Raw genomic sequence first — 144,179 nt, 5'->3', positions numbered from 1 at the left:
CTCAGCTCGGGCTGAAAATGCATTTAAAGCAATAAAAACTCAAATTGAGTGTCATGCCTAAACCAAAGGACTTATGCACACACTTCAACATGTATTTAGTTCAGGATGACCACCTTAAGCCTAAATGAGCATTAATTTGACCACACAACTCATTCCTATGAAGATACATTCAAACTCACAAAACGTGCTCAGCTCGGGCTGAAAATGCATTTAAAGCAATAAAAACTCAAATTGAGTGTCACGCCCAAACCAAAGGACTTATGCACACACCTCAACATGTATTTAGTTCAGGATGACCACCTGAAGCCTAAATGAGCATTAATTTGACCACACAACTCATTCCTATGAAGATACATTCAAACTCACAAAACGTGCTCAGCTCGGGCTGAAAATGCATTTAAAGCAATAAAAACTCAAATTGAGTGTCACGCCTAAACCAAAGGACTTATGCACACACTTCAACATGTATTTTGTTCAGGATGACCTCCTGAAGCCTAAATGAGCAATAATTTGACCACACAACTCATTCCTATGAAGATACATTCAAAGTCAGAAAGCGCGCTCAGCTTGGGCTGAAAATGCATTTAAAGCAATAAAAACTCGAATTGTGTGTCACGCCTAAATGCACACACTTCAACATGTATTTTGTTCAGGATGGCCTCCTGAAGCCTATATGAGCATTAATTTGACCAAACAACTCATTCCTATGGAGATACATTCAAACTCACAAAACGTGCTCAGCTCGGGCTGAAAATGCATTTAAAGCAATAAAAACTCAAATTGAGTGTCACGCCTAAACCAAAGGACTTATGCACACACTTCAACATGTATTTTGTTGAGGATGTCCTCCTGAAGCCTAAATGGGCATTCATTTGACTACATAACTCATTCCTATGAAGATACATTCAAACTCAGAAAAAGTGCTCAGCTCGGCCTGAAAATGCATTTAAAGCAATTAAACTCAAATTGAGTGTCACTCCTAAACCAAAGGACTTATGCACACACTTCAACATGTATTCAGTTCAGGATGTCCTCCTGAAGCCTAAATGACAATTAATTTGACTATACAACTCATTCCTATGAAGATACATTCAAAGTCAGAAAGCGCGCTCAGCTAGGGCTGAAAATGCATTTAAAGCAATAAAAACTCAAATTGAGTGTCACGCCTAAACCAAAGGACTGATGCACACACTTCAACATGTATTTTGTTCAGGATGTCCTCCTGAAGCCTAAATGAGCATTAATTTGACTACACAACTCATTCCTATGAAGATACATTCAAAGCCAGAAAGCGCGCTCAGCTCGGGCTGAAAATGCATTTAAAGCAATAAAAACTCAAATTGAGTGTCACACCTAAACCAAAGGACTTATGCACACACTTCAACATGTATTTTGTTCAGGATGACCTCCTGAAGCCTATATTCCTATGAAGATACATTCAAACTCACAAAACGTGCTCAGCTCGGGCTGAAAATGCATTTAAAGCAATAAAAACTCAAATTGAGTGTCACGCCTAAACCAAAGGACTGATGCACACACTTCAACATGTATTTTGTTCAGGATGACATCCTGAAGCCTAAATGAGCATTAATTTGACCACACAACTCATTCCTATGAAGATACAGTCAAACTCACAAAACGTGCTCAGCTTGGCCCGAAAATGCATTTAAAGCAATAAAAACTCAAATTGAGTGTCACGCCTAAACCAAGAGACTTATGCACACACTTCAACATGTACTTTGTTCAGGATGTCCTCCTGAAGCCTAAATGAGCATTAATTTGACCACACAACTCATTCCTATGAAGATACATTCAAACTCAGAAAACGTGCTCAGCTCGGGCTGAAAATGCATTTAAAGCAATAAAAACTCAAATTGAGTGTCACGCCTAAACCAAAGGACTTATGCACACCAACATGTATTTAGTTCAGGATGTCCTCCTGAAGCCTAAATGAGCAGTAATTTGACCACACAACTTATTCCTATGAAGATACATTCAAACTCAAAAAACGTGCTCAGCTCGGGCAGAAAATGCATTCAAAGCAAAAAAAAAAACTCAAATTGAGTGTCACGCCTAAACCAAAGGACTTATGCACACACTTCAACATGTATTTTGTTAAGGATGACCACCTGAAGCCTAAATGAGCATTAATTTGACCACACAACTCATTCCTATGAAGATACATTCAAACTCACAAAACGTGCTCAGCTCGGGCTGAAAATGCATTTAAAGCAATAAAAACTCAAATTGAGTGTCACGCCTAAACCAAAGGACTTATGCACACACTTCAACATGTATTTTGTTCAGGATGACCTCCTGAAGCCTAAATGAGCAATAATTTGACCACACAACTCATTCCTATGAAGATACATTCAAAGTCAGAAAGCGCGCTCAGCTTGGGCTGAAAATGCATTTGAAGCAATAAAAACTCAAATTGAGTGTCACGCCTAAACCAAAGGACTTATGCACACACTTCCACATGTATTTTGTTCAGGATGACCTCCTGAAGCCTAAATGATAATTAATTTGATCACACAACTCATTCCTATGAAGATACATTCAAACTCACAAAACGTGCTCAGCTTGGGCTGAAAATGCATTTAAAGCAATAAAAACTCAAATATAGTGTCACGCCTAAACCAAAGGACTTATGCACACACTTCAACATGTACTTAGTTCAGGATGTCCTCCTGAAGCCTAAATGAGCATTAATTTGACTACACAACTCATTCCTATGAAGATACATTCAAAGTCAGAAAACGTGTTCAGCTCGGGCTGAAAATGCATTTAAAGCAATAAAAACTCAAATTGAGTGTCACGCCTAAACCAAAGGACTGATGCACACACTTCAATATGTATTTTGTTCAGGATGGCCTCCTGAAGCCTAAATGAGCATTAATTTGATCACACAACTCATTCCTATGAAGATACATTCAAACTCACAAAACGCGCTCAGCTCGGGCTGAAAATGCATTTAAAGCAATAAAAACTCAAATTGAGTGTCATGCCTAAACCAAAGGACTTATGCACACACTTCAACATGTATTTAGTTCAGGATGACCACCTTAAGCCTAAATGAGCATTAATTTGACCACACAACTCATTCCTATGAAGATACATTCAAACTCACAAAACGTGCTCAGCTCGGGCTGAAAATGCATTTAAAGCAATAAAAACTCAAATTGAGTGTCACGCCCAAACCAAAGGACTTATGCACACACCTCAACATGTATTTAGTTCAGGATGACCACCTGAAGCCTAAATGAGCATTAATTTGACCACACAACTCATTCCTATGAAGATACATTCGAACTCACAAAACGTGCTCAGCTCTGGCTGAAAATGCATTTAAAGCAATAAAAACTCAAATTGAGTGTCACGCCTAAACCAAAGGACTTATGCACACACTTCAACATGTATTTTGTTCAGGATGACCTCCTGAAGCCTAAATGAGCAATAATTTGACCACACAACTCATTCCTATGAAGATACATTCAAAGTCAGAAAGCGCGCTCAGCTTGGGCTGAAAATGCATTTGAAGCAATAAAAACTCAAATTGAGTGTCACGCCTAAACCAAAGGACTTATGCACACACTTCAACATGTATTTAGTTCAGGATGACCACCTGAAGCCTAAATGAGCATTAATTTGACCACACAACTCATTCCTATGAAGATGTATTCAAACTCACAAAACGTGCTCAGGTCGGGCTGAAAATGCATTTAAAGCAATAAAAACTCAAATTGAGTGTCACGCCCAAACCAAAGGACTTATGCACACACTTCAACATGTACTTAGTTCAGGATGTCCTCCTGAAGCCTAAATGAGCATTAATTTGACCACACAACTCATTCCTATGAAGATGTATTCAAACTCACAAAACGTGCTCAGCTCGGGCTGAAAATGCATTTAAAGCAATAAAAACTCAAATTGAGTGTCACGCCCAAACCAAAGGACTTATGCACACACTTCAACATGTACTTAGTTCACGATGTCCTCCTGAAGCCTAAATGAGCATTAATTTGACCACACAACTCATTCCTATGAAGATACATTCAAAGTCAGAAAGCGCGCTCAGCTCGGGCTGAAAATGCATTTAAACTAATCAAAACTCAAATGGAGTGTCACGCCTAAACCATAGGACTTATGCACACACTTCAACATGTATTTAGTTCAGGATGACCACCTGAAGCCTAAATGAGCATTAATTTGACCACACAACTCATTCCTATGAAGATACATTCAATCTCACAAAACGTGCTCAACTCGGGCTGAAAATGCATTTAAAGCAATAAAAACTCAAATTGAGTGTCACACCTAAACCAAAGGACTTATGCACACACTTCAACATGTATTTTGTTCAGGATGACCTCCTGAAAAATGAGCAATAATTTGACGACACAACTCATTCCTATGAAGATACATTCAAAGTCAGAAAGCGCACTCAGCTCGGGCTGAAAATGCATTTAAAGCAATAAAAACTCAAATTGAGTGTCACACCTAAACCAAAGGACTGATGCACACACTTCAACATGTATTTTGTTCAGGATGACCTCCTGCAGCCCATATGAGCATTAATTTGACTACACAACTCATTCCTATGAAGATACATTCAAACTCACAAAACGTGCTCAGCTCGGGCTGAAAATGCATTTAAAGCAATAAAAACTCAAATTGAGTGTCACGCCTAAACCAAAGGCCTTATGCACACACTTCAACATGTATTTTGTTCAGGATGACCTCCTGAAGCCTAAATGAGCAATAATTTGACCACACAACGCATTCCTATGAAGATACATTCAAAGTCAGAAAGCGAGCTCAGCTCGGGCTGAAAATGCATTTAAAGCAATAAAAACTCAAATTGAGTGTCACGCCTAAACCAAAGGACTTATGCACACACTTCAACATGTTTTTAGTTCAGGATGACCACCTGAAGCCTAAATGAGCATTAATTTGACCACACAACTCATTCCTATGAAGATACATTCAAACTCACAAAACGTGCTCAGCTCGGGCTGAAAATGCATTTAAAGCAATAAAAACTCAAATGGAGTGTCACGCCTAAACCAAAGGACTTATGCACACACTTCAACATGTATTTAGTTCAGGATGACCACCTGAAGCCTAAATGAGCATTAATTTGACCACACAACTCATTCCTATGAAGATACATTCAAACTCACAAAACATGCTCAGCTCGGGCTGAAAATGCATTTAAAGCAATAAAAACTCAAATTGAGTGTCACGCCTAAACCAAAGGACTTATGCACACACTTCAACATGTATTTTGTTCAGGATGACCACCTGAAGCCTAAATGAGCATTAATTTGACCACACAACTCATTCCTATGAAGATACAATCAAACTCACAAAACGTGCTCAACTCCGGCTGAAAATGCATTTAAAGCAATAAAAACTCAAATTGAGTGTCACACCTAAACCAAAGGACTTATGCACACACTTCAACATGTATTTTGTTCAGGATGACCTCCTGAAAAATGAGCAATAATTTGACCACACAACTCATTCCTATGAAGATACATTCAAAGTCAGAAAGCGCGCTCAGCTCGGGCTGAAAATGCATTTAAAGCAATAAAAACTCAAATTGAGTGTCACGCCTAAACCAAAGGACTTATGCACACACTTCAACATGTATTTAGTTCAGGATGACCACCTAAAGCCTAAATGAACATTAATTTGACCACACAACTCATTCCTATGAAGATACATTCAAACTCACAAAACGTGCTCAGCTCGGGCTGAAAATGCATTTAAAGCAATAAAAACTCAAATTGAGTGTCACACCTAAACCAAAGGATTATGCACACACTTCAACATGTATTTTGTTCAGGATGACCTCCTGAAGCCCATATGAGCATTTATTTGACCACACAACTCATTCCTATGAAGATACATTCAAACTCACAAAACGTGCTCAGCTCGGGCTGAAAATGCATTTAAAGCAATAAAAACTCAAATTGAGTGTCACGCCTAAACCAAAGGACTTATGCACACACTTCAACATGTATTTAGTTCAGGATGACCACCTGAAGCCTAAATGAGCATTAAATTTACCACACAACTCATTCCTATGAAGATACATTCAAACTCACAAAATGTGCTCAGCTCGGGCTGAAAATGCATTTAAAGCAATAAAAACTCAAATTGAGTGTCACACCTAAACCAAAGGACTTATGCACACACTTCAACATGTATTTTGTTCAGGATGACCGCCTGAAGCCTAAATGAGCATTAATTTGACCACACAACTCATTCCTATGAAGATACATTCAAACTCACAAAACGTGCTCAACTCGGGCTGAAAATGCATTTAAAGCAATAAAAACTCAAATTGAGTGTCACGCCTAATCCAAAGGACTTATGCCCACACTTCAACATGTATTTAGTTCAGGATGTCCTCCTGAAGCCTAAATGAGCAGTAATTTGACCACACAACTCATTCCTATGAAGATACATTCAAACTCACAAAACGTGCTCAGCTCGGCCTGAAAATGCATTTAAAGCAATAAAAACTCAAATTGAGTGTCACGCCTAAACCAAAGGACTTATGCACACACTTCAACATGTATTTAGTTCAGGATGACCACCTGAAGCCTAAATGAGCATTAATTTGACCACACAACTCATTCCTATGAAGATACATTCAAACTCACAAAACGTGCTCAGCTCGGGCTGAAAATGCATTTAAAGCAATAAAAACTCAAATTGAGTGTCACGCCTAAACCAAAGGACTTATGCACACACTTCAACATGTATTTTGTTCAGGATGACCACCTGAAGCCTAAATGAGCTTAAATTTGACCACACAACTCATTCCTATTAAGATACATTCAAACTCACAAAACGTGCTCAGCTCGGGCTCAAAATGCATTTAAAGCAATACAAAATCAAATTGAGTGTCACGCCTAAACCAAAGGACTTATGCACACACTTCAACATGTATTTTGTTCTGGATGACCTTCTGAAGCCTAAATGAGCAATAATTTGACCACACAACTCATTCCTATGAAGATACATTCAAACTCACAAAACGTGCTCAGCTCGAGCTGAAAATGCATTTAAAGCAATAAAAACTCAAATTGAGTGTCACACCTAAACCAAAGGACTGATGCACACACTTCAACATGTATTTTGTTCAGGATGACCTCCTGCAGCCCATATGAGCATTAATTTGACTACACAACTCATTCCTATGAAGATACATTCAAACTCACAAAACGTGCTCAGCTCGGGCTGAAAATGCATTTAAAGCAATAAAAACTCAAATTGAGTGTCACGCCTAAACCAAAGGCCTTATGCACACACTTCAACATGTATTTTGTTCAGGATGACCTCCTGAAGCCTAAATGAGCAATAATTTGACCACACAACGCATTCCTATGAAGATACATTCAAAGTCAGAAAGCGAGCTCAGCTCGGGCTGAAAATGCATTTAAAGCAATAAAAACTCAAATTGAGTGTCACGCCTAAACCAAAGGACTTATGCACACACTTCAACATGTTTTTAGTTCAGGATGACCACCTGAAGCCTAAATGAGCATTAATTTGACCACACAACTCATTCCTATGAAGATACATTCAAACTCACAAAACGTGCTCAGCTCGGGCTGAAAATGCATTTAAAGCAATAAAAACTCAAATGGAGTGTCACGCCTAAACCAAAGGACTTATGCACACACTTCAACATGTATTTAGTTCAGGATGACCACCTGAAGCCTAAATGAGCATTAATTTGACCACACAACTCATTCCTATGAAGATACATTCAAACTCACAAAACATGCTCAGCTCGGGCTGAAAATGCATTTAAAGCAATAAAAACTCAAATTGAGTGTCACGCCTAAACCAAAGGACTTATGCACACACTTCAACATGTATTTTGTTCAGGATGACCACCTGAAGCCTAAATGAGCATTAATTTGACCACACAACTCATTCCTATGAAGATACAATCAAACTCACAAAACGTGCTCAACTCCGGCTGAAAATGCATTTAAAGCAATAAAAACTCAAATTGAGTGTCACACCTAAACCAAAGGACTTATGCACACACTTCAACATGTATTTTGTTCAGGATGACCTCCTGAAAAATGAGCAATAATTTGACCACACAACTCATTCCTATGAAGATACATTCAAAGTCAGAAAGCGCGCTCAGCTCGGGCTGAAAATGCATTTAAAGCAATAAAAACTCAAATTGAGTGTCACGCCTAAACCAAAGGACTTATGCACACACTTCAACATGTATTTAGTTCAGGATGACCACCTAAAGCCTAAATGAACATTAATTTGACCACACAACTCATTCCTATGAAGATACATTCAAACTCACAAAACGTGCTCAGCTCGGGCTGAAAATGCATTTAAAGCAATAAAAACTCAAATTGAGTGTCACACCTAAACCAAAGGATTATGCACACACTTCAACATGTATTTTGTTCAGGATGACCTCCTGAAGCCCATATGAGCATTTATTTGACCACACAACTCATTCCTATGAAGATACATTCAAACTCACAAAACGTGCTCAGCTCGGGCTGAAAATGCATTTAAAGCAATAAAAACTCAAATTGAGTGTCACGCCTAAACCAAAGGACTTATGCACACACTTCAACATGTATTTTGTTCAGGATGACCACCTGAAGCCTAAATGAGCATTAATTTGACCACACAACTCATTCCTATGAAGATACATTCAAACTCACAAAACGTGCTCAGCTCGGGCTGAAAATGCATTTAAAGCAATAGAAACTCAAATTGAGTGTCACGCCTAAACCAAAGGACTTATGCACACACTTCAACATGTATTTTGTTCAGGATGACCTCCTGAAGCCTAAATGAGCAATAATTTGACCACACAACGCATTCCTATGAAGATACATTCAAAGTCTGAAAGCGAGCTCGGCTCGGGCTGAAAATGCATTTAAAGCAATAAAAACACAAATTGAGTGTCACGCCTAAACCAAAGGACTTATGCACACACTTCAACATGTTTTTAGTTCAGGATGACCACCTGAAGCCTAAATGAGCATTAATTTGACCACACAACTCATTCCTATGAAGATACATTCAAAATCACAAAACGTGCTCAGCTCGGGCTGAAAATGCATTTAAAGCAATAAAAACTCAAATTGAGTGTCACGCCCAAACCAAAGGACTTATGCACACACTTCAACATGTACTTAGTTCAGGATGTCCTCCTGAAGCCTAAATGAGCATTAATTTGACCACACAACTGATTCCTATGAAGATACATTCAAACTCACAAAACGTGCTCAGCTTGGGCTGAAAATGCATTTAAAGCAATAAAAACTCAAATTGAGTGTCACGCCTAAACCAAAGGACTTATGCACACACTTCAACATGTATTTTGTTCAGGATGACCTCCTGAAGCCTAAAAGAGCATTAATTTGACTCCACAACTCATTCCTATGAAGATACATTCAAAGTCAGAAAGCGCCCTCAGCTCGGGCTGAAAATGCATTTATAAAGCAATAAAAACTCAAATTGAGTGTCACGCCTAAACCAAAGGACTTATGCACACACTTCAACATGTATTTAGTTCAGGATGACCACCTGAAGCCTAAATGAGCATTAATTTGACCACACAACTCATTCCTATGAAGATACATTCAATCTCACAAAACGTGCTCAACTCGGGCTGAAAATGCCTTTAAAGCAATCCATCCATCCATCCATTTTCCGAACCGCTTGATCCTCACTAGGGTCGCGGGGGGTGCTGGAGCCTATCCCAGCCATCTCCGGGCAGTAGGCGGGGGACACCCTGAATCAGTTGCCAGCCAATCGCAGGGCACACAGAGACGAACAACCATCCACGCCCACACTCACACCTAGGGACAATTTAGAGCGTCCAATCAGCCTGACATGCATGTCTTTGGAATGTGGGAGGAAACCGGAGCACCCGGAGAAAACCCACGCAGGCCCGGGGAGAACATGCAAACTCCACACAGGGAGGCCGGAGCTGGAATCGAACCCGGTACCTCTGCACTGTGAAGCCGACGTGCTAACCACTGGACTACCGGGCCGCCCCTTTAAAGCAATAAAAACTCAAATTGAGTGTCACACCTAAACCAAAGGACTTATGCACACACTTCAACATGTATTTTGTTCAGGATGACCTCCTGAAAAATGAGCAATAATTTGACGACACAACTCATTCCTATGAAGATACATTCAAAGTCAGAAAGCATGCTCAGCTCGGGCTGAAAATGCATTTAAAGCAATAAAAACTCAAATTGAGTGTCACGCCTAAACCAAAAGACTTATGCACACACTTCAACATGTACTTAGTTCAGGATGTCCTCCTGAAGCCTAAATGAGCAATAATTTGACCACACAACTCATTCCTATGAAGATACATTCAAAGTCAGAAAGCGCGCTCAGCTCGGGCTGAAAATGCATTTAAAGCAATAAAAACTCAAATTGAGTGTCACGCCTAAACCAAAGGACTTATGCACACACTTCAACATGTATTTAGTTCAGGATGACTACCTAAAGCCTAAATGAGCATTAATTTGACCACACAACTCATTCCTATGAAGATACATTCAAACTCACAAAACGTGCTCAGCTCGGGCTGAAAATGCATTTAAAGCAATAAAAATTCAAATTGAGTGTCACACCTAAACCAAAGGACTTATGCACACACTTCAACATGTATTTTGTTCAGGATGACCTCCTGAAGCCCATATGAGCATCAATTTGACCACACAACTCATTCCTATGAAGATACATTCAAACTCACAAAACGTGCTCAGCTCGGGCTGAAAATGCATTTAAAGCAATAAAAACTCAAATTGAGTGTCACGCCTAAACCAAAGGACTTATGCACACACTTCAACATGTATTTTGTTCAAGATGACCACCTGAAGCCTAAATGAGCATTAATTTGACCACACAACTCATTCCTATGAAGATACATTCAAACTCACAAAACGTGCTCAGCTCGGGCTGAAAATGCATTTAAAGCAATAGAAACTCAAATTGAGTGTCACGCCTAAACCAAAGGACTTATTCACACACTTCAACATGTATTTTGTTCAGGATGACCTCCTGAAGCCTAAATGAGCAATAATTTGACCACACAACGCTTTCCTATGAAGATACATTCAAAGTCAGAAAGCGAGCTCAGCTCGGGCTGAAAATGCATTTAAAGCAATAAAAACTCAAATTGAGTGTCACGCCTAAACCAAAGGACTTATGCACACACTTCAACGTGTATTTAGTTCAGGATGACCACCTGAAGCCTAAATGAACATTAATTTGACCACACAACTCATTCCTATGAAGATACATTCAAACTCCTAAAACGTGCTCAGCTCGGGCTGAAAATGCATTTAAAGCAATAAAAACTCAAATTGAGTGTCACGCCTAAACCAAAGGACTTATGCACACACTTCAACATGTATTTAGTTCAGGATGACCACCTGAAGCCTAAATGAGCATTAATTTGACCACACAACTCATTCCTATGAAGATACATTCAAACTCACAAAACATGCTCAGCTCGGGCTGAAAATGCATTTAAAGCAATAAAAACTCAAATTGAGTGTCACGCCTAAACCAAAGGACTTATGCACACACTTCAACATGTATTTTGTTCAGGATGACCACCTGAAGCCTAAATGAGCATTAATTTGACCACACAACTCATTCCTATGAAGATACATTCAAACTCACAAAACGTGCTCAACTCGGGCTGAAAATGCATTTAAAGCAATAGAAACTCAAATTGAGTGTCACGCCTAAAGCAAAGGACTTATGCACACACTTCAACATGTATTTAGTTCAGGATGACCACCTAAAGCCTAAATGAGCATTAATTTGACCACACAACTCATTCCTATGAAGATACATTCAAACTCACAAAACGTGCTCAGCTCGGGCTGAAAATGCATTTAAAGCAATAAAAACTCAAATTGAGTGTCACACCTAAACCAAAGGACTTATGCACACACTTCAACATGTATTTTGTTCAGGATGACCTCCTGAAGCCCATATGAGCATTAATTTGACCACACAACTCATTCCTATGAAGATACATTCAAACTCACAAAACGTGCTCAGCTCGGGCTGAAAATGCATTTAAAGCAATAAAAACTCAAATTGAGTGTCACGCCTAAACCAAAGGACTTATGCACACACTTCAACATGTATTTTGTTCAAGATGACCACCTGAAGCCTAAATGAGCATTAATTTGACCACACAACTCATTCCTATGAAGATACATTCAAACTCACAAAACGTGCTCAGCTCGGGCTGAAAATGCATTTAAAGCAATAGAAACTCAAATTGAGTGTCACGCCTAAACCAAAGGACTTATGCACACACTTCAACATGTATTTTGTTCAGGATGACCTCCTGAAGCCTAAATGAGCAATAATTTGACCACACAACGCATTCCTATGAAGATACATTCAAACTCACAAAACGTGCTCAGCTCGGGCTGAAAATGCATTTAAAGCAATAGAAACTCAAATTGAGTGTCACGCCTAAACCAAAGGACTTATGCACACACTTCAACATGTATTTTGTTCATGATGACCTCCTGAAGCCTAAATGAGCAATAATTTGACCACACAACGCATTCCTATGAAGATACATTCAAAGTCAGAAAGCGAGCTCAGCTCGGGCTGAAAATGCATTTAAAGCAATAAAAACTCAAATTGAGTGTCACGCCTAAACCAAAGGACTTATGCACACACTTCAACATGTATTTAGTTCAGGATGACCACCTGAAGCCTAAATGAACATTAATTTGACCACACAACTCATTCCTATGAAGATACATTCAAACTCACAAAACGTGCTCAGCTCGGGCTGAAAATGCATTTAAAGCAATAAAAACTCAAATTGAGTGTCACGCCTAAACCAAAGGACTTATGCACACACTTCAACATGTATTTAGTTCAGGATGACCACCTGAAGCCTAAATGAGCATTAATTTGACCACACAACTCATTCCTATGAAGATACATTCAAACTCACAAAACATGCTCAGCTCGGGCTGAAAATGCATTTAAAGCAATAAAAACTCAAATTGAGTGTCACGCCTAAACCAAAGGACTTATGCACACACTTCAACATGTATTTTGTTCAGGATGACCACCTGAAGCCTAAATGAGCATTAATTTGACCACACAACTCATTCCTATGAAGATACATTCAAACTCACAAAACGTGCTCAACTCGGGCTGAAAATGCATTTAAAGCAATAAAAACTCAAATTGAGTGTCACACCTAAACCAAAGGACTTATGCACACACTTCAACATGTATTTTGTTTAGGATGACCTCCTGAAGCCCATATGAGCATTAATTTGACCACACAACTCATTCCTATGAAGATACATTCAAACTCACAAAACGTGCTCAGCTCGGGCTGAAAATGCATTTAAAGCAATAAAAACTCAAATTGCGTGTCACGCCTAAACCAAAGGACTTATGCACACACTTCAACATGTATTTTGTTCAGGATGACCACCTGAAGCCTAAATGAGCATTAATTTGACCACACAACTCATTCCTATGAAGATACATTCAAAGTCAGAAAGCGCACTCAGCTCGGGCTGAAAATGCATTTAAAGCAATAAAAACTCAAACTGAGTGTCACGCCTAAACCAAAGGACTTATGCACACACTTCAACATGTATTTAGTTCAGGATGACCACCTGAAGCCTAAATGAGCATTAATTTGACCACACAACTCATTCCTATGAAGATACATTCAAACTCACAAAACGTGCTCAGCTCGGGCTGAAAATGCATTTAAAGCAATAAAAACTCAAATTGAGTGTCACGCCTAAACCAAAGGACTTATGCACACACTTCAACATGTATTTTGTTCAGGATGACCACCTGAAGCCTAAATGAGCATTAATTTGACCACACAACTCATTCCTATTAAGATACATTCAAACTCACAAAACGTGCTCAGCTCGGGCTGAAAATGCATTTAAAGCAATAAAAACTCAAATTGAGTGTCACACCTAAACCAAAGGACTTATGCACACACTTCAACATGTATTTTGTTCAGGATGACCTCCTCAAAAATGAGCAATAATTTGACGACACAACTCATTCCTATGAAGATACATTCAAAGTCAGAAAGCGTGCTCAGCTCGGGCTGAAAATGCATTTAAAGCAATAAAAACTCAAATTGAGTGTCACGCCTAAACCAAAAGACTAATGCACACACTTCAACATGTACTTAGTTCAGGATGTCCTCCTGAAGCCTAAATGAGCAATAATTTGACCACACAACTCATTCCTATGAAGATACATTCAAAGTCAGAAAGCGCGCTCAGCTCGGGCTGAAAATGCATTTAAACTAATAAAAACTCAAATTGAGTGTCACGCCTAAACCAAAGGACTTATGCACACACTTCAACATGTATTTAGTTCAGGATGACCACCTAAAGCCTAAATGAGCATTAATTTGACCACACAACTCATTCCTATGAAGATACATTCAAACTCACAAAACGTGCTCAGCTCGGGCTGAAAATGCATTTAAAGCAATAAAAACTCAAATTGAGTGTCACACCTAAACCAAAGGACTTATGCACACACTTCAACATGTATTTTGTTCAGGATGACCTCCTGAAGCCCATATGAGCATTAATTTGACCACACAACTCATTCCTATGAAGATACATTCAAACTCACAAAACGTGCTCAGCTCAGGCTGAAAATGCATTTAAAGCAATAAAAACTCAAATTGAGTGTCACGCCTAAACCAAAGGACTTATGCACACACTTCAACATGTATTTTTTTTTTCAAGATGACCACCTGAAGCCTAAATGAGCATTAATTTGACCACACAACTCATTCCTATGAAGATACATTCAAACTCACAAAACGTGCTCAGCTCGGGCTGAAAATGCATTTAAAGCAATAGAAACTCAAATTGAGTGTCACGCCTAAACCAAAGGACTTATGCACACACTTCAACATGTATTTTGTTCAGGATGACCTCCTGAAGCCTAAATGAGCAATAATTTGACCACACAACGCATTCCTATGAAGATACATTCAAACTCACAAAACGTGCTCAGCTCGGGCTGAAAATGCATTTAAAGCAATAGAAACTCAAATTGAGTGTCACGCCTAAACCAAAGGACTTATGCACACACTTCAACATGTATTTTGTTCAGGATGACCTCCTGAAGCCTAAATGAGCAATAATTTGACCACACAACGCATTCCTATGAAGATACATTCAAAGTCAGAAAGCGAGCTCAGCTCGGGCTGAAAATGCATTTAAAGCAATAAAAACTCAAATTGAGTGTCACGCCTAAACCAAAGGACTTATGCACACACTTCAACATGTATTTAGTTCAGGATGACCACCTGAAGCCTAAATGAACATTAATTTGACCACACAACTCATTCCTATGAAGATACATTCAAACTCACAAAACGTGCTCAGCTCGGGCTGAAAATGCATTTAAAGCAATAGAAACTCAAATTGAGTGTCACGCCTAAACCAAAGGACTTATGCACACACTTCAACATGTATTTTGTTCAGGATGACCTCCTGAAGCCTAAATGAGCAATAATTTGACCACACAACGCATTCCTATGAAGATACATTCAAAGTCAGAAAGCGAGCTCAGCTCGGGCTAAAAATGCATTTAAAGCAATAAAAACTCAAATTGAGTGTCACGCCTAAACCAAAGGACTTATGCACACACTTCAACATGTATTTAGTTCAGGATGACCACCTGAAGCCTAAATGAACATTAATTTGACCACACAACTCATTCCTATGAAGATACATTCAAACTCACAAAACGTATTCAGCTCGGGCTGAAAATGCATTTAAAGCAATAAAAACTCAAATTGAGTGTCACGCCTAAACCAAAGGACTTATGCACACACTTCAACATGTATTTAGTTCAGGATGACCACCTGAAGCCTAAATGAGCATTAATTTGACCACACAACTCATTCCTATGAAGATACATTCAAACTCACAAAACATGCTCAGCTCGGGCTGAAAATGCATTTAAAGCAATAAAAACTCAAATTGAGTGTCACGCCTAAACCAAAGGACTTATGCACACACTTCAACATGTATTTTGTTCAGGATGACCACCTGAAGCCTAAATGAGCATTAATTTGACCACACAACTCATTCCTATGAAGATACATTCAAACTCACAAAACGTGCTCAACTCGGGCTGAAAATGCATTTAAAGCAATAAAAACTCAAATTGAGTGTCACACCTAAACCAAAGGACTTATGCACACACTTCAACATGTATTTTGTTCAGGATGACCTCCTGAAGCCCATATGAGCATTAATTTGACCACACAACTCATTCCTATGAAGATACGTTCAAACTCACAAAACGTGCTCAGCTCGGGCTGAAAATGCATTTAAAGCAATAAAAACTCAAATTGAGTGTCACGCCTAAACCAAAGGACTTATGCACACACTTCAACATGTATTTTGTTCAGGATGACCACCTGAAGCCTAAATGAGCATTAATTTGACCACACAACTCATTCCTATGAAGATACATTCAAAGTCAGAAAGCGCACTCAGCTCGGGCTGAAAATGCATTTAAAGCAATAAAAACTCAAACTGAGTGTCACGCCTAAACCAAAGGACTTATGCACACACTTCAACATGTATTTAGTTCAGGATGACCACCTGAAGCCTAAATGAGCATTAATTTGACCACACAACTCATTCCTATGAAGATACATTCAAACTCACAAAACGTGCTCAGCTCGGGCTGAAAATGCATTTAAAGCAATAAAAACTCAAATTGAGTGTCACGCCTAAACCAAAGGACTTATGCACACACTTCAACATGTATTTTGTTCAGGATGACCACCTGAAGCCTAAATGAGCATTAATTTGACCACACAACTCATTCCTATTAAGATACATTCAAACTCACAAAACGTGCTCAGCTCAGGCTGAAAATGTATTTAAAGCAATAAAAACTCAAATTGAGTGTCACGCCTAAACCAAAGGACTTATGCACACACTTCTACATGTATTTTGTTCAGGATGACCACCTGAAGCCTAAATGAGCATTAATTTGACCACACAACCTAATTCCTATGAAGATACATTCAAACTCACAAAACGTGCTCAGCTCAGGCTGAAAATGCATTTAAAGCAATAAAAACTCAAATTGAGTGTCATGCCTAAAACCAAAAGACTTATGCACACACTTCAACATGTATTTAGTTCAGGATGTTCTCCTGAAGCCTAAATGAGCATTAATTTGACTACACAACTCATTCCTATGAAGATACATTCAAAGTCAGAAAACGTGCTCACCTCGGGCTGAAAATTCATTTAAAGCAATAAAAACTCAAATTGAGTGTCACGCCTAAACCAAAAGACTTATGCACACACTTCAACATGTATTTAGTTCAGGATGTCCTCCTGAAGCCTAAATGAGCATTAATTTGACCACACAACTCATTCCTATGAAGATACATTCAAACTCAGAAAACGTGCTCAGCTCGGGCTGAAAATGCATTTAAAGCAATAAAAACTCAAATTGAGTGTCACGCCTAAACCAAAGGACTTATGCACACACTTCAACATGTATTTAGTTCAGGATGTCCTCCTGAAGCCTAAATGAGCAGTAATTTGACCACACAACTTATTCCTATGAAGATACATTCAAACTCAAAAAACGTGCTCAACTCGGGCAGAAAATGCATTCAAAGCAAAAAAAAAAACTCAAATTGAGTGTCACGCCTAAACCAAAGGACTTATGCACACACTTCAACATGTATTTTGTTCAGGATGACCACCTGAAGCCTAAATGAGCATTAATTTGATCACACAATTCATTCCTATGAAGATACATTCAAACTCACAAAACGCTCTCAGCTCGGGCTGAAAATGCATTTAAAGCAATAAACACTCAAATTGAGTGTCACGCCTAAACCAAAGGAGTGATGCACACACTTCAACATGTATTTTGTTCAGGATGTCCTCCTGAAGCCTAAAGGAGCAGTAATTTGACCACACAACTCATTCCTATGAAGATACATTCAAACTCAAAAAACGTGCTCAGCTCGGGCAGAAAATGCATTTAAAGCAATAAAAACTCAAATTGAGTGTCACACCTAAACCAAAGGACTTATGCACACACTTCAACATGTATTTTGTTCAAGATGGCCTCCTGAAGCCTAAATGAGCATTAATTTGATCACACAACTCATTCCTATGAAGATACAATCAAACTCACAAAACGTGCTCAGCTCGAGCTGAAAATGCATTTAAAGCAATAAAAACTCAAATTGAGTGTCATGCCTAAACCAAAGGACTTATGCACACACTTCAACATGTACTTAGTTCAGGATGTCCTCCTGAAGCCTAAATGAGCATTAATTTGACCACGCAACTCATTCCTATGAAGATACATTCAAACTCAGAAAACGTGCTCAGCTCGGGCTGAAAATGCATTTAAAGCAATAAAAACTCAAATTGAGTGTCACACCTAAACCAACGGACTTATGCACACACTTCAACATGTTTTTTGTTCAGGATGACCTCCTGAAGCCTAAATTTGCATTAATTTGATCACACAACCCATTCCTATGAAGATACATTCAAACTCACAAAACATGCTCAGCTCGGGCTGAAAATGCATTTAAAGCAATAAAAATTCAAATTGAGTGTCACGCCTGAACCAAATGACTTATGCAAACACTTCAACATGTATTTTGTTCAGGATGACCACCTGAAGCCTAAATGAGCAATAATTTGACCACACAACTCATTCCTATGAAGATACATTCAAACTCAGAAAACGTGCTCAGCTCGGCCTGAAAATGCATTTAAAGCAATAAAAACTCAAATTGAGTGTCACACCTAAACCAAAGGACCTATGCACACACTTCAACATGTATTTTGTTCAGGATGACCTCCTGAAGCCTATATGAGCATTAATTTGACCACACAACTCATTCCTATGAAGATACATTCAAACTCACAAAACGTGCTCAGCTCGGGCTGAAAATGCATTTAAAGCAATAAAAACTCAAATTGAGTGTCACGCCTAAACCAAAGGACTTATGCACACACTTCAACATGTATTTTGTTCAGGATGACCTCCTGAAGCCTAAATGAGCATTAATTTGATCACACAACTCATTCCTATGAAGATACATTCAAACTCACAAAACGTGCTCAGCTCGGGCTGAAAATGCATTTAAAGCAATAAAAACTCAAATATAGTGTCACGCCTAAACCAAAGGACTTATGCACACACTTCAACATGTATTTTGTTAAGGATGACCACCTGAAGCCTAAATGAGCATTAATTTTACCACACAACTCATTCCTATGAAGATACATTCAAACTCACAAAACGTGCTCAGCTCGGGCTGAAAATGCATTTAAAGCAATAAAAACTCAAATTGAGTGCCACCCTGAACCAAAGGACTTATGCAAACACTTCAACATGTATTTTGTTCAGGATGACCACCTGAAGCCTAAATGAGCAATAATTTGACCACACAACTCATTCCTATGAAGATACATTCAAACTCAGAAAACGTGCTCAGCTCGGCCTGAAAATGCATTTAAAGCAATAAAAACTCAAATTGAGTGTCACGCCCAAACCAAAGGACTCATGCACACACTTCAACATGTACTTAGTTCAGGATGTCCTCCTGAAGCCTAAATGAGCATTATTTTGATCACACAACTCATTCCTATGAAGATACATTCAAACTCACACAACGTGCTTAGCTCGGGCTGAAAATGCATTTAAAGCAAAAAAAAACTCAAATTGAGTGTCACGCCTAAACCAAAGGACTTATGCACACACTTGAACATGTATTTTGTTCAGGATGACCTCCTGAAGCCTAAATGAGCATTAATTTGACCACACAACTCATTCCTATGAAGATATATTCAAACTCAGAAAACGTGCTCAGCTCGGCCTGAAAATGCATTTCGCAATAAAAACTCAAATTGAGTGTCACGCCTAAACCAAAGGGCTTATGCACAATTTTCAACAAGTATTTAGTTCAGGATGACCTCCTGAAGCCTAAATGAGCATTAATTTGACTACACAACTCATTCCTATGAAGATACATTCAAACTCAAAAAACCTGCTCAGCTCGGCCCGAAACTGCACTTAAAGCAATAAAAACTGAAATTGAGTATAGTCATGGTACCCGCGTTGAGTTATAATTAGTTCAAGAACAAAGGGAAATGGAATAATTGGCACAAGAGTACAGTTATACAGTCATATAAATGAAAATGGTTTCAGGCCTCGGAGACAATAACGGACTTTGGTCAGTAGAGGGCAACATAGACCATAACATGATTCAAGATATATTTTGAAAACCTGTTCTACTCAGCCTGAAAATGCATTTAAAGCAATAAAAACTCAAATTGAGTGTCACGCCTAAACCAAAGGACTTATGCACACACTTCAACATGTATTTAGTTCAGGATGTCCTCCTGAAGCCTAAATGAGCAGTAATTTGACCACACAACTCATTCCTATGAAGATACATTCAAAGTCAGAAAACGTGTTCAGCTCGGGCTGAAAATGCATTTAAAGCAATAAAAACTCAAATTGAGTGTCACACCTAAACCAAAGGACTTATGCACACACTTCAACATGTATTTTGTTCAGGATGACCTCCTGAAGCCTAAATGAGCAATAATTTGACCACACAACTCATTCCTATGAAGATACATTCAAAGTCACAAAACATGCTCAGCTCGGGCTGAAAATGCATTTAAAGCAATAAAAACTCAAATTGAGTGTCACGCCTAAACCAAAGGACTTATGCACACACTTCAACATGTATTTTGTTCAGGATGACCACCTGAAGCCTAAATGAGCATTAATTTGACCAAACAACTCATTCCTATGAAGATACATTCAAACTCACAAAACGTGATCAACTCGGGCTGAAAATGCATTTAAAGCAATAAAAACTCAAATTGAGTGTCACACCTAAACCAAAGGACTTATGCACACACTTCAACATGTATTTTGTTCAGGATGACCTCCTGAAGCCTATATGAGCATTAATTTGACCACAAAACTCATTCCTATGAAGATACATTCAAACTCACAAAACGTGCTCAGCTCGGGCTTAAAATGCATTTAAAGCAATAAAAACTCAAATTGAGTGTCACGCCTAAACCAAAGGACTTATGCACACACTTCAACATGTATTTAGTTCAGGATGTCCTCCTGAAGCCTAAATGAGCAGTAATTTGACCACACCTCATTCCTATGAAGATACATTCAAAGTCAGAAAACGTGTTCAGCTCGGGCTGAAAATGCATTTAAAGCAATAAAAACTCAAATTGAGTGTCACGCCTAAACCAAAGGACTTATGCACACACTTCAACATGTATTTTGTTCAGGATGACCTCTGAAGCCTAAATGAGCAATAATTTGACCACACAACTCATTCCTATGAAGATACATTCAAAGTTAGAAAGCGCGCTCAGCTCGGGCTGAAAATGCATTTAAGGCAATAAAAACTCAAATTGAGTGTCACGCCTAAACCAAAGGACTTATGCACACACTTCAACATGTATTAAGTTCAGGATGACCACCTGAAGCCTAAATGAGCATTAATTTGACCACACAACTCATTCCTATGAAGATACATTCAAACTCACAAAACGTGCTCAGCTCGGGCTGAAAATGCATTTAAAGCAATAAAAACTCAAATTGAGTGTCACACTCAAACCAAAGGACTTATGCACACACTTCAACATGTACTTAGTTCAGGATGTCCTCCTGAAGCCTAAATGAGCATTAATTTGACCACACAACTAATTCCTATGAAGATACATTCAAACTCACAAAACGTGCTCAGCTCAGACTGAAAATGCATTTAAAGCAATAAAAACTCAAATTGAGTGTCACGCCTAAACCAAAGGACTTATGCACACACTTCAACATGTATTTTGTTCAGGATGACCTCCTGAAGCCTAAAAGAGCATTAATTTGACTCCACAACTCATTCCTATGAAGATACATTCAAAGTCAGAAAGCGCCCTCAGCTCGGGCTGAAAACGCATTTATAAAGCAATAAAAACTCAAATTGAGTGTCACGCCTAAACCAAAGGACTTATGCACACACTTCAACATGTATTTTGTTCAGGATGACCTCCTGAAGCCTAAAGGAGCAGTAATTTGACTACACAACTCATTCCTATGAAGATACATTCAAACTCAAAAAACGTGCTCAGCTCGGGCTGAAAATAAATTTAAAGCAATAAAAACTCAAATTGAGTGTCACGCCTAAACCAAAGGACTTATGCACACACTTCAACATGTACTTAGTTCAGGATGTCCTCCTGAAGCCTATATGAGCATTAATTTGACCACACAACTCATTCCTATGAAGATACATTCAAACTCACAAAACGTGCTCAGCTCGGGCTGAAAATGCATTTAAAGCAATAAAAACTCAAATTGAGTGTCACGCCTAAACCAAAGGACTTATGCACACACTTCAACATGTATTTAGTTCAGGATGTCCTCCTGAAGCCTAAATGAGCAGTAATTTGACCACACAACTCATTCCTATGAAGATACATTCAAAGTCAGAAAACGTGTTCAGCTCGGGCTGAAAATGCATTTAAAGCAATAAAAACTCAAATTGAGTGTCACACCTAAACCAAAGGACTTATGCACACACTTCAACATGTATTTTGTTCAGGATGACCTCCTGAAGCCTAAATGAGCAATAATTTGACCACACAACTCATTCCTATGAAGATACATTCAAAGTCACAAAACATGCTCAGCTCGGGCTGAAAATGCATTTAAAGCAATAAAAACTCAAATTGAGTGTCACGCCTAAACCAAAGGACTTATGCACACACTTCAACATGTATTTTGTTCAGGATGACCACCTGAAGCCTAAATGAGCATTAATTTGACCAAACAACTCATTCCTATGAAGATACATTCAAACTCACAAAACGTGATCAACTCGGGCTGAAAATGCATTTAAAGCAATAAAAACTCAAATTGAGTGTCACACCTAAACCAAAGGACTTATGCACACACTTCAACATGTATTTTGTTCAGGATGACCTCCTGAAGCCTATATGAGCATTAATTTGACCACAAAACTCATTCCTATGAAGATACATTCAAACTCACAAAACGTGCTCAGCTCGGGCTTAAAATGCATTTAAAGCAATAAAAACTCAAATTGAGTGTCACGCCTAAACCAAAGGACTTATGCACACACTTCAACATGTATTTAGTTCAGGATGTCCTCCTGAAGCCTAAATGAGCAGTAATTTGACCACACCTCATTCCTATGAAGATACATTCAAAGTCAGAAAACGTGTTCAGCTCGGGCTGAAAATGCATTTAAAGCAATAAAAACTCAAATTGAGTGTCACGCCTAAACCAAAGGACTTATGCAAACACTTCAACATGTATTTTGTTCAGGATGACCTCTGAAGCCTAAATGAGCAATAATTTGACCACACAACTCATTCCTATGAAGATACATTCAAAGTTAGAAAGCGCGCTCAGCTCGGGCTGAAAATGCATTTAAGGCAATAAAAACTCAAATTGAGTGTCACGCCTAAACCAAAGGACTTATGCACACACTTCAACATGTATTAAGTTCAGGATGACCACCTGAAGCCTAAATGAGCATTAATTTGACCACACAACTCATTCCTATGAAGATACATTCAAACTCACAAAACGTGCTCAGCTCGGGCTGAAAATGCATTTAAAGCAATAAAAACTCAAATTGAGTGTCACACTCAAACCAAAGGACTTATGCACACACTTCAACATGTACTTAGTTCAGGATGTCCTCCTGAAGCCTAAATGAGCATTAATTTGACCACACAACTAATTCCTATGAAGATACATTCAAACTCACAAAACGTGCTCAGCTCAGACTGAAAATGCATTTAAAGCAATAAAAACTCAAATTGAGTGTCACGCCTAAACCAAAGGACTTATGCACACACTTCAACATGTATTTTGTTCAGGATGACCTCCTGAAGCCTAAAAGAGCATTAATTTGACTCCACAAATCATTCCTATGAAGATACATTCAAAGTCAGAAAGCGCCCTCAGCTCGGGCTGAAAACGCATTTATAAAGCAATAAAAACTCAAATTGAGTGTCACGCCTAAACCAAAGGACTTATGCACACACTTCAACATGTATTTTGTTCAGGATGACCTCTGAAGCCTAAATGAGCAATAATTTGACCACACAACTCATTCCTATGAAGATACATTCAAAGTCAGAAAGCGCGCTCAGCTCGGGCTGAAAATGCATTTAAGGCAATAAAAACTCAAATTGAGTGTCACACCTAAACCAAAGGATTTATGCACACACTTCAACATGTATTTTGTTCAGGATGGCCTCCTGAAGCCTAATAGAGCAGTAATTTGACCACACAACTCATTACTATGAAGATACATTCAAACTCACAAAACGTGCTCAGCTTGGGCAGAAAATGCATTTAAAGCAAAAAAAAAACTCAAATTGAGTGTCACGCCTAAACCAAAGGACTTATGCACACACTTGAACATGTATTTAGTTCAGGATGGCCTCCTGAAGCCTAAATGAGCATTAATTTGACTACACAACTCATTCCTATGAAGATACATTCAAACTCACAAAACGTGCTCAGCTCGGGCAGAAAATGCATTTAAAGCAATAAAAACTCAAATTGAGTGTCACGCCTAAACCAAAGGACCTATGCACACACTTCAACATGTATTTTGTTCAGGATGACCTCCTGAAGCCTAAATGAGCATTAATTTGATCACACAACTCATTCCTATGAAGATACATTCAAACTCACAAAACGTGCTCAGCTCGGGCTGAAAATATATTTAAAGCAATAAAAACTCAAATATAGTGTCACGCCTAAACCAAAGGACTTATGCACACACTTCAACATGTATTTTGTTAAGGATGACCACCTGAAGCCTAAATGAGCATTAATTTTACCACACAACTCATTCCTATGAAGATACATTCAAACTCACAAAACGTGCTCAGCTCGGGCTGAAAATGCATTTAAAGCAATAAAAACTCAAATTGAGTGTCACGCCTGAACCAAAGGACTTATGCAAACACTTCAACATGTATTTTGTTCAGGATGACCACCTGAAGCCTAAATGAGCAATAATTTGACCACACAACTCATTCCTATGAAGATACATTCAAACTCAGAAAACGTGCTCAGCTCGGCCTGAAAATGAATTTAAAGCAATAAAAACTCAAATTGAGTGTCACGCCCAAACCAAAGGACTCATGCACACACTTCAACATGTACTTAGTTCAGGATGTCCTCCTGAAGCCTAAATGAGCATTATTTTGATCACACAACTCATTCCTATGAAGATACATTCAAACTCACACAACGTGCTTAGCTCGGGCTGAAAATGCATTTAAAGCAAAAAAAAAACTCAAATTGAGTGTCACGCCTAAACCAAAGGACTTATGCACACACTTGAACATGTATTTTGTTCAGGATGACCTCCTGAAGCCTAAATGAGCATTAATTTGACCACACAACTCATTCCTATGAAGATATATTCAAACTCAGAAAACGTGCTCAGCTCGGCCTGAAAATGCATTTCGCAATAAAAACTCAAATTGAGTGTCACGCCTAAACCAAAGGATTTATGCACACACTTCAACATGTATTTTGTTCAGGATGACCTCCTGAAGCCCATATGAGCATTAATCTGACTACACAACTCATTCCTATGAAGATACATTCAAACTCAAAAAACCTGCTCAGCTCGGCCCGAAACTGCACTTAAAGCAATAAAAACTGAAATTGAGTATAGTCATGGTACCCGCGTTGAGTTATAATTAGTTCAAGAACAAAGGGAAATGGAATAATTGGCACAAGAGTACAGTTATACAGTCATATAAATGAAAATGGTTTCAGGCCTCGGAGACAATAACGGACTTTGGTCAGTAAAGGGCAACATAAACCATAACATGATTCAAGATATATTTTGAAAACCTGTTCTACTCAGCCTGAAAATGCATTTAAAGCAATAAAAACTCAAATTGAGTGTCACGCCTAAACCAAAGGAGTGATGCACACACTTCAACATGTATTTTGTTCAGGATGTCCTCCTGAAGCCTAAAGGAGCAGTAATTTGACTACACAACTCATTCCTATGAAGATACATTCAAACTCACAAAACGTGCTCAGCTCGGGCTGAAAATGCATTTAAAGCAATAAAAACTCAAATTGAGTGTCACGCCTAAACCAAAGGACTTATGCACACACTTCAACATGTACTTAGTTCAGGATGTCCTCCTGAAGCCTATATGAGCATTAATTTGACCACACAACTCATTCCTATGAAGATACATTCAAACTCACAAAACGTGCTCAGCTCGGGCTGAAAATGCATTTAAAGCAATAAAAACTCAAATTGAGTGTCACACCTAAACCAAAGGACTTATGCACACACTTCAACATGTATTTTGTTCAGGATGACCACCTGAAGCCTAAATGAGCATTAATTTGACCAAACAACTCATTCCTATGAAGATACATTCAAACTCACAAAACGTGATCAACTCGGGCTGAAAATGCATTTAAAGCAATAAAAACTCAAATTGAGTGTCACACCTAAACCAAAGGACTTATGCACACACTTCAACATGTATTTTGTTCAGGATGACCTCCTGAAGCCTATATGAGCATTAATTTGACCACACAACTCATTCCTATGAAGATACATTCAAACTCACAAAACGTGCTCAGCTCGGGCTTAAAATGCATTTAAAGCAATAAAAACTCAAATTGAGTGTCACGCCTAAACCAAAGGACTTATGCACACACTTCAACATGTATTTAGTTCAGGATGTCCTCCTGAAGCCTAAATGAGCAGTAATTTGACCACACCTCATTCCTATGAAGATACATTCAAAGTCAGAAAACATGTTCAGCTCGGGCTGAAAATGCATTTAAAGCAATAAAAACTCAAATTGAGTGTCACGCCTAAACCAAAGGACTTATGCACACACTTCAACATGTATTAAGTTCAGGATGACCACCTGAAGCCTAAATGAGCATTAATTTGACCACACAACTCATTCCTATGAAGATACATTCAAACTCACAAAACGTGCTCAGCTCGGGCTGAAAATGCATTTAAAGCAATAAAAACTCAAATTGAGTGTCACACCCAAACCAAAGGACTTATGCACACACTTCAACATGTACTTAGTTCAGGATGTCCTCCTGAAGCCTAAATGAGCATTAATTTGACCACACAACTCATTCCTATGAAGATACATTCAAACTCACAAAACGTGCTCAGCTCGGACTGAAAATGCATTTAAAGCAATAAAAACTCAAATTGAGTGTCACGCCTAAACCAAAGGACTTATGCACACACTTCAACATGTATTTTGTTCAGGATGACCTCCTGAAGCCTAAAAGAGCATTAATTTGACTCCACAACTCATTCCTATGAAGATACATTCAAAGTCAGAAAGCGCCCTCAGCTCGGGCTGAAAATGCATTTATAAAGCAATAAAAACTCAAATTGAGTGTCACGCCTAAACCAAAGGACTTATGCACACACTTCAACATGTATTTTGTTCAGGATGACCTCTGAAGCCTAAATGAGCAATAATTTGACCACACAACTCATTCCTATGAAGATACATTCAAAGTCAGAAAGCGCGCTCAGCTCGGGCTGAAAATGCATTTAAGGCAATAAAAACTCAAATTGAGTGTCACACCTAAACCAAAGGATTTATGCACACACTTCAACATGTATTTTGTTCAGGATGACCTCCTGAAGCCTATATGAGCATTAATTTGACCACACAACTCATTCCTATGAAGATACATTCAAACTCAAAACGTGCTCAGCTCGGGCTGAAAATGCATTTAAAGCAATAAAAACTCAAATTGAGTGTCACACCTAAACCAACGGACTTATGCCCACACTTCAACATGTATTTAGTTCAGGATGTCCTCCTGAAGCCTAATAGAGCAGTAATTTGACCACACAACTCATTACTATGAAGATACATTCAAACTCACAAAACGTGCTCAGCTTGGGCAGAAAATGCATTTAAAGCAAAAAAAAAACTCAAATTGAGTGTCACGCCTAAACCAAAGGACTTATGCACACACTTGAACATGTATTTAGTTCAGGATGGCCTCCTGAAGCCTAAATGAGCATTAATTTGACTACACAACTCATTCCTATGAAGATACATTCAAACTCACAAAACGTGCTCAGCTCGGGCAGAAAATGCATTTAAAGCAATAAAAACTCAAATTGAGTGTCACGCCTAAACCAAAGGACTTATGCACACACTTCAACATGTATTTTGTTCAGGATGATATCCTGAAGCCTAAAAGCATTAATTTGACTCCACAACTCATTCCTATGAAGATACATTCAAAGTCAGAAAGCGCTCTCAGCTCGGGCTGAAAATGCATTTATAAAGCAATAAAAACTCAAATTGAGTGTCACGCCTAAACCAAAGGACTTATGCACACACTTCAACATGTATTATGTTCAGGATGACCTCCTGAAGCCTATATGAGCATTAATTTGACCACACAACTCATTACTATGAAGATACATTCAAACTCACAAAACGTGCTCAGCTCGGGCTGAAAATGCATTTAAAGCAATAAAAACTCAAATTGAGTGTCACACCTAAACCAAAGGACTTATGCACACACTTCAACATGTATTTTGTTCAGGATGACCTCCTGAAAAATGAGCAATAATTTGACCACACAACTCATTCCTATGAAGATACATTCAAAGTCAGAAAGCGCGCTCAGCTCGGGCTGAAAATGCATTTAAAGCAATAAAAACTCAAATTGAGTGTCACGCCTAAACCAAAGGACTTATGCACACACTTCAACATGTATTTAGTTCAGGATGACCACCTAAAGCCTAAATGAGCATTAATTTGACCACACAACTCATTCCTATGAAGATACATTCAAACTCACAAAACGTGCTCAGCTCGGGCTGAAAATGCATTTAAAGCAATAAAAACTCAAATTGAGTGTCACGCCTAAACCAAAGGACTTATGCACACACTTCAACATGTATTTTGTTCAGGATGACCACCTGAAGCCTAAATGAGCATTAATTTGACCACACAACTCATTCCTATGAAGATACATTCAAACTCACAAAACGTGCTCAGCTCGGGCTGAAAATGCATTTAAAGCAATAGAAACTCAAATTGAGTGTCACGCCTAAACCAAAGGACTTATGCACACACTTCAACATGTATTTTGTTCAGGATGACCTCCTGAAGCCTAAATGAGCAATAATTTGACCACACAACGCATTCCTATGAAGATACATTCAAAGTCAGAAAGCGAGCTCTGCTCGGGCTGAAAATGCATTTAAAGCAATATAAACTCAAATTGAGTGTCACACCTAAACCAAAGGACTTATGCACACACTTCAACATGTATTTTGTTCAAGATGACCTCCTGAAGCCTAAATGAACATTCATTTGACGACACAACTCATTCCTATGAAGATACATTCTAACTCACAAAACGTGCTCAGCTCGGCCTGAAAATGCATTTAAAGCAATAAAAACTCAAATTGAGTGTCACGCCCAAACCAAAGGACTTATGCACACACTTTAACATGCATTTTGTTCAAGATGTCCTCCTGAAGCATAAATGAGCATTAATATGATCACACATCTCATTCCTATGAAGATACATTCAAACTCAGAACACGTGCTCAGCTCGGCCTGAAAATGCATTTAAAGCAATAAAAACTCAAATTGAGTGTTACGCCTAAACCAAAGGATTTATGCACACACTTCAACATGTATTTAGTTCAGGATGTCCTCCTGAAGCCTAAATGAGCAGTAATTTGACTACACAACTCATTCCTATGAAGATACATTCAAAGTCAGAAAGCGCGCTCAGCTCAGGCTGAAAATGCCTTTAAAGCAATAAAAACTCAAATTGAGTGTCACGCCTAAACCAAAGGACTTATGCACACACTTCAACATGTATTTTGTTCAGGATGACCACCTGAAGCCTAAATGAGCATTAATTTGACCACACAACTCATTCTATGAAGATACATTCAAACTCACAAAACGTGCTCAGCTCGGGCTGAAAATGCATTTAAAGCAATAAAAACTCAAAATGAGTGTCACGCCTAAACCAAACGACTTATGCACACACTTGAACATGTATTTTGTTCAGGATGACCTCCTGAAGCCCATATGAGCATTAATTTGACCACACAACTCATTCCTATGAAGATACATTCAAACACACAAAACGTGCTCAGCTCGGGCTGAAAATGCATTTAAAGCAATAAAAACTCAAATTGAGTGTCACGCCTAAACCAAAGGACTTATGCACACACTTCAACATGTATTTTGTTCAGGATGGCCACCTGACGCCTAAATGAGCATTAATTTGACCACACAACTCATTCCTATGAAGATACATTCAAACTCACAAAACGTGCTCAGCTCGGGCTGAAAATGCATTTAAAGCAATAAAAACTCAAATTGAGTGTCACGCCTAAACCAAAGGACTTATGCACACACTTCAACATGTATTTTGTTCAGGATGACCTCCTGAAGCCAATATGAGCATTAATTTGACTACACAACTCATTCCTATGAAGATACATTCAAACTCACAAAACGTGCTCAGCTCGGGCTGAAAATGCCTTTAAAGCAATAAAAACTCAAATTGAGTGTCACGCCTAAACCAAAGGACTTATGCACACACTTCAACATGTATTTTGTTCAGGATGACCACCTGAAGCCTAAATGAGCATTAATTTGACTACACAACTCATTCTATGAAGATACATTCAAACTCACAAAACGTGCTCAGCTCGGGCTGAAAATGCATTTAAAGCAATAAAAACTCAAAATGAGTGTCACGCCTAAACCAAAGGACTTTTGCACACACTTCAACATGTATTTAGTTCAGGATGACCACCTGAAGCCTAAATGAGCATTAATTTGACTACACAACTCATTCCTATGAAGATACATTCAAACTCACAAAACGTGCTCAGCTCGGGCTGAAAATGCATTTAAAGCAATAAAAACTCAAATTGAGTGTCACGCCTAAACCAAAGGACTAATGCACACACTTCAACATGTATTTTGTTCAGGATGACCACCTGACGCCTAAATGAGCATTAATTTGACCACACAACTCATTCCTATGAAGATACATTCAAAGTCAGAAAGCGCGCTCAGTTCGGGCTGAATAAGCATTTAAAGCAATAAAAGCTCAAATTGAGTGTCACGCCTAAACCAAAGGACTAATGCACACACTTCAACATGTATTTTGTTCAGGATGACCTCCTGAAGCCTAAATGAGCATTAATTTGACCACACAACTCATTCCTATGAAGATACATTCAACTCACAAAACGTGCTCAGCTCGGGCTGAAAATGCATTTAAAGCAATAAAAACTCAAATTGAGTGTCACGCCTAAACCAAAGGACTTATGCACACACTTCAACATGTATTTTGTTCAGGATGACATCCTGAAGCCTAAATGAGCAATAATTTGACCACACAACTCATTCCTATGAAGATACATCAAACTCAGAAAACGCGCTCAGTTCGGCCTGAAAATGCATTTCGCAATAAAAACTCAAATTGAGTGTCACGCCTAAACCAAAGGGCTTATGCACACACTTCAACATGTATTTTGTTCAGGATGATCACCTGAAGCCTAAATGAGCATTAATTTGACCACACAACTAATTCCTATGAAGATACATTCAAACTCACAAAACGTGCTCAGCTCGGGCTGAAAATGCATTTAAAGCAATAAAAACCCAAATTGAGTGTCACACCTAAACCAAAGGACTTATGCACACACTTCAACATGTATTTTGTTCAGGATGACCACCTGAAGCATAAATGAGCATTAATTTGACCACACAACTCATTCCTATGAAGATACATTCAAACTCACAAAACGTGCTCAGCTCGGGCTGAAAATGCATTTAAAGCAATAAAAACTCAAATTGAGTGTCACACCCAAACCAAATGACTTATGCACACACTTCAACATGTATTTTGTTCAGGATGACCTCCTGAAGCCCATATGAGCATTAATTTGACTACACAACTCATTCCAATGAAGAACATTCAAACTCACAAAACGTGCTCAGCTCGGGCTGAAAATGCATTTAAAGCAATAAAAACTCAAATTGAGTGTCACGCCTAAACCAAAGGACTTATGCACACACTTCAACATGTATTTAGTTCAGGATGACCACCTGAAGCCTAAATGAGCATTAATTTGACCACACAACTCATTCCTATGAAGATACATACAAACTCACAAAACGTGCTCAGCTCGGGCTGAAAATGCATTTTAAAGCAATAAAAACTCAAATTGAGTGTCACGCCTAAACCAAAGGACTTATGCACACACTTCAACATGTATTTTGTTCAGGATGACCACCTGAAGCCTAAATGAGCATTAATTTGACCACACAACTCATTCTATGAAGATACATTCAAACTCACAAAACGTGCTCAGCTCCGGCTGAAAAATGCATTTAAAGCAATAAAAACTCAAATTGAGTGTCCCGCCTAAACCAAAGGACTTATGCACACACTTCAACATGTATTTTGTTCAGGATGACCTCCTGAAGCCCATATGAGCATTAATTTGACTACACAACTCATTCCTATGAAGATACATTCAAACTCACAAAACGTGCTCAGCTCGGGCTGAAAATGCATTTAAAGCAATAAAAACTCAAATTGAGTGTCACGCCTAAACCAAAGGACTAATGCACACACTTCAACATGTATTTTGTTCAGGATGACCACCTGACGCCTAAATGAGCATTAATTTGACCACACAACTCATTCCTATGAAGATACATTCAAAGTCAGAAAGCGCGCTCAGTTCGGGCTGAATAAGCATTTAAAGCAATAAAAGCTCAAATTGAGTGTCACGCCTAAACCAAAGGACTAATGCACACACTTCAACATGTATTTTGTTCAGGATGACCTCCTGAAGCCTAAATGAGCATTAATTTGACCACACAACTCATTCCTATGAAGATACATTCAACTCACAAAACGTGCTCAGCTCGGGCTGAAAATGCATTTAAAGCAATAAAAACTCAAATTGAGTGTCACGCCTAAACCAAAGGACTTATGCACACACTTCAACATGTATTTTGTTCAGGATGACATCCTGAAGCCTAAATGAGCAATAATTTGACCACACAACTCATTCCTATGAAGATACATCAAACTCAGAAAACGCGCTCAGTTCGGCCTGAAAATGCATTTCGCAATAAAAACTCAAATTGAGTGTCACGCCTAAACCAAAGGGCTTATGCACACACTTCAACATGTATTTTGTTCAGGATGATCACCTGAAGTCTAAATGAGCATTAATTTGACCACACAACTAATTCCTATGAAGATACATTCAAACTCACAAAACGTGCTCAGCTCGGGCTGAAAATGCATTTAAAGCAATAAAAACCCAAATTGAGTGTCACACCTAAACCAAAGGACTTATGCACACACTTCAACATGTATTTTGTTCAGGATGACCACCTGAAGCATAAATGAGCATTAATTTGACCACACAACTCATTCCTATGAAGATACATTCAAACTCACAAAACGTGCTCAGCTCGGGCTGAAAATGCATTTAAAGCAATAAAAACTCAAATTGAGTGTCACGCCTAAACCAAAGGACTTATGCACACACTTCAACATGTATTTTGTTCAAGATGACCTCCTGAAGCCTAAATGAGCATTCATTTGACGACACAACTCATTCCTATGAAGATACATTCTAACTCACAAAACGTGCTCAGCTAGGGCTAAAAATGCATTTAAAGCAAAAAAACTCAAATTGAGTGTCACGCCTAAACCAAAGGACTTATGCACACACTTCAACATGTATTTTGTTCAGGATGACCTCCTGAAGCCTAAATGAGCATTAATTTGACGACACAACTCATTCCTATGAAGATACATTCAAAGTCAGAAAGCGCGCTCAGCTCGGGCTGAAAATGCATTTAAACCAATAAAAACTCAAATTGAGTGTCACGCCCAATCCAAAGGATTTATGCACACACTTCAACATGTACTTAGTTCAGGATGTCCTCCTGAAGCCCAAATGAGCATTAATTTGACCACACAACTCATTCCTATGAAGATACATTCAAACTCACAAAACGTGCTCAGCTCGGGCTGAAAATGCATTTAAAGCAATAAAAACTCAAATTGAGTGTCACACCCAAACCAAAGGACTTATGCACACACTTCAACATGTATTTTGTTCAGGATGACCTCCTGAAGCCCATATGAGCATTAATTTGACTACACAACTCATTCCAATGAAGAACATTCAAACTCACAAAACGTGCTCAGCTGGGGCTGAAAATGCATTTAAAGCAATAAAAACTCAAATTGAGTGTCACGCCTAAACCAAAGGACTTATGCACACACTTCAACATGTATTTAGTTCAGGATGACCACCTGAAGCCTAAATGAGCATTAATTTGACCACACAACTCATTCCTATGAAGATACATTCAAACTCACAAAACGTGCTCAGCTCGGGCTGAAAATGCATTTTAAAGCAATAAAAACTCAAATTGAGTGTCACGCCTAAACCAAAGGACTTATGCACACACTTCAACATGTATTTTGTTCAGGATGACCACCTGAAGCCTAAATGAGCATTAATTTGACCACACAACTCATTCTATGAAGATACATTCAAACTCACAAAACGTGCTCAGCTCCGGCTGAAAAATGCATTTAAAGCAATAAAAACTCAAATTGAGTGTCCCGCCTAAACCAAAGGACTTATGCACACACTTCAACATGTATTTTGTTCAGGATGACCTCCTGAAGCCCATATGAGCATTAATTTGACTACACAACTCATTCCTATAAAGATACATTCAAACTCACAAAACGTGCTCAGCTCGGGCTGAAAATGCATTTAAAGCAATAAAAACTCAAATTGAGTGTCACGCCCAAACCAAAGGACTTATGCACACACTTCAACATGTATTTTGTTCAAGATGTCCTCCTGAAGCCTAAATGAGCATTAATATGATCACACATCTCATTCCTATGAAGATACATTCAAACTCAGAACACGTGCTCAGCTCGGCCCGAAACTGCACTTAAAGCAATAAAAACTGAAATTGAGTATAGTCATGGTACCTGCGTTGAGTTATAATTAGTTCAAGAACAAAGAGAAATTGAATAATTGGCTGAAGAGTACAGTTATACAGTCATATAAATGTAAAATGGTTTCAGGCCTCGGAGACAATAACGGACTTTGGTCAGTAGAGGGCAACATAGACCATAACATGATTCAAGACACATTTTGAAAACTTGTTCCACTCGGCCTGTAAAATGCATTTAAAGCAATAATAAATCAAATTGAGTGTCACTCCCAAACCAAAGGACTTTTGCACACACTTCAATGTATTTAGTTCAGGATGTCCTCCTGAAGCCTAAATGAGCAGTAATTTGACTACACAACTCATTCCTATGAAGATACATTCAAACTCAAAAAACGTGCTCAGCTCAGCAAAAAATGCATTTAAAGCAATAAAAACTCAAATTGAGTGTCACGCCTAAACCAAAGGACTTATGCACACACTTCAACATGTATTTTGTTCAGGATGACCTCCTGAAGCCTAAATGAGCAATAATTTGACCACACAACTCATTCCTATGAAGATACATTCAAAGTCAGAAAGCGCGCTCAGCTCGCGCTGAAAATGCATTTAAAGCAATAAAAACTCAAATTGAGTGTCACGCCTAAACCAAAGGACTTATGCACACACTTCAACATGTATTTAGTTCAGGATGACCACCTGAAGCATAAATGAGCATTAATTTGACCACACAACTCATTCCTATGAAGATACATTCAAAGTCAGAAAGCGCGCTCAGCTCGGGCTGAAAATGCATTAAAAGCAATAAAAACTCAAATTGAGTGTCACGCCTAAACCAAAGGGCTTATGCACACACTTCAACATGTATTTAGTTCAGGATGTCCTCCTGAAGCCTAAATGAGCATTAATTTGACTACACAACTCATTCCTATGAAGATACATTCAAACTCACAAAACGTGCTCAGCTCGGGCTGAAAATGCATTTAAAGCAATAAAAACTCAAATTGAGTGTCACGCCTAAACCAAAGGACTTATGCACACACTTCAACATGTATTTTGTTCAGGATGACCACCTGAAGCCTAAATGAGCATTAATTTGACCACACAACTCATTCTATGAAGATACATTCAAACTCACAAAACGTGCTCAGCTCGGGCTGAAAATGCATTTAAAGCAATAAAAACTCTAAATGAGTGTCACGCCTAAACCAAAGGACTTATGCACACACTTCAACATGTATTTTGTTCAGGATGACCTCCTCAAGCCTAAATGAGCAATAATTTGACCACACACCTCATTCCTATGAAGATACATTCAAACTCAAAAAACGTGCTCAGCTCGGGCTGAAAATGCATTTAAAGCAATAAAAACTCAAATTGAGTGTCACACCTAAACCAAAGGACTTATGCACACACTTCAACATGTATTTTGTTCAGGATGACCTCCTGAAGCCCATATGAGCATTAATTTGACCACACAACTTATTCCTATGAAGATACATTCAAACTCACAAAACGTGCTCAGCTCGGGCTGAAAATGCATTTAAAGCAATAAAAACTCAAATTGAGTGTCACGCCTAAACCAAAGGATTTATGCACACACTTCAACATGTATTTTGTTCAGGATGACCACCTGAAGCCTAAATGAGCATTAATTTGACCACACAACTCATTCCTATGAAGATACATTCAAACTCACAAAACGTGCTCAGCTCGGGCTGAAAATGCATTTAAAGCAATAAAAACTCAAATTGAGTGTCACGCCTAAACCAAAGGACTTATGCACACACTTCAACATGTATTTTGTTTAGGATGACCTCCTGAAGCCTAAATGAGCAATAATTTGACCACACAACTCATTCCTATGAAGATACATTCAAAGTCAGAAAGCGCGCTCAGCTCGGGCTGAAAATGCATTTAAAGCAATAAAAACTCAAATTGAATGTCACGCCTAAACCAAAGGACTTATGCACACACTTCAACATGTATTTTGTTCAGGATGACCACCTGAAGCCTAAATGAGCATTAATTTGACCACACAACTCATTCTATGAAGATACATTCAAACTCACAAAACGTGCTCAGCTCGGGCTGAAAATGCATTTAAAGCAATAAAAACTCAAAATGAGTGTCACGCCTAAACCAAAGGATTAATGCACACACTTCAACATGTATTTTGTTCAGGATGACCTCCTCAAGCCTAAATGAGCAATAATTTGACCACACACCTCATTCCTATGAAGATACATTCAAACTCAAAAAACGTGCTCAGCTCGGGCTGAAAATGCATTTAAAGCAATAAAAACTCAAATTGAGTGTCACACCTAAACCAAAGGACTTATGCACACACTTCAACATGTATTTTGTTCAGGATGACCTCCTGAAGCCCATATGAGCATTAATTTGACCACACAACTCATTCCTATGAAGATACATTCAAACTCACAAAACGTGCTCAGCTCGGGCTGAAAATGCATTTAAAGCAATAAAAACTCAAATTGAGTGTCACGCCTGAACCAATGGACTTATGCACACACTTCAACATGTATTTTGTTCAGGATGACCTCCTGAAGCCTAAATTAGCATTAATTTGACCACACAACTCATTCCTATGAAGATACTTCAAACTCAGAAAACTTGCTCATCTCTGCCTGAAAATGCATTTCGCAATAAAAACTCAAATTGAGTGTCACACCTAAACCAAAGGACTTATGCACAAACTTCAACATGTATTTTGTTCAGGATGACCACCTGAAGCCTAAATGAGCATTAATTTGACCACACAACTCATTCCTATGAAGATACATTCAAACTCACAAAACGTGCTCAGCTCGGGCTGAAAATGCATTTAAAGCAATAAAAACTCAAATTGAGTGTCACGCCTAAACCAAAGGACTTATGCACACACTTCAACATGTATTTTGTTTAGGATGACCTCCTGAAGCCTAAATGAGCAATAATTTGACCACACAACTCATTCCTATGAAGATACATTCAAAGTCAGAAAGCGTGCTCAGCTCGGGCTGAAAATGCATTTAAAGCAATAAAAACTCAAATTGAGTGTCACGCCTAAACCAAAGGACTTATGCACACACTTCAACATGTATTTTGTTCAGGATGACCACCTGAAGCCTAAATGAGCATTAATTTGACCACACAACTCATTCCTATGAAGATACATTCAAACTCACAAAACGTGCTCAGCTCCGGCTGAAAAATGCATTTAAAGCAATAAAAACTCAAATTGAGTGTCACACCTAAACCAAAGGACTCATGCACACACTTCAACATGTATTTTGTTCAAGATGACCTCCTGAAGCTCAAATGAGCAGTAATTTGACTACACAACTCATTCCTATGAAGATACATTCAAACTCACAAAACGTGCTCAGCTCGGGCTGAAAATGCATTTAAAGCAATAAAAACTCAAATTGAGTGTCACGCCCAAACCAAAGGACTTATGCACACACTTCAACATGTATTTTGTTCAAGATGTCCTCCTGAAGCCTAAATGAGCATTAATATGATCACACATCTCATTCCTATGAAGATACATTCAAACTCAGAACACGTGCTCAGCTCGGCCCGAAACTGCACTTAAAGTAATAAAAACTGAAATTGAGTATAGTCATGGTACCTGCGTTGAGTTATAATTAGTTCAAGAACAAAGAGAAATTGAATAATTGGCTGAAGAGTACAGTTATACAGTCATATAAATGTAAAATGGTTTCAGGCCTCGGAGACAATAACGGACTTTGGTCAGTAGAGGGCAACATAGACCATAACATGATTCAAGACACATTTTGAAAACTTGTTCCACTCGGCCTGAAAATGCATTTAAAGCAATAATAACTCAAATTGAGTGTCACTCCCAAACCAAAGGACTTTTGCACAAACTTCAATGTATTTAGTTCAGGATGTCCTCCTGAAGCCTAAATGAGCAGTAATTTGACTACACAACTCATTCCTATGAAGATACATTCAAACTCAAAAAACGTGCTCAGCTCAAAAAATGCATTTAAAGGAATAAAAACTCAAATTGAGTGTCACGCCTAAACCAAAGGACTAATGCACACACTTCAACATGTATTTTGTTCAGGATGACCACCTGACGCCTAAATGAGCATTAATTTGACCACACAACTCATTCCTATGAAGATACATTCAAAGTCAGAAAGCGCGCTCAGTTCGGGCTGAATAAGCATTTAAAGCAATAAAAACTCAAATTGAGTGTCACGCCTAAACCAAAGGACTTATGCACACACTTCAACATGTATTTTGTTCAGGATGACCTCCTGAAGCCTAAATGAGCATTAATTTGACCACACAACTCATTCCTATGAAGATACATTCAAACTCACAAAACGTGCTCAGCTCGGGCTGAAAATGCATTTAAAGCAATAAAAACTCAAATTGAGTGTCACGCCTAAACCAAAGGACTTATACACACACTTCAACATGTATTTTGTTCAGGATGACCTCCTGAAGCCTAAATGAGCAATAATTTGACCACACAACTCATTCCTATGAAGATACATTCAAAGTCAGAAAGCGCGCTCAGTTCGGGCTGAATAAACATTTAAAGCAATAAAAACTCAAATTGAGTGTCACGCCTAAACCAAAGGACTTATGCACACACTTCAACATGTATTTTGTTCAGGATGACCTCCTGAAGCCTAAATGAGCATTAATTTGACCACACAACTCATTCCTATGAAGATACATTCAAACTCACAAAACGTGCTCAGCTCGGGCTGAAAATGCATTTAAAGCAATAAAAACTAAAATTGAGTGTCACGCCTAAACCAAAGGACTTATGCACACACTTCAACATGTATTTTGTTCAGGATGACCTCTGAAGCCTAAATGAGCAATAATTTGACCACACAACTCATTCCTATGAAGATACATCAAACTCAGAAAACGCGCTCAGTTCGGCCTGAAAATGCATTTCGCAATAAAAACTCAAATTGAGTGTCACGCCTAAACCAAAGGGCTTATGCACACACTTCAACATGTATTTTGTTCAGGATGATCACCTGAAGCCTAAATGAGCAATAATTTGACCACACAACTCATTCCTATGAAGATACATTCAAAGTCAGAAAGCGCGCTCAGCTCGGGCTGAAAAAGCATTTAAAGCAATAAAAACTCAAATTGAGTGTCACACCTAAACCAAAGGACTTATACACACACTTCAACATGTATTTTGTTCAGGATGACCTCCTGAAGCCTAAATGAGCAATAATTTGACCACACAACTCATTCCTATGAAGATACATTCAAAGTCAGAAAGCGCGCTCAGCTCGGGCTGAAAAAGCATTTAAAGCAATAAAAACTCAAATTGAGTGTCACGCCTAAACCAAAGGACTTATGCACACATTCAACATGTATTTAGTTCAGGATGACCACCTGAAGCCTAAATGAGCATTAATTTGACCACACAACTCATTCCTATGAAGATACATTCAAACTCACAAAACGTGCTCAGCTCGGGCTGAAAATGCATTTAAAGCAATAAAAACTCAAATTGAGTGTCACGCCTAAACCAAAGGACTTATGCACACACTTCAACAAGTATTTTGTTCAGGATGACCTCCTGAAGCCCATATGAGCATTAATTTGACTACACAACTCATTCCTATGAAGATACATTCAAACTCACAAAACGTGCTCAGCTCGGGCTGAAAATGCATTTAAAGCAATAAAAACTCAAATTGAGTGTCACGCCTAAACCAAAGGACTTATGCACACACTTCAACATGTATTTTGTTCAGGATGACCACCTGAAGCCTAAATGAGAATTAATTTGACCACACAACTCATTCTATGAAGATACATTCAAACTCACAAAACGTGCTCAGCTCGGGCTGAAAATGCATTTAAAGCAATAAAAACTCAAAATGAGTGTCACGCCTAAACCAAAGGACTTATGCACACACTTCAACATGTATTTTGTTCAGGATGACCTCCTGAAGCCCATATGAACATTAATTTGACTACATAACTCATTCCTATGAAGATACATTCAAACTCACAAAACGTGCTCAGCTCGGGCTGAAAATGCCTTTAAAGCAATAAAAACTCAAATTGAGTGTCACACCTAAACCAAAGGACTCATGCAAACACTTCAACATGTATTTTGTTCAGGATGACCTCCTGAAGCCCATATGAGCATTAATTTGACCACACAACTCATTCCTATGAAGATACATTCAAACTCACAAAACGTGCTCAGCTCGGGCTGAAAATGCATTTCGCAATAAAAACTCAAATTGAGTGTCACGCCTAAACCAAAGGACTTATGCGCACACTTTAACATGTATTTTGTTCAGGATGACCTCCTGAAGCCCATATGAGCATTAATTTGACCACACAACTCATTCCTATGAAGATACATTCAAACTCACAAAACGTGCTCAGCTCGGGCAGAAAATGCATTTAAAGCAATAAAAACTCAAATTGAGTGTCACGCCTAAACCAAAGGACTTATGCACACACTTCAACATGTATTTTGTTCAGGATGAACACCTGAAGCCTAAATGAGCATTAATTTGACCACACAACTCATTCCTATGAAGATACATTCAAACTCACAAAACGTGCTCAGCTCGGGCTGAAAATGCATTTAAAGCAATAAAAACTCAAATTGAGTGTCACGCCTAAACCAAAGGACGTATGCACACACTTCAACATGTATTTTGTTCAAGATGACCTCCTGAAGCCTAAATGAGCATTCATTTGACGACACAACTCATTCCTATGAAGATACATTCTAACTCACAAAACGTGCTCAGCTAGGGCTAAAAATGCATTTAAAGCAAAAAAACTCAAATTGAGTGTCACGCCTAAACCAAAGGACTTATGCACACACTTCAACATGTATTTTGTTCAGGATGACCTCCTGAAGCCTAAATGAGCATTAATTTGACGACACAACTTATTCCTATGAAGATACATTCAAAGTCAGAAAGCGCGCTCAGCTCGGGCTGAAAATGCATTTAAACCAATAAAAACTCAAATTGAGTGTCACGCCCAATCCAAAGGACTTATGCACACACTTCAACATGTACTTAGTTCAGGATGTCCTCCTGAAGCCCAAATGAGCATTAATTTGACCACACAACTCATTCCTATGAAGATACATTCAAACTCACAAAACGTGCTCAGCTCGGGCTGAAAATGCATTTAAAGAAATAAAAACTCAAATTGAGTGTCACACCCAAACCAAAGGACTTATGCACACACTTCAACATGTATTTTGTTCAGGATGACCTCCTGAAGCCCATATGAGCATTAATTTGACTACACAACTCATTCCTATGAAGATACATTCAAACTCACAAAACGTGCTCAGCTCGGGCTGAAACTGCATTTAAAGCAATAAAAACTCAAATTGACTGTCACGCCTAAACCAAAGGACTTATGCACACACTTCAACATGTATTTTGTTCAGGATGACCTCCTGAAGCCCATATGAGCATTAATTTGACTACACAACTCATTCCTATAAAGATACATTCAAACTCACAAAACGTGCTCAGCTCGGGCTGAAAATGCATTTAAAGCAATAAAAACTCAAATTGAGTGTCACGCCCAAACCAAAGGACTTATGCACACACTTCAACATGTATTTTGTTCAAGATGTCCTCCTGAAGCCTAAATGAGCATTAATATGATCACACATCTCATTCCTATGAAGATACATTCAAACTCAGAACACGTGCTCAGCTCGGCCCGAAACTGCACTTAAAGTAATAAAAACTGAAATTGAGTATAGTCATGGTACCTGCGTTGAGTTATAATTAGTTCAAGAACAAAGAGAAATTGAATAATTGGCTGAAGAGTACAGTTATACAGTCATATAAATGTAAAATGGTTTCAGGCCTCGGAGACAATAACGGACTTTGGTCAGTAGAGGGCAACATAGACCATAACATGATTCAAGACACATTTTGAAAACTTGTTCCACTCGGCCTGAAAATGCATTTAAAGCAATAATAACTCAAATTGAGTGTCACTCCCAAACCAAAGGACTTTTGCACAAACTTCAATGTATTTAGTTCAGGATGTCCTCCTGAAGCCTAAATGAGCAGTAATTTGACCACACAACTCATTCCTATGAAGATACATTCAAAGTCAGAAAGCGCGCTCAGCTCGGGCTGAAAATGCATTTAAAGCAATAAAAACTCAAATTGAGTGTCACGCCTAAACCAAAGGACTTTTGCACACACTTCAACATGTATTTAGTTCAGGATGACCACCTGAAGCCTAAATGAGCATTAATTTGACTACACAACTCATTCCTATGAAGATACATTCAAACTCACAAAACGTGCTCAGCTCGGGCTGAAAATGCATTTAAAGCAATAAAAACTCAAATTGAGTGTCACGCCTAAACCAAAGGACTAATGCACACACTTCAACATGTATTTTGTTCAGGATGACCACCTGACGCCTAAATGAGCATTAATTTGACCACACAACTCATTCCTATGAAGATACATTCAAAGTCAGAAAGCGCGCTCAGTTCGGGCTGAATAAGCATTTAAAGCAATAAAAACTCAAATTGAGTGTCACGCCTAAACCAAAGGACTTATGCACACACTTCAACATGTATTTTGTTCAGGATGACCTCCTGAAGCCTAAATGAGCAATAGTTTGACCACACAACTCATTCCTATGAAGATACATTCAAACTCACAAAACGTGCTCAGCTCGGGCTGAAAATGCATTTAAAGCAATAAAAACTCAAATTGAGTGTCACACCTAAATCAAAGGACTCATGCAAACACTTCAACATGTATTTTGTTCAGGATGACCTCCTGAAGCCCATATGAGCATTAATTTGACCACACAACTCATTCCTATGAAGATACATTCAAACTCACAAAACGTGCTCAGCTCGGGCTGAAAATGCATTTCGCAATAAAAACTCAAATTGAGTGTCACGCCTAAACCAAAGGACTTATGCGCACACTTTAACATGTATTTTGTTCAGGATGACCTCCTGAAGCCCATATGAGCATTAATTTGACCACACAACTCATTCCTATGAAGATACATTCAAACTCACAAAACGTGCTCAGCTCGGGCAGAAAATGCATTTAAAGCAATAAAAACTCTAATTGAGTGTCACGCCTAAACCAAAGGACGTATGCACACACTTCAACATGTATTTTGTTCAAGATGACCTCCTGAAGCCTAAATGAGCATTCATTTGACGACACAACTCATTCCTATGAAGATACATTCTAACTCACAAAACGTGCTCAGCTAGGGCTAAAAATGCATTTAAAGCAAAAAAACTCAAATTGAGTGTCACGCCTAAACCAAAGGACTTATGCACACACTTCAACATGTATTTTGTTCAGGATGACCTCCTGAAGCCTAAATGAGCATTAATTTGACGACACAACTTATTCCTATGAAGATACATTCAAAGTCAGAAAGCGCGCTCAGCTCGGGCTGAAAATGCATTTAAACCAATAAAAACTCAAATTGAGTGTCACGCCCAATCCAAAGGACTTATGCACACACTTCAACATGTACTTAGTTCAGGATGTCCTCCTGAAGCCCAAATGAGCATTAATTTGACCACACAACTCATTCCTATGAAGATACATTCAAACTCACAAAACGTGCTCAGCTCGGGCTGAAAATGCATTTAAAGAAATAAAAACTCAAATTGAGTGTCACACCCAAACCAAAGGACTTATGCACACACTTCAACATGTATTTTGTTCAGGATGACCTCCTGAAGCCCATATGAGCATTAATTTGACTACACAACTCATTCCTATGAAGATACATTCAAACTCACAAAACGTGCTCAGCTCGGGCTGAAACTGCATTTAAAGCAATAAAAACTCAAATTGACTGTCACGCCTAAACCAAAGGACTTATGCACACACTTCAACATGTATTTTGTTCAGGATGACCTCCTGAAGCCCATATGAGCATTAATTTGACTACACAACTCATTCCTATAAAGATACATTCAAACTCACAAAACGTGCTCAGCTCGGGCTGAAAATGCATTTAAAGCAATAAAAACTCAAATTGAGTGTCACGCCCAAACCAAAGGACTTATGCACACACTTCAACATGTATTTTGTTCAAGATGTCCTCCTGTAGCCTAAATGAGCATTAATATGATCACACATCTCATTCCTATGAAGATACATTCAAACTCAGAACACGTGCTCAGCTCGGCCCGAAACTGCACTTAAAGTAATAAAAACTGAAATTGAGTATAGTCATGGTACCTGCGTTGAGTTATAATTAGTTCAAGAACAAAGAGAAATTGAATAATTGGCTGAAGAGTACAGTTATACAGTCATATAAATGTAAAATGGTTTCAGGCCTCGGAGACAATAACGGACTTTGGTCAGTAGAGGGCAACATAGACCATAACATGATTCAAGACACATTTTGAAAACTTGTTCCACTCGGCCTGAAAATGCATTTAAAGCAATAATAACTCAAATTGAGTGTCACTCCCAAACCAAAGGACTTTTGCACAAACTTCAATGTATTTAGTTCAGGATGTCCTCCTGAAGCCTAAATGAGCAGTAATTTGACTACACAACTCATTCCTATGAAGATACATTCAAACTCAAAAAACGTGCTCAGCTCGGGCTGAAAATGCATTTAAAGCAATAAAAACTAAAATTGAGTGTCACGCCTAAACCAAAGGACTAATGCACACACTTCAACATGTATTTTGTTCAGGATGACCACCTGACGCCTAAATGAGCATTAATTTGACCACACAACTCATTCCTATGAAGATACATTCAAAGTCAGAAAGCGCGCTCAGTTCGGGCTGAATAAGCATTTAAAGCAATAAAAACTCAAATTGAGTGTCACACCTAAACCAAAGGACTTATGCACACACTTCAACATGTATTTTGTTCAGGATGACCTCCTGAAGCCCATATGAGCATTAATTTGACTACACAACTCATTCCTATGAAGATACATTCAAACTCACAAAACGTGCTCAGCTCGGGCTGAAAATGCATTTAAAGCAATAAAAACTCAAATTGAGTGTCACGCCTAAACCAAAGGACTTATGCACACACTTCAACATGTATTTTGTTCAGGATGACCACCTGAAGCCTAAATGAGAATTAATTTGACCACACAACTCATTCTATGAAGATACATTCAAACTCACAAAACGTGCTCAGCTCGGGCTGAAAATGCATTTAAAGCAATAAAAACTCAAAATGAGTGTCACGCCTAAACCAAAGGACTTATGCACACACTTCAACATGTATTTTGTTCAGGATGACCTCCTCAAGCCTAAATGAGCAATAATTTGACCACACACCTCATTCCTATGAAGATACATTCAAACTCAAAAAACATGCTCAGCTCGGGCTGAAAATGCATTTAAAGCAATAAAAACTCAAATTGAGTGTCACGCCTAAACCAAAGGACTTATGCACACACTTCAACATGTATTTTGTTCAGGATGACCTCCTCAAGCCTAAATGAGCAATAATTTGACCACACAACTCATTCCTATGAAGATACATTCAAACTCACAAAACGTGCTCAGCTCGGGCTGAAATGCATTTAAAGCAATAAAAACTCAAATTGAGTGTCACACCTAAACCAAAGGACTTATGCACACACTTCAACATGTATTTTGTTCAGGATGACCTCCTGAAGCCTAAATGAGCAATAATTTGACCACACAACTCATTCCTATGAAGATACATTCAAAGTCAGAAAGCGCGCTCAGCTCGGGCTGAAAATGCATTTAAAGCAATAAAAACTCAAATTGAGTGTCACGCCTAAACCAAAGGACTTTTGCACACACTTCAACATGTATTTTGTTCAGGATGACCACCTGACGCCTAAATGAGCATTAATTTGACCACACAACTCATTCCTATGAAGATACATTCAAAGTCAGAAAGCGCGCTCAGTTCGGGCTGAATAAGCATTTAAAGCAATAAAAACTCAAATTGAGTGTCACGCCTAAACCAAAGGACTTATGCACACACTTCAACATGTATTTTGTTCAGGATGAACACCTGAAGCCTAAATGAGCATTAATTTGACCACACAACTCATTCCTATGAAGATACATTCAAAGTCAGAAAGCGCGCTCAGCTCGGGCTGAAAATGCATTTAAAGCAATAAAAACTCAAATTGAGTGTCACGCCTAAACCAAAGGACTTTTGCACACACTTCAACATGTATTTTGTTCAGGATGACCACCTGACGCCTAAATGAGCATTAATTTGACCACACAACTCATTCCTATGAAGATACATTCAAACTCACAAAACGTGCTCAGCTCGGGCAGAAAATGCATTTAAAGCAATAAAAACTCAAATTGAGTGTCACGCCTAAACCAAAGGACTTATGCACACACTTCAACATGTATTTTGTTCAAGATGACCTCCTGAAGCCCATATGAGCATTAATTTGACTACACAACTCATTCCTATGAAGATACATTCAAACTCACAAAACGTGCTCAGCTCGGGCTGAAACTGCATTTAAAGCAATAAAAACTCAAATTGACTGTCACGCCTAAACCAAAGGACTTATGCACACACTTCAACATGTATTTTGTTCAGGATGACCTCCTGAAGCCCATATGAGCATTAATTTGACTACACAACTCATTCCTATAAAGATACATTCAAACTCACAAAACGTGCTCAGCTCGGGCTGAAAATGCATTTAAAGCAATAAAAACTCAAATTGAGTGTCACGCCCAAACCAAAGGACTTATGCACACACTTCAACATGTATTTTGTTCAAGATGTCCTCCTGAAGCCTAAATGAGCATTAATATGATCACACATCTCATTCCTATGAAGATACATTCAAACTCAGAACACGTGCTCAGCTCGGCCCGAAACTGCACTTAAAGTAATAAAAACTGAAATTGAGTATAGTCATGGTACCTGCGTTGAGTTATAATTAGTTCAAGAACAAAGAGAAATTGAATAATTGGCTGAAGAGTACAGTTATACAGTCATATAAATGTAAAATGGTTTCAGGCCTCGGAGACAATAACGGACTTTGGTCAGTAGAGGGCAACATAGACCATAACATGATTCAAGACACATTTTGAAAACTTGTTCCACTCGGCCTGAAAATGCATTTAAAGCAATAATAACTCAAATTGAGTGTCACTCCCAAACCAAAGGACTTTTGCACAAACTTCAATGTATTTAGTTCAGGATGTCCTCCTGAAGCCTAAATGAGCAGTAATTTGACTACACAACTCATTCCTATGAAGATACATTCAAACTCAAAAAACGTGCTCAGCTCAGCAAAAAATGCATTTAAAGCAATAAAAACTGAAATTGAGTGTCACGCCTAAACCAAAGGACTAATGCACACACTTCAACATGTATTTTGTTCAGGATGACCACCTGACGCCTAAATGAGCATTAATTTGACCACACAACTCATTCCTATGAAGATACATTCAAAGTCAGAAAGCGCGCTCAGTTCGGGCTGAATAAGCATTTAAAGCAATAAAAACTCAAATTGAGTGTCACACCTAAACCAAAGGACTTATGCACACACTTCAACATGTATTTTGTTCAGGATGACCTCCTGAAGCCCATATGAGCATTAATTTGACTACACAACTCATTCCTATGAAGATACATTCAAACTCACAAAACGTGCTCAGCTCGCGCTGAAAATGCATTTAAAGCAATAAAAACTCAAATTGAGTGTCACGCCTAAACCAAAGGACTTATGCACACACTTCAACATGTATTTTGTTCAGGATGACCACCTGAAGCCTAAATGAGAATTAATTTGACCACACAACTCATTCTATGAAGATACATTCAAACTCACAAAACGTGCTCAGCTCGGGCTGAAATGCATTTAAAGCAATAAAAACTCAAATTGAGTGTCACACCTAAACCAAAGGACTTATGCACACACTTCAACATGTATTTTGTTCAGGATGACCTCCTGAAGCCTAAATGAGCAATAATTTGACCACACAACTCATTCCTATGAAGATACATTCAAAGTCAGAAAGCGCGCTCAGCTCGGGCTGAAAATGCATTTAAAGCAATAAAAACTCAAATTGAGTGTCACGCCTAAACCAAAGGACTTTTGCACACACTTCAACATGTATTTTGTTCAGGGTGACCACCTGACGCCTAAATGAACATTAATTTGACCACACAACTCATTCCTATGAAGATACATTCAAAGTCAGAAAGCGCGCTCAGTTCGGGCTGAATAAGCATTTAAAGCAATAAAAACTCAAATTGAGTGTCACGCCTAAACCAAAGGACTTATGCACACACTTCAACATGTATTTTGTTCAGGATGACCTCCTGAAGCCTAAATGAGCATTAATTTGACCACACAACTCATTCCTATGAAGATACATTCAAAGTCAGAAAGCGCGCTCAGCTCGGGCTGAAAATGCATTTAAAGCAATAAAACCTCAAATTGAGTGTCACGCCTAAACCAAAGGACTTATAAACACACTTCAACATGTATTTTGTTCAGGATGACCTCCCGAAGCCAAAATTAGCATGAATTTGACCACACAACTCATTCCTATGAAGATACTTCAAACTCAGAAAACTTGCTCAGCTCTGCCTGAAAATGCATTTCGCAATAAAAACTCAAATTGAGTGTCACACCTAAACCAAAGGACTTATGCACACACTTCAACATGCATTTTGTTCAGGATGACCACCTGAAGCCTAAATGAGCATTAATTTGACCACACAACTCATTCCTATGAAGATACATTCAAACTCACAAAACGTGCTCAGTTCGGGCTGAAAATGCATTTAAAGCAATAAAAACTCAAATTGAGTGTCACACCTAAACCAAAGGACTTATGCACACACTCCAACATGTATTTTGTTCAGGATGACCTCCTGAAGCCAAAATAAGCATTAATTTGACCACACAACTCATTCTATGAAGATACATTCAAACTCACAAAACGTGCTCAGCTCGGGCTGAAAATGCATTTAAAGAAATAAAAACTCAAATTGAGTGTCACGCCTAAACAAAAGGACTTATGCACACACTTTAACATGTATTTTGTTCAGGATGACTTCCTGAAGCCCATATGAGCATTAATTTGACTACACAACTCATTCCTATGAAGATACATTCAAACTCACAAAACGTGCTCAGCTCGGGCTGAAAATGCATTTAAAGCAATAAAAACTCAAATTGAGTGTCACGCCTAAAAAAGGACTTATCACACACTTCAACATGTATTTAGTTCAGGATTACCTCCTGAAGCCCATATGAGCATTAATTTGACCACACAACTCATTCCTATGAAGATACATTCAAACTCTCAAAACGTGCTCAGCTCGGGCTGAAAATGCATTTAAAGCAATAAAAACTCAAATTGAGTGTCACGCCTAAACCAAAGGACTTATGCACACACTTCAACATGTATTTTGTTCAGGATGACCTCCTGAAGCCTAAATGAGCATTAATTTGACCACACAACTCATTCTATGAAGATACATTCAAACTCAGAAAACTTGCTCAGCTCTGCCTGAAAATGCATTTCGCAATAAAAACTCAAATTGAGTGTCACACCTAAACCAAAGGACTTATGCACACACTTCAACATGCATTTTGTTCAGGATGACCACCTGAAGCCTAAATGAGCATTAATTTGACCACACAACTCATTCCTATGAAGATACATTCAAACTCACAAAACGTGCTCAGTTCGGGCTGAAAATGCATTTAAAGCAATAAAAACTCAAATTGAGTGTCACACCTAAACCAAAGGACTTATGCACACACTCCAACATGTATTTTGTTCAGGATGACCTCCTGAAGCCAAAATAAGCATTAATTTGACCACACAACTCATTCTATGAAGATACATTCAAACTCACAAAACGTGCTCAGCTCGGGCTGAAAATGCATTTAAAGAAATAAAAACTCAAATTGAGTGTCACGCCTAAACAAAAGGACTTATGCACACACTTTAACATGTATTTTGTTCAGGATGACTTCCTGAAGCCCATATGAGCATTAATTTGACTACACAACTCATTCCTATGAAGATACATTCAAACTCACAAAACGTGCTCAGCTCGGGCTGAAAATGCATTTAAAGCAATAAAAACTCAAATTGAGTGTCACGCCTAAAAAAGGACTTATCACACACTTCAACATGTATTTAGTTCAGGATTACCTCCTGAAGCCCATATGAGCATTAATTTGACCACACAACTCATTCCTATGAAGATACATTCAAAAACTCAAAACGTGCTCAGCTCGGGCTGAAAATGCATTTAAAGCAATAAAAACTCAAATTGAGTGTCACGCCTAAACCAAAGCACACACTTCAACATGTATTTTGTTCAGGATGACCTCCTGAAGCCCATATGAGCATTAATTTGACTACACAACTCATTCCTATGAAGATATATTCAAACTCACAAAACGTGCTCAGCTCGGGCTGAAAATGCATTTAAAGCAATAAAAACTCAAATTGAGTGTCACGCCTGAACCAAAGGACTTATGCACACACTTCAACATGTATTTTGTTCAGGATGACCACCTGAAGCCTAAATGAGCATTAATTTGACCACACAACTCATTCTATGAAGATACATTCAAACTCACAAAACGTGCTCAGCTTGGGCTGAAAATGCATTTAAAGCAATAAAAACTCAAATTGAGTGTCACACCTAAACCAAAGGACTAATGCACACACTTCAACATGTATTTTGTTCAGGATGACCTCCTGAAGCCCATATGAGCATTAATTTGACTACACAACTCATTCCTATGAAGATACATTCAAACTCTCAAAACGTGCTCAGCTCGGGCTGAAAATGCATTTAAAGCAATAAAAACTCAAATTGAGTGTCACACCTAAACCAAAGGACTTATGCACACACTTCAACATGTATTTTGTTCAGGATGACCACCTGAAGCCTAAATGAGCATTAATTTGACCACACAACTCATTCCTATGAAGATACATTCAAACTCACAAAACGTGCTCAGCTCGGGCTGAAAATGCATTTAAAGCAATAAAAACTCAAATTGAGTGTCACGCCTAAACCAAAGGACTTATGCACACACTTCAACATGTATTTTGTTTAGGATGACCTCCTGAAATCTAAATGAGCAATAATTTGACCACACAACTCATTCCTATGAAGATACATTCAAAGTCAGAAAGCGCGCTCAGCTCGGGCTGAAAATGCATTTAAAGCAATAAAAACTCAAATTGAGTGTCACGCCTAAACCAAAGGACTTATGCACACACTTCAACATGTATTTTGTTCAGGATGACCTCCTGAAGCCTAAATGAGCATTAATTTGACCACACAACTCATTCTATGAAGATACATTCAAACTCACAAAACGTGCTCAGCTCGGGCTGAAAATGCATTTAAAGCAATAAAAACTCAAAATGAGTGTCACGCCTAAACCAAAGGACTTATGCACACACTTCAACATGTATTTTGTTCAGGATGACCACCTGAAGCCTAAATGAGCATTAATTTGACCACACAACTCATTCCTATGAAGATACATTCAAACTCACAAAACGTGCTCAGCTCCGGCTGAAAAATGCATTTAAAGCAATAAAAACTCAAATTGAGTGTCACACCTAAACCAAAGGACTCATGCACACACTTCAACATGTATTTTGTTCAAGATGACCTCCTGAAGCTCAAATGAGCATTAATTTGACTACACAACTCATTCCTATGAAGATACATTCAAACTCACAAAACGTGCTCAGCTCGGGCTGAAAATGCATTTAAAGCAATAAAAACTCAAATTGAGTGTCACACCTAAACCAAAGGACTTATGCACACACTTCAACGTGTATTTTGTTCAGGATGACCTCCTGAAGCCCATATGAGCATTAATTTGACTACACATCTCATTCCTATAAAGATACATTCAAACTCAGAACACATGCTCAGCTCGGCCCGAAACTGCACTTAAAGCAATAAAAACTGAAATTGAGTATAGTCATGGTACCTGCGTTGAGTTATAATTAGTTCAAGAACAAAGAGAAATTGAATAATTGGCTCAAGAGTACAGTTATACAGTCATATAAATGTAAAATGGTTTCAGGCCTCGGAGACAATAACGGACTTTGGTCAGTAGAGGGCAACATAGACCATAACATGATTCAAGACACATTTGGAAAACTTGTTCCACTCGGCCTGAAAATGCATTTAAAGCAATAAAAACTCAAATTGAGTGTCACACCTAAACCAAAGGACTTATGCACACACTTCAATGTATTTTGTTCAAGATGACCTCCTGAAGCCCATATGAGCATTAATTTGACTACACAACTCATTCCTATGAAGATACATTCAAACTCACAAAACGTGCTCAGCTCGGGCTGAAACTGCACTTAAAGCAATAAAAACTCAAATTGACTGTCACGCCTAAACCAAAGGACTTATGCACACACTTCAACATGTATTTTGTTCAGGATGACCTCCTGAAGCCCATATGAGCATTAATTTGACTACACAACTCATTCCTATAAAGATACATTCAAACTCACAAAACGTGCTCAGCTCGGGCTGAAAATGCATTTAAAGCAATAAAAACTCAAATTGAGTGTCACGCCCAAACCAAAGGACTTATGCACACACTTCAACATGTATTTTGTTCAAGATGTCCTCCTGAAGCCTAAATGAGCATTAATATGATCACACATCTCATTCCTATGAAGATACATTCAAACTCAGAACACGTGCTCAGCTCGGCCCGAAACTGCACTTAAAGTAATAAAAACTGAAATTGAGTATAGTCATGGTACCTGCGTTGAGTTATAATTAGTTCAAGAACAAAGAGAAATTGAATAATTGGCTGAAGAGTACAGTTATACAGTCATATAAATGTAAAATGGTTTCAGGCCTCGGAGACAATAACGGACTTTGGTCAGTAGAGGGCAACATAGACCATAACATGATTCAAGACACATTTTGAAAACTTGTTCCACTCGGCCTGAAAATGCATTTAAAGCAATAATAACTCAAATTGAGTGTCACTCCCAAACCAAAGGACTTTTGCACAAACTTCAATGTATTTAGTTCAGGATGTCCTCCTGAAGCCTAAATGAGCAGTAATTTGACTACACAACTCATTCCTATGAAGATACATTCAAACTCAAAAAACGTGCTCAGCTCAGCAAAAAATGCATTTAAAGCAATAAAAACTCAAATTGAGTGTCACGCCTAAACCAAAGGACTAATGCACACACTTCAACATGTATTTTGTTCAGGATGACCACCTGACGCCTAAATGAGCATTAATTTGACCACACAACTCATTCCTATGAAGATACATTCAAAGTCAGAAAGCGCGCTCAGTTCGGGCTGAATAAGCATTTAAAGCAATAAAAACTCAAATTGAGTGTCACGCCTAAACCAAAGGACTTATGCACACACTTCAACATGTATTTTGTTCAGGATGACCTCCTGAAGCCTAAATGAGCATTAATTTGACCACACAACTCATTCCAATGAAGATACATTCAAACTCACAAAACGTGCTCAGCTCGGGCTGAAAATGCATTTAAAGCAATAAAAACTCAAATTGAGTGTCACGCCTAAAAAAGGACTTATCACACACTTCAACATGTATTTAGTTCAGGATTACCTCCTGAAGCCCATATGAGCATTAATTTGACCACACAACTCATTCCTATGAAGATACATTCAAACTCTCAAAACGTGCTCAGCTCGGGCTGAAAATGCATTTAAAGCAATAAAAACTCAAATTGAGTGTCACGCCTAAACCAAAGGACTTATGCACACACTTCAACATGTATTTTGTTCAGGATGACCTCCTGAAGCCTAAATGAGCATTAATTTGACCACACAACTCATTCTATGAAGATACATTCAAACTCAGAAAACTTGCTCAGCTCTGCCTGAAAATGCATTTCGCAATAAAAACTCAAATTGAGTGTCACACATAACCAAAGGACTTATGCACACACTTCAACATGCATTTTGTTCAGGATGACCACCTGAAGCCTAAATGAGCATTAATTTGACCACACAACTCATTCCTATGAAGATACATTCAAACTCACAAAACGTGCTCAGTTTGGGCTGAAAATGCATTTAAAGCAATAAAAACTCAAATTGAGTGTCACACCTAAACCAAAGGACTTATGCACACACTCCAACATGTATTTTGTTCAGGATGACCTCCTGAAGCCAAAATAAGCATTAATTTGACCACACAACTCATTCTATGAAGATACATTCAAACTCACAAAACGTGCTCAGCTCGGGCTGAAAATGCATTTAAAGAAATAAAAACTCAAATTGAGTGTCACGCCTAAACAAAAGGACTTATGCACACACTTTAACATGTATTTTGTTCAGGATGACTTCCTGAAGCCCATATGAGCATTAATTTGACTACACAACTCATTCCTATGAAGATACATTCAAACTCACAAAACGTGCTCAGCTCGGGCTGAAAATGCATTTAAAGCAATAAAAACTCAAATTGAGTGTCACGCCTAAAAAAGGACTTATCACACACTTCAACATGTATTTAGTTCAGGATTACCTCCTGAAGCCCATATGAGCATTAATTTGACCACACAACTCATTCCTATGAAGATACATTCAAAAACTCAAAACGTGCTCAGCTCGGGCTGAAAATGCATTTAAAGCAATAAAAACTCAAATTGAGTGTCACGCCTAAACCAAAGCACACACTTCAACATGTATTTTGTTCAGGATGACCTCCTGAAGCCCATATGAGCATTAATTTGACTACACAACTCATTCCTATGAAGATATATTCAAACTCACAAAACGTGCTCAGCTCGGGCTGAAAATGCATTTAAAGCAATAAAAACTCAAATTGAGTGTCACGCCTGAACCAAAGGACTTATGCACACACTTCAACATGTATTTTGTTCAGGATGACCACCTGAAGCCTAAATGAGCATTAATTTGACCACACAACTCATTCTATGAAGATACATTCAAACTCACAAAACGTGCTCAGCTTGGGCTGAAAATGCATTTAAAGCAATAAAAACTCAAATTGAGTGTCACACCTAAACCAAAGGACTAATGCACACACTTCAACATGTATTTTGTTCAGGATGACCTCCTGAAGCCCATATGAGCATTAATTTGACTACACAACTCATTCCTATGAAGATACATTCAAACTCCCCGTGGCAACGGCCGTGGAGGAGGCCTCGCGGTAATCCACCGCGAGAAGTGGAAAGTCTTACCAGTCTCCGTTCCTGCATCAAGCTCTTTTGAATGCATGGTGTTTAAACTCCCTGGACCCACGCCAACCATCATTGCCACAGTTTATCGCCCCCCGAAGCCACATAGCGATTTCATCAATGAATTTTCCAGTTTAATCACACACTTATCCACTCTCTCGCCAAATTTAATTTTGCTGGGAGATTTTAATATTCACATGGACAACCCTGACCTGCCACTCACAAGAGACTTCACATCCTACCTGGAGAGCCTCGCGATACACTGTCTTACTGACTTCCCCACCCACATCAAAGGCCACACATTGGACTTGGTTTGCTGCTCTGGCTTCTCCCCCTCCAAGCCCACTGCTGATGTTTTTCCTGAAACCGATCATTTCCTCCTCACTTTTAACATCGTACTCCGTCTCTCTACAATCAAAACCTCCCGCCTCATTTCTTTTCGTAATACCAAAAATATCAACATTGACACCTTCTGCTCCATTATCGACCGTTCCCCGCCCCCAGACGCCCTTTCAAACCCGGATGACCTCACCGCTCACTACAATGCCTGCCTCACAAATATTCTAAATTCTCTCGCCCCCCTGAAGACCAGGACTGCTTCATTCTCTACATCTGCCCCCTGGTTTACACCCGCTCTTAGAGCATTGAAATCAAAAAACCGCCAACTTGAGCGACTCTATAAGAAAACCGGTCTCACCATCCATAAGGACATGTACACTACCCATATCACTAAATACAAGGACCAAATTGCACAAACCAAATCCAGCTACTACTCCGGCCTCATCCTCTCCAACGAAGGAAATTCAAGAACTCTCTTCTCCGTCATGAACAAAATCCTCCGGCCACCAAACTCTCTCCCCCTCCACCTGTACTCCACAGCAACCTGCAACTCCATAATGGAACACTTCAATCACAAAATCCTTAAGATCCATCACCAACTCCATCAAAACCTGCCTGCTCCCCCCCCATCTGAACCTTCTTCTCCTTGTCATCTCTTCTCCAGTTTTGTTCCACCAACGACTGCTGAATTATCCAACCTCATACTCAAATCCAAGCCCACCACTTGCCAGCTTGATCCCCTCCCTTCATCCCTTGTTAAATCCTGCCTTCCTTCTGTGCTTCCTCTCATATCTGCTATTATCCACTCCTCACTCTCTTCTGGTATTGTCCCATCACTCCTCAAAACTGCTGCTATCATCCCCACACTGAAAAAACATGGCTCTGACCCCAACAACTTTGATAACCTCCGCCCCATCTCCAACCTTCCATTTATCTCGAAAATCCTTGAAAAAACTGTTGCTGCTCAACTCCACTCCCACCTGTCCCTTCACTCTCTCTATGAACCCTTTCAGTCCGGTTTCCGCCCCCGCCACAGCACAGAGACTGCCCTAATCCGTATTGTGAATGATCTCCTCATAGCATCTGATTCCGGTTTAGTATCCATCCTCATCCTCTTAGACTTGAGCGCTGCCTTTGACACAATCTCTCACCCTATCCTCCTCAATAGACTCTCCTCCATTGGTCTCTCCCACACTCCCCTCAGTTGGTTCCACTCCTACCTCACTGGCCGCACTCAGTTTGTCCAGCTCAAATCCTTCACCTCAAAGCCCTCCCCAGTCACCACAGGTGTACCACAGGGATCTGTCCTAGGTCCCCTTCTCTTCATCATCTACCTCCTGCCTCTTGGCCATATCCTCCGCAAATTTAATATCCACTTTCACTGCTTTGCTGATGACACCCAGCTCTACCTCTCCTGCAAGCCAAACTCCATACTCCCACCCCCCTCCCTCACCTCTTGCCTCTCCGAACTCAAAACATGGTTCACAACAAACTTTCTTAAATTAAATACTAATAAAACGGAAGTCCTCCTTCTTGGCACCAAATCCACTTTATCCAAAGTAAACAGTTTTTCCTTCAACATTGACAGCTCCCTAGTGTCCCCCTCCCCCCAGGTTAAGAGTCTGGGTGTCATCCTGGATAGCATGCTCACCTTCCACTCGCATATCAACACCATCACCCGCACTGCTTATTTCCACCTCCGCAATATTACCAGACTTCGCCCTTCCCTCACCCCCCGCACCACTGCTATTCTTGTCCACAGTCTTGTCACATCCCGCCTTGATTACTGCAACGCTCTCCTCTTCGGCCTACCTCAAAAGTCCCTTCATAAAATCCAGCTGGTCCAAAACGCCTCTGCTCGCATCATCACAAAAACATCTTCCCAGCAGCACATCACCCCCGTTCTCCAACAGCTTCACTGGCTCCCTGTCCAACATCGCATCAATTACAAACTGCTTCTATATACATATATGGCCATCCACAACCTGGCCCCTCCTTACCTATCCGACCTTCTCCAGGTGCATATCCCCTCTCGCTCCCTCAGATCCTCGTCCTCCCTCCGCCTGTCAGTGCCCCCTGCCCGACTGAGCACCATGGGAGCCAGAGCCTTCAGTCACGCTGCTCCAAAGCTCTGGAACAACCTACCTCCGGACCTCCAAAACTGCACACCTCTTTCCACTTTCAAGTCCCGTCTAAAAACACACCTGTTCAGGATTGCCTACAACACATAGCTCTTCCATTTCCTATGTTTTTATGATTTTATGATTTTATGTCCTGTTTTTATATAATATCTCGTTTACTAATTTTTACATTGTATTTTCTTATTGTCTGTACAGTGTCCTTGGGTGGCATGAAAGGCGCTTTTAAATAAAATGCATTATTATCATTATTATTATAAACTCTCAAAACGTGCTCAGCTCGGGCTGAAAATGCATTTAAAGCAATAAAAACTCAAATTGAGTGTCACACCTAAACCAAAGGACTTATGCACACACTTCAACATGTATTTTGTTCAGGATGACCACCTGAAGCCTAAATGAGCATTAATTTGACCACACAACTCATTCCTATGAAGATACATTCAAACTCACAAAACGTGCTCAGCTCGGGCTGAAAATGCATTTAAAGCAATAAAAACTCAAATTGAGTGTCACGCCTAAACCAAAGGACTTATGCACACACTTCAACATGTATTTTGTTTAGGATGACCTCCTGAAGCCTAAATGAGCAATAATTTGACCACACAACTCATTCCTATGAAGATACATTCAAAGTCAGAAAGCGCGCTCAGCTCGGGCTGAAAATGCATTTAAAGCAATAAAAACTCAAATTGAGTGTCACGCCTAAACCAAAGGACTTATGCACACACTTCAACATGTATTTTGTTCAGGATGACCTCCTGAAGCCTAAATGAGCATTAATTTGACCACACAACTCATTCTATGAAGATACATTCAAACTCACAAAACGTGCTCAGCTCGGGCTGAAAATGCATTTAAAGCAATAAAAACTCAAAATGAGTGTCAAGCCTAAACCAAAGGACTTATGCCCACACTTCAACATGTATTTTGTTCAGGATGACCACCTGAAGCCTAAATGAGCATTAATTTGACCACACAACTCATTCCTATGAAGATACATTCAAACTCACAAAACGTGCTCAGCTCCGGCTGAAAAATGCATTTAAAGCAATAAAAACTCAAATTGAGTGTCACACCTAAACCAAAGGACTCATGCACACACTTCAACATGTATTTTGTTCAAGATGACCTCCTGAAGCTCAAATGAGCATTAATTTGACTACACAACTCATTCCTATGAAGATACATTCAAACTCACAAAACGTGCTCAGCTCGGGCTGAAAATGCATTTAAAGCAATAAAAACTCAAATTGAGTGTCACACCTAAACCAAAGGACTTATGCACACACTTCAACGTGTATTTTGTTCAGGATGACCTCCTGAAGCCCATATGAGCATTAATTTGACTACACATCTCATTCCTATAAAGATACATTCAAACTCAGAACACATGCTCAGCTCGGCCCGAAACTGCACTTAAAGCAATAAAAACTGAAATTGAGTATAGTCATGGTACCTGCGTTGAGTTATAATTAGTTCAAGAACAAAGAGAAATTGAATAATTGGCTCAAGAGTACAGTTATACAGTCATATAAATGTAAAATGGTTTCAGGCCTCGGAGACAATAACGGACTTTGGTCAGTAGAGGGCAACATAGACCATAACATGATTCAAGACACATTTGGAAAACTTGTTCCACTCGGCCTGAAAATGCATTTAAAGCAATAAAAACTCAAATTGAGTGTCACACCTAAACCAAAGGACTTATGCACACACTTCAATGTATTTTGTTCAAGATGACCTCCTGAAGCCCATATGAGCATTAATTTGACTACACAACTCATTCCTATGAAGATACATTCAAACTCACAAAACGTGCTCAGCTCGGGCTGAAACTGCACTTAAAGCAATAAAAACTCAAATTGACTGTCACGCCTAAACCAAAGGACTTATGCACACACTTCAACATGTATTTTGTTCAGGATGACCTCCTGAAGCCCATATGAGCATTAATTTGACTACACAACTCATTCCTATAAAGATACATTCAAACTCACAAAACGTGCTCAGCTCGGGCTGAAAATGCATTTAAAGCAATAAAAACTCAAATTGAGTGTCACGCCCAAACCAAAGGACTTATGCACACACTTCAACATGTATTTTGTTCAAGATGTCCTCCTGAAGCCTAAATGAGCATTAATATGATCACACATCTCATTCCTATGAAGATACATTCAAACTCAGAACACGTGCTCAGCTCGGCCCGAAACTGCACTTAAAGTAATAAAAACTGAAATTGAGTATAGTCATGGTACCTGCGTTGAGTTATAATTAGTTCAAGAACAAAGAGAAATTGAATAATTGGCTGAAGAGTACAGTTATACAGTCATATAAATGTAAAATGGTTTCAGGCCTCGGAGACAATAACGGACTTTGGTCAGTAGAGGGCAACATAGACCATAACATGATTCAAGACACATTTTGAAAACTTGTTCCACTCGGCCTGAAAATGCATTTAAAGCAATAATAACTCAAATTGAGTGTCACGCCTAAACCAAAGGACTAATGCACACACTTCAACATGTATTTTGTTCAGGATGACCACCTGACGCCTAAATGAGCATTAATTTGACCACACAACTCATTCCTATGAAGATACATTCAAAGTCAGAAAGCGCGCTCAGTTCGGGCTGAATAAGCATTTAAAGCAATAAAAACTCAAATTGAGTGTCACGCCTAAACCAAAGGACTTATGCACACACTTCAACATGTATTTTGTTCAGGATGACCTCCTGAAGCCTAAATGAGCATTAATTTGACCACACAACTCATTCCTATGAAGATACATTCAAACTCACAAAACGTGCTCAGCTCGGGCTGAAAATGCATTTAAAGCAATAAAAACTCAAATTGAGTGTCACGCCTAAAAAAGGACTTATCACACACTTCAACATGTATTTAGTTCAGGATTACCTCCTGAAGCCCATATGAGCATTAATTTGACCACACAACTCATTCCTATGAAGATACATTCAAACTCTCAAAACGTGCTCAGCTCGGGCTGAAAATGCATTTAAAGCAATAAAAACTCAAATTGAGTGTCACGCCTAAACCAAAGGACTTATGCACACACTTCAACATGTATTTTGTTCAGGATGACCTCCTGAAGCCCATATGAGCATAAATTTGACTACACAACTCATTCCTATGAAGATACATTCAAACTCACAAAACGTGCTCAGCTCGGGCTGAAAATGCATTTAAAGCAATAAAAACTCAAATTGAGTGTCACGCCTAAACCAAAGGACGTATGCACACACTTCAACATGTATTTTGTTCAAGATGACCTCCTGAAGCCTAAATGAGCATTCATTTGACGACACAACGCATTCCTATGAAGATACATTCTAACTAACAAAACGTGCTCAGCTAGGGCTGAAACTGCATTTAAAGCAATAAAAACTCAAATTGACTGTCACGCCTAAACCAAAGGACTTATGCACACACTTCAACATGTATTTTGTTCAGGATGACCTCCTGAAGCCTAAATGAGCATTAATTTGACGACACAACTCATTCCTATGAAGATACATTCAAAGTCAGAAAGCGCGCTCAGCTCGGGCTGAAAATGCATTTAAACCAATAAAAACTCAAATTGAATGTCACGCCCAATCCAAAGGACTTATGCACACACTTCAACATGTACTTAGTTCAGGATGTCCTCCTGAAGCCCAAATGAGCATTAATTTGACCACACAACTCATTCCTATGAAGATACATTCAAACTCACAAATCGTGCTCAGCTCGGGCTGAAAATGCATTTAAAGCAATAAAAACTCAAATTGAGTGTCACACCCAAACCAAAGGACTTATGCACACACTTCAACATGTATTTTGTTCAGGATGACCACCTGAAGCCTAAATGAGCATTAATTTGACCACACAACTCATTCTTTGAAGATACATTCAAACTCACAAAACGTGCTCAGCTCGGGCTGAAAATGCATTTCAAGCAATAAAAACTCAAATTGAGTGTCACGCCTAAACCAAAGGACTTATGCACACACTTTAACATGTATTTAGTTCAAGAGGTCATCCTGAAGCCTATATGAGCATTAATTTGACCACATAACTCATTCCTATGAAGATACATTCAAAGTCAGAAAGCGCGCTCAGCTCGGGCTGAAAATGCATTTAAAGCAATAAAAACTCAAATTGAGTGTCACGCCTAAACCAAAGGACTTATGCACACACTTCAACATGTATTTAGTTCAGGATGACCACCTGAAGCCTAAATGAGCAATAATTTGACCACACAACTCATTCCTATGAAGATACATTCAAACTCACAAAACGTGCTCAGTTCGGGCTGAAAATGCATTTAAAGCAATAAAAACTCAAATTGAGTGTCACACCTAAACCAAAGGACTTATGCACACACTTCAACATGTATTTTGTTCAGGATGACCTCCTGAAGTCCATATGAGAATTAATTTGACCAGACAACTCATTCCTATGAAGATACATTCAAAGTCAGAAAGCGCGCTCAGCTCAGGCTGAAAATGCATTTAAAGCAATAAAAACTCAAATTGAGTGTCACGCCCAAACCAAAGGACTTATGCACACACTTCAACATGTACTTAGTTCAGGATGTCCTCCTGAAGCCTAAATGAGCATTAATTTGACCACATAACTCATTCTTATGAAGATACATTCAAACTCACAAAACGTGCTCAGCTCAGGCTAAAAATGCATTCAAAGCAATAAAACCTCAAATTGAGTGTCACGCCAAAACCAAAGGACTTATGCACACACTTCAACATGTATTTTGTTCAGGATGACCACCTGAAGCCTAAATGAGCATTAATTTGACCACACAACTCATTCCTATGAAGATACATTCAAAGTCAGAAAGCGCGCTCAGCTCGGGCTGAAAATGCATTTAAAGCAATAAAAACTCAAATTGAGTGTCACGCCTAAACCAAAGGACTTATGCACACACTTCAACATGTATTTAGTTCAGGAGGACATCCTGAAGCCTATATGAGGATTATTTTGACCACACAACTCATTCCTATGAAGATACTTCAAACTCAGAAAACTTGCTCATCTCTGCCTGAAAATGCATTTCGCAATAAAAACTCAAATTGAGTGTCACGCCTAAACCAAAGGACTTATGCGCACACTTTAACATGTATTTTGTTCAGGAGGTCATCCTGAAGCCTATATGAGCATTAATTTGACCACACAACTGATTCCTATCAAGATACATTCAAACTCTCAAAACGTGCTCAGCTCGGGCTGAAAATGCATTTAAAGCAATAAAAACTCAAATTGAGTGTCACGCCTAAACCAAAGGACTTATGCACACACTTCAACATGTATTTTGTTCAGGATGACCTCCTGAAGCCCATATGAGCATTAATTTGACTACACAACTCATTCCTATGAAGATACTTCAAACTCAGAAAACTTGCTCAGCTCTGCCTGAAAATGCATTTCGCAATAAAAACTCAAATTGAGTGTCACACCTAAACCAAAGGACTTATGCACACACTTCAACATGCATTTTGTTCAGGATGACCACCTGAAGCCTAAATGAGCATTAATTTGACCACACAACTCATTCCTATGAAGATACATTCAAACTCACAAAACGTGCTCAGTTCGGGCTGAAAATGCATTTAAAGCAATAAAAACTCAAATTGAGTGTCACACCTAAACCAAAGGACTTATGCACACACTCCAACATGTATTTTGTTCAGGATGACCTCCTGAAGCCAAAATAAGCATTAATTTGACCACACAACTCATTCTATGAAGATACATTCAAACTCACAAAACGTGCTCAGCTCGGGCTGAAAATGCATTTAAAGAAATAAAAACTCAAATTGAGTGTCACGCCTAAACAAAAGGACTTATGCACACACTTTAACATGTATTTTGTTCAGGATGACTTCCTGAAGCCCATATGAGCATTAATTTGACTACACAACTCATTCCTATGAAGATACATTCAAACTCACAAAACGTGCTCAGCTCGGGCTGAAAATGCATTTAAAGCAATAAAAACTCAAATTGAGTGTCACGCCTAAAAAAGGACTTATCACACACTTCAACATGTATTTAGTTCAGGATTACCTCCTGAAGCCCATATGAGCATTAATTTGACCACACAACTCATTCCTATGAAGATACATTCAAACTCTCAAAACGTGCTCAGCTCGGGCTGAAAATGCATTTAAAGCAATAAAAACTCAAATTGAGTGTCACGCCTAAACCAAAGGACTTATGCACACACTTCAACATGTATTTTGTTCAGGATAACCTCCTGAAGCCTAAATGAGCATTAATTTGACCACACAACTCATTCTATGAAGATACATTCAAACTCAGAAAACTTGCTCAGCTCTGCCTGAAAATGCATTTCGCAATAAAAACTCAAATTGAGTGTCACACCTAAACCAAAGGACTTATGCACACACTTCAACATGCATTTTGTTCAGGATGACCACCTGAAGCCTAAATGAGCATTAATTTGACCACACAACTCATTCCTATGAAGATACATTCAAACTCACAAAACGTGCTCAGTTCGGGCTGAAAATGCATTTAAAGCAATAAAAACTCAAATTGAGTGTCACACCTAAACCAAAGGACTTATGCACACACTCCAACATGTATTTTGTTCAGGATGACCTCCTGAAGCCAAAATAAGCATTAATTTGACCACACAACTCATTCTATGAAGATACATTCAAACTCACAAAACGTGCTCAGCTCGGGCTGAAAATGCATTTAAAGAAATAAAAACTCAAATTGAGTGTCACGCCTAAACAAAAGGACTTATGCACACACTTTAACATGTATTTTGTTCAGGATGACTTCCTGAAGCCCATATGAGCATTAATTTGACTACACAACTCATTCCTATGAAGATACATTCAAACTCACAAAACGTGCTCAGCTCGGGCTGAAAATGCATTTAAAGCAATAAAAACTCAAATTGAGTGTCACGCCTAAAAAAGGACTTATCACACACTTCAACATGTATTTAGTTCAGGATTACCTCCTGAAGCCCATATGAGCATTAATTTGACCACACAACTCATTCCTATGAAGATACATTCAAAAACTCAAAACGTGCTCAGCTCGGGCTGAAAATGCATTTAAAGCAATAAAAACTCAAATTGAGTGTCACGCCTAAACCAAAGCACACACTTCAACATGTATTTTGTTCAGGATGACCTCCTGAAGCCCATATGAGCATTAATTTGACTACACAACTCATTCCTATGAAGATATATTCAAACTCACAAAACGTGCTCAGCTCGGGCTGAAAATGCATTTAAAGCAATAAAAACTCAAATTGAGTGTCACGCCTGAACCAAAGGACTTATGCACACACTTCAACATGTATTTTGTTCAGGATGACCACCTGAAGCCTAAATGAGCATTAATTTGACCACACAACTCATTCTATGAAGATACATTCAAACTCACAAAACGTGCTCAGCTTGGGCTGAAAATGCATTTAAAGCAATAAAAACTCAAATTGAGTGTCACACCTAAACCAAAGGACTAATGCACACACTTCAACATGTATTTTGTTCAGGATGACCTCCTGAAGCCCATATGAGCATTAATTTGACTACACAACTCATTCCTATGAAGATACATTCAAACTCTCAAAACGTGCTCAGCTCGGGCTGAAAATGCATTTAAAGCAATAAAAACTCAAATTGAGTGTCACACCTAAACCAAAGGACTTATGCACACACTTCAACATGTATTTTGTTCAGGATGACCACCTGAAGCCTAAATGAGCATTAATTTGACCACACAACTCATTCCTATGAAGATACATTCAAACTCACAAAACGTGCTCAGCTCGGGCTGAAAATGCATTTAAAGCAATAAAAACTCAAATTGAGTGTCACGCCTAAACCAAAGGACTTATGCACACACTTCAACATGTATTTTGTTTAGGATGACCTCCTGAAGCCTAAATGAGCAATAATTTGACCACACAACTCATTCCTATGAAGATACATTCAAAGTCAGAAAGCGCGCTCAGCTCGGGCTGAAAATGCATTTAAAGCAATATAAACTCAAATTGAGTGTCACGCCTAAACCAAAGGACTTATGCACACACTTCAACATGTATTTTGTTCAGGATGACCTCCTGAAGCCTAAATGAGCATTAATTTGACCACACAACTCATTCTACGAAGATACATTCAAACTCACAAAACGTGCTCAGCTCGGGCTGAAAATGCATTTAAAGCAATAAAAACTCAAAATGAGTGTCACGCCTAAACCAAAGGACTTATGCACACACTTCAACATGTATTTTGTTCAGGATGACCACCTGAAGCCTAAATGAGCATTAATTTGACCACACAACTCATTCCTATGAAGATACATTCAAACTCACAAAACGTGCTCAGCTCCGGCTGAAAAATGCATTTAAAGCAATAAAAACTCAAATTGAGTGTCACACCTAAACCAAAGGACTCATGCACACACTTCAACATGTATTTTGTTCAAGATGACCTCCTGAAGCTCAAATGAGCATTAATTTGACTACACAACTCATTCCTATGAAGATACATTCAAACTCACAAAACGTGCTCAGCTCGGGCTGAAAATGCATTTAAAGCAATAAAAACTCAAATTGAGTGTCACACCTAAACCAAAGGACTTATGCACACACTTCAACGTGTATTTTGTTCAGGATGACCTCCTGAAGCCCATATGAGCATTAATTTGACTACACATCTCATTCCTATAAAGATACATTCAAACTCAGAACACATGCTCAGCTCGGCCCGAAACTGCACTTAAAGCAATAAAAACTGAAATTGAGTATAGTCATGGTACCTGCGTTGAGTTATAATTAGTTCAAGAACAAAGAGAAATTGAATAATTGGCTCAAGAGTACAGTTATACAGTCATATAAATGTAAAATGGTTTCAGGCCTCGGAGACAATAACGGACTTTGGTCAGTAGAGGGCAACATAGACCATAACATGATTCAAGACACATTTGGAAAACTTGTTCCACTCGGCCTGAAAATGCATTTAAAGCAATAAAAACTCAAATTGAGTGTCACACCTAAACCAAAGGACTTATGCACACACTTCAATGTATTTTGTTCAAGATGACCTCCTGAAGCCCATATGAGCATTAATTTGACTACACAACTCATTCCTATGAAGATACATTCAAACTCACAAAACGTGCTCAGCTCGGGCTGAAACTGCACTTAAAGCAATAAAAACTCAAATTGACTGTCACGCCTAAACCAAAGGACTTATGCACACACTTCAACATGTATTTTGTTCAGGATGACCTCCTGAAGCCCATATGAGCATTAATTTGACTACACAACTCATTCCTATAAAGATACATTCAAACTCACAAAACGTGCTCAGCTCGGGCTGAAAATGCATTTAAAGCAATAAAAACTCAAATTGAGTGTCACGCCCAAACCAAAGGACTTATGCACACACTTCAACATGTATTTTGTTCAAGATGTCCTCCTGAAGCCTAAATGAGCATTAATATGATCACACATCTCATTCCTATGAAGATACATTCAAACTCAGAACACGTGCTCAGCTCGGCCCGAAACTGCACTTAAAGTAATAAAAACTGAAATTGAGTATAGTCATGGTACCTGCGTTGAGTTATAATTAGTTCAAGAACAAAGAGAAATTGAATAATTGGCTGAAGAGTACAGTTATACAGTCATATAAATGTAAAATGGTTTCAGGCCTCGGAGACAATAACGGACTTTGGTCAGTAGAGGGCAACATAGACCATAACATGATTCAAGACACATTTTGAAAACTTGTTCCACTCGGCCTGAAAATGCATTTAAAGCAATAATAACTCAAATTGAGTGTCACTCCCAAACCAAAGGACTTTTGCACAAACTTCAATGTATTTAGTTCAGGATGTCCTCCTGAAGCCTAAATGAGCAGTAATTTGACTACACAACTCATTCCTATGAAGATACATTCAAACTCAAAAAACGTGCTCAGCTCAGCAAAAAATGCATTTAAAGCAATAAAAACTCAAATTGAGTGTCACGCCTAAACCAAAGGACTAATGCACACACTTCAACATGTATTTTGTTCAGGATGACCACCTGACGCCTAAATGAGCATTAATTTGACCACACAACTCATTCCTATGAAGATACATTCAAAGTCAGAAAGCGCGCTCAGTTCGGGCTGAATAAGCATTTAAAGCAATAAAAACTCAAATTGAGTGTCACGCCTAAACCAAAGGACTTATGCACACACTTCAACATGTATTTTGTTCAGGATGACCTCCTGAAGCCTAAATGAGCATTAATTTGACCACACAACTCATTCCTATGAAGATACATTCAAACTCACAAAACGTGCTCAGCTCGGGCTGAAAATGCATTTAAAGCAATAAAAACTCAAATTGAGTGTCACGCCTAAAAAAGGACTTATCACACACTTCAACATGTATTTAGTTCAGGATTACCTCCTGAAGCCCATATGAGCATTAATTTGACCACACAACTCATTCCTATGAAGATACATTCAAACTCTCAAAACGTGCTCAGCTCGGGCTGAAAATGCATTTAAAGCAATAAAAACTCAAATTGAGTGTCACGCCTAAACCAAAGGACTTATGCACACACTTCAACATGTATTTTGTTCAGGATGACCTCCTGAAGCCCATATGAGCATTAATTTGACTACACAACTCATTCCTATGAAGATACATTCAAAGTCAGAAAGCGCGCTCAGCTCGGGCTGAAAATGCATTTAAACCAATAAAAACTCAAATTGAATGTCACGCCCAATCCAAAGGACTTATGCACACACTTCAACATGTACTTAGTTCAGGATGTCCTCCTGAAGCCCAAATGAGCATTAATTTGACCACACAACTCATTCCTATGAAGATACATTCAAACTCACAAATCGTGCTCAGCTCGGGCTGAAAATGCATTTAAAGCAATAAAAACTCAAATTGAGTGTCACACCCAAACCAAAGGACTTATGCACACACTTCAACATGTATTTTGTTCAGGATGACCACCTGAAGCCTAAATGAGCATTAATTTGACCACACAACTCATTCTTTGAAGATACATTCAAACTCACAAAACGTGCTCAGCTCGGGCTGAAAATGCATTTCAAGCAATAAAAACTCAAATTGAGTGTCACGCCTAAACCAAAGGACTTATGCACACACTTTAACATGTATTTAGTTCAAGAGGTCATCCTGAAGCCTATATGAGCATTAATTTGACCACATAACTCATTCCTATGAAGATACATTCAAAGTCAGAAAGCGCGCTCAGCTCGGGCTGAAAATGCATTTAAAGCAATAAAAACTCAAATTGAGTGTCACGCCTAAACCAAAGGACTTATGCACACACTTCAACATGTATTTAGTTCAGGATGACCACCTGAAGCCTAAATGAGCAATAATTTGACCACACAACTCATTCCTATGAAGATACATTCAAACTCACAAAACGTGCTCAGTTCGGGCTGAAAATGCATTTAAAGCAATAAAAACTCAAATTGAGTGTCACACCTAAACCAAAGGACTTATGCACACACTTCAACATGTATTTTGTTCAGGATGACCTCCTGAAGTCCATATGAGAATTAATTTGACCAGACAACTCATTCCTATGAAGATACATTCAAAGTCAGAAAGCGCGCTCAGCTCGGGCTGAAAATGCATTTAAAGCAATAAAAACTCAAATTGAGTGTCACGCCCAAACCAAAGGACTTATGCACACACTTCAACATGTACTTAGTTCAGGATGTCCTCCTGAAGCCTAAATGAGCATTAATTTGACCACATAACTCATTCTTATGAAGATACATTCAAACTCACAAAACGTGCTCAGCTCAGGCTAAAAATGCATTCAAAGCAATAAAACCTCAAATTGAGTGTCACGCCAAAACCAAAGGACTTATGCACACACTTCAACATGTATTTTGTTCAGGATGACCACCTGAAGCCTAAATGAGCATTAATTTGACCACACAACTCATTCCTATGAAGATACATTCAAAGTCAGAAAACTTGCTCATCTCTGCCTGAAAATGCATTTCGCAATAAAAACTCAAATTGAGTGTCACGCCTAAACCAAAGGACTTATGCGCACACTTTAACATGTATTTTGTTCAGGAGGTCATCCTGAAGCCTATATGAGCATTAATTTGACCACACAACTGATTCCTATCAAGATACATTCAAACTCACAAAACGTGCTCAGCTCGGGCTGAAAATGCATTTAAAGCAATAAAAACTCAAATTGAGTGTCACGCCTAAACCAAAGGACTTATGCACACACTTCAACATGTATTTTGTTCAGGAGGTCATCCTGAAGCCTATATGAGCATTAATTTGACCACACAACTGATTCCTATCAAGATACATTCAAACTCACAAAACGTGCTCAGCTCGGGCTGAAAATGCATTTAAAGCAATAAAACCTCAAATTGAGTGTCACGCCTAAACCAAAGGACTTATGCACACACTTCAACATGAATTTTGTTCAGGATGACCTCCCGAAGCCTATATGAGCATTAATTTGACCACACAACTCATTCCTATGAAGATACATTCAAACTCACAAAACGTGCTCAGCTCGGGCTGAAAATGCATTTAAAGCAGTAAAAACTCAAATTGAGTGTCACGCCTAAACCAAAGGACTTATGCACACACTTCAACATGTATTTAGTTCAGGAGGTCATCCTGAAGCCTATATGAGCATTAATTTGACCACACAACTCATTCCTATGAAGAAACATTCAAACTCTCAAAACGTGCTCAGCTCGGGCTGAAAATGCATTTAAAGCAATAAAAACTCAAATTGAGTGTTACGCCTAAACCAAAGGACTTATGCACACACTTCAAACATGTATTTAGTTCAAGAGGTCATCCTGAAGCCTATATGAGCATTAATTTGACCACATAACTCATTCTTATGAAGATACATTCAAACTCACAAAACGTGCTCAGCTCGGGCTGAAAATGCATTTAAAGCAATAAAAACTCAAATTGAGTGTCACGCCTAAACCAAAGGATTTATGCACACACTTCAACATGTATTTAGTTCAGGAGGTCATCCTGAAGCCTATATGAGCATTAATTTGACCACACAACTCATTCCTATCAAGATACATTCAAACTCACAAAACGTGCTCAGCTCAGGCTAAAAATGCATTCAAAGCAATAAAACCTCAAATTGAGTGTCGAGCCAAAACCAAAGGACTTATGCACACACTTCAACATGTATTTTGTTCAGGATGACCTCCTGAAGCCTAAATTAGCATTAATTTTTCCACACAACTCATTCCTATGAAGATACTTCAAACTCAGAAAACTTGCTCATCTCTGCCTGAAAATGCATTTCGCAATAAAAACTCAAATTGAGTGTCACACCTAAACCAAAGGACTTATGCACACACTTCAACATGCATTTTGTTCAGGATGACCACCTGAAGCCTAAATGAGCATTAATTTGACCACACAACTCATTCCTATGAAGATACATTCAAACTCACAAAACGTGCTCAGTTCGGGCTGAAAATGCATTTAAAGCAATACAAACTCAAATTGAGTGTCACACCTAAACCAAAGGACTTATGCACACACTCCAACATGTATTTTGTTCAGGATGACCTCCTGAAGCCCAAATAAGCATTAATTTGACCACACAACTCATTCTATGAAGATACATTCAAACTCACAAAACGTGCTCAGCTCGGGCTGAAAATGCATTTAAAGAAATAAAAACTCAAATTGAGTGTTACGCCTAAACAAAAGGACTTATGCACACACTTTAACATTTATTTTGTTCAGGATGACTTCCTGAAGCCCATATGAGCATTAATTTGACTACACAACTCATTCCTATGAAGATACATTCAAACTCACAAAACGTGCTCAGCTCGGGCTGAAAATGCATTTAAAGCAATAAAAACTCAAATTGAGTGTCACGCCTAAAAAAGGACTTATCACACACTTCAACATGTATTTAGTTCAGGATTACCTCCTGAAGCCCATATGAGCATTAATTTGACCACACAACTCATTCCTATGAAGATACATTCAAACTCACAAAACGTGCTCAGCTCGGGCTGAAAATGCATTTAAAGCAATAAAAACTCAAATTGAGTGTCACGCCTGAACCAAAGGACTTATGCACACACTTCAACATGTATTTTGTTCAGGATGACCACCTGAAGCCTAAATGAGCATTAATTTGACCACACAACTCATTCCTATGAAGATACATTCAAACTCACAAAACGTGCTCAGCTTGGGCTGAAAATGCATTTAAAGCAATAAAAACTCAAATTGAGTGTCACACCTAAACCAAAGGACTAATGCACACACTTCAACATGTATTTTGTTCAGGATGACCTCCTGAAGCCCATATGAGCATTAATTTGACTACACAACTCATTCCTATGAAGATACATTCAAAGTCAGAAAGCGCGCTCAGCTCGGGCTGAAAATGCATTTAAAGCAATAAAAATTCAAATTAAGTGTCACGCCTAAACCAAAGGACTTATGCACACACTTTAACATGTATTTTGTTCAGGATGACCACCTGAAGCCTATTTGTGCAATAATTTGACCACACAACTCATTCCTATGAAGATACATTCAAAGTCAGAAAGCGCGCTCAGCTCGGGCTGAAAATGCATTTAAAGCAATAAAAACTCAAATTGAGTGTCACGCCTAAACCAAAGGACTTATGCACACACTTCAACATGTATTTAGTTCAGGATGACCACCTGAAGCCTAAATGAGCAATAATTTGACCACACAACTCATTCCTATGAAGATACATTCAAACTCACAAAACGTGCTCAGTTCGGGCTGAAAATGCATTTAAAGCAATAAAAACTCAAATTGAGTGTCACACCTAAACCAAAGGACTTATGCACACACTTCAACATGTATTTTGTTCAGGATGACCTCCTGAAGTCCATATGAGAATTAATTTGACCAGACAACTCATTCCTATGAAGATACATTCAAAGTCAGAAAGCGCGCTCAGCTCGGGCTGAAAATGCATTTAAAGCAATAAAAACTCAAATTGAGTGTCACGCCCAAACCAAAGGACTTATGCACACACTTCAACATGTACTTAGTTCAGGATGTCCTCCTGAAGCCTAAATGAGCATTAATTTGACCACATAACTCATTCTTATGAAGATACATTCAAACTCACAAAACGTGCTCAGCTCAGGCTAAAAATGCATTCAAAGCAATAAAACCTCAAATTGAGTGTCACGCGAAAACCAAAGGACTTATGCACACACTTCAACATGTATTTTGTTCAGGATGACCTCCTGAAGCCTAAATTAGCATTAATTTGACCACACAACTCATTCCTATGAAGATACTTCAAACTCAGAAAACTTGCTCATCTCTGCCTGAAAATGCATTTCGCAATAAAAACTGAAATTGAGTGTCACACCTAAACCAAAGGACGTATGCACACACTTCAACATGTATTTTGTTCAGGAGGTCATCCTGAAGCCTATATGAGCATTAATTTGACCACACAACTCATTCGTATCAAGATACATTCAAACTCACAAAACGTGCTCAGCTCGGGCTGAAAATGCATTCAAAGCAATAAAACCTCAAATTGAGTGTGACGCCTAAACCAAAGGACTTATGCACACACTTCAACATGTATTTTGTTCAGGATGACCTCCCGAAGCCTATATGAGCATTGATTTGACCACACAACTGATTCCTATCAAGATACATTCAAACTCACAAAACGTGCTCAGCTCGGGCTGAAAATGCATTTAAAGCAATAAAACCTCAAATTGAGTGTCACGCCTAAACCAAAGGACTTATGCACACACTTCAACATGAATTTTGTTCAGGATGACCTCCCGAAGCCTATATGAGCATTAATTTGACCACACAACTCATTCCTATGAAGATACATTCAAACTCACAAAACGTGCTCAGCTCGGGCTGAAAATGCATTTAAAGCAGTAAAAACTCAAATTGAGTGTCACGCCTAAACCAAAGGACTTATGCACACACTTCAACATGTATTTAGTTCAGGAGGTCATCCTGAAGCCTATATGAGCATTAATTTGACCACACAACTCATTCCTATGAAGAAACATTCAAACTCTCAAAACGTGCTCAGCTCGGGCTGAAAATGCATTTAAAGCAATAAAAACTCAAATTGAGTGTTACGCCTAAACCAAAGGACTTATGCACACACTTCAAACATGTATTTAGTTCAAGAGGTCATCCTGAAGCCTATATGAGCATTAATTTGACCACATAACTCATTCTTATGAAGATACATTCAAAGTCAGAAAGCGCGCTCAGCTCGGGCTGAAAATGCATTTAAAGCAATAAAAACTCAAATTGAGTGTCACGCCTAAACCAAAGGACTTATGCACACACTTCAACATGTATTTTGTTCAGGATGACCTCCTGAAGCCTAAATGAGCATTAATTTGACCACACAACTCATTCCTATGAAGATACATTCAAACTCACAAAACGTGCTCAGCTCGGGCTGAAAATGCATTTAAAGCAATAAAAACTCAAATTGAGTGTCACACCTAAACCAAAGGACTAATGCACACACTTCAACATGTATTTTGTTCAGGATGACCTCCTGAAGCCCATATGAGCATTAATTTGACTACACAACTCATTCCTATGAAGATACATTCAAAGTCAGAAAGCGCGCTCAGCTCGGGCTGAAAATGCATTTAAAGCAATAAAAATTCAAATTAAGTGTCACGCCTAAACCAAAGGACTTATGCACACACTTTAACATGTATTTTGTTCAGGATGACCACCTGAAGCCTATTTGTGCAATAATTTGACCACACAACTCATTCCTATGAAGATACATTCAAAGTCAGAAAGCGCGCTCAGCTCGGGCTGAAAATGCATTTAAAGCAATAAAAACTCAAATTGAGTGTCACGCCTAAACCAAAGGACTTATGCACACACTTCAACATGTATTTAGTTCAGGATGACCACCTGAAGCCTAAATGAGCAATAATTTGACCACACAACTCATTCCTATGAAGATACATTCAAACTCACAAAACGTGCTCAGTTCGGGCTGAAAATGCATTTAAAGCAATAAAAACTCAAATTGAGTGTCACACCTAAACCAAAGGACTTATGCACACACTTCAACATGTATTTTGTTCAGGATGACCTCCTGAAGTCCATATGAGAATTAATTTGACCAGACAACTCATTCCTATGAAGATACATTCAAAGTCAGAAAGCGCGCTCAGCTCGGGCTGAAAATGCATTTAAAGCAATAAAAACTCAAATTGAGTGTCACGCCCAAACCAAAGGACTTATGCACACACTTCAACATGTACTTAGTTCAGGATGTCCTCCTGAAGCCTAAATGAGCATTAATTTGACCACATAACTCATTCTTATGAAGATACATTCAAACTCACAAAACGTGCTCAGCTCAGGCTAAAAATGCATTCAAAGCAATAAAACCTCAAATTGAGTGTCACGCCAAAACCAAAGGACTTATGCACACACTTCAACATGTATTTTGTTCAGGATGACCTCCTGAAGCCTAAATTAGCATTAATTTGACCACACAACTCATTCCTATGAAGATACTTCAAACTCAGAAAACTTGCTCATCTCTGCCTGAAAATGCATTTCGCAATAAAAACTGAAATTGAGTGTCACACCTAAACCAAAGGACTTATGCACACACTTCAACATGTATTTTGTTCAGGAGGTCATCCTGAAGCCTATATGAGCATTAATTTGACCACACAACTCATTCGTATCAAGATACATTCAAACTCACAAAACGTGCTCAGCTCGGGCTGAAAATGCATTCAAAGCAATAAAACCTCAAATTGAGTGTGACGCCTAAACCAAAGGACTTATGCACACACTTCAACATGTATTTTGTTCAGGATGACCTCCCGAAGCCTATATGAGCATTGATTTGACCACACAACTGATTCCTATCAAGATACATTCAAACTCACAAAACGTGCTCAGCTCGGGCTGAAAATGCATTTAAAGCAATAAAACCTCAAATTGAGTGTCACGCCTAAACCAAAGGACTTATGCACACACTTCAACATGAATTTTGTTCAGGATGACCTCCCGAAGCCTATATGAGCATTAATTTGACCACACAACTCATTCCTATGAAGATACATTCAAACTCACAAAACGTGCTCAGCTCGGGCTGAAAATGCATTTAAAGCAGTAAAAACTCAAATTGAGTGTCACGCCTAAACCAAAGGACTTATGCACACACTTCAACATGTATTTAGTTCAGGAGGTCATCCTGAAGCCTATATGAGCATTAATTTGACCACACAACTCATTCCTATGAAGAAACATTCAAACTCTCAAAACGTGCTCAGCTCGGGCTGAAAATGCATTTAAAGCAATAAAAACTCAAATTGAGTGTTACGCCTAAACCAAAGGACTTATGCACACACTTCAAACATGTATTTAGTTCAAGAGGTCATCCTGAAGCCTATATGAGCATTAATTTGACCACATAACTCATTCTTATGAAGATACATTCAAAGTCAGAAAGCGCGCTCAGCTCGGGCTGAAAATGCATTTAAAGCAATAAAAACTCAAATTGAGTGTCACGCCTAAACCAAAGGACTTATGCACACACTTCAACATGTATTTTGTTCAGGATGACCTCCTGAAGCCTAAATGAGCATTAATTTGACCACACAACTCATTCTATGAAGATACATTCAAACTCACAAAACGTGCTCAGCTCGGGCTGAAAATGCATTTAAAGCAATAAAAACTCAAAATGAGTGTCACGCCTAAACCAAAGGACTTATGCACACACTTCAACATGTATTTTGTTCAGGATGACCACCTGAAGCCTAAATGAGCATTAATTTGACCACACAACTCATTCCTATGAAGATACATTCAAACTCACAAAACGTGCTCAGCTTGGGCTGAAAATGCATTTAAAGCAATAAAAACTCAAATTGAGTGTCACGCCTAAACCAAAGGACTTATGCGCACACTTTAACATGTATTTTGTTCAGGAGGTCATCCTGAAGCCTATATGAGCATTAATTTGACCACACAACTCATTCGTATCAAGATACATTCAAAGTCAGAAAGCGCGCTCAGCTCGGGCTGAAAATGCATTTAAAGCAATAAAAACTCAAATTGAGTGTCACGCCTAAACCAAAGGACTTATGCACACACTTCAACATGTATTTAGTTCAGGAGGTCATCCTGAAGCCTATATGAGCATTAATTTGACCACATAAGGCATTCCTATGAAGATACATTCAAACTCACAAAACGTGCTCAGCTCGGGCTGAAAATGCATTTAAAGCAATAAAAACTCAAATTGAGTGTCACGCCTAAACCAAAGGACTTATGCACACACTTCAACATGTATTTAGTTCAGGAGGACATCCTGAAGCCATTATGAGGATTATTTTGACCACACAACTCATTCCTATGAAGATACTTCAAACTCAGAAAACTTGCTCATCTCTGCCTGAAAATGCATTTCGCAATAAAAACTCAAATTGAGTGTCACGCCTAAACCAAAGGACTTATGCGCACACTTTAACATGTATTTTGTTCAGGAGGTCATCCTGAAGCCTATATGAGCATTAATTTGACCACACAACTGATTCCTATCAAGATACATTCAAACTCACAAAACGTGCTCAGCTCGGGCTGAAAATGCATTTAAAGCAATAAAAACTCAAATTGAGTGTCACGCCTGAACCAAAGGACTTATGCACACACTTCAACATGTATTTTGTTCAGGATGACCACCTGAAGCCTAAATGAGCATTAATTTGACTACACAACTCATTCCTATGAAGATACATTCAAACTAACAAAACGTGCTCAGCTCGGGCTGAAAATGCATTTAAAGCAATAAAAACTCAAATTGAGTGTCACGCCTGAACCAAAGGACTTATGCACACACTTCAACATGTATTTTGTTCAGGATGACCACCTGAAGCCTAAATGAGCATTAATTTGACCACACAACTCATTCCTATGAAGATACATTCAAACTCACAAAACGTGCTCAGCTTGGGCTGAAAATGCATTTAAAGCAATAAAAACTCAAATTGAGTGTCACACCTAAACCAAAGGACTAATGCACACACTTCAACATGTATTTTGTTCAGGATGACCTCCTGAAGCCCATATGAGCATTAATTTGACTACACAACTCATTCCTATGAAGATACATTCAAAGTCAGAAAGCGCGCTCAGCTCGGGCTGAAAATGCATTTAAAGCAATAAAAATTCAAATTAAGTGTCACGCCTAAACCAAAGGACTTATGCACACACTTTAACATGTATTTTGTTCAGGATGACCACCTGAAGCCTAAATGAGCATTAATTTTACCACACAACTCATTCCTATGAAGATACATTCAAAGTCAGAAAGCGCGCTCAGCTCGGGCTGAAAATGCATTTAAAGCAATAAAAACTCAAATTGAGTGTCACGCCTAAACCAAAGGACTTATGCACACACTTCAACATGTATTTAGTTCAGGATGACCACCTGAAGCCTAAATGAGCATTAATTTGACCACACAACTCATTCCTATGAAGATACATTCAAACTCACAAAACGTGCTCAGCTCGGGCTGAAAATGCATTTAAAGCAATAAAAACTCAAATTGAGTGTCACACCTAAACCAAAGGACTTATGCACACACTTCAACATGTATTTAGTTCAGGATGACCACCTGAAGCCTAAATGAGCATTAGTTTGACAACACAACTCATTCTATGAAGATACATTCAAACTCACAAAACGTGCTCAGCTCGGGCTGAAAATGCATTTAAAGAAATAAAAACTCAAATTGAGTGTCACGCCTAAACAAAAGGACTTATGCACACACTTTAACATGTATTTTGTTCAGGATGACTTCCTGAAGCCCATATGAGCATTAATTTGACTACACAACTCATTCCTATGAAGATACATTCAAACTCACAAAACGTGCTCAGCTCGGGCTGAAAATGCATTTAAAGCAATAAAAACTCAAATTGAGTGTCACGCCTAAAAAAGGACTTATCACACACTTCAACATGTATTTAGTTCAGGATTACCTCCTGAAGCCCATATGAGCATTAATTTGACCACACAACTCATTCCTATGAAGATACATTCAAACTCTCAAAACGTGCTCAGCTCGGGCTGAAAATGCATTTAAAGCAATAAAAACTCAAATTGAGTGGCACGCCTAAACCAAAGGACTTATGCACACACTTCAACATGTATTTTGTTCAGGATGACCTCCTGAAGCCCATATGAGCATTAATTTGACTACACAACTCATTCCTATGAAGATACATTCAAACTCACAAAACGTGCTCAGCTCGGGCTGAAAATGCATTTAAAGCAATAAAAACTCAAATTGAGTGGCACGCCTAAACCAAAGGACTTATGCACACACTTCAACATGTATTTTGTTCAGGATGACCACCTGAAGCCTAAATGAGCATTAATTTGACCACACAACTCATTCCTATGAAGATACATTCAAACTCACAAAACGTGCTCAGCTTGGGCTGAAAATGCATTTAAAGCAATAAAAACTCAAATTGAGTGTCACACCTAAACCAAAGGACTAATGCACACACTTCAACATGTATTTTGTTCAGGATGACCTCCTGAAGCCCATATGAGCATTAATTTGACTACACAACTCATTCCTATGAAGATACATTCAAAGTCAGAAAGCGCGGTCAGCTCGGGCTGAAAATGCATTTAAAGCAATAAAAACTCAAATTGAGTGTCACGCCTAAACCAAAGGACTTATGCACACACTTCAACATGTATTTAGTTCAGGATGACCACCTGAAGCCTAAATGAGCATTAATTTGACCACACAACTCATTCCTATGAAGATACATTCAAACTCACAAAACGTGCTCAGCTTGGGCTGAAAATGCATTTAAAGCAATAAAAACTCAAATTGAGTGTCACGCCTAAACCAAAGGACTTATGCGCACACTTTAACATGTATTTTGTTCAGGAGGTCATCCTGAAGCCTATATGAGCATTAATTTGACCACACAACTCATTCGTATCAAGATACATTCAAAGTCAGAAAGCGCGCTCAGCTCGGGCTGAAAATGCATTTAAAGCAATAAAAACTCAAATTGAGTGTCACGCCTAAACCAAAGGACTTATGCACACACTTCAACATGTATTTAGTTCAGGAGGTCATCCTGAAGCCTATATGAGCATTAATTTGACCACATAAGGCATTCCTATGAAGATACATTCAAACTCACAAAACGTGCTCAGCTCGGGCTGAAAATGCATTTAAAGCAATAAAAACTCAAATTGAGTGTCACGCCTAAACCAAAGGACTTATGCACACACTTTAACATGTATTTAGTTCAGGAGGACATCCTGAAGCCATTATGAGGATTATTTTGACCACACAACTCATTCCTATGAAGATACTTCAAACTCAGAAAACTTGCTCATCTCTGCCTGAAAATGCATTTCGCAATAAAAACTCAAATTGAGTGTCACGCCTAAACCAAAGGACTTATGCGCACACTTTAACATGTATTTTGTTCAGGAGGTCATCCTGAAGCCTATATGAGCATTAATTTGACCACACAACTGATTCCTATCAAGATACATTCAAACTCACAAAACGTGCTCAGCTCGGGCTGAAAATGCATTTAAAGCAATAAAAACTCAAATTGAGTGTCACGCCTGAACCAAAGGACTTATGCACACACTTCAACATGTATTTTGTTCAGGATGACCACCTGAAGCCTAAATGAGCATTAATTTGACCACACAACTCATTCCTATGAAGATACATTCAAAGTCAGAAAGCGCGCTCAGCTCGGGCTGAAAATGCCTTTAAAGCAATAAAAACTCAAATTGAGTGTCACGCCTAAACCAAAGGACTTATGCACACACTTTAACATGTATTTTGTTCAGGATGACCACCTGAAGCCTAAATGAGCATTAATTTGACCACACAACTCATTCCTGTGAAGATACATTCAAACTCACAAAACGTCCTCAGCTCGGGCTGAAAATGCATTTAAAGCAATAAAAACTCAAATTGAGTGTCACGCCTAAACCAAAGGACTTATGCACACACTTCAACATGTATTTAGTTCAGGAGGTCATCCTGAAGCCTATATGAGCATTAATTTGACCACAAAACTCATTCGTATCAAGATACATTCAAACTCACAAAACGTGGTCAGCTCGGGCTGAAAATGCATTTAAAGCAATAAAAACTCAAATTGAGTGTCACGCCTAAAAAAGGACTTATCACACACTTCAACATGTATTTAGTTCAGGATTACCTCCTGAAGCCCATATGAGCATTAATTTGACCACACAACTCATTCCTATGAAGATACATTCAAACTCTCAAAACGTGCTCAGCTCGGGCTGAAAATGCATTTAAAGCAATAAAAACTCAAATTGAGTGTCACGCCTAAACCAAAGGACTTATGCACACACTTCAACATGTATTTTGTTCAGGATGACCTCCTGAAGCCCATATGAGCATTAATTTGACTACACAACTCATTCCTATGAAGATACATTCAAACTCACAAAACGTGCTCAGCTCGGGCTGAAAATGCATTTAAAGCAATAAAAACTCAAATTGAGTGTCACGCCTAAACCAAAGGACGTATGCACACACTTCATGTATTTTGTTCAAGATGACCTCCTGAAGCCTAAATGAGCATTCATTTGACGACACAACGCATTCCTATGAAGATACATTCTAACTCACAAAACGTGCTCAGCTAGGGCTGAAACTGCATTTAAAGCAATAAAAACTCAAATTGACTGTCACGCCTAAACCAAAGGACTTATGCACACACTTCAACATGTATTTTGTTCAGGATGACCTCCTGAAGCCTAAATGAGCATTAATTTGACGACACAACTCATTCCTATGAAGATACATTCAAAGTCAGAAAGCGCGCTCAGCTCGGGCTGAAAATGCATTTAAACCAATAAAAACTCAAATTGAATGTCACGCCCAATCCAAAGGACTTATGCACACACTTCAACATGTACTTAGTTCAGGATGTCCTCCTGAAGCCCAAATGAGCATTAATTTGACCACACAACTCATTCCTATGAAGATACATTCAAACTCACAAATCGTGCTCAGCTCGGGCTGAAAATGCATTTAAAGCAATAAAAACTCAAATTGAGTGTCACACCCAAACCAAAGGACTTATGCACACACTTCAACATGTATTTTGTTCAGGATGACCACCTGAAGCCTAAATGAGCATTAATTTGACCACACAACTCATTCTTTGAAGATACATTCAAACTCACAAAACGTGCTCAGCTCGGGCTGAAAATGCATTTCAAGCAATAAAAACTCAAATTGAGTGTCACGCCTAAACCAAAGGACTTATGCACACACTTTAACATGTATTTAGTTCAAGAGGTCATCCTGAAGCCTATATGAGCATTAATTTGACCACATAACTCATTCCTATGAAGATACATTCAAAGTCAGAAAGCGCGCTCAGCTCGGGCTGAAAATGCATTTAAAGCAATAAAAACTCAAATTGAGTGTCACGCCTAAACCAAAGGACTTATGCACACACTTCAACATGTATTTAGTTCAGGATGACCACCTGAAGCCTAAATGAGCAATAATTTGACCACACAACTCATTCCTATGAAGATACATTCAAACTCACAAAACGTGCTCAGTTCGGGCTGAAAATGCATTTAAAGCAATAAAAACTCAAATTGAGTGTCACACCTAAACCAAAGGACTTATGCACACACTTCAACATGTATTTTGTTCAGGATGACCTCCTGAAGTCCATATGAGAATTAATTTGACCAGACAACTCATTCCTATGAAGATACATTCAAAGTCAGAAAGCGCGCTCAGCTCAGGCTGAAAATGCATTTAAAGCAATAAAAACTCAAATTGAGTGTCACGCCCAAACCAAAGGACTTATGCACACACTTCAACATGTACTTAGTTCAGGATGTCCTCCTGAAGCCTAAATGAGCATTAATTTGACCACATAACTCATTCTTATGAAGATACATTCAAACTCACAAAACGTGCTCAGCTCAGGCTAAAAATGCATTCAAAGCAATAAAACCTCAAATTGAGTGTCACGCCAAAACCAAAGGACTTATGCACACACTTCAACATGTATTTTGTTCAGGATGACCACCTGAAGCCTAAATGAGCATTAATTTGACCACACAACTCATTCCTATGAAGATACATTCAAAGTCAGAAAGCGCGCTCAGCTCGGGCTGAAAATGCATTTAAAGCAATAAAAACTCAAATTGAGTGTCACGCCTAAACCAAAGGACTTATGCACACACTTCAACATGTATTTAGTTCAGGAGGACATCCTGAAGCCTATATGAGGATTATTTTGACCACACAACTCATTCCTATGAAGATACTTCAAACTCAGAAAACTTGCTCATCTCTGCCTGAAAATGCATTTCGCAATAAAAACTCAAATTGAGTGTCACGCCTAAACCAAAGGACTTATGCGCACACTTTAACATGTATTTTGTTCAGGAGGTCATCCTGAAGCCTATATGAGCATTAATTTGACCACACAACTGATTCCTATCAAGATACATTCAAACTCTCAAAACGTGCTCAGCTCGGGCTGAAAATGCATTTAAAGCAATAAAAACTCAAATTGAGTGTCACGCCTAAACCAAAGGACTTATGCACACACTTCAACATGTATTTTGTTCAGGATGACCTCCTGAAGCCCATATGAGCATTAATTTGACTACACAACTCATTCCTATGAAGATACTTCAAACTCAGAAAACTTGCTCAGCTCTGCCTGAAAATGCATTTCGCAATAAAAACTCAAATTGAGTGTCACACCTAAACCAAAGGACTTATGCACACACTTCAACATGCATTTTGTTCAGGATGACCACCTGAAGCCTAAATGAGCATTAATTTGACCACACAACTCATTCCTATGAAGATACATTCAAACTCACAAAACGTGCTCAGTTCGGGCTGAAAATGCATTTAAAGCAATAAAAACTCAAATTGAGTGTCACACCTAAACCAAAGGACTTATGCACACACTCCAACATGTATTTTGTTCAGGATGACCTCCTGAAGCCAAAATAAGCATTAATTTGACCACACAACTCATTCTATGAAGATACATTCAAACTCACAAAACGTGCTCAGCTCGGGCTGAAAATGCATTTAAAGAAATAAAAACTCAAATTGAGTGTCACGCCTAAACAAAAGGACTTATGCACACACTTTAACATGTATTTTGTTCAGGATGACTTCCTGAAGCCCATATGAGCATTAATTTGACTACACAACTCATTCCTATGAAGATACATTCAAACTCACAAAACGTGCTCAGCTCGGGCTGAAAATGCATTTAAAGCAATAAAAACTCAAATTGAGTGTCACGCCTAAAAAAGGACTTATCACACACTTCAACATGTATTTAGTTCAGGATTACCTCCTGAAGCCCATATGAGCATTAATTTGACCACACAACTCATTCCTATGAAGATACATTCAAACTCTCAAAACGTGCTCAGCTCGGGCTGAAAATGCATTTAAAGCAATAAAAACTCAAATTGAGTGTCACGCCTAAACCAAAGGACTTATGCACACACTTCAACATGTATTTTGTTCAGGATAACCTCCTGAAGCCTAAATGAGCATTAATTTGACCACACAACTCATTCTATGAAGATACATTCAAACTCAGAAAACTTGCTCAGCTCTGCCTGAAAATGCATTTCGCAATAAAAACTCAAATTGAGTGTCACACCTAAACCAAAGGACTTATGCACACACTTCAACATGCATTTTGTTCAGGATGACCACCTGAAGCCTAAATGAGCATTAATTTGACCACACAACTCATTCCTATGAAGATACATTCAAACTCACAAAACGTGCTCAGTTCGGGCTGAAAATGCATTTAAAGCAATAAAAACTCAAATTGAGTGTCACACCTAAACCAAAGGACTTATGCACACACTCCAACATGTATTTTGTTCAGGATGACCTCCTGAAGCCAAAATAAGCATTAATTTGACCACACAACTCATTCTATGAAGATACATTCAAACTCACAAAACGTGCTCAGCTCGGGCTGAAAATGCATTTAAAGAAATAAAAACTCAAATTGAGTGTCACGCCTAAACAAAAGGACTTATGCACACACTTTAACATGTATTTTGTTCAGGATGACTTCCTGAAGCCCATATGAGCATTAATTTGACTACACAACTCATTCCTATGAAGATACATTCAAACTCACAAAACGTGCTCAGCTCGGGCTGAAAATGCATTTAAAGCAATAAAAACTCAAATTGAGTGTCACGCCTAAAAAAGGACTTATCACACACTTCAACATGTATTTAGTTCAGGATTACCTCCTGAAGCCCATATGAGCATTAATTTGACCACACAACTCATTCCTATGAAGATACATTCAAAAACTCAAAACGTGCTCAGCTCGGGCTGAAAATGCATTTAAAGCAATAAAAACTCAAATTGAGTGTCACGCCTAAACCAAAGCACACACTTCAACATGTATTTTGTTCAGGATGACCTCCTGAAGCCCATATGAGCATTAATTTGACTACACAACTCATTCCTATGAAGATATATTCAAACTCACAAAACGTGCTCAGCTCGGGCTGAAAATGCATTTAAAGCAATAAAAACTCAAATTGAGTGTCACGCCTGAACCAAAGGACTTATGCACACACTTCAACATGTATTTTGTTCAGGATGACCACCTGAAGCCTAAATGAGCATTAATTTGACCACACAACTCATTCTATGAAGATACATTCAAACTCACAAAACGTGCTCAGCTTGGGCTGAAAATGCATTTAAAGCAATAAAAACTCAAATTGAGTGTCACACCTAAACCAAAGGACTAATGCACACACTTCAACATGTATTTTGTTCAGGATGACCTCCTGAAGCCCATATGAGCATTAATTTGACTACACAACTCATTCCTATGAAGATACATTCAAACTCTCAAAACGTGCTCAGCTCGGGCTGAAAATGCATTTAAAGCAATAAAAACTCAAATTGAGTGTCACACCTAAACCAAAGGACTTATGCACACACTTCAACATGTATTTTGTTCAGGATGACCACCTGAAGCCTAAATGAGCATTAATTTGACCACACAACTCATTCCTATGAAGATACATTCAAACTCACAAAACGTGCTCAGCTCGGGCTGAAAATGCATTTAAAGCAATAAAAACTCAAATTGAGTGTCACGCCTAAACCAAAGGACTTATGCACACACTTCAACATGTATTTTGTTTAGGATGACCTCCTGAAGCCTAAATGAGCAATAATTTGACCACACAACTCATTCCTATGAAGATACATTCAAAGTCAGAAAGCGCGCTCAGCTCGGGCTGAAAATGCATTTAAAGCAATATAAACTCAAATTGAGTGTCACGCCTAAACCAAAGGACTTATGCACACACTTCAACATGTATTTTGTTCAGGATGACCTCCTGAAGCCTAAATGAGCATTAATTTGACCACACAACTCATTCTATGAAGATACATTCAAACTCACAAAACGTGCTCAGCTCGGGCTGAAAATGCATTTAAAGCAATAAAAACTCAAAATGAGTGTCACGCCTAAACCAAAGGACTTATGCACACACTTCAACATGTATTTTGTTCAGGATGACCACCTGAAGCCTAAATGAGCATTAATTTGACCACACAACTCATTCCTATGAAGATACATTCAAACTCACAAAACGTGCTCAGCTCCGGCTGAAAAATGCATTTAAAGCAATAAAAACTCAAATTGAGTGTCACACCTAAACCAAAGGACTCATGCACACACTTCAACATGTATTTTGTTCAAGATGACCTCCTGAAGCTCAAATGAGCATTAATTTGACTACACAACTCATTCCTATGAAGATACATTCAAACTCACAAAACGTGCTCAGCTCGGGCTGAAAATGCATTTAAAGCAATAAAAACTCAAATTGAGTGTCACACCTAAACCAAAGGACTTATGCACACACTTCAACGTGTATTTTGTTCAGGATGACCTCCTGAAGCCCATATGAGCATTAATTTGACTACACATCTCATTCCTATAAAGATACATTCAAACTCAGAACACATGCTCAGCTCGGCCCGAAACTGCACTTAAAGCAATAAAAACTGAAATTGAGTATAGTCATGGTACCTGCGTTGAGTTATAATTAGTTCAAGAACAAAGAGAAATTGAATAATTGGCTCAAGAGTACAGTTATACAGTCATATAAATGTAAAATGGTTTCAGGCCTCGGAGACAATAACGGACTTTGGTCAGTAGAGGGCAACATAGACCATAACATGATTCAAGACACATTTGGAAAACTTGTTCCACTCGGCCTGAAAATGCATTTAAAGCAATAAAAACTCAAATTGAGTGTCACACCTAAACCAAAGGACTTATGCACACACTTCAATGTATTTTGTTCAAGATGACCTCCTGAAGCCCATATGAGCATTAATTTGACTACACAACTCATTCCTATGAAGATACATTCAAACTCACAAAACGTGCTCAGCTCGGGCTGAAACTGCACTTAAAGCAATAAAAACTCAAATTGACTGTCACGCCTAAACCAAAGGACTTATGCACACACTTCAACATGTATTTTGTTCAGGATGACCTCCTGAAGCCCATATGAGCATTAATTTGACTACACAACTCATTCCTATAAAGATACATTCAAACTCACAAAACGTGCTCAGCTCGGGCTGAAAATGCATTTAAAGCAATAAAAACTCAAATTGAGTGTCACGCCCAGACCAAAGGACTTATGCACACACTTCAACATGTATTTTGTTCAAGATGTCCTCCTGAAGCCTAAATGAGCATTAATATGATCACACATCTCATTCCTATGAAGATACATTCAAACTCAGAACACGTGCTCAGCTCGGCCCGAAACTGCACTTAAAGTAATAAAAACTGAAATTGAGTATAGTCATGGTACCTGCGTTGAGTTATAATTAGTTCAAGAACAAAGAGAAATTGAATAATTGGCTGAAGAGTACAGTTATACAGTCATATAAATGTAAAATGGTTTCAGGCCTCGGAGACAATAACGGACTTTGGTCAGTAGAGGGCAACATAGACCATAACATGATTCAAGACACATTTTGAAAACTTGTTCCACTCGGCCTGAAAATGCATTTAAAGCAATAATAACTCAAATTGAGTGTCACTCCCAAACCAAAGGACTTTTGCACAAACTTCAATGTATTTAGTTCAGGATGTCCTCCTGAAGCCTAAATGAGCAGTAATTTGACTACACAACTCATTCCTATGAAGATACATTCAAACTCAAAAAACGTGCTCAGCTCAGCAAAAAATGCATTTAAAGCAATAAAAACTCAAATTGAGTGTCACGCCTAAACCAAAGGACTAATGCACACACTTCAACATGTATTTTGTTCAGGATGACCACCTGACGCCTAAATGAGCATTAATTTGACCACACAACTCATTCCTATGAAGATACATTCAAAGTCAGAAAGCGCGCTCAGTTCGGGCTGAATAAGCATTTAAAGCAATAAAAACTCAAATTGAGTGTCACGCCTAAACCAAAGGACTTATGCACACACTTCAACATGTATTTTGTTCAGGATGACCTCCTGAAGCCTAAATGAGCATTAATTTGACCACACAACTCATTCCTATGAAGATACATTCAAACTCACAAAACGTGCTCAGCTCGGGCTGAAAATGCATTTAAAGCAATAAAAACTCAAATTGAGTGTCACGCCTAAAAAAGGACTTATCACACACTTCAACATGTATTTAGTTCAGGATTACCTCCTGAAGCCCATATGAGCATTAATTTGACCACACAACTCATTCCTATGAAGATACATTCAAACTCTCAAAACGTGCTCAGCTCGGGCTGAAAATGCATTTAAAGCAATAAAAACTCAAATTGAGTGTCACGCCTAAACCAAAGGACTTATGCACACACTTCAACATGTATTTTGTTCAGGATGACCTCCTGAAGCCCATATGAGCATTAATTTGACTACACAACTCATTCCTATGAAGATACATTCAAAGTCAGAAAGCGCGCTCAGCTCGGGCTGAAAATGCATTTAAACCAATAAAAACTCAAATTGAATGTCACGCCCAATCCAAAGGACTTATGCACACACTTCAACATGTACTTAGTTCAGGATGTCCTCCTGAAGCCCAAATGAGCATTAATTTGACCACACAACTCATTCCTATGAAGATACATTCAAACTCACAAATCGTGCTCAGCTCGGGCTGAAAATGCATTTAAAGCAATAAAAACTCAAATTGAGTGTCACACCCAAACCAAAGGACTTATGCACACACTTCAACATGTATTTTGTTCAGGATGACCACCTGAAGCCTAAATGAGCATTAATTTGACCACACAACTCATTCTTTGAAGATACATTCAAACTCACAAAACGTGCTCAGCTCGGGCTGAAAATGCATTTCAAGCAATAAAAACTCAAATTGAGTGTCACGCCTAAACCAAAGGACTTATGCACACACTTTAACATGTATTTAGTTCAAGAGGTCATCCTGAAGCCTATATGAGCATTAATTTGACCACATAACTCATTCCTATGAAGATACATTCAAAGTCAGAAAGCGCGCTCAGCTCGGGCTGAAAATGCATTTAAAGCAATAAAAACTCAAATTGAGTGTCACGCCTAAACCAAAGGACTTATGCACACACTTCAACATGTATTTAGTTCAGGATGACCACCTGAAGCCTAAATGAGCAATAATTTGACCACACAACTCATTCCTATGAAGATACATTCAAACTCACAAAACGTGCTCAGCTCGGGCTGAAAATGCATTTAAAGCAATAAAAACTCAAATTGAGTGTCAAGCCTAAAAAAGGACTTATCACACACTTCAACATGTATTTAGTTCAGGATTACCTCCTGAAGCCCATATGAGCATTAATTTGACCACACAACTCATTCCTATGAAGATACATTCAAACTCTCAAAACGTGCTCAGCTCGGGCTGAAAATGCATTTAAAGCAATAAAAACTCAAATTGAGTGTCACGCCTAAACCAAAGGACTTATGCACACACTTCAACATGTATTTTGTTCAGGATGACCTCCTGAAGCCCATATGAGCATTAATTTGACTACACAACTCATTCCTATGAAGATACATTCAAAGTCAGAAAGCGCGCTCAGCTCGGGCTGAAAATGCATTTAAACCAATAAAAACTCAAATTGAATGTCACGCCCAATCCAAAGGACTTATGCACACACTTCAACATGTACTTAGTTCAGGATGTCCTCCTGAAGCCCAAATGAGCATTAATTTGACCACACAACTCATTCCTATGAAGATACATTCAAACTCACAAATCGTGCTCAGCTCGGGCTGAAAATGCATTTAAAGCAATAAAAACTCAAATTGAGTGTCACACCCAAACCAAAGGACTTATGCACACACTTCAACATGTATTTTGTTCAGGATGACCACCTGAAGCCTAAATGAGCATTAATTTGACCACACAACTCATTCTTTGAAGATACATTCAAACTCACAAAACGTGCTCAGCTCGGGCTGAAAATGCATTTCAAGCAATAAAAACTCAAATTGAGTGTCACGCCTAAACCAAAGGACTTATGCACACACTTTAACATGTATTTAGTTCAAGAGGTCATCCTGAAGCCTATATGAGCATTAATTTGACCACATAACTCATTCCTATGAAGATACATTCAAAGTCAGAAAGCGCGCTCAGCTCGGGCTGAAAATGCATTTAAAGCAATAAAAACTCAAATTGAGTGTCACGCCTAAACCAAAGGACTTATGCACACACTTCAACATGTATTTAGTTCAGGATGACCACCTGAAGCCTAAATGAGCAATAATTTGACCACACAACTCATTCCTATGAAGATACATTCAAACTCACAAAACGTGCTCAGTTCGGGCTGAAAATGCATTTAAAGCAATAAAAACTCAAATTGAGTGTCACACCTAAACCAAAGGACTTATGCACACACTTCAACATGTATTTTGTTCAGGATGACCTCCTGAAGTCCATATGAGAATTAATTTGACCAGACAACTCATTCCTATGAAGATACATTCAAAGTCAGAAAGCGCGCTCAGCTCGGGCTGAAAATGCATTTAAAGCAATAAAAACTCAAATTGAGTGTCACGCCCAAACCAAAGGACTTATGCACACACTTCAACATGTACTTAGTTCAGGATGTCCTCCTGAAGCCTAAATGAGCATTAATTTGACCACATAACTCATTCTTATGAAGATACATTCAAACTCACAAAACGTGCTCAGCTCAGGCTAAAAATGCATTCAAAGCAATAAAACCTCAAATTGAGTGTCACGCCAAAACCAAAGGACTTATGCACACACTTCAACATGTATTTTGTTCAGGATGACCACCTGAAGCCTAAATGAGCATTAATTTGACCACACAACTCATTCCTATGAAGATACATTCAAAGTCAGAAAGCGCGCTCAGCTCGGGCTGAAAATGCATTTAAAGCAATAAAAACTCAAATTGAGTGTCACGCCTAAACCAAAGGACTTATGCACACACTTCAACATGTATTTAGTTCAGGAGGACATCCTGAAGCCTATATGAGGATTATTTTGACCACACAACTCATTCCTATGAAGATACTTCAAACTCAGAAAACTTGCTCATCTCTGCCTGAAAATGCATTTCGCAATAAAAACTCAAATTGAGTGTCACGCCTAAACCAAAGGACTTATGCGCACACTTTAACATGTATTTTGTTCAGGAGGTCATCCTGAAGCCTATATGAGCATTAATTTGACCACACAACTGATTCCTATCAAGATACATTCAAACTCACAAAACGTGCTCAGCTCGGGCTGAAAATGCATTTAAAGCAATAAAACCTCAAATTGAGTGTCACGCCTAAACCAAAGGACTTATGCACACACTTCAACATGAATTTTGTTCAGGATGACCTCCCGAAGCCTATATGAGCATTAATTTGACCACACAACTCATTCCTATGAAGATACATTCAAACTCACAAAACGTGCTCAGCTCGGGCTGAAAATGCATTTAAAGCAGTAAAAACTCAAATTGAGTGTCACGCCTAAACCAAAGGACTTATGCACACACTTCAACATGTATTTAGTTCAGGAGGTCATCCTGAAGCCTATATGAGCATTAATTTGACCACACAACTCATTCCTATGAAGAAACATTCAAACTCTCAAAACGTGCTCAGCTCGGGCTGAAAATGCATTTAAAGCAATAAAAACTCAAATTGAGTGTTACGCCTAAACCAAAGGACTTATGCACACACTTCAAACATGTATTTAGTTCAAGAGGTCATCCTGAAGCCTATATGAGCATTAATTTGACCACATAACTCATTCTTATGAAGATACATTCAAACTCACAAAACGTGCTCAGCTCGGGCTGAAAATGCATTTCAAGCAATAAAAACTCAAATTGAGTGTCACGCCTAAACCAAAGGACTTATGCACACACTTTAACATGTATTTAGTTCAAGAGGTCATCCTGAAGCCTATATGAGCATTAATTTGACCACATAACTCATTCCTATGAAGATACATTCAAAGTCAGAAAGCGCGCTCAGCTCGGGCTGAAAATGCATTTAAAGCAATAAAAACTCAAATTGAGTGTCACGCCTAAACCAAAGGACTTATGCACACACTTCAACATGTATTTAGTTCAGGATGACCACCTGAAGCCTAAATGAGCAATAATTTGACCACACAACTCATTCCTATGAAGATACATTCAAACTCACAAAACGTGCTCAGTTCGGGCTGAAAATGCATTTAAAGCAATAAAAACTCAAATTGAGTGTCACACCTAAACCAAAGGACTTATGCACACACTTCAACATGTATTTTGTTCAGGATGACCTCCTGAAGTCCATATGAGAATTAATTTGACCAGACAACTCATTCCTATGAAGATACATTCAAAGTCAGAAAGCGCGCTCAGCTCAGGCTGAAAATGCATTTAAAGCAATAAAAACTCAAATTGAGTGTCACGCCCAAACCAAAGGACTTATGCACACACTTCAACATGTACTTAGTTCAGGATGTCCTCCTGAAGCCTAAATGAGCATTAATTTGACCACATAACTCATTCTTATGAAGATACATTCAAACTCACAAAACGTGCTCAGCTCAGGCTAAAAATGCATTCAAAGCAATAAAACCTCAAATTGAGTGTCACGCCAAAACCAAAGGACTTATGCACACACTTCAACATGTATTTTGTTCAGGATGACCACCTGAAGCCTAAATGAGCATTAATTTGACCACACAACTCATTCCTATGAAGATACATTCAAAGTCAGAAAGCGCGCTCAGCTCGGGCTGAAAATGCATTTAAAGCAATAAAAACTCAAATTGAGTGTCACGCCTAAACCAAAGGACTTATGCACACACTTCAACATGTATTTAGTTCAGGAGGACATCCTGAAGCCTATATGAGGATTATTTTGACCACACAACTCATTCCTATGAAGATACTTCAAACTCAGAAAACTTGCTCATCTCTGCCTGAAAATGCATTTCGCAATAAAAACTCAAATTGAGTGTCACGCCTAAACCAAAGGACTTATGCGCACACTTTAACATGTATTTTGTTCAGGAGGTCATCCTGAAGCCTATATGAGCATTAATTTGACCACACAACTGATTCCTATCAAGATACATTCAAACTCTCAAAACGTGCTCAGTTCGGGCTGAAAATGCATTTAAAGCAATAAAAACTCAAATTGAGTGTCACACCTAAACCAAAGGACTTATGCACACACTCCAACATGTATTTTGTTCAGGATGACCTCCTGAAGCCAAAATAAGCATTAATTTGACCACACAACTCATTCTATGAAGATACATTCAAACTCACAAAACGTGCTCAGCTCGGGCTGAAAATGCATTTAAAGAAATAAAAACTCAAATTGAGTGTCACGCCTAAACAAAAGGACTTATGCACACACTTTAACATGTATTTTGTTCAGGATGACTTCCTGAAGCCCATATGAGCATTAATTTGACTACACAACTCATTCCTATGAAGATACATTCAAACTCACAAAACGTGCTCAGCTCGGGCTGAAAATGCATTTAAAGCAATAAAAACTCAAATTGAGTGTCACGCCTAAAAAAGGACTTATCACACACTTCAACATGTATTTAGTTCAGGATTACCTCCTGAAGCCCATATGAGCATTAATTTGACCACACAACTCATTCCTATGAAGATACATTCAAACTCTCAAAACGTGCTCAGCTCGGGCTGAAAATGCATTTAAAGCAATAAAAACTCAAATTGAGTGTCACGCCTAAACCAAAGGACTTATGCACACACTTCAACATGTATTTTGTTCAGGATAACCTCCTGAAGCCTAAATGAGCATTAATTTGACCACACAACTCATTCTATGAAGATACATTCAAACTCAGAAAACTTGCTCAGCTCTGCCTGAAAATGCATTTCGCAATAAAAACTCAAATTGAGTGTCACACCTAAACCAAAGGACTTATGCACACACTTCAACATGCATTTTGTTCAGGATGACCACCTGAAGCCTAAATGAGCATTAATTTGACCACACAACTCATTCCTATGAAGATACATTCAAACTCACAAAACGTGCTCAGTTCGGGCTGAAAATGCATTTAAAGCAATAAAAACTCAAATTGAGTGTCACACCTAAACCAAAGGACTTATGCACACACTCCAACATGTATTTTGTTCAGGATGACCTCCTGAAGCCAAAATAAGCATTAATTTGACCACACAACTCATTCTATGAAGATACATTCAAACTCACAAAACGTGCTCAGCTCGGGCTGAAAATGCATTTAAAGAAATAAAAACTCAAATTGAGTGTCACGCCTAAACAAAAGGACTTATGCACACACTTTAACATGTATTTTGTTCAGGATGACTTCCTGAAGCCCATATGAGCATTAATTTGACTACACAACTCATTCCTATGAAGATACATTCAAACTCACAAAACGTGCTCAGCTCGGGCTGAAAATGCATTTAAAGCAATAAAAACTCAAATTGAGTGTCACGCCTAAAAAAGGACTTATCACACACTTCAACATGTATTTAGTTCAGGATTACCTCCTGAAGCCCATATGAGCATTAATTTGACCACACAACTCATTCCTATGAAGATACATTCAAAAACTCAAAACGTGCTCAGCTCGGGCTGAAAATGCATTTAAAGCAATAAAAACTCAAATTGAGTGTCACGCCTAAACCAAAGCACACACTTCAACATGTATTTTGTTCAGGATGACCTCCTGAAGCCCATATGAGCATTAATTTGACTACACAACTCATTCCTATGAAGATATATTCAAACTCACAAAACGTGCTCAGCTCGGGCTGAAAATGCATTTAAAGCAATAAAAACTCAAATTGAGTGTCACGCCTGAACCAAAGGACTTATGCACACACTTCAACATGTATTTTGTTCAGGATGACCACCTGAAGCCTAAATGAGCATTAATTTGACCACACAACTCATTCTATGAAGATACATTCAAACTCACAAAACGTGCTCAGCTTGGGCTGAAAATGCATTTAAAGCAATAAAAACTCAAATTGAGTGTCACACCTAAACCAAAGGACTAATGCACACACTTCAACATGTATTTTGTTCAGGATGACCTCCTGAAGCCCATATGAGCATTAATTTGACTACACAACTCATTCCTATGAAGATACATTCAAACTCTCAAAACGTGCTCAGCTCGGGCTGAAAATGCATTTAAAGCAATAAAAACTCAAATTGAGTGTCACACCTAAACCAAAGGACTTATGCACACACTTCAACATGTATTTTGTTCAGGATGACCACCTGAAGCCTAAATGAGCATTAATTTGACCACACAACTCATTCCTATGAAGATACATTCAAACTCACAAAACGTGCTCAGCTCGGGCTGAAAATGCATTTAAAGCAATAAAAACTCAAATTGAGTGTCACGCCTAAACCAAAGGACTTATGCACACACTTCAACATGTATTTTGTTTAGGATGACCTCCTGAAGCCTAAATGAGCAATAATTTGACCACACAACTCATTCCTATGAAGATACATTCAAAGTCAGAAAGCGCGCTCAGCTCGGGCTGAAAATGCATTTAAAGCAATATAAACTCAAATTGAGTGTCACGCCTAAACCAAAGGACTTATGCACACACTTCAACATGTATTTTGTTCAGGATGACCTCCTGAAGCCTAAATGAGCATTAATTTGACCACACAACTCATTCTATGAAGATACATTCAAACTCACAAAACGTGCTCAGCTCGGGCTGAAAATGCATTTAAAGCAATAAAAACTCAAAATGAGTGTCACGCCTAAACCAAAGGACTTATGCACACACTTCAACATGTATTTTGTTCAGGATGACCACCTGAAGCCTAAATGAGCATTAATTTGACCACACAACTCATTCCTATGAAGATACATTCAAACTCACAAAACGTGCTCAGCTCCGGCTGAAAAATGCATTTAAAGCAATAAAAACTCAAATTGAGTGTCACACCTAAACCAAAGGACTCATGCACACACTTCAACATGTATTTTGTTCAAGATGACCTCCTGAAGCTCAAATGAGCATTAATTTGACTACACAACTCATTCCTATGAAGATACATTCAAACTCACAAAACGTGCTCAGCTCGGGCTGAAAATGCATTTAAAGCAATAAAAACTCAAATTGAGTGTCACACCTAAACCAAAGGACTTATGCACACACTTCAACGTGTATTTTGTTCAGGATGACCTCCTGAAGCCCATATGAGCATTAATTTGACTACACATCTCATTCCTATAAAGATACATTCAAACTCAGAACACATGCTCAGCTCGGCCCGAAACTGCACTTAAAGCAATAAAAACTGAAATTGAGTATAGTCATGGTACCTGCGTTGAGTTATAATTAGTTCAAGAACAAAGAGAAATTGAATAATTGGCTCAAGAGTACAGTTATACAGTCATATAAATGTAAAATGGTTTCAGGCCTCGGAGACAATAACGGACTTTGGTCAGTAGAGGGCAACATAGACCATAACATGATTCAAGACACATTTGGAAAACTTGTTCCACTCGGCCTGAAAATGCATTTAAAGCAATAAAAACTCAAATTGAGTGTCACACCTAAACCAAAGGACTTATGCACACACTTCAATGTATTTTGTTCAAGATGACCTCCTGAAGCCCATATGAGCATTAATTTGACTACACAACTCATTCCTATGAAGATACATTCAAACTCACAAAACGTGCTCAGCTCGGGCTGAAACTGCACTTAAAGCAATAAAAACTCAAATTGACTGTCACGCCTAAACCAAAGGACTTATGCACACACTTCAACATGTATTTTGTTCAGGATGACCTCCTGAAGCCCATATGAGCATTAATTTGACTACACAACTCATTCCTATAAAGATACATTCAAACTCACAAAACGTGCTCAGCTCGGGCTGAAAATGCATTTAAAGCAATAAAAACTCAAATTGAGTGTCACGCCCAGACCAAAGGACTTATGCACACACTTCAACATGTATTTTGTTCAAGATGTCCTCCTGAAGCCTAAATGAGCATTAATATGATCACACATCTCATTCCTATGAAGATACATTCAAACTCAGAACACGTGCTCAGCTCGGCCCGAAACTGCACTTAAAGTAATAAAAACTGAAATTGAGTATAGTCATGGTACCTGCGTTGAGTTATAATTAGTTCAAGAACAAAGAGAAATTGAATAATTGGCTCAAGAGTACAGTTATACAGTCATATAAATGTAAAATGGTTTCAGGCCTCGGAGACAATAACGGACTTTGGTCAGTAGAGGGCAACATAGACCATAACATGATTCAAGACACATTTTGAAAACTTGTTCCACTCGGCCTGAAAATGCATTTAAAGCAATAATAACTCAAATTGAGTGTCACTCCCAAACCAAAGGACTTTTGCACAAACTTCAATGTATTTAGTTCAGGATGTCCTCCTGAAGCCTAAATGAGCAGTAATTTGACTACACAACTCATTCCTATGAAGACACATTCTAACTCAAAAAACGTGCTCAGCTCAGCAAAAAATGCATTTAAAGCAATAAAAACTCAAATTGAGTGTCACGCCTAAACCAAAGGACTAATGCACACACTTCAACATGTATTTTGTTCAGGATGACCACCTGACGCCTAAATGAGCATTAATTTGACCACACAACTCATTCCTATGAAGATACATTCAAAGTCAGAAAGCGCGCTCAGTTCGGGCTGAATAAGCATTTAAAGCAATAAAAACTCAAATTGAGTGTCACGCCTAAACCAAAGGACTTATGTACACACTTCAACATGTATTTTGTTCAGGATGACCTCCTGAAGCCTAAATGAGCATTAATTTGACCACACAACTCATTCCTATGAAGATACATTCAAACTCACAAAACGTGCTCAGCTCGGGCTGAAAATGCATTTAAAGCAATAAAAACTCAAATTGAGTGTCACGCCTAAAAAAGGACTTATCACACACTTCAACATGTATTTAGTTCAGGATTACCTCCTGAAGCCCATATGAGCATTAATTTGACCACACAACTCATTCCTATGAAGATACATTCAAACTCTCAAAACGTGCTCAGCTCGGGCTGAAAATGCATTTAAAGCAATAAAAACTCAAATTGAGTGTCACGCCTAAACCAAAGGACTTATGCACACACTTCAACATGTATTTTGTTCAGGATGACCTCCTGAAGCCCATATGAGCATTAATTTGACTACACAACTCATTCCTATGAAGATACATTCAAAGTCAGAAAGCGCGCTCAGCTCGGGCTGAAAATGCATTTAAACCAATAAAAACTCAAATTGAATGTCACGCCCAATCCAAAGGACTTATGCACACACTTCAACATGTACTTAGTTCAGGATGTCCTCCTGAAGCCCAAATGAGCATTAATTTGACCACACAACTCATTCCTATGAAGATACATTCAAACTCACAAATCGTGCTCAGCTCGGGCTGAAAATGCATTTAAAGCAATAAAAACTCAAATTGAGTGTCACACCCAAACCAAAGGACTTATGCACACACTTCAACATGTATTTTGTTCAGGATGACCACCTGAAGCCTAAATGAGCATTAATTTGACCACACAACTCATTCTTTGAAGATACATTCAAACTCACAAAACGTGCTCAGCTCGGGCTGAAAATGCATTTCAAGCAATAAAAACTCAAATTGAGTGTCACGCCTAAACCAAAGGACTTATGCACACACTTTAACATGTATTTAGTTCAAGAGGTCATCCTGAAGCCTATATGAGCATTAATTTGACCACATAACTCATTCCTATGAAGATACATTCAAAGTCAGAAAGCGCGCTCAGCTCGGGCTGAAAATGCATTTAAAGCAATAAAAACTCAAATTGAGTGTCACGCCTAAACCAAAGGACTTATGCACACACTTCAACATGTATTTAGTTCAGGATGACCACCTGAAGCCTAAATGAGCAATAATTTGACCACACAACTCATTCCTATGAAGATACATTCAAACTCACAAAACGTGCTCAGTTCGGGCTGAAAATGCATTTAAAGCAATAAAAACTCAAATTGAGTGTCACACCTAAACCAAAGGACTTATGCACACACTTCAACATGTATTTTGTTCAGGATGACCTCCTGAAGTCCATATGAGAATTAATTTGACCAGACAACTCATTCCTATGAAGATACATTCAAAGTCAGAAAGCGCGCTCAGCTCGGGCTGAAAATGCATTTAAAGCAATAAAAACTCAAATTGAGTGTCACGCCCAAACCAAAGGACTTATGCACACACTTCAACATGTACTTAGTTCAGGATGTCCTCCTGAAGCCTAAATGAGCATTAATTTGACCACATAACTCATTCTTATGAAGATACATTCAAACTCACAAAACGTGCTCAGCTCAGGCTAAAAATGCATTCAAAGCAATAAAACCTCAAATTGAGTGTCACGCCAAAACCAAAGGACTTATGCACACACTTCAACATGTATTTTGTTCAGGATGACCACCTGAAGCCTAAATGAGCATTAATTTGACCACACAACTGATTCCTATGAAGATACATTCAAAGTCAGAAAGCGCGCTCAGCTCGGCCTGAAAATGCATTTAAAGCAATAAAAACTCAAATTGAGTGTCACGCCTAAACCAAAGGACTTATGCACACACTTCAACATGTATTTAGTTCAGGAGGACATCCTGAAGCCTATATGAGGATTATTTTGACCACACAACTCATTCCTATGAAGATACTTCAAACTCAGAAAACTTGCTCATCTCTGCCTGAAAATGCATTTCGCAATAAAAACTCAAATTGAGTGTCACGCCTAAACCAAAGGACTTATGCGCACACTTTAACATGTATTTTGTTCAGGAGGTCATCCTGAAGCCTATATGAGCATTAATTTGACCACACAACTGATTCCTATCAAGATACATTCAAACTCACAAAACGTGCTCAGCTCGGGCTGAAAATGCATTTAAAGCAATAAAAACTCAAATTGAGTGTCACGCCTAAACCAAAGGACTTATGCACACACTTCAACATGTATTTTGTTCAGGAGGTCATCCTGAAGCCTATATGAGCATTAATTTGACCACACAACTGATTCCTATCAAGATACATTCAAACTCACAAAACGTGCTCAGCTCGGGCTGAAAATGCATTTAAAGCAATAAAACCTCAAATTGAGTGTCACGCCTAAACCAAAGGACTTATGCACACACTTCAACATGAATTTTGTTCAGGATGACCTCCCGAAGCCTATATGAGCATTAATTTGACCACACAACTCATTCCTATGAAGATACATTCAAACTCACAAAACGTGCTCAGCTCGGGCTGAAAATGCATTTAAAGCAGTAAAAACTCAAATTGAGTGTCACGCCTAAACCAAAGGACTTATGCACACACTTCAACATGTATTTAGTTCAGGAGGTCATCCTGAAGCCTATATGAGCATTAATTTGACCACACAACTCATTCCTATGAAGAAACATTCAAACTCTCAAAACGTGCTCAGCTCGGGCTGAAAATGCATTTAAAGCAATAAAAACTCAAATTGAGTGTTACGCCTAAACCAAAGGACTTATGCACACACTTCAAACATGTATTTAGTTCAAGAGGTCATCCTGAAGCCTATATGAGCATTAATTTGACCACATAACTCATTCTTATGAAGATACATTCAAACTCACAAAACGTGCTCAGCTCGGGCTGAAAATGCATTTAAAGCAATAAAAACTCAAATTGAGTGTCACGCCTAAACCAAAGGATTTATGCACACACTTCAACATGTATTTAGTTCAGGAGGTCATCCTGAAGCCTATATGAGCATTAATTTGACCACACAACTCATTCCTATCAAGATACATTCAAACTCACAAAACGTGCTCAGCTCAGGCTAAAAATGCATTCAAAGCAATAAAACCTCAAATTGAGTGTCGAGCCAAAACCAAAGGACTTATGCACACACTTCAACATGTATTTTGTTCAGGATGACCTCCTGAAGCCTAAATTAGCATTAATTTTTCCACACAACTCATTCCTATGAAGATACTTCAAACTCAGAAAACTTGCTCATCTCTGCCTGAAAATGCATTTCGCAATAAAAACTCAAATTGAGTGTCACACCTAAACCAAAGGACTTATGCACACACTTCAACATGCATTTTGTTCAGGATGACCACCTGAAGCCTAAATGAGCATTAATTTGACCACACAACTCATTCCTATGAAGATACATTCAAACTCACAAAACGTGCTCAGTTCGGGCTGAAAATGCATTTAAAGCAATACAAACTCAAATTGAGTGTCACACCTAAACCAAAGGACTTATGCACACACTCCAACATGTATTTTGTTCAGGATGACCTCCTGAAGCCCAAATAAGCATTAATTTGACCACACAACTCATTCTATGAAGATACATTCAAACTCACAAAACGTGCTCAGCTCGGGCTGAAAATGCATTTAAAGAAATAAAAACTCAAATTGAGTGTTACGCCTAAACAAAAGGACTTATGCACACACTTTAACATTTATTTTGTTCAGGATGACTTCCTGAAGCCCATATGAGCATTAATTTGACTACACAACTCATTCCTATGAAGATACATTCAAACTCACAAAACGTGCTCAGCTCGGGCTGAAAATGCATTTAAAGCAATAAAAACTCAAATTGAGTGTCACGCCTAAAAAAGGACTTATCACACACTTCAACATGTATTTAGTTCAGGATTACCTCCTGAAGCCCATATGAGCATTAATTTGACCACACAACTCATTCCTATGAAGATACATTCAAACTCACAAAACGTGCTCAGCTCGGGCTGAAAATGCATTTAAAGCAATAAAAACTCAAATTGAGTGTCACGCCTGAACCAAAGGACTTATGCACACACTTCAACATGTATTTTGTTCAGGATGACCACCTGAAGCCTAAATGAGCATTAATTTGACCACACAACTCATTCCTATGAAGATACATTCAAACTCACAAAACGTGCTCAGCTTGGGCTGAAAATGCATTTAAAGCAATAAAAACTCAAATTGAGTGTCACACCTAAACCAAAGGACTAATGCACACACTTCAACATGTATTTTGTTCAGGATGACCTCCTGAAGCCCATATGAGCATTAATTTGACTACACAACTCATTCCTATGAAGATACATTCAAAGTCAGAAAGCGCGCTCAGCTCGGGCTGAAAATGCATTTAAAGCAATAAAAATTCAAATTAAGTGTCACGCCTAAACCAAAGGACTTATGCACACACTTTAACATGTATTTTGTTCAGGATGACCACCTGAAGCCTATTTGTGCAATAATTTGACCACACAACTCATTCCTATGAAGATACATTCAAAGTCAGAAAGCGCGCTCAGCTCGGGCTGAAAATGCATTTAAAGCAATAAAAACTCAAATTGAGTGTCACGCCTAAACCAAAGGACTTATGCACACACTTCAACATGTATTTAGTTCAGGATGACCACCTGAAGCCTAAATGAGCAATAATTTGACCACACAACTCATTCCTATGAAGATACATTCAAACTCACAAAACGTGCTCAGTTCGGGCTGAAAATGCATTTAAAGCAATAAAAACTCAAATTGAGTGTCACACCTAAACCAAAGGACTTATGCACACACTTCAACATGTATTTTGTTCAGGATGACCTCCTGAAGTCCATATGAGAATTAATTTGACCAGACAACTCATTCCTATGAAGATACATTCAAAGTCAGAAAGCGCGCTCAGCTCGGGCTGAAAATGCATTTAAAGCAATAAAAACTCAAATTGAGTGTCACGCCCAAACCAAAGGACTTATGCACACACTTCAACATGTACTTAGTTCAGGATGTCCTCCTGAAGCCTAAATGAGCATTAATTTGACCACATAACTCATTCTTATGAAGATACATTCAAACTCACAAAACGTGCTCAGCTCAGGCTAAAAATGCATTCAAAGCAATAAAACCTCAAATTGAGTGTCACGCCAAAACCAAAGGACTTATGCACACACTTCAACATGTATTTTGTTCAGGATGACCTCCTGAAGCCTAAATTAGCATTAATTTGACCACACAACTCATTCCTATGAAGATACTTCAAACTCAGAAAACTTGCTCATCTCTGCCTGAAAATGCATTTCGCAATAAAAACTGAAATTGAGTGTCACACCTAAACCAAAGGACTTATGCACACACTTCAACATGTATTTTGTTCAGGAGGTCATCCTGAAGCCTATATGAGCATTAATTTGACCACACAACTCATTCGTATCAAGATACATTCAAACTCACAAAACGTGCTCAGCTCGGGCTGAAAATGCATTCAAAGCAATAAAACCTCAAATTGAGTGTGACGCCTAAACCAAAGGACTTATGCACACACTTCAACATGTATTTTGTTCAGGATGACCTCCCGAAGCCTATATGAGCATTGATTTGACCACACAACTGATTCCTATCAAGATACATTCAAACTCACAAAACGTGCTCAGCTCGGGCTGAAAATGCATTTAAAGCAATAAAACCTCAAATTGAGTGTCACGCCTAAACCAAAGGACTTATGCACACACTTCAACATGAATTTTGTTCAGGATGACCTCCCGAAGCCTATATGAGCATTAATTTGACCACACAACTCATTCCTATGAAGATACATTCAAACTCACAAAACGTGCTCAGCTCGGGCTGAAAATGCATTTAAAGCAGTAAAAACTCAAATTGAGTGTCACGCCTAAACCAAAGGACTTATGCACACACTTCAACATGTATTTAGTTCAGGAGGTCATCCTGAAGCCTATATGAGCATTAATTTGACCACACAACTCATTCCTATGAAGAAACATTCAAACTCTCAAAACGTGCTCAGCTCGGGCTGAAAATGCATTTAAAGCAATAAAAACTCAAATTGAGTGTTACGCCTAAACCAAAGGACTTATGCACACACTTCAAACATGTATTTAGTTCAAGAGGTCATCCTGAAGCCTATATGAGCATTAATTTGACCACATAACTCATTCTTATGAAGATACATTCAAACTCTCAAAACGTGCTCAGCTCGGGCTGAAAATGCATTTAAAGCAATAAAAACTCAAATTGAGTGTCACGCCTAAACCAAAGGATTTATGCACACACTTCAACATGTATTTAGTTCAGGAGGTCATCCTGAAGCCTATATGAGCATTAATTTGACCACACAACTCATTCCTATCAAGATACATTCAAACTCACAAAACGTGCTCAGCTCAGGCTAAAAATGCATTCAAAGCAATAAAACCTCAAATTGAGTGTCGAGCCAAAACCAAAGGACTTATGCACACACTTCAACATGTATTTTGTTCAGGATGACCTCCTGAAGCCTAAATTAGCATTAATTTTTCCACACAACTCATTCCTATGAAGATACTTCAAACTCAGAAAACTTGCTCATCTCTGCCTGAAAATGCATTTCGCAATAAAAACTCAAATTGAGTGTCACACCTAAACCAAAGGACTTATGCACACACTTCAACATGCATTTTGTTCAGGATGACCACCTGAAGCCTAAATGAGCATTAATTTGACCACACAACTCATTCCTATGAAGATACATTCAAACTCACAAAACGTGCTCAGTTCGGGCTGAAAATGCATTTAAAGCAATACAAACTCAAATTGAGTGTCACACCTAAACCAAAGGACTTATGCACACACTCCAACATGTATTTTGTTCAGGATGACCTCCTGAAGCCCAAATAAGCATTAATTTGACCACACAACTCATTCTATGAAGATACATTCAAACTCACAAAACGTGCTCAGCTCGGGCTGAAAATGCATTTAAAGAAATAAAAACTCAAATTGAGTGTTACGCCTAAACAAAAGGACTTATGCACACACTTTAACATTTATTTTGTTCAGGATGACTTCCTGAAGCCCATATGAGCATTAATTTGACTACACAACTCATTCCTATGAAGATACATTCAAACTCACAAAACGTGCTCAGCTCGGGCTGAAAATGCATTTAAAGCAATAAAAACTCAAATTGAGTGTCACGCCTAAAAAAGGACTTATCACACACTTCAACATGTATTTAGTTCAGGATTACCTCCTGAAGCCCATATGAGCATTAATTTGACCACACAACTCATTCCTATGAAGATACATTCAAACTCTCAAAACGTGCTCAGCTCGGGCTGAAAATGCATTTAAAGCAATAAAAACTCAAATTGAGTGTCACGCCTAAACCAAAGGACTTATGCACACACTTCAACATGTATTTTGTTCAGGATGACCTCCTGAAGCCCATATGAGCATTAATTTGACTACACAACTCATTCCTATGAAGATACATTCAAACTCACAAAACGTGCTCAGCTCGGGCTGAAAATGCATTTAAAGCAATAAAAACTCAAATTGAGTGTCACGCCTGAACCAAAGGACTTATGCACACACTTCAACATGTATTTTGTTCAGGATGACCACCTGAAGCCTAAATGAGCATTAATTTGACCACACAACTCATTCCTATGAAGATACATTCAAACTCACAAAACGTGCTCAGCTTGGGCTGAAAATGCATTTAAAGCAATAAAAACTCAAATTGAGTGTCACACCTAAACCAAAGGACTAATGCACACACTTCAACATGTATTTTGTTCAGGATGACCTCCTGAAGCCCATATGAGCATTAATTTGACTACACAACTCATTCCTATGAAGATACATTCAAAGTCAGAAAGCGCGCTCAGCTCGGGCTGAAAATGCATTTAAAGCAATAAAAATTCAAATTAAGTGTCACGCCTAAACCAAAGGACTTATGCACACACTTTAACATGTATTTTGTTCAGGATGACCACCTGAAGCCTATTTGTGCAATAATTTGACCACACAACTCATTCCTATGAAGATACATTCAAAGTCAGAAAGCGCGCTCAGCTCGGGCTGAAAATGCATTTAAAGCAATAAAAACTCAAATTGAGTGTCACGCCTAAACCAAAGGACTTATGCACACACTTCAACATGTATTTAGTTCAGGATGACCACCTGAAGCCTAAATGAGCAATAATTTGACCACACAACTCATTCCTATGAAGATACATTCAAACTCACAAATCGTGCTCAGTTCGGGCTGAAAATGCATTTAAAGCAATAAAAACTCAACTTGAGTGTCACACCTAAACCAAAGGACTTATGCACACACTTCAACATGTATTTTGTTCAGGATGACCTCCTGAAGTCCATATGAGAATTAATTTGACCAGACAACTCATTCCTATGAAGATACATTCAAAGTCAGAAAGCGCGCTCAGCTCGGGCTGAAAATGCATTTAAAGCAATAAAAACTCAAATTGAGTGTCACGCCCAAACCAAAGGACTTATGCACACACTTCAACATGTACTTAGTTCAGGATGTCCTCCTGAAGCCTAAATGAGCAGTAATTTGACTACACAACTCATTCCTATGAAGATACATTCAAAGTCAGAAAGCGCGCTCAGCTCAGGCTGAAAATGCCTTTAAAGCAATAAAAACTCAAATTGAGTGTCACGCCTAAACCAAAGGACTTATGCACACACTTCAACATGTATTTTGTTCAGGATGACCACCTGAAGCCTAAATGAGCATTAATTTGACCACACAACTCATTCTATGAAGATACATTCAAACTCACAAAACGTGCTCAGCTCGGGCTGAAAATGCATTTAAAGCAATAAAAACTCAAAATGAGTGTCACGCCAAAACCAAAGGACTTATGCACACACTTCAACATGTATTTTGTTCAGGATGACCTCCTGAAGCCTAAATTAGCATTAATTTGACCACACAACTCATTCCTATGAAGATACTTCAAACTCAGAAAACTTGCTCATCTCTGCCTGAAAATGCATTTCGCAATAAAAACTGAAATTGAGTGTCACACCTAAACCAAAGGACTTATGCACACACTTCAACATGTATTTTGTTCAGGAGGTCATCCTGAAGCCTATATGAGCATTAATTTGACCACACAACTCATTCGTATCAAGATACATTCAAACTCACAAAACGTGCTCAGCTCGGGCTGAAAATGCATTCAAAGCAATAAAACCTCAAATTGAGTGTGACGCCTAAACCAAAGGACTTATGCACACACTTCAACATGTATTTTGTTCAGGATGACCTCCCGAAGCCTATATGAGCATTGATTTGACCACACAACTCATTCCTATGAAGATACATTCAAACTCAAAACGTGCTCAGCTCGGGCTGAAAATGCATTTAAAGCAATAAAAACTCAAATTGAGTGTCACGCCTAAACCAAAGGACTGATGCACCACTTCAACATGTATTTTGTTCAGGATGGCCTCCTGAAGCCTAAATGAGCATTAATTTGACTACACAACTCATTCCTATGAAGATACATTCAAACTCACAAAACGTGCTCAGCTCGGGCTGAAAATGCATTTAAAGCAATAAAAACTCAAATTGAGTGTCACGCCTAAACCAAAGTACTTATGCACACACTTCAACATGTATTTAGTTCAAGAGGTCATCCTGAAGCCTATATGAGCATTAATTTGACCACACAACTCATTCCTATCAAGATACATTCAAACTCACAAAACTTGCTCATCTCTGCCTGAAAATGCATTTAAAGCAATAAAAACTCAAATTGAGTGTCACACCTAAACCAAAGGACTTATGCACACACTTCAACATGTATTTTGTTCAGGATGACCACCTGAAACCTAAATGAGCATTAATTTGACCACACAACTCATTCCTATCAAGATACATTCAAAGTCAGAAAGCGCGCTCAGCTCGGGCTGAAAATGCATTTAAAGCAATAAAACCTCAAATTGAGTGTCACGCCAAAACCAAAGGACTTATACACACACTTCATGTATTTTGTTCAGGATGACCTCCTGAAGCCTAAATTAGCATTAATTTGACCACACAACTCATTCCTATGAAGATACTTCAAACTCAGAAAACTTGCTCATCTCTGCCTGAAAATGCATTTCGCAATAAAAACTCAAATTGAGTGTCACACCTAAACCAAAGGACTTATGCACACACTTTAACATGTATTTTGTTCAGGATGACTTCCTGAAGCCCATATGAGCATTAATTTGACTACACAACTCATTCCTATGAAGATACATTCAAACTCACAAAACGTGCTCAGCTCGGGCTGAAAATGCATTTAAAGCAATAAAAACTCAAATTGAGTGTCACGCCTAAAAAAGGACTTATCACACACTTCAACATGTATTTAGTTCAGGATTACCTCCTGAAGCCCATATGAGCATTAATTTGACCACACAACTCATTCCTATGAAGATACATTCAAACTCTCAAAACGTGCTCAGCTCAGGCTGAAAATGCATTTAAAGCAATAAAAACTCAAATTGAGTGTCACGCCTAAACCAAAGGACTTATGCACACACTTCAACATGTATTTTGTTCAGGATGACCTCCTGAAGCCCATATGAGCATTAATTTGACTACACAACTCATTCCTATGAAGATACATTCAAACTAACAAAACGTGCTCAGCTCGGGCTGAAAATGCATTTAAAGCAATAAAAACTCAAATTGAGTGTCACGCCTGAACCAAAGGACTTATGCACACACTTCAACATGTATTTTGTTCAGGATGACCACCTGAAGCCTAAATGAGCATTAATTTGACCACACAACTCATTCCTATGAAGATACATTCAAACTCACAAAACGTGCTCAGCTTGGGCTGAAAATGCATTTAAAGCAATAAAAACTCAAATTGAGTGTCACACCTAAACCAAAGGACTAATGCACACACTTCAACATGTATTTTGTTCAGGATGACCTCCTGAAGCCCATATGAGCATTAATTTGACTACACAACTCATTCCTATGAAGATACATTCAAAGTGAGAAAGCGCGCTCAGCTCGGGCTGAAAATGCATTTAAAGCAATAAAAATTCAAATTAAGTGTCACGCCTAAACCAAAGGACTTATGCACACACTTTAACATGTATTTTGTTCAGGATGACCACCTGAAGCCTAAATGAGCATTAATTTTACCACACAACTCATTCCTATGAAGATACATTCAAAGTCAGAAAGCGCGCTCAGCTCGGGCTGAAAATGCATTTAAAGCAATAAAAACTCAAATTGAGTGTCACGCCTAAACCAAAGGACTTATGCACACACTTCAACATGTATTTAGTTCAGGATGACCACCTGAAGCCTAAATGAGCATTAATTTGACCACACAACTCATTCCTATGAAGATACATTCAAACTCACAAAACGTGCTCATCTCTGCCTGAAAATGCATTTCGCAATAAAAACTCAAATTGAGTGTCACGCCTAAACCAAAGGACTTATGCGCACACTTTAACATGTATTTAGTTCAGGAGGTCATCCTGAAGCCTATATGAGCATTAATTTGACCACACAACTCATTCGTATCAAGATACATTCAAACTCACAGAACGTGCTCAGCTCGGGCTGAAAATGCATTTAAAGCAATAAAAACTCAAATTGAGTGTCACGCCTAAACCAAAGGACTTATGCACACACTTCAACATGTATTTAGTTCAGGAGGTCATTCTGAAGCCTATATGAGCATTAATTTGACCACACAACTCATTTCTATGAAGATAAATTCAAACTCACAAAACGTGCTCAGCTCGGGCTGAAAATGCATTTAAAGCAATAAAAACTCAAATTGAGTGTCACGCCTAAACCAAAGGACTTATGCACACACTTCAACATGTATTTTGTTCAGGATGACCTCCTGGAGCCTATTTGAGCAATAATTTGACCACACAACTCATTCCTATGAAGATACATTCAAAGTCAGAAAGCGCGCTCAGCTCGGGCTGAAAATGCATTTAAAGCAATAAAAACTCAAATTGAGTGTCACGCCTAAACCAAAGGACTTATGCACACACTTCAACATGTATTTAGTTCAGGATGACCACCTGAAGCCTAAATGAGCATTAGTTTGACAACACAACTCATTCCTATGAAGATACATTCAAACTCACAAAACGTGCTCAGTTCGGGCTGAAAATGCATTTAAAGCAATAAAAACTCAAATTGAGTGTCACACCTAAACCAAAGGACTTATGCACACACTCCAACATGTATTTTGTTCAGGATGACCTCCTGAAGCCCAAATAAGCATTAATTTGACCACACAACTCATTCTATGAAGATACATTCAAACTCACAAAACGTGCTCAGCTCGGGCTGAAAATGCATTTAAAGAAATAAAAACTCAAATTGAGTGTCACGCCTAAACAAAAGGACTTATGCACACACTTTAACATGTATTTAGTTCAGGATTACCTCCTGAAGCCCATATGAGCATTAATTTGACCACACAACTCATTCCTATGAAGATACATTCAAACTCTCAAAACGTGCTCAGCTCGGGCTGAAAATGCATTTAAAGCAATAAAAACTCAAATTGAGTGGCACGCCTAAACCAAAGGACTTATGCACACACTTCAACATGTATTTTGTTCAGGATGACCTCCTGAAGCCCATATGAGCATTAATTTGACTACACAACTCATTCCTATGAAGATACATTCAAACTCACAAAACGTGCTCAGCTCGGGCTGAAAATGCATTTAAAGCAATAAAAACTCAAATTGAGTGTCACGCCTGAACCAAAGGACTTATGCACACACTTCAACATGTATTTTGTTCAGGATGACCACCTGAAGCCTAAATGAGCATTAATTTGACCACACAACTCATTCCTATGAAGATACATTCAAACTCACAAAACGTGCTCAGCTTGGGCTGAAAATGCATTTAAAGCAATAAAAACTCAAATTGAGTGTCACACCTAAACCAAAGGACTAATGCACACACTTCAACATGTATTTTGTTCAGGATGACCTCCTGAAGCCCATATGAGCATTAATTTGACTACACAACTCATTCCTATGAAGATACATTCAAAGTCAGAAAGCGCGGTCAGCTCGGGCTGAAAATGCATTTAAAGCAATAAAAACTCAAATTGAGTGTCACGCCTAAACCAAAGGACTTATGCACACACTTCAACATGTATTTAGTTCAGGATGACCACCTGAAGCCTAAATGAGCATTAATTTGACCACACAACTCATTCCTATGAAGATACATTCAAACTCACAAAACGTGCTCAGCTTGGGCTGAAAATGCATTTAAAGCAATAAAAACTCAAATTGAGTGTCACGCCTAAACCAAAGGACTTATGCGCACACTTTAACATGTATTTTGTTCAGGATGACCACCTGAAGCCTAAATGAGCATTAATTTGACCACACAACTCATTCCTATGAAGATACATTCAAACTCACAAAACGTGCTCAGCTTGGGCTGAAAATGCATTTAAAGCAAGAAAAACTCAAATTGAGTGTCACACCTAAACCAAAGGACTAATGCACACACTTCAACATGTATTTTGTTCAGGATGACCTCCTGAAGCCCATATGAGCATTAATTTGACTACACAACTCATTCCTATGAAGATACATTCAAAGTCAGAAAGCGCGGTCAGCTCGGGCTGAAAATGCATTTAAAGCAATAAAAACTCAAATTGAGTGTCACGCCTAAACCAAAGGACTTATGCACACACTTCAACATGTATTTAGTTCAGGATGACCACCTGAAGCCTAAATGAGCATTAATTTGACCACACAACTCATTCCTATGAAGATACATTCAAACTCACAAAACGTGCTCAGCTTGGGCTGAAAATGCATTTAAAGCAATAAAAACTCAAATTGAGTGTCACGCCTAAACCAAAGGACTTATGCGCACACTTTAACATGTATTTTGTTCAGGAGGTCATCCTGAAGCCTATATGAGCATTAATTTGACCACACAACTCATTCGTATCAAGATACATTCAAAGTCAGAAAGCGCGCTCAGCTCGGGCTGAAAATGCATTTAAAGCAATAAAAACTCAAATTGAGTGTCACGCCTAAACCAAAGGACTTATGCACACACTTCAACATGTATTTAGTTCAGGAGGTCATCCTGAAGCCTATATGAGCATTAATTTGACCACATAAGGCATTCCTATGAAGATACATTCAAACTCACAAAACGTGCTCAGCTCGGGCTGAAAATGCATTTAAAGCAATAAAAACTCAAATTGAGTGTCACGCCTAAACCAAAGGACTTATGCACACACTTCAACATGTATTTAGTTCAGGAGGACATCCTGAAGCCATTATGAGGATTATTTTGACCACACAACTCATTCCTATGAAGATACTTCAAACTCAGAAAACTTGCTCATCTCTGCCTGAAAATGCATTTCGCAATAAAAACTCAAATTGAGTGTCACGCCTAAACCAAAGGACTTATGCGCACACTTTAACATGTATTTTGTTCAGGAGGTCATCCTGAAGCCTATATGAGCATTAATTTGACCACACAACTGATTCCTATCAAGATACATTCAAACTCACAAAACGTGCTCAGCTCGGGCTGAAAATGCATTTAAAGCAATAAAAACTCAAATTGAGTGTCACGCCTGAACCAAAGGACTTATGCACACACTTCAACATGTATTTTGTTCAGGATGACCACCTGAAGCCTAAATGAGCATTAATTTGACTACACAACTCATTCCTATGAAGATACATTCAAACTAACAAAACGTGCTCAGCTCGGGCTGAAAATGCATTTAAAGCAATAAAAACTAAAATTGAGTGTCACGCCTGAACCAAAGGACGATTTTATGATTTTATGTCCTGTTTTTATATAATATCTCGTTTACTAATTTTTACATTGTATTTTCTTATTGTCTGTACAGTGTCCTTGGGTGGCATGAAAGGCGCTTTTAAATAAAATGCATTATATTAATATTACTTATGCACACACTTCAACATGTATTTTGTTCAGGATGACCACCTGAAGCCTAAATGAGCATTAATTTGACCACACAACTCATTCCTATGAAGATACATTCAAACTCACAAAACGTGCTCAGCTTGGGCTGAAAATGCATTTAAAGCAATAAAAACTCAAATTGAGTGTCACACCTAAACCAAAGGACTAATGCACACACTTCAACATGTATTTTGTTCAGGATGACCTCCTGAAGCCCATATGAGCATTAATTTGACTACACAACTCATTCCAATGAAGATACATTCAAAGTCAGAAAGCGCGCTCAGCTCGGGCTGAAAATGCATTTAAAGCAATAAAAATTCAAATTAAGTGTCACGCCTAAACCAAAGGACTTATGCACACACTTTAACATGTATTTTGTTCAGGATGACCACCTGAAGCCTAAATGAGCATTAATTTTACCACACAACTCATTCCTATGAAGATACATTCAAAGTCAGAAAGCGCGCTCAGCTCGGGCTGAAAATGCATTTAAAGCAATAAAAACTCAAATTGAGTGTCACGCCTAAACCAAAGGACTTATGCACACACTTCAACATGTATTTAGTTCAGGATGACCACCTGAAGCCTAAATGAGCATTAATTTGACCACACAACTCATTCCTATGAAGATACATTCAAACTCACAAAACGTGCTCATCTCTGCCTGAAAATGCATTTCGCAATAAAAACTCAAATTGAGTGTCACGCCTAAACCAAAGGACTTATGCGCACACTTTAACATGTATTTAGTTCAGGAGGTCATCCTGAAGCCTATATGAGCATTAATTTGACCACACAACTCATTCGTATCAAGATACATTCAAACTCACAGAACGTGCTCAGCTCGGGCTGAAAATGCATTTAAAGCAATAAAAACTCAAATTGAGTGTCACGCCTAAACCAAAGGACTTATGCACACACTTCAACATGTATTTAGTTCAGGAGGTCATCCTGAAGCCTATATGAGCATTAATTTGACCACACAACTCATTTCTATGAAGATAAATTCAAACTCACAAAACGTGCTCAGCTCGGGCTGAAAATGCATTTAAAGCAATAAAAACTCAAATTGAGTGTCACGCCTAAACCAAAGGACTTATGCACACACTTCAACATGTATTTTGTTCAGGATGACCTCCTGGAGCCTATTTGAGCAATAATTTGACCACACAACTCATTCCTATGAAGATACATTCAAAGTCAGAAAGCGCGCTCAGCTCGGGCTGAAAATGCATTTAAAGCAATAAAAACTCAAATTGAGTGTCACGCCTAAACCAAAGGACTTATGCACACACTTCAACATGTATTTAGTTCAGGATGACCACCTGAAGCCTAAATGAGCATTAGTTTGACAACACAACTCATTCCTGTGAAGATACATTCAAACTCACAAAACGTCCTCAGCTCGGGCTGAAAATGCATTTAAAGCAATAAAAACTCAAATTGAGTGTCACGCCTAAACCAAAGGACTTATGCACACACTTCAACATGTATTTAGTTCAGGAGGTCATCCTGAAGCCTATATGAGCATTAATTTGACCACACAACTCATTCGTATCAAGATACATTCAAACTCACAAAACGTGGTCAGCTCGGGCTGAAAATGCATTTAAAGCAATAAAAACTCAAATTGAGTGTCACGCCTAAACCAAAGGACTTATGCACACACTTCAACATGTATTTAGTTCAGGAGGTCATCCTGAAGCCTATATGAGCATTAATTTGACCACACAACTCATTTCTATGAAGATACATTCAAACTCACAAAACGTGCTCAGCTTGGGCTGAAAATGCATTTAAAGCAATAAAAACTCAAATTGAGTGTCACACCTAAACCAAAGGACTAATGCACACACTTCAACATGTATTTTGTTCAGGATGACCTCCTGAAGCCCATATGAGCATTAATTTGACTACACAACTCATTCCTATGAAGATACATTCAAAGTCAGAAAGCGCGCTCAGCTCGGGCTGAAAATGCATTTAAAGCAATAAAAATTCAAATTAAGTGTCACGCCTAAACCAAAGGACTTATGCACACACTTTAACATGTATTTTGTTCAGGATGACCACCTGAAGCCTAAATGAGCATTAATTTTACCACACAACTCATTCCTATGAAGATACATTCAAAGTCAGAAAGCGCGCTCAGCTCGGGCTGAAAATGCATTTAAAGCAATAAAAACTCAAATTGAGTGTCACGCCTAAACCAAAGGACTTATGCACACACTTCAACATGTATTTAGTTCAGGATGACCAACTGAAGCCTAAATGAGCATTAATTTGACCACACAACTCATTCCTATGAAGATACATTCAAACTCACAAAACGTGCTCATCTCTGCCTGAAAATGCATTTCGCAATAAAAACTCAAATTGAGTGTCACGCCTAAACCAAAGGACTTATGCGCACACTTTAACATGTATTTAGTTCAGGAGGTCATCCTGAAGCCTATATGAGCATTAATTTGACCACACAACTCATTCGTATCAAGATACATTCAAACTCACAGAACGTGCTCAGCTCGGGCTGAAAATGCATTTAAAGCAATAAAAACTCAAATTGAGTGTCACGCCTAAACCAAAGGACTTATGCACACACTTCAACATGTATTTAGTTCAGGAGGTCATCCTGAAGCCTATATGAGCATTAATTTGACCACACAACTCATTTCTATGAAGATAAATTCAAACTCACAAAACGTGCTCAGCTCGGGCTGAAAATGCATTTAAAGCAATAAAAACTCAAATTGAGTGTCACACCTAAACCAAAGGACTTATGCACACACTTCAACATGTATTTTGTTCAGGATGACCTCCTGGAGCCTATTTGAGCAATAATTTGACCACACAACTCATTCCTATGAAGATACATTCAAAGTCAGAAAGCGCGCTCAGCTCGGGCTGAAAATGCATTTAAAGCAATAAAAACTCAAATTGAGTGTCACGCCTAAACCAAAGGACTTATGCACACACTTCAACATGTATTTAGTTCAGGATGACCACCTGAAGCCTAAATGAGCATTAGTTTGACAACACAACTCATTCCTATGAAGATACATTCAAACACACAAAACGTGCTCAGCTCGGGCTGAAAATGCATTTAAAGCAATAAAAACTCAAATTGAGTGTCACGCCTAAACCAAAGGACTTATGCACACACTTCAACATGTATTTAGTTCAGGAGGTCATCCTGAAGCCTATATGAGCATTAATTTGACCACACAACTCATTTCTATGAAGATAAATTCAAACTCACAAAACGTGCTCAGCTCGGGCTGAAAATGCATTTAAAGCAATAAAAACTCAAATTGAGTGTCACGCCTAAACCAAAGGACTTATGCACACACTTCAACATGTATTTTGTTCAGGATGACCTCCTGGAGCCTATTTGAGCAATAATTTGACCACACAACTCATTCCTATGAAGATACATTCAAAGTCAGAAAGCGCGCTCAGCTCGGGCTGAAAATGCATTTAAAGCAATAAAAACTCAAATTGAGTGTCACGCCTAAACCAAAGGACTTATGCACACACTTCAACATGTATTTAGTTCAGGATGACCACCTGAAGCCTAAATGAGCATTAGTTTGACAACACAACTCATTCCTGTGAAGATACATTCAAACTCACAAAACGTCCTCAGCTCGGGCTGAAAATGCATTTAAAGCAATAAAAACTCAAATTGAGTGTCACGCCTAAACCAAAGGACTTATGCACACACTTCAACATGTATTTAGTTCAGGAGGTCATCCTGAAGCCTATATGAGCATTAATTTGACCACACAACTCATTCGTATCAAGATACATTCAAACTCACAAAACGTGGTCAGCTCGGGCTGAAAATGCATTTAAAGCAATAAAAACTCAAATTGAGTGTCACGCCTAAACCAAAGGACTTATGCACACACTTCAACATGTATTTAGTTCAGGAGGTCATCCTGAAGCCTATATGAGCATTAATTTGACCACACAACTCATTTCTATGAAGATACATTCAAACTCACAAAACGTGCTCAGCTTGGGCTGAAAATGCATTTAAAGCAATAAAAACTCAAATTGAGTGTCACACCTAAACCAAAGGACTAATGCACACACTTCAACATGTATTTTGTTCAGGATGACCTCCTGAAGCCCATATGAGCATTAATTTGACTACACAACTCATTCCTATGAAGATACATTCAAAGTCAGAAAGCGCGCTCAGCTCGGGCTGAAAATGCATTTAAAGCAATAAAAATTCAAATTAAGTGTCACGCCTAAACCAAAGGACTTATGCACACACTTTAACATGTATTTTGTTCAGGATGACCACCTGAAGCCTAAATGAGCATTAATTTTACCACACAACTCATTCCTATGAAGATACATTCAAAGTCAGAAAGCGCGCTCAGCTCGGGCTGAAAATGCATTTAAAGCAATAAAAACTCAAATTGAGTGTCACGCCTAAACCAAAGGACTTATGCACACACTTCAACATGTATTTAGTTCAGGATGACCAACTGAAGCCTAAATGAGCATTAATTTGACCACACAACTCATTCCTATGAAGATACATTCAAACTCACAAAACGTGCTCATCTCTGCCTGAAAATGCATTTCGCAATAAAAACTCAAATTGAGTGTCACGCCTAAACCAAAGGACTTATGCGCACACTTTAACATGTATTTAGTTCAGGAGGTCATCCTGAAGCCTATATGAGCATTAATTTGACCACACAACTCATTCGTATCAAGATACATTCAAACTCACAGAACGTGCTCAGCTCGGGCTGAAAATGCATTTAAAGCAATAAAAACTCAAATTGAGTGTCACGCCTAAACCAAAGGACTTATGCACACACTTCAACATGTATTTAGTTCAGGAGGTCATCCTGAAGCCTATATGAGCATTAATTTGACCACACAACTCATTTCTATGAAGATAAATTCAAACTCACAAAACGTGCTCAGCTCGGGCTGAAAATGCATTTAAAGCAATAAAAACTCAAATTGAGTGTCACACCTAAACCAAAGGACTTATGCACACACTTCAACATGTATTTTGTTCAGGATGACCTCCTGGAGCCTATTTGAGCAATAATTTGACCACACAACTCATTCCTATGAAGATACATTCAAAGTCAGAAAGCGCGCTCAGCTCGGGCTGAAAATGCATTTAAAGCAATAAAAACTCAAATTGAGTGTCACGCCTAAACCAAAGGACTTATGCACACACTTCAACATGTATTTAGTTCAGGATGACCACCTGAAGCCTAAATGAGCATTAGTTTGACAACACAACTCATTCCTATGAAGATACATTCAAACACACAAAACGTGCTCAGTTCGGGCTGAAAATGCATTTAAAGCAATAAAAACTCAAATTGAGTGTCACACCTAAACCAAAGGACTTATGCACACACTCCAACATGTATTTTGTTCAGGATGACCTCCTAAAGCCCAAATAAGCATTAATTTGACCACACAACTCATTCTATGAAGATACATTCAAACTCACAAAACGTGCTCAGCTCGGGCTGAAAATGCATTTAAAGAAATAAAAACTCAAATTGAGTGTCACGCCTAAACAAAAGGACTTATGCACACACTTTAACATGTATTTTGTTCAGGATGACTTCCTGAAGCCCATATGAGCATTAATTTGACTACACAACTCATTCCTATGAAGATACATTCAAACTCACAAAACGTGCTCAGCTCGGGCTGAAAATGCATTTAAAGCAATAAAAACTCAAATTGAGTGTCACGCCTAAAAAAGGACTTATCACACACTTCAACATGTATTTAGTTCAGGATTACCTCCTGAAGCCCATATGAGCATTAATTTGACCACACAACTCATTCCTATGAAGATACATTCAAACTCTCAAAACGTGCTCAGCTCGGGCTGAAAATGCATTTAAAGCAATAAAAACTCAAATTGAGTGGCACGCCTAAACCAAAGGACTTATGCACACACTTCAACATGTATTTTGTTCAGGATGACCTCCTGAAGCCCATATGAGCATTAATTTGACTACACAACTCATTCCTATGAAGATACATTCAAAGTCAGAAAGCGCGCTCAGCTCGGGCTGAAAATGCATTTAAAGCAATAAAAACTCAAATTGAGTGTCACGCCTGAACCAAAGGACTTATGCACACACTTCAACATGTATTTTGTTCAGGATGACCACCTGAAGCCTAAATGAGCATTAATTTGACCACACAACTCATTCCTATGAAGATACATTCAAACTCACAAAACGTGCTCAGCTTGGGCTGAAAATGCATTTAAAGCAATAAAATCTCAAATTGAGTGTCACACCTAAACCAAAGGACTAATGCACACACTTCAACATGTATTTTGTTCAGGATGACCTCCTGAAGCCCATATGAGCATTAATTTGACTACACAACTCATTCCTATGAAGATACATTCAAAGTCAGAAAGCGCGGTCAGCTCGGGCTGAAAATGCATTTAAAGCAATAAAAACTCAAATTGAGTGTCACGCCTAAACCAAAGGACTTATGCACACACTTCAACATGTATTTAGTTCAGGATGACCACCTGAAGCCTAAATGAGCATTAATTTGACCACACAACTCATTCCTATGAAGATACATTCAAACTCACAAAACGTGCTCAGCTTGGGCTGAAAATGCATTTAAAGCAATAAAAACTCAAATTGAGTGTCACGCCTAAACCAAAGGACTTATGCGCACACTTTAACATGTATTTTGTTCAGGAGGTCATCCTGAAGCCTATATGAGCATTAATTTGACCACACAACTCATTCGTATCAAGATACATTCAAAGTCAGAAAGCGCGCTCAGCTCGGGCTGAAAATGCATTTAAAGCAATAAAAACTCAAATTGAGTGTCACGCCTAAACCAAAGGACTTATGCACACACTTCAACATGTATTTAGTTCAGGAGGTCATCCTGAAGCCTATATGAGCATTAATTTGACCACATAAGGCATTCCTATGAAGATACATTCAAACTCACAAAACGTGCTCAGCTCGGGCTGAAAATGCATTTAAAGCAATAAAAACTCAAATTGAGTGTCAAGCCTAAACCAAAGGACTTATGCACACACTTCAACATGTATTTAGTTCAGGAGGACATCCTGAAGCCATTATGAGGATTATTTTGACCACACAACTCATTCCTATGAAGATACTTCAAACTCAGAAAACTTGCTCATCTCTGCCTGAAAATGCATTTCGCAATAAAAACTCAAATTGAGTGTCACGCCTAAACCAAAGGACTTATGCGCACACTTTAACATGTATTTTGTTCAGGAGGTCATCCTGAAGCCTATATGAGCATTAATTTGACCACACAACTGATTCCTATCAAGATACATTCAAACTCACAAAACGTGCTCAGCTCGGGCTGAAAATGCATTTAAAGCAATAAAAACTCAAATTGAGTGTCACGCCTGAACCAAAGGACTTATGCACACACTTCAACATGTATTTTGTTCAGGATGACCACCTGAAGCCTAAATGAGCATTAATTTGACCACACAACTCATTCCTATGAAGATACATTCAAAGTCAGAAAGCGCGCTCAGCTCGGGCTGAAAATGCATTTAAAGCAATAAAAACTCAAATTGAGTGTCACGCCTAAACCAAAGGACTTATGCACACACTTTAACATGTATTTTGTTCAGGATGACCACCTGAAGCCTAAATGAGCATTAATTTGACCACACAACTCATTCCTGTGAAGATACATTCAAACTCACAAAACGTCCTCAGCTCGGGCTGAAAATGCATTTAAAGCAATAAAAACTCAAATTGAGTGTCACGCCTAAACCAAAGGACTTATGCACACACTTCAACATGTATTTAGTTCAGGAGGTCATCCTGAAGCCTATATGAGCATTAATTTGACCACACAACTCATTCGTATCAAGATACATTCAAATTCACAAAACGTGGTCAGCTCGGGCTGAAAATGCATTCAAAGCAATAAAACCTCAAATTGAGTGTGACGCCTAAACCAAAGGACTTATGCACACACTTCAACATGTATTTAGTTCAGGAGGACATCCTGAAGCCATTATGAGGATTATTTTGACCACACAACTCATTCCTATGAAGATACTTCAAACTCAGAAAACTTGCTCATCTCTGCCTGAAAATGCATTTCGCAATAAAAACTCAAATTGAGTGTCACGCCTAAACCAAAGGACTTATGCGCACACTTTAACATGTATTTTGTTCAGGAGGTCATCCTGAAGCCTATATGAGCATTAATTTGACCACACAACTGATTCCTATCAAGATACATTCAAACTCACAAAACGTGCTCAGCTCGGGCTGAAAATGCATTTAAAGCAATAAAAACTCAAATTGAGTGTCACCCCTAAACCAAAGGACTTATGCACACACTTCAACATGTATTTAGTTCAGGAGGTCATCCTGAAGCCTATATGAGCATTAATTTGACCACACAACTCATTCGTATCAAGATACATTCAAACTCACAAAACGTGGTCAGCTCGGGCTGAAAATGCATTCAAAGCAATAAAACCTCAAATTGAGTGTGACGCCTAAACCAAAGGACTTATGCACACACTTCAACATGTATTTAGTTCAGGAGGACATCCTGAAGCCATTATGAGGATTATTTTGACCACACAACTCATTCCTATGAAGATACTTCAAACTCAGAAAACTTGCTCATCTCTGCCTGAAAATGCATTTCGCAATAAAAACTCAAATTGAGTATCACGCCTAAACCAAAGGACTTATGCGCACACTTTAACATGTATTTTGTTCAGGAGGTCATCCTGAAGCCTATATGAGCATTAATTTGACCACACAACTGATTCCTATCAAGATACATTCAAACTCACAAAACGTGCTCAGCTCGGGCTGAAAATGCATTTAAAGCAATAAAAACTCAAATTGAGTGTCACGCCTGAACCAAAGGACTTATGCACACACTTCAACATGTATTTTGTTCAGGATGACCACCTGAAGCCTAAATGAGCATTAATTTGACCACACAACTCATTCCTATGAAGATACATTCAAAGTCAGAAAGCGCGCTCAGCTCGGGCTGAAAATGCATTTAAAGCAATAAAATATCAAATTGAGTGTCACGCCTAAACCAAAGGACTTATGCACACACTTTAACATGTATTTTGTTCAGGATGACCACCTGAAGCCTAAATGAGCATTAATTTGACCACACAACTCATTCCTGTGAAGATACATTCAAACTCACAAAACGTCCTCAGCTCGGGCTGAAAATGCATTTAAAGCAATAAAAACTCAAATTGAGTGTCACGCCTAAACCAAAGGACTTATGCACACACTTCAACATGTATTTAGTTCAGGAGGTCATCCTGAAGCCTATATGAGCATTAATTTGACCACACAACTCATTCCTATCAAAATACATTCAAACTCACAAAACGTGCTCAGCTCGGGCTGAAAATGCATTTAAAGCAATAAAAACTCAAATTGAGTGTCACGCCTAAACCAAAGGACTTATGCACACACTTCAACATGTATTTAGTTCAAGAGGTCATCCTGAAGCCTATATGAGCATTAATTTGACCACACAACTCATTCGTATCAAGATACATTCAAACTCACAAAACGTGGTCAGCTCGGGCTGAAAATGCATTCAAAGCAATAAAACCTCAAATTGAGTGTGACGCCTAAACCAAAGGACTTATGCACACACTTCAACATGTATTTAGTTCAGGAGGACATCCTGAAGCCATTATGAGGATTATTTTGACCACACAACTCATTCCTATGAAGATACTTCAAACTCAGAAAACTTGCTCATCTCTGCCTGAAAATGCATTTCGCAATAAAAACTCAAATTGAGTGTCACGCCTAAACCAAAGGACTTATGCGCACACTTTAACATGTATTTTGTTCAGGAGGTCATCCTGAAGCCTATATGAGCATTAATTTGACCACACAACTGATTCCTATCAAGATACATTCAAACTCACAAAACGTGCTCAGCTCGGGCTGAAAATGCATTTAAAGCAATAAAAACTCAAATTGAGTGTCACCCCTAAACCAAAGGACTTATGCACACACTTCAACATGTATTTAGTTCAGGAGGTCATCCTGAAGCCTATATGAGCATTAATTTTACCACACAACTCATTCGTATCAAGATACATTCAAACTCACAAAACGTGGTCAGCTCGGGCTGAAAATGCATTCAAAGCAATAAAACCTCAAATTGAGTGTGACGCCTAAACCAAAGGACTTATGCACACACTTCAACATGTATTTAGTTCAGGAGGACATCCTGAAGCCATTATGAGGATTATTTTGACCACACAACTCATTCCTATGAAGATACTTCAAACTCAGAAAACTTGCTCATCTCTGCCTGAAAATGCATTTCGCAATAAAAACTCAAATTGAGTGGCACGCCTAAACCAAAGGACTTATGCGCACACTTTAACATGTATTTTGTTCAGGAGGTCATCCTGAAGCCTATATGAGCATTAATTTGACCACACAACTGATTCCTATCAAGATACATTCAAACTCACAAAACGTGCTCAGCTCGGGCTGAAAATGCATTTAAAGCAATAAAAACTCAAATTGAGTGTCACCCCTAAACCAAAGGACTTATGCACACACTTCAACATGTATTTAGTTCAGGAGGTCATCCTGAAGCCTATATGAGCATTAATTTGACCACACAACTCATTCCTGTGAAGATACATTCAAACTCACAAAACGTCCTCAGCTCGGGCTGAAAATGCATTTAAAGCAATAAAAACTCAAATTGAGTGTCACGCCTAAACCAAAGGACTTATGCACACACTTCAACATGTATTTAGTTCAGGAGGTCATCCTGAAGCCTATATGAGCATTAATTTGACCACACAACTCATTCCTATCAAAATACATTCAAACTCACAAAACGTGCTCAGCTCGGGCTGAAAATGCATTTAAAGCAATAAAAACTCAAATTGAGTGTCACGCCTAAACCAAAGGACTTATGCACACACTTCAACATGTATTTTGTTCAGGATGACCTCCCGAAGCCTATATGAGCATTGATTTGACCATACAACTCATTCCTATGAAGATACATTCAAACTCACAAAACGTGCTCAGCTCGGGCTGAAAATGCATTCAAAGCAATAAAAACTCAAATTGAGTGTGACGCCTAAACCAAAGGACTTATGCACACACTTCAACATGTATTTAGTTCAAGAGGTCATCCTGAAGCCTAAATTAGCATTAATTTGACCACACAACTCATTCCTATGAAGATACTTCAAACTCAGAAAACTTGCTCATCTCTGCCTGAAAATGCATTTCGCAATAAAAACTCAAATTGAGTGTCACACCTAAACAGAAGGACTTATGCACACACTCCAACATGTATTTTGTTCAGGATGACCTCCTGAAGCCCAAATAAGCATTAATTTGACCACACAACTCATTCTATGAAGATACATTCAAACTCACAAAACGTGCTCAGCTCGGGCTGAAAATGCATTTAAAGAAATAAAAACTCAAATTGAGTGTCACGCCTAAACAAAAGGACTTATGCACACACTTTAACATGTATTTTGTTCAGGATGACTTCCTGAAGCCCATATGAGCATTAATTTGACTACACAACTCATTCCTATGAAGATACATTCAAACTCACAAAACGTGCTCAGCTCGGGCTGAAAATGCTTTTAAAGCAATAAAAACTCAAATTGAGTGTCACGCCTAAAAAAAGGACTTATCACACACTTCAACATGTATTTAGTTCAGGATTACCTCCTGAAGCCCATATGAGCATTAATTTGACCACACAACTCATTCCTATGAAGATACATTCAAACTCTCAAAACGTGCTCAGCTCGGGCTGAAAATGCATTTAAAGCAATAAAAACTCAAATTGAGTGTCACGCCTAAACCAAAGGACTTATGCACACATGTATTTTGTTCAGGATGACCACCTGAAGCCTAAATGAGCATTAATTTGACCACACAACTCATTCCTATGAAGATACATTCAAACTCACAAAACGTGCTCAGCTTGGGCTGAAAATGCATTTAAAGCAATAAAAACTCAAATTGAGTGTCACACCTAAACCAAAGGACTTATGCACACACTTCAACATGTATTTTGTTCAGGATGACCTCCTGAAGCCTATTTGAGCAATAATTTGACCACACAACTCATTCCTATGAAGATACATTCAAACTCACAAAACGTGCTCAGCTCGGGCTGAAAATGCATTTAAAGCAATAAAAACTCAAATTGAGTGTCACACCTAAACCAAAGGACTTATGCACACACTTCAACATGTATTTTGTTCAAGATGACCTCCTGAAGCTTAAATGAACATTAAGTTGACCACACAACTCAATCCTATGAAGATACATTCAAACTTACAAAACATGCTCAGCTCGGGCTGAAAATGCATTTAAAGCAATAAAAACTCAAATTGAGTGTCACGCCTAAACCAAAGGACTTATGCACACACTTCAACATATATTTTGTTCAAGATGACCTCCTGAAGCCTAAATGAGCATTCATTTGACCACACAACTCATTCCTATGAAGATACATTCAAACTCACAAAACGTGCTCAGCTCGGGCTGAAATAATTTTAAAGCAATAAAAACTCAAAGTGAGTGTCACGCCTAAACCAAAGAACTTATGCTCACACTTCAACATGTATTTTGTTCAGGATGACCACCTGAAGCCTAAATGAGCATTAATTTGACCACACAACTCATTCCTATGAAGATACATTCAAACTCACAAAACGTGCTCAGTTCGGGCTGAAAATACATTTAAAGCAATAAAAACTCAAATTGAGTGTCACACCTAAACCAAAGGACTTATGCACACACTTCAACATGTATTTTGTTCAGGATGACCTCCTGAAGTCCATATGAGAATTCATTTGACCAGACAACTCATTCCTATGAAGATACATTCAAAGTCAGAAAGCGCGCTCAGCTCGGGCTGAAAATGCATTTAAAGCAATAAAAACTCAAATTGAGTGTCACGCCCAAACCAAAGGACTTATGCACACACTTCAACATGTACTTAGTTCAGGATGTCCTCCTGAAGCCTAAATGAGCATTAATTTGACCACACAACTCATTCCTATGAAGATACATTCAAACTCACAAAACGTGCTCAGCTCGGGCTGAAAATGCATTTAAAGCAATAAAAACTCAAATTGAGTGTCACACCTAAACCAAAGGACTTATGCACACACTTCAACATGTATTTTGTTCAGGATGACCTCCTGAAGCCCATATGAGCATTTATTTGACTACACAATTCATTCCTATGAAGATACATTCACACTCACAAAACGTGCTCAGCTCGGGCTGAAAATGCATTTAAAGCAATAAAAACTCAAATTGAGTGTCACGCCTAAACCAAAGGACTTATGCACACACTTCAACATGTATTTAGTTCAGGAGGTCATCCTGAAGCCTATATGAGCATTAATTTGACCACACAACTCATTCCTATGAAGATAAATTCAAACTCACAAAACGTCCTCAGCTCGGGCTGAAAATGCATTTAAAGCAATAAAAACTCAAATTGAGTGTCACGCCTAAACCAAAGGACTTATGCACACACTTCAACATGTATTTTGTTCAGGATGACCTCCTGAAGCCTATATGAGCATTAATTTGACCACACAACTCATTCCTATCAAAATACATTCAAACTCACAAAACGTGCTCAGCTCGGGCTGAAAATGCATTTAAAGCAATAAAAACTCAAATTGAGTGTCACGCCTAAACCAAAGGACTTATGCACACACTTCAACATGTATTTTGTTCAGGATGACCACCTGAAGCCTAAATGAGCATTAATTTGACCACACAACTCATTCCTATGAAGATACATTCAAAGTCAGAAAGCGCGCTCAGCTCGGGCTGAAAATGCATTTAAAGCAATAAAAACTCAAATTGAGTGTCACGCCTAAACCAAAGGACTTATGCACACACTTTAACATGTATTTTGTTCAGGATGACCACCTGAAGCCTAAATGAGCATTAATTTGACCACACAACTCATTCCTGTGAAGATACATTCAAACTCACAAAACGTCCTCAGCTCGGGCTGAAAATGCATTTAAAGCAATAAAAACTCAAATTGAGTGTCACGCCTAAACCAAAGGACTTATGCACACACTTCAACATGTATTTAGTTCAGGAGGTCATCCTGAAGCCTATATGAGCATTAATTTGACCACACAACTCATTCCTATCAAAATACATTCAAACTCACAAAACGTGCTCAGCTCGGGCTGAAAATGCATTTAAAGCAATAAAAACTCAAATTGAGTGTCACGCCTAAACCAAAGGACTTATGCACACACTTCAACATGTATTTAGTTCAAGAGGTCATCCTGAAGCCTATATGAGCATTAATTTGACCACACAACTCATTCGTATCAAGATACATTCAAACTCACAAAACGTGGTCAGCTCGGGCTGAAAATGCATTCAAAGCAATAAAACCTCAAATTGAGTGTGACGCCTAAACCAAAGGACTTATGCACACACTTCAACATGTATTTAGTTCAGGAGGACATCCTGAAGCCATTATGAGGATTATTTTGACCACACAACTCATTCCTATGAAGATACTTCAAACTCAGAAAACTTGCTCATCTCTGCCTGAAAATGCATTTCGCAATAAAAACTCAAATTGAGTGTCACGCCTAAACCAAAGGACTTATGCGCACACTTTAACATGTATTTTGTTCAGGAGGTCATCCTGAAGCCTATATGAGCATTAATTTGACCACACAACTGATTCCTATCAAGATACATTCAAACTCACAAAACGTGCTCAGCTCGGGCTGAAAATGCATTTAAAGCAATAAAAACTCAAATTGAGTGTCACCCCTAAACCAAAGGACTTATGCACACACTTCAACATGTATTTAGTTCAGGAGGTCATCCTGAAGCCTATATGAGCATTAATTTTACCACACAACTCATTCGTATCAAGATACATTCAAACTCACAAAACGTGGTCAGCTCGGGCTGAAAATGCATTCAAAGCAATAAAACCTCAAATTGAGTGTGACGCCTAAACCAAAGGACTTATGCACACACTTCAACATGTATTTAGTTCAGGAGGACATCCTGAAGCCATTATGAGGATTATTTTGACCACACAACTCATTCCTATGAAGATACTTCAAACTCAGAAAACTTGCTCATCTCTGCCTGAAAATGCATTTCGCAATAAAAACTCAAATTGAGTGGCACGCCTAAACCAAAGGACTTATGCGCACACTTTAACATGTATTTTGTTCAGGAGGTCATCCTGAAGCCTATATGAGCATTAATTTGACCACACAACTGATTCCTATCAAGATACATTCAAACTCACAAAACGTGCTCAGCTCGGGCTGAAAATGCATTTAAAGCAATAAAAACTCAAATTGAGTGTCACCCCTAAACCAAAGGACTTATGCACACACTTCAACATGTATTTAGTTCAGGAGGTCATCCTGAAGCCTATATGAGCATTAATTTGACCACACAACTCATTCCTGTGAAGATACATTCAAACTCACAAAACGTCCTCAGCTCGGGCTGAAAATGCATTTAAAGCAATAAAAACTCAAATTGAGTGTCACGCCTAAACCAAAGGACTTATGCACACACTTCAACATGTATTTAGTTCAGGAGGTCATCCTGAAGCCTATATGAGCATTAATTTGACCACACAACTCATTCCTATCAAAATACATTCAAACTCACAAAACGTGCTCAGCTCGGGCTGAAAATGCATTTAAAGCAATAAAAACTCAAATTGAGTGTCACGCCTAAACCAAAGGACTTATGCACACACTTCAACATGTATTTAGTTCAAGAGGTCATCCTGAAGCCTATATGAGCATTAATTTGACCACACAACTCATTCGTATCAAGATACATTCAAACTCACAAAACGTGGTCAGCTCGGGCTGAAAATGCATTCAAAGCAATAAAACCTCAAATTGAGTGTGACGCCTAAACCAAAGGACTTATGCACACACTTCAACATGTATTTTGTTCAGGATGACCTCCCGAAGCCTATATGAGCATTGATTTGACCATACAACTCATTCCTATGAAGATACATTCAAACTCACAAAACGTGCTCAGCTCGGGCTGAAAATGCATTCAAAGCAATAAAAACTCAAATTGAGTGTGACGCCTAAACCAAAGGACTTATGCACACACTTCAACATGTATTTAGTTCAAGAGGTCATCCTGAAGCCTAAATTAGCATTAATTTGACCACACAACTCATTCCTATGAAGATACTTCAAACTCAGAAAACTTGCTCATCTCTGCCTGAAAATGCATTTCGCAATAAATACTCAAATTGAGTGTCACACCTAAACAGAAGGACTTATGCACACACTCCAACATGTATTTTGTTCAGGATGACCTCCTGAAGCCCAAATAAGCATTAATTTGACCACACAACTCATTCTATGAAGATACATTCAAACTCACAAAACGTGCTCAGCTCGGGCTGAAAATGCATTTAAAGAAATAAAAACTCAAATTGAGTGTCACGCCTAAACAAAAGGACTTATGCACACACTTTAACATGTATTTTGTTCAGGATGACTTCCTGAAGCCCATATGAGCATTAATTTGACTACACAACTCATTCCTATGAAGATACATTCAAACTCACAAAACGTGCTCAGCTCGGGCTGAAAATGCTTTTAAAGCAATAAAAACTCAAATTGAGTGTCACGCCTAAAAAAAGGACTTATCACACACTTCAACATGTATTTAGTTCAGGATTACCTCCTGAAGCCCATATGAGCATTAATTTGACCACACAACTCATTCCTATGAAGATACATTCAAACTCTCAAAACGTGCTCAGCTCGGGCTGAAAATGCATTTAAAGCAATAAAAACTCAAATTGAGTGTCACGCCTAAACCAAAGGACTTATGCACACATGTATTTTGTTCAGGATGACCACCTGAAGCCTAAATGAGCATTAATTTGACCACACAACTCATTCCTATGAAGATACATTCAAACTCACAAAACGTGCTCAGCTTGGGCTGAAAATGCATTTAAAGCAATAAAAACTCAAATGGAGTGTCACACCTAAACCAAAGGACTTATGCACACACTTCAACATGTATTTTGTTCAGGATGACCTCCTGAAGCCTATTTGAGCAATAATTTGACCACACAACTCATTCCTATGAAGATACATTCAAACTCACAAAACGTGCTCAGCTCGGGCTGAAAATGCATTTAAAGCAATAAAAACTCAAATTGAGTGTCACACCTAAACCAAAGGACTTATGCACACACTTCAACATGTATTTTGTTCAAGATGACCTCCTGAAGCTTAAATGAACATTAAGTTGACCACACAACTCAATCCTATGAAGATACATTCAAACTTACAAAACATGCTCAGCTCGGGCTGAAAATGCATTTAAAGCAATAAAAACTCAAATTGAGTGTCACGCCTAAACCAAAGGACTTATGCACACACTTCAACATATATTTTGTTCAAGATGACCTCCTGAAGCCTAAATGAGCATTCATTTGACCACACAACTCATTCCTATGAAGATACATTCAAACTCACAAAACGTGCTCAGCTCGGGCTGAAATAATTTTAAAGCAATAAAAACTCAAAGTGAGTGTCACGCCTAAACCAAAGAACTTATGCTCACACTTCAACATGTATTTTGTTCAGGATGACCACCTGAAGCCTAAATGAGCATTAATTTGACCACACAACTCATTCCTATGAAGATACATTCAAACTCACAAAACGTGCTCAGTTCGGGCTGAAAATACATTTAAAGCAATAAAAACTCAAATTGAGTGTCACACCTAAACCAAAGGACTTATGCACACACTTCAACATGTATTTTGTTCAGGATGACCTCCTGAAGTCCATATGAGAATTCATTTGACCAGACAACTCATTCCTATGAAGATACATTCAAAGTCAGAAAGCGCGCTCAGCTCGGGCTGAAAATGCATTTAAAGCAATAAAAACTCAAATTGAGTGTCACGCCCAAACCAAAGGACTTATGCACACACTTCAACATGTACTTAGTTCAGGATGTCCTCCTGAAGCCTAAATGAGCATTAATTTGACCACACAACTCATTCCTATGAAGATACATTCAAACTCACAAAACGTGCTCAGCTCGGGCTGAAAATGCATTTAAAGCAATAAAAACTCAAATTGAGTGTCACACCTAAACCAAAGGACTTATGCACACACTTCAACATGTATTTTGTTCAGGATGACCTCCTGAAGCCCATATGAGCATTTATTTGACTACACAATTCATTCCTATGAAGATACATTCACACTCACAAAACGTGCTCAGCTCGGGCTGAAAATGCATTTAAAGCAATAAAAACTCAAATTGAGTGTCACGCCTAAACCAAAGGACTTATGCACACACTTCAACATGTATTTAGTTCAGGAGGTCATCCTGAAGCCTATATGAGCATTAATTTGACCACACAACTCATTCCTATCAAGATACATTCAAACTCACAAAACGTGCTCAGCTCGGGCTGAAAATGCATTTAAAGCAATAAAAACTCAAATTGAGTGTCACGCCTAAACCAAAGGACTTATGCACACACTTCAACATGTATTTAGTTCAGGAGGTCATCCTGAAGCCTATATGAGCATTAATTTGACCACACAACTCATTCCTATGAAGATAAATTCAAACTCACAAAACGTCCTCAGCTCGGGCTGAAAATGCATTTAAAGCAATAAAAACTCAAATTGAGTGTCACGCCTAAACCAAAGGACTTATGCACACACTTCAACATGTATTTTGTTCAGGATGACCTCCTGAAGCCTAAATTAGCATTAATTTGACCACACAACTCATTCCTTTGAAGATACTTCAAACTCAGAAAACTTGCTCATCTCTGCCTGAAAATGCATTTCGCAATAAAAACTCAAATTGAGTGTCACGCCTAAACCAAAGGACTTATGCGCACACTTTAACATGTATTTTGTTCAGGAGGTCATCCTGAAGCCTATATGAGCATTAATTTGACCACACAACTGATTCCTATCAAGATACATTCAAACTCACAAAACGTGCTCAGCTCGGGCTGAAAATGCATTTAAAGCAATAAAAACTCAAATTGAGTGTCACGCCTAAACCAAAGGACTTATGCACACACTTCAACATGTATTTAGTTCAGGAGGTCATCCTGAAGCCTATTTGAGCAAAATTTTGACCACACAACTCATTCCTATGAAGATACTTCAAACTCAGAAAACTTGCTCATCTCTGCCTGAAAATGCATTTCGCAATAAAAACTCAAATTGAGTGTCACACCTAAACCAAAGGACTTATGCACACACTTCAACATGTATTTTGTTCAGGATGACCACCTGAAGCCTAAATGAGCATTAATTTGACCACACAACTCATTCCTATGAAGATACATTCAAAGTCAGAAAGCGCGCTCAGCTCGGGCTGAAAATGCATTTAAAGCAATAAAAACTCAAATTGAGTGTCACGCCTAAACCAAAGGACTTATGCACACACTTCAACATGTATTTTGTTCAAGATGACCTCCTGAAGCCTAAATGAACATTAAGTTGACCACACAACTCAATCCTATGAAGATACATTCAAACTCACAAAACATGCTCAGCTCGGGCTGAAAATGCATTTAAAGCAATAAAAACTCAAATTGAGTGTCACGCCTAAACCAAAGGACTTATGCACACACTTCAACATATATTTTGTTCAAGATGACCTCCTGAAGCCTAAATGAGCATTCATTTGACCACACAACTCATTCCTATGAAGATACATTCAAACTCACAAAACGTGCTCAGCTCGGGCTGAAAATGCATTTAAAGCAATAAAAACTCAAATTGAGTGTCACGCCTAAACCAAAGGACTTATGCACACACTTCAACATGTATTTAGTTCAAGAGGTCATACTGAAGCCTATATGAGCATTAATTTGACCACACAACTCATTCCTATGAAGATACTTCAAACTCAGAAAACTTGCTCATCTCTGCCTGAAAATGCATTTCGCAATAAAAACTCAAATTGAGTGGCACGCCTAAACCAAAGGACTTATGCGCACACTTTAACATGTATTTTGTTCAGGAGGTCATCCTGAAGCCTATATGAGCATTAATTTGACCACACAACTGATTCCTATCAAGATACATTCAAACTCACAAAACGTGCTCAGCTCGGGCTGAAAATGCATTTAAAGCAATAAAAACTCAAATTGAGTGTCACCCCTAAACCAAAGGACTTATGCACACACTTCAACATGTATTTAGTTCAGGAGGTCATCCTGAAGCCTATATGAGCATTAATTTGACCACACAACTCATTCCTGTGAAGATACATTCAAACTCACAAAACGTCCTCAGCTCGGGCTGAAAATGCATTTAAAGCAATAAAAACTCAAATTGAGTGTCACGCCTAAACCAAAGGACTTATGCACACACTTCATGTATTTTGTTCAGGATGACCTCCCGAAGCCTATATGAGCATTGATTTGACCACACAACTCATTCCTATGAAGATACTTCAAACTCAGAAAACTTGCTCATCTCTGCCTGAAAATGCATTTCGCAATAAAAACTCAAATTGAGTGTCACACCTAAACAGAAGGACTTATGCACACACTCCAACATGTATTTTGTTCAGGATGACCTCCTGAAGCCCAAATAAGCATTAATTTGACCACACAACTCATTCTATGAAGATACATTCAAACTCACAAAACGTGCTCAGCTCGGGCTGAAAATGCATTTAAAGAAATAAAAACTCAAATTGAGTGTCACGCCTAAACAAAAGGACTTATGCACACACTTTAACATGTATTTTGTTCAGGATGACTTCCTGAAGCCCATATGAGCATTAATTTGACTACACAACTCATTCCTATGAAGATACATTCAAACTCACAAAACGTGCTCAGCTCGGGCTGAAAATGCTTTTAAAGCAATAAAAACTCAAATTGAGTGTCACGCCTAAAAAAGGACTTATCACACACTTCAACATGTATTTAGTTCAGGATTACCTCCTGAAGCCCATATGAGCATTAATTTGACCACACAACTCATTCCTATGAAGATACATTCAAACTCTCAAAACGTGCTCAGCTCGGGCTGAAAATGCATTTAAAGCAATAAAAACTCAAATTGAGTGTCACGCCTAAACCAAAGGACTTATGCACACATGTATTTTGTTCAGGATGACCACCTGAAGCCTAAATGAGCATTAATTTGACCACACAACTCATTCCTATGAAGATACATTCAAACTCACAAAACGTGCTCAGCTTGGGCTGAAAATGCATTTAAAGCAATAAAAACTCAAATTGAGTGTCACACCTAAACCAAAGGACTTATGCACACACTTCAACATGTATTTTGTTCAGGATGACCTCCTGAAGCCTATTTGAGCAATAATTTGACCACACAACTCATTCCTATGAAGATACATTCAAACTCACAAAACGTGCTCAGCTCGGGCTGAAAATGCATTTAAAGCAATAAAAACTCAAATTGAGTGTCACACCTAAACCAAAGGACTTATGCACACACTTCAACATGTATTTTGTTCAAGATGACCTCCTGAAGCTTAAATGAACATTAAGTTGACCACACAACTCAATCCTATGAAGATACATTCAAACTTACAAAACATGCTCAGCTCGGGCTGAAAATGCATTTAAAGCAATAAAAACTCAAATTGAGTGTCACGCCTAAACCAAAGGACTTATGCACACACTTCAACATATATTTTGTTCAAGATGACCTCCTGAAGCCTAAATGAGCATTCATTTGACCACACAACTCATTCCTATGAAGATACATTCAAACTCACAAAACGTGCTCAGCTCGGGCTGAAATAATTTTAAAGCAATAAAAACTCAAAGTGAGTGTCACGCCTAAACCAAAGAACTTATGCTCACACTTCAACATGTATTTTGTTCAGGATGACCACCTGAAGCCTAAATGAGCATTAATTTGACCACACAACTCATTCCTATGAAGATACATTCAAACTCACAAAACGTGCTCAGTTCGGGCTGAAAATACATTTAAAGCAATAAAAACTCAAATTGAGTGTCACACCTAAACCAAAGGACTTATGCACACACTTCAACATGTATTTTGTTCAGGATGACCTCCTGAAGTCCATATGAGAATTCATTTGACCAGACAACTCATTCCTATGAAGATACATTCAAAGTCAGAAAGCGCGCTCAGCTCGGGCTGAAAATGCATTTAAAGCAATAAAAACTCAAATTGAGTGTCACGCCTAAACCAAAGGACTTATGCACACACTTCAACATGTATTTAGTTCAGGAGGTCATCCTGAAGCCTATATGAGCATTAATTTGACCACACAACTCATTCCTATGAAGATAAATTCAAACTCACAAAACGTCCTCAGCTCGGGCTGAAAATGCATTTAAAGCAATAAAAACTCAAATTGAGTGTCACGCCTAAACCAAAGGACTTATGCACACACTTCAACATGTATTTTGTTCAGGATGACCTCCTGAAGCCTAAATTAGCATTAATTTGACCACACAACTCATTCCTTTGAAGATACTTCAAACTCAGAAAACTTGCTCATCTCTGCCTGAAAATGCATTTCGCAATAAAAACTCAAATTGAGTGTCACGCCTAAACCAAAGGACTTATGCGCACACTTTAACATGTATTTTGTTCAGGAGGTCATCCTGAAGCCTATATGAGCATTAATTTGACCACACAACTGATTCCTATCAAGATACATTCAAACTCACAAAACGTGCTCAGCTCGGGCTGAAAATGCATTTAAAGCAATAAAAACTCAAATTGAGTGTCACGCCTAAACCAAAGGACTTATGCACACACTTCAACATGTATTTAGTTCAGGAGGTCATCCTGAAGCCTATTTGAGCAAAATTTTGACCACACAACTCATTCCTATGAAGATACTTCAAACTCAGAAAACTTGCTCATCTCTGCCTGAAAATGCATTTCGCAATAAAAACTCAAATTGAGTGTCACACCTAAACCAAAGGACTTATGCACACACTTCAACATGTATTTTGTTCAGGATGACCACCTGAAGCCTAAATGAGCATTAATTTGACCACACAACTCATTCCTATGAAGATACATTCAAAGTCAGAAAGCGCGCTCAGCTCGGGCTGAAAATGCATTTAAAGCAATAAAAACTCAAATTGAGTGTCACGCCTAAACCAAAGGACTTATGCACACACTTCAACATGTATTTTGTTCAAGATGACCTCCTGAAGCCTAAATGAACATTAAGTTGACCACACAACTCAATCCTATGAAGATACATTCAAACTCACAAAACATGCTCAGCTCGGGCTGAAAATGCATTTAAAGCAATAAAAACTCAAATTGAGTGTCACGCCTAAACCAAAGGACTTATGGACACACTTCAACATATATTTTGTTCAAGATGACCTCCTGAAGCCTAAATGAGCATTCATTTGACCACACAACTCATTCCTATGAAGATACATTCAAACTCACAAAACGTGCTCAGCTCGGGCTGAAATAATTTTAAAGCAATAAAAACTCAAAGTGAGTGTCACGCCTAAACCAAAGAACTTATGCACACACTTCAACATGTATTTTGTTCAGGATGACCACCTGAAGCCTAAATGAGCATTAATTTGACCACAAAACTCATTCCTATGAAGATACATTCAAACTCACAAAACGTGCTCAGCTCGGGCTGAAAATGCATTTAAAGCAATAAAAACTCAAATTGAGTGTCACGCCTAAACCAAAGGACTTATGCACACACTTCAACATGTATTTAGTTCATGAGGTGATCCTGAAGCCTATATGAGCATTAATTTGACCACACAACTCATTCCTATGAAGATACATTCAAACTCACAAAACGTCCTCAGCTCGGGCTGAAAATGCATTTAAAGCAATAAAAACTCAAATTGAGTGTCACGCCTAAACCAAAGGACTTATGCACACACTTCAACATGTATTTTGTTCAGGATGACCTCCCGAAGCCTATATGAGCATTGATTTGACCATACAACTCATTCCTATGAAGATACATTCAAACTCACAAAACGTGCTCAGCTCGGGCTGAAAATGCATTTAAAGCAATAAAAACTCAAATTGAGTGTCACGCCTAAACCAAAGGACTTATGCACACACTTCAACATGTATTTAGTTCAAGAGGTCATACTGAAGCCTATATGAGCATTAATTTGACCACATAACTCATTCTTATGAAGATACATTCAAACTCACAAAACGTGCTCAGCTCGGGCTGAAAATGCATTTAAAGCAATAAAAACTCAAATTGAGTGTTACGCCTAAACCAAAGGACTTATGCACACACATCAAACATGTATTTAGTTCAAGAGGTCATCCTGAAGCCTATATGAGCATTAATTTGACCACATAACTCATTCTTATGAAGATACATTCAAACTCACAAAACGTGCTCAGCTCGGGCTGAAAATGCATTTAAAGCAATAAAAACTCAAATTGAGTGTCACGCCTAAACCAAAGGATTTATGCACACACTTCAACATGTATTTAGTTCAGGAGGTCATCCTGAAGCCTATATGAGCATTAATTTGACCACACAACTCATTCCTATGAAGATACATTCAAACTCACAAAACGTGCTCAGCTCGGGCTGAAAATGCATTTAAAGCAATAAAAACTCAAATTGAGTGTCACGCCTGAACCAAAGGACTTATGCACACACTTCAACATGTATTTTGTTCAGGATGACCTCCTGAAGCCTATTTGAGCAAAATTTTGACCACACAACTCATTCCTATGAAGATACTTCAAACTCAGAAAACTTGCTCATCTCTGCCTGAAAATGCATTTCGCAATAAAAACTCAAATTGAGTGTCACACCTAAACCAAAGGACTTATGCACACACTTCAACATGTATTTTGTTCAGGATGACCACCTGAAGCCTAAATGAGCATTAATTTGACCACACAACTCATTCCTATGAAGATACATTCAAAGTCAGAAAGCGCGCTCAGCTCGGGCTGAAAATGCATTTAAAGCAATAAAAACTCAAATTGAGTGTCACGCCTAAACCAAAGGACTTATGCACACACTTCAACATGTATTTTGTTCAAGATGACCTCCTGAAGCCTAAATGAACATTAAGTTGACCACACAACTCAATCCTATGAAGATACATTCAAACTCACAAAACATGCTCAGCTCGGGCTGAAAATGCATTTAAAGCAATAAAAACTCAAATTGAGTGTCACGCCTAAACCAAAGGACTTATGCACACACTTCAACATATATTTTGTTCAAGATGACCTCCTGAAGCCTAAATGAGCATTCATTTGACCACACAACTCATTCCTATGAAGATACATTCAAACTCACAAAACGTGCTCAGCTCGGGCTGAAATAATTTTAAAGCAATAAAAACTCAAAGTGAGTGTCACGCCTAAACCAAAGAACTTATGCACACACTTCAACATGTATTTTGTTCAGGATGACCACCTGAAGCCTAAATGAGCATTAATTTGACCACAAAACTCATTCCTATGAAGATACATTCAAACTCACAAAACGTGCTCAGCTCGGGCTGAAAATGCATTTAAAGCAATAAAAACTCAAATTGAGTGTCACGCCTAAACCAAAGGACTTATGCACACACTTCAACATGTATTTAGTTCAGGAGGTGATCCTGAAGCCTATATGAGCATTAATTTGACCACACAACTCATTCCTATGAAGATACATTCAAACTCACAAAACGTCCTCAGCTCGGGCTGAAAATGCATTTAAAGCAATAAAAACTCAAATTGAGTGTCACGCCTAAACCAAAGGACTTATGCACACACTTCAACATGTATTTTGTTCAGGATGACCTCCCGAAGCCTATATGAGCATTGATTTGACCATACAACTCATTCCTATGAAGATACATTCAAACTCACAAAACGTGCTCAGCTCGGGCTGAAAATGCATTTAAAGCAATAAAAACTCAAATTGAGTGTCACGCCTAAACAAAAGGACTTATGCACACACTTCAACATGTATTTAGTTCAAGAGGTCATACTGAAGCCTATATGAGCATTAATTTGACCACATAACTCATTCTTATGAAGATACATTCAAACTCACAAAACGTGCTCAGCTCGGGCTGAAAATGCATTTAAAGCAATAAAAACTCAAATTGAGTGTTACGCCTAAACCAAAGGACTTATGCACACACATCAAACATGTATTTAGTTCAAGAGGTCATCCTGAAGCCTATATGAGCATTAATTTGACCACATAACTCATTCTTATGAAGATACATTCAAACTCACAAAACGTGCTCAGCTCGGGCTGAAAATGCATTTAAAGCAATAAAAACTCAAATTGAGTGTCACGCCTAAACCAAAGGATTTATGCACACACTTCAACATGTATTTAGTTCAGGAGGTCATCCTGAAGCCTATATGAGCATTAATTTGACCACACAACTCATTCCTATGAAGATACATTCAAACTCACAAAACGTCCTCAGCTCGGGCTGAAAATGCATTTAAAGCAATAAAAACTCAAATTGAGTGTCACGCCTAAACCAAAGGACTTATGCACACACTTCAACATGTATTTTGTTCAGGATGACCTCCCGAAGCCTATATGAGCATTGATTTGACCATACAACTCATTCCTATGAAGATACATTCAAACTCACAAAACGTGCTCAGCTCGGGCTGAAAATGCATTTAAAGCAATAAAAACTCAAATTGAGTGTCACGCCTAAACCAAAGGACTTATGCACACACTTCAACATGTATTTAGTTCAAGAGGTCATACTGAAGCCTATATGAGCATTAATTTGACCACATAACTCATTCTTATGAAGATACATTCAAACTCACAAAACGTGCTCAGCTCGGGCTGAAAATGCATTTAAAGCAATAAAAACTCAAATTGAGTGTTACGCCTAAACCAAAGGACTTATGCACACACATCAAACATGTATTTAGTTCAAGAGGTCATCATGAAGCCTATATGAGCATTAATTTGACCACATAACTCATTCTTATGAAGATACATTCAAACTCACAAAACGTGCTCAGCTCGGGCTGAAAATGCATTTAAAGCAATAAAAACTCAAATTGAGTGTCACGCCTAAACCAAAGGATTTATGCACACACTTCAACATGTATTTAGTTCAGGAGGTCATCCTGAAGCCTATATGAGCATTAATTTGACCACACAACTCATTCCTATCAAGATACATTCAAACTCACAAAACGTGCTCAGCTCAGGCTAAAAATGCATTCAAAGCAATAAAACCTCAAATTGAGTGTCACGCCAAAACCAAAGGACTTATGCACACACTTCAACATGTATTTTGTTCAGGATGACCTCCTGAAGCCTAAATTAGCATTAATTTGACCACACAACTCATTCCTATGAAGATACTTCAAACTCAGAAAACTTGCTCATCTCTGCCTGAAAATGCATTTCGCAATAAAAACTCAAATTGAGTGTCACACCTAAACCAAAAGGACTTATGCACACACTTCAACATGTATTTTGTTCAGGATGACCACCTGAAGCCTAAATGAGGATTAATTTGACCACACAACTCATTCCTATGAAGATACATTCAAAGTCAGAAAGCGCGCTCAGCTCGGGCTGAAAATGCATTTAAAGCAATAAAAACTCAACTTGAGTGTCACGCCTAAACCAAAGGACTTATGCACACACTTCAACATGTATTTTGTTCAAGATGACCTCCTGAAGCCTAAATGAACATTAAGTTGACCACACAACTCAATCCTATGAAGATACATTCAAACTCACAAAACATGCTCAGCTCGGGCTGAAAATGCATTTAAAGCAATAAAAACTCAAATTGAGTGTCACGCCTAAACCAAAGGACTTATGCACACACTTCAACATATATTTTGTTCAAGATGACCTCCTGAAGCCTAAATGAGCATTCATTTGACCACACAACTCATTCCTATGAAGATACATTCAAAGTCAGAAAGCGCGCTCAGCTCGGGCTGAAAATGCATTTAATTTAAAGCAATAAAAACTCAAATTGAGTGTCACGCCTAAACCAAAGGACTTATGCACACACTTCAACATGTATTTAGTTCAGGAGGTCATCCTGAAGCCTATATGAGCATTAATTTGACCACACAACTCATTCCTATGAAGATACATTCAAACTCACAAAACGTGCTCAGCTCGGGCTGAAAATGCATTTAAAGCAATAAAAACTCAAATTGAGTGTCACGCCTAAACCAAAGGACTTATGCACACACTTCAACATGTATTTTGTTCAGGAGGTCATCCTGAAGCCTATATGAGCATTAATTTGACCACACAACTCATTCGTATCAAGATACATTCAAACTCACAAAACGTGCTCAGCTCAGGCTAAAAATGCATTCAAAGCAATAAAACCTCAAATTGAGTGTCACGCCAAAACCAAAGGACTTATGCACACACTTCAACATGTATTTTGTTCAGGATGACCTCCTGAAGCCCATATGAGCATTAATTTGACTACACAACTCATTCCTATGAAGATACATTCAAACTCACAAAACGTGCTCAGCTCGGGCTGAAAATGCATTTAAAGCAATAAAAACTCAAATTGAGTGTCACGCCTAAACCAAAGGACTTATGCACACACTTCAACATGTATTTTGTTCAGGATGACCTCCTGAAGCCTACATTAGCATTAATTTGACCACACAACTCATTCCTATGAAGATACTTCAAACTCAGAAAACTTGCTCATCTCTGCCTGAAAATGCATTTCGCAATAAAAACTCAAATTGAGTGTCACACCTAAACCAAAGGACTTATGCACACACTTCAACATGTATTTTGTTCAGGATGACCACCTGAAGCCTAAATGAGGATTAATTTGACCACACAACTCATTCCTATGAAGATACATTCAAAGTCAGAAAGCGCGCTCAGCTCGGGCTGAAAATGCATTTAAAGCAATAAAAACTCAAATTGAGTGTCACGCCTAAACCAAAGGACTTATGCACACACTTCAACATGTATTTTGTTCAGGAGGTCATCCTGAAGCCTATATGAGCATTAATTTGACCACACAACTCATTCGTATCAAGATACATTCAAACTCACAAAACGTGCTCAGCTCAGGCTGAAAATGCATTTAAAGCAATAAAAACTCAAATTGAGTGTCACGCCTAAACCAAAGGACTTATGCACACACTTCAACATGTATTTAGTTCAAGAGGTCATACTGAAGCCTATATGAGCATTAATTTGACCACATAACTCATTCTTATGAAGATACATTCAAACTCACAAAACGTGCTCAGCTCGGGCTGAAAATGCATTTAAAGCAATAAAAACTCAAATTGAGTGTTACGCCTAAACCAAAGGACTTATGCACACACATCAAACATGTATTTAGTTCAAGAGGTCATCCTGAAGCCTATATGAGCATTAATTTGACCACATAACTCATTCTTATGAAGATACATTCAAACTCACAAAACGTGCTCAGCTCGGGCTGAAAATGCATTTAAAGCAATAAAAACTCAAATTGAGTGTCACGCCTAAACCAAAGGATTTATGCACACACTTCAACATGTATTTAGTTCAGGAGGTCATCCTGAAGCCTATATGAGCATTAATTTGACCACACAA

This window comes from Hippocampus guttulatus, chromosome 18 (assembly GCF_054856545.1).
Source record: "Hippocampus guttulatus isolate MCC_2025c chromosome 18, RoL_Hgut_1.0, whole genome shotgun sequence".
Lineage (NCBI taxonomy): Eukaryota > Metazoa > Chordata > Actinopteri > Syngnathiformes > Syngnathidae > Hippocampus > Hippocampus guttulatus.
Note: the sequence above shows the minus strand (reverse complement) of the source record.